This window comes from Zingiber officinale, chromosome 4B (genome assembly GCF_018446385.1).
Source record: "Zingiber officinale cultivar Zhangliang chromosome 4B, Zo_v1.1, whole genome shotgun sequence".
NCBI classification, from domain to species: domain Eukaryota; kingdom Viridiplantae; phylum Streptophyta; class Magnoliopsida; order Zingiberales; family Zingiberaceae; genus Zingiber; species Zingiber officinale.
Window position 1 is genome coordinate 115,996,548 of NC_055993.1, and position 144,179 is coordinate 116,140,726.

Sequence of the window (144,179 nt, forward strand, 5' to 3'; positions counted from 1 at the left end):
ATATCAAATACATGTGCTTGTTATTATATTAGGATTAAGAGAACACACTTCCATAATAACTGAGGTATTTGTTTCTTTATAAAGTCAGTATAAAAGAAACTACCTCTAATGGTCCTACTCAATACACTCTAAGTGTACTAGTGTAATTATATAGTTAAGATAAACTAATTCCTAATTACACTACGACCTTCCAATGGTCTGTTCCTTTCCATTTTGGTCGTGAGCTACTATTTATAATTTATAAGGTACTGATAACATCATCTTCTGCATGTGACACCACATACTATGTTATCTACAATATATATTAATTGAACAACTACAAACAAAAGTAGATCATTTGACCAAATGTGATTCTTTATTCAAAATAAATGTTTACAAAAGCTTAGACTTTCAGTATACACTCCAACAATAACTATCAGTAATAATCATGCAGTACAGTCTCCTGAACAATAACATGTAATGCAAAACTGAACAATAGAAGAAACTGTACTCACTAGGACCTCCTATCCGAACATAATGGTGTGAACCATACCAACAGGTGCAGGTCGTCCGACCAAATACATAATGTCTCATGTATGCACGTCAATCATATGCAACCACCAAAATGTAGCAATCACAAGCAATAAATGCAATCCATGCATATGATGTAAATGACATGGTCACCCCTGATGCTAGTCAGCCACCTCACACGCGATGGTGAGGTCGAGTGGGTAGGGCTATGACAACTGTGCACTCTATCATCACTACTCCTGAGTGACCGAGTGGACAGGATACTGTCGGAGTACCCTTATCCTCCTACCCCAACTAAATGGGGGAGCCGAAGCTCTCATCTCCCTGTATCATAGTCAAGAGGAGGGATCCCTGCCCGCTACCATGCTGCGTCACCACTACCCATGAGCTGCCGAGCGGAGCCCTAACAGACCAACTGCACACACCCTGCCTGATGTACCACTAACCCATGAGTGATTATGTGTGCAGATCATGTAACTGGCGATGTACTCAACTACAAAGGAACCGATAATCGCTCAGCATGCAATAATGCAAGATGATGTATGACACTAAAGCATGTAACTCCCGAAATATCAACCTCCAAATAATATGTATCAAAAGGAAAAATGTGTCCATAACAATGAGTTAGGTATCATAAATCTAGGTACACATGCCAGGTAATAAATCTAGGTACACATGTCAGGTAATGAAAATCTAGGTACACATGCCAGGTAATAAATCTAGTAGCTAGACCTGTACTCGGTAATGCATTGTATGCCACTACTTCTATGAACATAAGTACACATGGCAAGAATCAAGAGGTATAAGCCTAAATGCATAACAGATAGCAATATGGGCATACTACGGATATCAAGTAGTGATATACATATAAACATAACCATTACTACTAGCTATAACCTATTACGTATATCAGAATGACAATATCAAAAGAGATAAGTCAAAGATACCCGCCTTAAAAAGAAAATCGTATCAGATAGATCCCACGTTGATGCCGTCTTAACAAAGTCCTGCATCAAAGTATTTTATTTAGCTAAGTTTTTATGAATTAAATAGCTAAATAAAATCTCCAAAACTAGTTAGAGAAAACCCTAATCGATATGATCATTAACTCTAACTATTGATTAACCCCACTAATCTAATCCATCGATCAACTACCAAATAACCATAAAGAATCAACACTAAAACTTACCCATTTCCATTGCCCTCCACTGTTGATTCACTGTCGGCGAAGATGGCTATCGGAAATTGATGGCCAGAGCTAGGTGAAGCCGTCGATCCCTAAAGTAAATCCTAAAACACAATCAACACATCTATATCTAAGCATCAACCCAAATCTTAATCCACACCTCTAATCCAAACAACTTACCAGCAATCGATGATTCACAGCTAGAGAGACTCACTGTCGAAATTGATAGTCAGGGCTAGATGAAGCTACTAACCTCCAAATCAAATTCCCTAGAAACACTGAGTATCAATCAATCTTTCAATTTACTGACTAAGTTAATCAAGTACCTAAGGTGCCGAGAAATCTACAGTGTCGACAAGGTGGATTGTGACGTTTTGCGGCAAAGGAAGGAAGAAGAAGCGATGATTGACCAACTTGGTTGGGGCACCGTCAGAGCAAGAAGAAGGGTGTACGGTGTCGACCAAAGGCTCATCAAAATCGGCGGTGGTGTAGCGTCCATGGCGCTCACGTGAGGAACAAGGCGGCGATGGAGGATCGGGAGGACTCTCACTTGGAGAGAACGCCTGCACGATCGAGATTTGTGGCGTCGGGGTGCGTCTGTGTGGAGATGGCTGAGGGAGAAAGGGGAAACCAGCGGATCAGGAGTCAGTGTCGCGATGGAAGTTAGGGCACGACTCGGAGGGGCCCAGGTACATGGCAACGCCTATGCTCCGGCGTCGGCCCACAGCAGCCGATGGTGGCTCATAGCAATGGGCGGCGATGGATTCGCGCCAGCTATGAAGAGAGATCGGGTGAAGAGGGAGAAGTCAGGGTGTCGGCACAGAGAGGGGGACGACTGGTTGGTCAGAGGTGGAGGAGTAACATCGCTGGTGCTCGCAGTGGCTGACGACCAGCGTCGACCGTGGCGGGAGTCGACCATGGTGGTCGGCGACCACACAGAGAGAGAAGGGAGAGGAGCGACGGTGGATCGAGTCGAGGAAGAGAGGAAATCGGGGGAGGATGAGGAGAAATAATTAGGCTTAGATTTTATATTTAGGTTAATTAACCTTAATGAAATTAATCAACTCCTACTTAAGGAATATTCCAAACAGGCTTTTCCTAAGCCTATTAAATTCATCCCCTCAAAATACGTCATATGAGCTCCGAAAAATTCTCAGAAAATTTCAAAAAATTCCTAAAAATTCCGTTAAGGTTATTCATCTATTAAACCTTATTATTATTATTATTATTATTATTTTGTTAGGGTATTTTACATATTACTTTATTTTTTTTAGTTTTTAGTTTAGGTGGCATGCAAATGATTTATTTTAATTTTAATTGGTGAGATATTTTATTATATAATTTGAGATATTTGAGAGTAAGATATTTGATAGATGGGACCCATAAATATTTTGTTGAGGGAATATTTGATTGTGAGATTTGGGATATTTGAGGAGTGAGATATTTGATTGATGATGTGGACATGGGGACCACAAATATTTGGGAGAAATATTTAGTGTTATTGTGGATGCTTTAAGTCTTGTTTTTTAAATACAGATGTCATCTAAATTACTTCACTTATAAACTAGTTTGACCATATCATTTGAGCAATCCTCAATTCCTATTGATGTTGGACTTTCACAAACAACACCTAACGCGACAACCATATTAGTTGTTCCTCCATCTATCAGTCATCCAGATTCACCAAATATGATTCCAACATTTTCACGACAAGGTATATGTTCACACTTGAATTACATTCTATTAAATATTTAATATTTGTATATTATTTGAACTTGTCCAAGAATTGATAGTTTTAAAAAAAAAATTATAGGTCCTCATGGATGTTCATCATCCCAGTCATCTAAGGGGATTTCACATGTGCATCGAATACTAAACGAAACAAGAGGGGGAAAGAAAATTACTGTTACATCAAAATCAATTTATGGTAGGCTAATGCGCTCAACAACCAGTATATTTACTACTGAGCTTAGGGCATTGGTGCACAGTTTCTTACCATTTATATACAAAAGTTTTAAGGAAGTCCTAGAGTCAAGCAAAATTCAACTAATTCAACACATTCAAGTAATATTTTTAAGATAAGTTATTTGCAATAATTTCTTTTTTAATAAATTATTGAACTAATTATTGTTGTTGAGTTCCAAGGTTGTGATGTTGTAGAGGTTTATCTTTTGAAGTTATGAGGAAATCATATTCTACTCAAGTAAGTGAATGACATCAAAAGTATAACAAATTTCTAACTAGTTGGACTTTAGTCCAGAAAATAAAGAAAAGAAGCTGAATAATTTACCATCACAAGAAGCATAGACATTTTTATATAATTATTAGGAGTCCAAGAGTTTAAGGTGATTTATTTTATTTTATTACAATCTTTTCAATTTGCAATCTTAATTTTATTATATTATAGTTACTAATTATTGGTTGTATTTTTTTATAGAATTTTTTTACAAAAAATAAAAGAAATCATGTAAAGCTTTTGTTTAATCATTACAGTTCACACATAGAAGATGTAAGTTAAATTAGAATTAATTTTATATGTTTGATTCTATACAAGTATTTCTTTTTATCTGTTTTTACTAATGACATGATACTTATTTTTTTTAATAAAATTGTAAGGGGCATGAAACAACTTAGGCCCGGTGTCAATATTATTGCATAGATGAGGTTGGATGGGCGAGCGTGATCGCCTGAGTCATAATTTAATAATTTTTTTTTTTCATATTTGTATTTTATTTTTGGTATGATAAGTTTTTGATATTCATATATATTTGTTTAATAGGAAATGATGACCACCCTCTACAACAATAGAAGATATACTTCTTCACCCACTCTTGATTATTTTAAGAATTTAGCATTTGAATGCTACTAGGAAGTACTTGGTCACAAATCTGGTTATATTCGTAGATTAGGATTGAAACCTAGATTGCTACCAAAGATATTCAAAACTTTGACATATGCTACTCCTACATCATCTAGTACACAAACAGAGATGAATGTTATGTGAGAGCTAATTGTTACACAAGATGCGCATATATCTAAATTGAAGATCCAACAAGTCAAGACAAAAAAAATATACAACAGCTTCTCATGTGACAACTAGCTGGTGGATTACTCGCACAGGACTTTTTACCCCTCGGTCCACCGGACCTACTAGGACTTGTTTGCATAGCCGCAACTAAGGCTCTCTACTTAGCTGTCCATCAGGACTTCTTGCTTGATGTCAGGTCCTCTTGATTCAAATACAGGTGCCCCCACTTTCTTTGTTCGATGTCAATATTTACTCACATGGCTTGATTAAACCATAGTCCGTGTGCATAGTCGACAGTTAAACCTTCTGATAGATATCTCCATAATAGTATAATATTATACTTAAGCTCTCGTGAATTTATTTTTAAGCTCTACTCAAAATGTTTCATATCAATGGATATATCTTTCACTTATAAGCTCATGATCTTTTCCGTGTATTTTCAATATGATAATTTATTTGTAACCTTACAATCCCAACCATTTTCATTTTTCATTAGATGTGGCTATGGAAAGGATGCAATACTTTACGTTGAGTCCTATGGTTTAGGGTTCATAATCTTCAATTTCCTAATCTTCACGGTGCTCATTGAGAGAGTCAATTTCTTCGTCATTACTTGGGATCGGAAAGCATGCTACTTCCTATTGGGTTCTTGTTCTAATGTTGAGACTCTATGGGGACATTTGGATGCCACATTACTTTTACCACTATAATTAAAGATGAAGTGTTAGAGTTTTCTACTTTTTAAGAAGTTTATGTATTCATCTCTACTTATTGAATGACATATCCAATGTGGGATAAACCAATGAGTTTGTTTGATTGTTGTGACGTCTTATATGTAGGGCAATATCGGTCAAAAGGGTTAGTGATCACAAGGTGTTGGGACATCCGGAGCTAGAAAGGGAAGGGGGTGAATGGCTTGTCTCGCTTTGTCGAAGATGATTTGCAATGGAAATTTGAAGCAAAAATTTTACCAATGCTAACACAAAGATTTACTTGGTATCCACCTTAAGATGAGGTGACTAATCTAAGGATCCATGCTGAACACACTCTCCACTATCAAAAATACTCATTCTTGAAAACTAACCAGAGATGAAGGAACCTCGTACAAGATCACACAAGAGTACAATACAAACAAGAAGTAGATACAAAAACAAATGAAAAACCTCTTATGTTTGATCTCTTGTAGCTTGAATATGCCTCTGAACCAATTGAAAATTGTAACAACACTTGTCTTCCAAGCTCAAGGTCCGGTGAACAATAACGGAGAAAGTAGGAGAAGAATCGTGCGAGTGTTGTTGTGAGAAGTGTTGCATGTTTGAATCCACCTGACTCCTTTATACTTCATGTTCTAGGACTCCCAATGATTGGCCTTACACCCAATCAATTTCCACACGAGATCCGAGAAAATCCAGCTGTCAACATGTGCAACGTGTTGATCCCTTGGTGACCAGCTAGAGGGGGTGAATAGCCTGCACAATAAAAAAACAAAAAGTCCTTTCTCGACTTATAGCTTTACCAATATTAACACTTGTATAAAATAAATAAAAACTAAATAGAGAAAAGAAGATGCACAACTATTTATTTGGTTACAACCGGAGAGGTTGTTAATCCAAAGATGATGAAAAGCTCAATATTGTCTCTTTCGGGCAGAGAAGCCTCTTACAGCAATCAAAGCTCACAATCACGAAGCTAAATAGACAAGTCGATGATTATAAGTGTTGTTTCTCTCTTTTTTCCATTGTATTTAGCTTATGGGACCAGGGCTGTATTTATAACCCTGGTCGGGGCACCTGGGAGGATTCCAAGCGTCTGGAGGGGGATAAAACTTTATCCCCATCACAACGGATCGTGTTTGATGCGTTCCGGATAAACATCCTGGTCCGGGCGCCTGGAAGGATACCGGGAGCCCGAGTCCGGCGAGTCCAGGTACTCGGACTAAGAAAGTCAACATCCTATTGACTTTCGGTCGCGGTCTTCTGCTCCGGTTCCACTCACCTTGGTCTGGGTCTTCCGCTCTGGCTTCACTCACTTCGGTGATCTCGGCCATTCGGAATAGGGCTCACTCGAACCCAACTTCCGACCTTCGAGCAATCTTCTGCTCCGGCTTCTCGTCCCTCGGAAACTCCGCACGCCTCATTCTGGTCCGCCCGTGTACTCTTCCATAGCATCTTGTCCCTTGGACGCACCGAGCCCGTCGACTGTCTCCCGTGCCGTCCTTCTCGCTAACTACGTTTTTCGCTCGACTTCCTATGCTCCTAAGTTCCTGTACATTTAGACACAGGGGTTAGAAACTAACAGGACCTAACCTGACTTGGTTGATCATATCAAAACTACCTTGGGGTACTAACAATCTTCCCCTTTTTGATGTGAGCAACCTAAGTTAAGGTAAACAACCATGAAGAAATAAGAAGGTAAATTTATAACTTAATAATTTGTAAAAAATTAAATTACCCTCTCCCTAAACTTAATCTTCCCTTCTCTCTCTTTGATCACATTAAATAGGGTACTTTAAAATGATTTTGGAAAATCTAAATTTAAAGTCTAAGGGAAATAAAAAAGGTATGAAAGGTAGTTTCAAATACTCTTAAGTAAAATTGGAAGTTTAAGTAAAATTTCAAGAAATTTGAATTTTGAAAAAGTTTTCTAACGGAAAATTTTCAAAAAATTGTTTAGATAAAATTTCACAGAAAAATAAATTTACTAAACTAACTCTAACAAATATGATTTTTATTAATTAAATTTTTAGTGATCAGAAATTTTGATAGACAATTTAAAGTATTTTTATAACTACTAAATGCTTAACTATTAGTCAATTAAATACTTATTTCAATAATTAGCTTTTAGGCTGTGGCGAGACACTAGACCTTCTTAGATATTGGAACAATAATCACTTTCTAGACAAAGCCTTTTAAAGAAATTGGATATTTAATTTTCTCTCTGGAAGCCCTAAGTGCAAAAAAAAAAAAAAAAATCAACTTAAGTATGTTTTTGTCATCCAATTTAGGTTCCTTCCTACTGGGTTAATTAAAAATTTTCGAGGAATATACTTTCAAGATAATTTTCTAATTTAACCCTTATAATTTTTGAGATACTAGTTAAGTCCTGAATAATTTCTAAAATTAGAAGGAATAAACTTTGAGCATGTATGACTTTTCAAGTTTTCTATTTTCTTTTTCAATTCAATTTCTAATTTTACTTTGTTGAAATCTTCTAATCGACACGAACTAGCTAAGATTGATTTTAAATTCTTATTTTCTTTCTCTAATTTACATCAATTTTTTGATAATAGTTTTATAAATTCAAATATTTTATCCAGAGGTAGAGATCGTACCTGACTTAGCTTGTCGATTCCGTAATCTGAAGCTCCCCTCTGAAGTACAACTTTCTTCCGATGTTGCTCCCCCTTCATTGATGCTCTCGATGCTTATTTCGGACGGGCTTGCTTCATCTTTGTCTTCTTGGTGACTTGCTACTAGTGCAAGTCCGGTGGTTTCTATCTCTGATTCGGATGACGTGTCATCCCACGTCACCTTTAGATTATACCTGGATCAGACTTGCTTCTTGTTCTTTTCCTTATCTTTGCCCTTGTCCTTCAATTTTGGGTAATTATCTTTGACATACCCTTCTTCATTGCAGTGGTAGTATCTTACTTTTCTTTTTTTTTCTTGTACCCTGTACTTTATTAAATTTTTTAGATTTAAATAATTATTTAAATCTACTTACCATTAATACCTTTTCATCGTCATCGAGAGAAGATTTTGAATCTTGTTCGTCCATCTTTACCTTTAAGACAATGTTGTGCTTTGGCTCCTTCTTCAGATCAACACATCTTGTTTCATGGACTTCAAAAGTTGAAAATAATTCTTCTAAAGTACTAGTTTCTAGCTCCTTAGATATATAATAGACATCTACTAATGATGCTTGATCCTGTCCGAATCAGGAGTCAACGGACGCTGGGGATGTGGCACTCCCTGCTGGATCCTCGAGTGCTCCGGCGAACCTGCAACAAAACCGAGCCGGGGGGGGGGGGGGTCCCGGCGACGGCCCTCCGACGCTCAAGTTAGGCGAAGGAATAAGAAAGTGGCTTAGAAAATGTAGACTTGTGTACCTCCGCTTGAAGAAGTGGAGGCCTTATATAGACCTCTCGAAGGAGCCTGGGCACACCAATCGAAGCGATCACCTGCTTTCGACCATGCCTAGGTGTGGGCCTGTCAGAAGGGCATCCATAAGACCATACTGCTACTGTATCAACCTTTCCGTGACGTGATGGTGGGGCCTTTAATAGTGCCATCTTGCGTACAGTCTAATCATCATGCCTTTGCTGACATACCATATCCCGAGCCGAGCGAATAGGTCGCTCGTCTAACCACTGTTCCCTCGCCACGATTCCGGCCGAGCGGACACCTCCGCTCGTCCATTCTGTCCTCGGCCGAGCGGACACCTCCGCTCGGCCACTCGGCTCCGGTTCTCCTGCTTTGGCGTCGGAAACCCAAACCTTTGGCTGGGTAATCTCTGGTTCCGCTCGGACGGGACCCAATCTGTGGGTCCCCCATTCTTACCGCCGGATCAATGCTCATTCTTACCGTCGTCTGCTGCACGTCAAGATTACCTCCGCTCGGAGAGGTTCGGCACGAAATTTGGCGGCAGCGTCTCTTCAACCTTTGCCGAGGCCGTTAAGGTCACTATGGCCAACTTGAAGAAGGGTGGCCACCTTCCTGCGGGAATGCACATTCCCGCCTCCGATCTGGCGGCCATGACAGACGACATTCCGGACGGTTTCTTCAACTTCGAAGACCCCGAGTGAAGAGGGTTCCTCGTCTCTATCTTGTTTTTGCGTTTCTTACGCCCAACACAACTTTTTGTACTTGCCGTACGACATGCTTTCCCTTTAATGCAATTATGTCTTTGCTTGCGTCTTTCTGATCATTATCCATAATATTCTTCTGTTTGCTTAACGTTTATGCTTAGAGTCAGTCATGCTCTAAGTGTTCTCCGTCACGCGGCCGATCAGCTTAACCCATTAAACAAAGTCCGAGCGGGAGGGCCTACTCGCTCTGCACGTATCTAGCCTGTGTGAAGTCAACAAACGCCAAGTATCGAAGGACCAACGCCCGAGCGGGCCTAAATGTTTTAATACTTGTGGTTTCCGCGGTTTCTTATTCTCTGATATTCGTTCGTCCGCCCGGGGTATTTATAGTCGCCGGACCGACTCTCGATTTTTAACGATGGTGCTCGTCGGTTTTCCGCTCGGTTTTTATAGACGCCGGCTCGTCTCCCGGTTTCCCAGCCGGAGGGTTTATAGACGCTGGATTGTCTCTCGATTTTTAACGACGGAGCTCGTCGGTCTTCTGCTCGGGGATTTATAGACGCCGGTCGGCGCGGCTCTCGATCTTTAACGACGGAGCTCGTCGGCGCGGATATTTATAGCCGGTCGGCGCGGCTCTCGATCTTTAACGACGGAGCTCGTCGGCGCGGATATTTATAGCCGGTCGGCGCGGCTCTCGATCTTTAACGACGGAGCTCGTCGGCGCGGATATTTATAGCCGGTCGGCGCGGCTCTCGATCTTTAACGACGGAGCTCGTCGGTCTTCCGCTCGGACGTTTATAGACGCCGGCTCGTCTCTCGATTTTTAACGTCGGAGCTCGACGACGCGGATATTTATAGTCGGTCGGCGCGACTCTCGATCTTTAACGACGGAGCTTGTCGGCGCGGATATTTATAGCCGGTCGGTAGCGGCTCGATCTTTAACGACGGAGCTCGTCGGCGGATATTTATAGCCGGTCGGCACGGCTCTCGATCTTTAATACGGAGCTCGTCGGTCTTCCGCTCGGGCGTTTATAGGCGCCGGCGATCTTTAACGTCGGAGCTCGACGGCGCGGATATTTATAGCCGGTCGGCGCGGCTCTCGATCTTTAACGACGGAGCTCGTCGGCGCGGATATTTATAGCCGGTCGGCGCGGCTCTCGATCTTTAACGACGGAGCTCGTCGGCGCGGCTCTCGATCTTTAACGACGGAGCTCGTCGGCGCGGATATTTATAGCCGGTCGGCGCGACTCTCGATCTTTAACGACGGAGCTCGTCGGCGCGGATATTTATAGCCGATCGGCGCGGCTCTCGATCTTTAACGATGGAGCTCGTCGGGCTTTTAAGCCTAATTTGGACAACGTCTACCTGGCCGAACGACACAGGGTCTTCGGAATTGAGCCTTTGGCTCGTACAATATACCTCCGGCTGAGCAGCTCGGGGCCTTCGTCGTCGAGCGCTTGGCTCCGATAATTTACCTCCGGCCGAGCGGCACGGGGCCTTCGGATAACCAACCGTTCGGCTATGAACACAGAATGCTTTGGGAATAATTTGTTTCATGCGATAAAAGGAGTACAACTATTTTGAATTTACACAAAATAGAGCAAAAGCGCACCTCTCAACCAGCTCTATATGGCTGAAGGTGATTTGCACTCCATGGCCGATCCAGCATCCGACCTTCCGCATCCTTGAGGTAATAAGCGCCCGAACGGAGCTTCTCGACCACTTCAAAGGGTCCTGCCCAGGGAGCTTCCAACTTGCCGACATCTCCGACCTGCTTGACTTTCTTCCAAACTAGGTCGCCTACTTGAAAGGCTCTGGGGATCACGCGCCGGTTGTAGTTCTGTTTCATACGTTGCCGCTACGCCATCAGCCGGACGGACGCTTTAGCTCTTTCCTCTTCGACCAAGTCTAGCTCCATGCTCCTCCGTTCGGCGTTATCTTCATCATAATTTTGTACCCGAACGGACTCCACCCTAACTTCAATCGGGATGACTGCTTCGCCTCCATATACCAAGTGAAATGGAGTGACGCCCGTTCCCTCCTTTGGTGTCGTGCGGAGAGCCCATAGGACGCCCGGCAGCTCGTCTACCCAGCTGCCTCCTTCATGGTCGAGCCGAGCCCGTAAAATTCTGAGAATCTCTCGGTTGGTTACCTCGGCTTGACCGTTACTTTGGGGGTATGCCACCGATGTGAAGTGCTGCTCGATCCCATAACTTTCGCACCACTGCCCGAGCAGCTTCCCAGTGAATTGACGTCCGTTGTCGGAGATGAGTCGTCTTGGGATGCCAAAGCGGCAGATGATATTTTGCCATATGAACTTTTTAACCATCTGCTCGGATATTTTTGCAAGTGGCTCAGCTTCTACCCATTTTGAGAAGTAGTCGACCGCCACCAATAAGAACTTCCGCTGCCCGGTAGTCATGGGGAAGGGTCCCACGATGTCCATCCCCCATTGGTCGAACGGGCAGGCCACAGTTGATGCTTTCATCTCATCTGCCGGTCGGTGGGACATGCTGTGATACTTCTGACATGATAGACAATTTGCAACGGTCCGGGCAGCATCCTTTTGAAGTGTTGGCCAAAAATACCCGGCTAGCAAAATCTTCCTGGTTAACGACCGTCCGCCTGGATGTCCACCGCACGAACCTTGGTGCACTTCTCGAAGGATGTACTCGGCATCTTCCCAGCTGACGCATTTTAGGAGCGGACGGGAGAAGGCCTTCTTGTAGAGTTGATCTCCTACGAGGGTGAACCGACTAGCCCTTCTCTTCAGTAAATGAGTTCCTTCCCGGTTGGATGGGGTAGCTCCCGAGCGTAAAAACTCCACAATAGTTGTCCTCCAGTGGCTCGGGTATGTGATGCCCTCCATCCGATCGACATGTGCTACTAAAGATACTTGCTCGATCGGCTTCTGAGAGCCGACCGGGGATAACGCGCTTGCCAGCTTGGCCAATTCATCCGCCAGTTGATTCTCCGCCCGGGGGATCTTCTGAATAATCACCTCCCTAAAGTTGAGCTTAAGTTTTTCAATAGCCTCCACGTAGAGCTTGAGCCTTGTACTATTTATCTCGAAAATCCCCGAGATTTGCTGAGCAGCCAACTGGGAATCTGAATAGAGGATGACCCGGCCACGTGCCGAGCGGCCTGCAATCCAGCAATAAGGGCTTCATATTCTGCTTCGTTGTTGGTCGCTCGGTAATCTAGCCGGACGGAGAGCTGCATCCGCTCTCCTTGTGGGGACAGCAAAACTATGCCAATTCCGCTCCCGTGTCTAGTGGACGATCCATCCACGAACACTTTTCACACAGCTTCGGGTTCCGGGTCCTGCACCTCCGTCACAAAATCGGCTAAGGCTTGTGCCTTGATAGCCGAGCGGGGTTGATATTGGATATCAAATTCGCTTAGCTCAGTTGTTCATTTGATGAGCCATTCGGAAGCTTCTGGATTTAAAAGCACTCGTCCCAACGGACTATTGGTCTTGACGATAATCGTGTGCGCCAGGAAATAAGGACGAAGTCTCCGAACGGCAATGATCAGAGCAAAGGCCAACTTCTCGAGTCCGGTGTAGCGGGTTTCAACATCTTTTAAGATATGACTAAGGAAATATACAGGTTGCTCCTCACCTCCCGACTGGACTAACGCTGATCCCACAGCCTGCTCGGTTGAGGATAAATAAATGTGCAACGGTTCGCCGACAGCTGGCTTGGCCAGCACAGGTAGGGAATTTAAGTACGTCTTCAGTTCTTCAAAGGCCCGATCGCAGTCTTCATTCCATTGGAACTTTGTAGCTTTGCGGAGGACTTTGAAGAACGGAAGGCTCCGGTCGGCAGTCTTGGAGATGAAGCGTGATAGCGCTGTAATCCGACCGGTCAGCCTCTGTACTTCCCTCATGTTTCTGGGCGGTGGCATGTCTTGAAGAGCCTTCACCTTGCTAGGATTAGCTTCAATACCCCGTTCGGTCACAATATAGCCCAAGAAACGTCCTCCTTTGGCGCCGAACAAACACTTATGAGGATTTAGCTTGACCCCATATTTTCTGAGTGTACGGAAGGTTTCTTCCATATCTTTGCATAAAGTGGCCGCTCGGAAGGATTTGATGAGGATGTCATCTACATAGACCTCCAGGTTGTGTCCGATTTGCTCGCGGAAGACCCTATTCATCAATCTTTGATATGTTGCTCCGACATTCTTCAGTCCGAACGGCATCACCGTATAGCAATACGTCCCGTCCGGTGTAACGAAGCTAACTTTTTCCTGATCTTCCGGGGCGAGCGGCACTTGATGATAGCCTTGGTAGGCGTCCAGCATACATATAAGCTCGCATCCGACTGTAGAATCTACGAGCTGGTCGATTCGGGGCAGAGGGTAGAAATCCTTCGGGCAAGCTTTGTTCAGGTCTCTGAAGTCGATGCATACCCTCCATTTGTTGCCCGGCTTGGAGACGAGCACCACATTTGCTAACCAGCTTGGGAATTGAACCTCCCGTATGTGGCCGGCCTCTAAGAGCCTTTCTACCTCCGCTCGAATGATAATATTCTGCTCGGCGCTGAAATCTCTTCTCCTTTGTTTTACTGGCCGAGCGTCCGGCCGGACGTGAAGCTTATGTTGGGCTATGCTAGGGGAGACACCGGGCAGCTCATGCGTCGACCAGGCGAAGACGTCATGATTCATCTGGAGGCATTTGACCACTTCTTCTTTCTGTTCGTCCTCCAGGTCGGCGGCAATAAAGGTTGTAGCCTCCGATCGGCTCGGATGGATCTGAACCTCCTCCTTTTCATCATAAATTAAAGCAGGAGGTTTCTCGGTTATGGCGTGTACCTCGATCCGTGGAGCCTTTCGCGCGGCGCTGGATTCGGCTCGGACCATTTCCACATAGCATTTCCGAGCGGCTAACTGATCTCCTCGTACTTCACCGATTTTGTCCTCGACCGGGAATTTGATCTTCTGATAGAACGTCGACTCAGCAGCTCGGAATTCGCTTAACATCGGCCGCCCCAGTATCACGTTGTAGGATGAAGGGGAGTCGACCACCACAAAGTTTGTTGTCCTCGTTCTTCGGAGCGGTTCTTCCCCTAAGGAGATAGCCAGTCTTACCTGTCCGACCGGAAGAACCTCATTGCCCGTAAACCCGTAGAGGGGGGTTGTCATGGGCAGCAGCTCGGCTTGATCGATTTGTAGTTGATCAAAGGCCTTTCTGAAGATGATGTTGACCGAGCTGCTAGTGTCAATGAAGATACAGTGGATGGTGTAGTTGGCTATCACCGCTTTGATGATAAGGGCATCCTCATGCGGCACTTCAACTCCCTCAAGATCCTTGGGCCCGAAACTGATCTCGGGTCCGCTCGCCTTTTCTTGGTTGCAACCCACCTCATGGATTCTGAGCTGCCGGGCGCTTGCCTTTCTCGCCCTGTGTGAATCTCCTCCGGTCGGCCCACCCGCAATAATATTGATTTCTCCCCGGGAGATGTTGTTTCTGTTCTCCTCTTCCCGAGCGGACTGCCTAGGTCGCTCATTGGACCTTCGAGAGCGATCTTCATGCCTTGGAGGGTAACGCTGTTCGGGAGATCTTCTATATGTTCGCCGAACGGACTCTTGATGCCGCTGCCGGCGGCCGGGTGAAGGCGATCGACGAGGGCCACCCCGTCGTACGGGATGGGTGATTGAAGGCAGGCCCCGACAGTCGCGGGTGTTGTGGGAGTCAGTATTATGGAAAGAGCAAAACATTGGGGTCCATACCCTCTTTTTCTTCATCTTTGACCGCTCGGCCGCTACCTCTTGGACCACCGGGGACTTCACATGATGTGCCCGGGATGCCTCAACTCTTGGTCCTCTTGGTGGCTGATGGGCAGCGGGCTGCTTCCGTTCGGCTTGGGCCAACGTTCGGCATGAGTTCCCTTCCGTCGGGCAGCCTCCGCCTCTTCCACATTTATATACTCATTCGCCCGGTGTAGCATGTGGTCGTAGTCTCTGGGCGGTTTGCGAATGAGCGCGCGGAAGAAGTCCCCTTCTGTGAGGCCTTGCGTGAAGGCGTTTACCATTGTATCCGAGGTGGTTGTGGGGATGCCCATCGCTACCTGATTAAATCGCTGTATATACGCCCGGAGAGATTCTCTTGGTTCTTGTTTGATGGTGAACAGGCTGACGCTTGTCCTTTGATAACGTCGGCTGCTCGCAAAGTGATGAAGAAATGCCTTTCGGAACTCCTGGAAACTAGTGATAGAGTCGTCCGACAGCCTCCGAAACCACCTATGTGCAGATTCCGATAGAGTGGTGAGAAATACCCGGCACTTTACGCCATCGGAGTACTGATGCAAGGTGGCGATGCTGTCGAACTTCCCCAAATGATCGTCGGGGTCGGTCGTCCCATTGTAAGCTCCGATCGGCGGTGGTGTATAGTATTTTGGTAACGGATCCCGATGTATGGCTTCAGAGAACTGTCGGTGAACCTGCTCGGGTGGTGCGTTCGCTCGGGGAGCTTTGCCCTTCCTATGATCCCGAACGGGAGGCTCATCGGATGAAGATCCTTGCTCCCCGTGAGCGGGCGCGATTTCTGGGGGAGTACGGAAGAGTGCCTGAGGGAACCCTCCTGTTGAAACATATTCCGGGCGATCTGCTGAAGCCGAGGTTGTTTGCTGTTGCGCTCGCTCAGCCTGTGCTTTCTCCTTTTGCTGCGCCACTATCTTGGCTGCCCTCGCCTCGACTATAGCGTCAAACTCTTCTTGTGAGAGTGCCACGGTATGTAGTCTTCCAGCCTCGTCCATTGCCTCTGCTCGGATGCAGGTGCGTTCCCACAGACGGCGCCAAATTGATCCTGTCCGAACCAGGAGTCAACGGACGCTGGGGATGTGGCGCTCCCTGCTGGATCCTCGAGTGCTCCGGCGAACCTGCAACAAACCGAGCTGGGGGGGTGTCCCGGCGACGGCCCTCCGACGCTCAAGTTAGGCGAAGGAATAAGAAAGTGGCTTAGAAAATGTAGACTTGTGTACCTCCGCTTGAAGAAGTGGAGGCCTTATATAGACCTTTCGAAGGAGCCTGGGCACACCAATCGAAGCGATCACCTGCTTTCGACCATGCCTAGGTGTGGGCCTGTCAGAAGGGCATCCATAAGACCATACTGCTACTGTATCAACCTTTCCGTGACGTGATGGTGGGGCCTTTAATAGTGCCATCTTGCGTACAGTCTAATCATCATGCCTTTGCTGACATACCATATCCCGAGCTGAGCGAATAGGCCGCTCGGCTAACCACTGTTCCCTCGCCACGATTCCGGCCGAGCGGACACCTCCGCTCGGCCATTCTGTCCTCGGCCGAGCGGACACCTCCGCTCGGCCACTCGGCTCCGGTTCTCCTGCTTTGGCGTCGGAAACCCAAACCTTTGGCTGGGTAATCTCTGGTTCCGCTCGGACGGGACCCCATCTGTGGGTCCCCCATTCTTACCGCCGGATCAATGCTCATTCAGTATTTCTAGGGAATATATTAAACGTGTACCTTAGCGAATCTCGGTTGCTTACATTTTCTCCAAGATTAGTGAGTCCGGTGATGAGCTTACTTGATCCTTGGGGGAAGGTGTGCAACTGTTTCACCTTCTTCTAGTTGATGTTGCTGATCTGGTTTATGAGCAGATCCCGTCTCACGAGTTTCAACTCCAAGGTTCCTTCGTGTAGTTCCAGGAATTTCTGTCAGAGCTCCTTGGTAGACTCGTAGGCTCCAATCCAGTTGACTTCCTGTGACGGTAAGATACTTAGCAGATGGAACTCTGCTTTGTCATTTGTCACAAAGTCGACTTGCTCCTTCTTGGTCCATTGGTATTTTTCTTTGCCTTCTGGTGATACAAAACCAAATCCATTATCAAGAGTAAATCAAAATCTGTGTAAAAAAATACCTCCATCCTTTTCTTCCAGTTCAAGAATTTCCCCTCGAATTTTGGTGGGTAGATGCTCGGTCCGACCATCTCATGTGCTTCGTTCGACGGTTGGTCCTTTCTCGACTTATAGCTTTACCAATATTAACACTTGTATAAAATAAATAAAAACTAAATAGAGAAAAGAAGAGGCACAACTATTTACTTGGTTACAACCGGGGAGGTTGTTAATCCAAGGATGATGAAAAGCTCAATATTGTTTGCTTCGGGCGGAGAAACCTCTTACAATAATCAAAGCTCACAATCACGGAGCTAAATAGACAAGTCGATGATTACAAGTGTTGTTTCTCTCTTTTCCCATTATATTTAACTTCTGGGACCAAAGCTGTATTTATAGCCCTGGTCGAAGGGCCTGGAAGGGTTCCAGGCACCTAAAGAGGGATAAAACTTTATCCCCGTCGTAACAGATCATGTTTGACGCGTTCCAGATAAACAGAAGTTAGCACAATTATAGTAAAAAAATAGTAATTAGATTCCGTCTCACTGATATCGGAATTTAGTCACGATCTCAACTTAGATTCCCAAAATGGTTCTAAGTTGGATCGACGCCTACTGTTACCTCGAATGGGGAACGCGCCCTCACCAAGTCACTCCCCTCTAGTGACTTATCTTAACTTACCTGCCAGACGTCCGGTCAGCCCGTCGACCCGTCTGGACTTCGTGCCAGCTATCAGGTCAGTCCGTCGACCTAGCTAGATTTTGTGCCAGAGATCCGGTCAGCCCGTCGACCAGTCTGGACTTCATACCAGCTATCATGTCAGCCCGTTGACCTAGCTGGGCTTCGTGCCAGCTATCTGGTCGGCCCGTCGACCTAGCTAGGCTTCGTGCCAGCTATCCGATCATCCAGTCAACCTAGTTGGGCTTCTCCTGCACACTTCATCAAAGTGTTAGATCACTATGAAACTAACTTAACCTACTTTGTCATTCATCAAAACTTGAGTTAGACCATCAGTGCTAACCACACCAATAGAGTTAACTACCTTTTTAATTAGAGTTGGCACTCTCTAAACCCATCTATGGTGTAGAGAACACACTCTTAGGAACCCAAAATCTATTAGAACTCCTTGGGTGTGCTAGGTACTCACTAGGGATAACTTCCCTAGTTATCTTCCTAAGCTTCTTAGAAGCCTTGGTCACACTAGTGTCTTTAAGGTTAACTCTAGGGATAATTTCCCTTGTGACCTTATTAGTGACTTTCTTAAGCTTCTTAAAAGTCTTAGTTGCATTGGTCATTTTAATGTTACTAATAGGGATAACTTTCCTTGTCACCTTGATTTGACTCCTAGACTTAGGATTGATTCCATAGCTATATGGAACTCTATGGTATGAAGACATATTCTTCTTGATTTTAGATTTGTATCCCAAACATCTATGATCATTGAATGACTCTTGCTTATCTCTTCTTATATTTTGTCTATTTGACCCCCTTAAAGACATTTTTCATTCTTTTAAGAGTATTTTCTAATTTATCAAACCTTGATCTCAAAACTTTATTTTTCATCTTTAAATCCTTAGATTTGGATTTTTCTTGATTGTATTGGACAATTTTATTTCTAGGCATATATTTGAAGTCCTTAGAATTTTTACTTAAGTTTCTATCTTCCTATCCTTAGGTGAGGTAGTCTTAGCATGATATGATATATATTTTTTCTTAATTCTATTATGTTTCCTATTTTCATGATAAATAACATTAAAATGATAAAAATTATTTATAACATTGTGGCAAAAGGCGAATACGCTGGCTCTCAGCGTCCCCGCCAACCCGTCCCAAGGCCAACACGGAGGAGGTAAATCATGGGCGGCTACTAGCCTTTGGAATAGTGACTAGCAGATAAGGGAGGTATTTACCTCGGCTTTGCCAAGATTCGAACCCCAGACCTCATTATGGCAACACCTCATATGCTAGCCACTAGATCCATCCGAGGGGACAAAACTAAGGTAGGGTAAACTTTTTAACATGACTGGGCCCACCGCTCCGTGACCCCATACCCCAGAAACCCTCGAAAGGATTTTTTGGGGAGCCTCAGTACCACGTATCCGACGGATAAAGAGTTGATAAGAGGGCTCGAACACGACACCTCAGATAACGGATATATTTTTTCTTAATTCTATCATGTTTCCTATTTTCATGATAAATAACATTAAAATGATAAAAATTATTTATAACATGCTTCTTATCATGATTGACATAAGTACCATTAAATAGTGGTACCTTAATTTTGTTTTAGGAAGCTCCTCCTTGATTTAAGCTTCTTTCTTGATTCTTAACCAAAATCTTCTTCCTTGAGCATTTATTTCGGTAATGCCCCTTTTGATTGCAAAAGAAACATATAATATGCTTCTTGCCTTTACACACCAAGGCTTGTGTCTTATTTGACTTCTCCTTAGCTTTGGGTGTCACTTGACCCTTTTTCTTAGTCAACTTTGGACACTTACTCTTATAGTGCCCATTTTCCCTACATTCAAAGCAAATGATATTATTTTTATTTTTACAAATTAAAATCTTTATACCTTTATTTGTAGGGGAGGGACTTGGTTCTTCATTAATCGATCCAAAAATTGAAGCTTCTTCTTGTTCCTGTGTTGATAGTCTATGCTCCCTCTCAATCCTTGAGGTGGACGACTCTTTAATTTCTTCCTAAGACTTTGAGCATTCCTCAATCTTCGAATCCTCATGCATATAAATAAAGAGTATACCCCTTTGCCTTTGTCTTTGCACTCTCTTGAGGATAAATCTTCTTCAGTTTCTTTTTTTCGAATGTTGAATATCTCTCAACCTCCAAATCTTCTTCTTCTTGATCCAATGAGTCTTCCTCTTTGAATTTGTCTTGATTTGGTACGATGGAGGAATCTTCATGAACCTTTATCAATTTTATTCAAAGCTCCTTGACATCTTCATATTCTCTAATTTTTCTCAAGATGTTGCTTGGCAATGGATTGACCAATAATGTGGTTACTTTGTCATTAGCCTCGCTTCTCTTGATTTGTTCCTTACTCCATTTGCTCTTCTTGATGAGATTGTCTTTGTCATTTGTTGGAGCATGAATGTCTTCCATTAGAGTAAACCACTGTTCTATTTCTATTATCAAGAAATTCTCCATCCTTGATTTCCAAAGATCGAAACTTATCAATGTGAATAGCGGAGGCATCCGAGTATCATATTCGAGTTTATCTTAAAAATCTATCTTGAAGTTGAGCTCTTTTAATGAAGTCATTGACTTTGTTAAAATTGTTAGATTTTGAGGGATATCCTGAGGCGATGTCTTATGATTTTTACTATTTATTTGATAAATATAGATTCACTATTTGAGTGCATATTATATGTTTGATGGTCTTAAACTCATTCCACTACAAGAAAAAAGCTAATAGACAACGCTTTTAAAGCGTTGTCTTTGTGCCTGAAAAAGCGTTGTTAAAGACACTGTTGTTAAAAGTCTGCTCAACGACAACACTTTTAAAGCGTTGTCATTTGTAGCGAAGACAACGCTTTAAAAGCGTTGTGTTTTTTTTGCAAAAACATCATCTTTACAACGCTTTAAAAGCATTGTTGTTTTTGGCAAAGACAACACTTGTGCAATGCTTTAAAAGCGTTGTCTTTTTAAAATAAAAATAAAAAAAAATCTATTTACAAAATCATTTTTTTTATATTTACAAAACTATTAATTTTCTTTTACCATGTCTAGATTTGAATTTGACATATAAAATAACATTAATTAGCTCAGCTAATGATTTCAAACTCATACCAAAATAATAGAATTCAATTACAAAGTATTAGTATTTACAGGAGAATTCAACTATACACAAAGACTAAATATGTCTGTTTCAAAATAGATAGTGACATTTGAATTTAAAACATATGATGACAAAGTAGATAGTTCTGTTTCAAAGTTCTGGCAGTTTCAGTGCACCAAACAAGATGTATGGCAACCTTAGCCTCAAGGTTGTAATCTAATAAAATGTTTGAGGACTTGATATCTCTGTGAATTATCCGAGGATTACCTGATACAAGAAATAAAATTGACAAAAATTTCTTATTTAATGTATGATTTATTTCAAGTCAACAAAGCTGAGTGGAACAAGAAAGAAAATAGAAATTACAATCCTCATGAAGGTATGCTATTCCACGAGCTGTCCCAACAGCGACCTTAACCCTCTTGGTCCATTGCATTACTGCTCTTCCTTTTCCTGCAAAAGCAATGCCAGATAGGATAGGAATACATGCATCACTAAATACAATTTGATGGTAGAATTTGAAGACCTGTGTGAATTAACTTGGTCCCGAAAAAAAAAGAATAAAAATTATTACTCACCATGGAGATGGTAATAAAGAGTTCTATTGGGAACATAATCATAGACGAGCAATCTCTGATTCTCGGATACACAGTATGCAACAAGAGAAACCAAATGGCGATGGTGTGCACGACTGATAGTTCCAACTTCAGCTCTGAAATGGCGCTCTCCTTGTGTATCAACTAAAATCTATATAATGGAAGAGACATTTAATCAAACACTTGATGGACATGAGTCAATGAAATCATAATGTGTGCAAATTGAAACATAGAAGGTCAAATTAATACAAGCACTTAACATTCACATAAAACATTATTCAATATGAAAGACAACATGAAGAAAAACATAGAACGAAACCTAAAGCATGAAATGAAATCTACATAAAGCTCTAAAATAGCAAAGACTCAATCAGAATCTAATGATTTTATCATTTTGAGTTCTCACTAAAAGAATTACATATGATACAAATTCAACTATCTAAGCTAAAAACATCCTGCTATTGTAATTTAGAAACGTGAATTCTATTGCAGGATCAAGAAGAACAGGAGCAAATCTCCTTCATTTAAAGCCAATAAGAATACAAACTAATTTTCGAATTACCATCATAAGAAAAACTTTACACTTCTCAATGTGTACTGAGTCAATGTCTCAGCAAGCAGTCAACTCAAGCACAATAAAATGAACGTCCTATGATGAACAAGATTTCCTACGAGCACAGATGGTGTAGATAACTAACTTCCTGAGAAGCAAGATAACAAACATATCAACATCAGGTGAGCATGCATGGATTCTAATTCACATAGCACATCTTACTATATCAAAGGAAACATTGCATAGTAGTCATTGTTATACCCCGAACACCAAAAGTCAGGGGAATTAGTTTTGACTTCACTTACCGAACAAGCAGGCATTAAAAATCATGGGTAAGATTCGCAAACACCAAAAATCAGTCTTGCTAATACCATAATTCAGAATATGTAATCACACAGACAGAGAACACACACCAAAGAAAGGAAAACAAAGGGAATGTCAAGTACCTTGCTCCATTATCACCTAGGCCATGAAGCCACACGACAGTGGCCAAATGCCTTCCCTTGGGTCGAACCACATGGGTCCTTCCGAAATCAAATGCCCTGGCAGAAGCCTTAACAACTTGATTTCAATCCAAAAGCATAAGATCAATCAATCCCCACTGAAAACAAGAGATCGAAAGTGGAAGAAACACAGGGAAGCAAACCTGAAGAAATCAAACTTCTCCTGTAGTTCATCTCCCTGACAGCCCGAAAATCCCCTCTCCTGCCAAGCACTCCCCAGATTCTATTAACAACGTCTGCACACCCAGCACGCCCTACCTGCGAAAAGTAGCACCAAACACATATATCCATTAATTAAATTCATCGGTAGGGACTAGGCACACAGAAGCTGAATAAGAATCCACTAGGAGATGTTCCTCGTATCAACCAAAAAGCCAACTTTGAAGGAGACAGAAAGGACGGGAAATAGCAAAAAGGAAATAGCCTTTCGGACCTGAGGCAGAGAACCCGCATGATGCATCGATGTGCTTCAACCACATGGCGTACAGGTGAGGTGGATGCTCAGAGTCGTCGTCGGTGCTTGCTGCTGTCGCCGCTGGAATCAAGAAGAAGGGTGGGCTATGGAGGTCCGGCCGGCGGCAGTGAAGAGAAGAAAGAGCTGCCGGCCTGTGGTGAGGAAGAAGAGACGGCCGGCGGTGGGAGGTTGTGTGCCCTAGCCGCGCGAGAGGAGATGTCGCGAATACAAAGGAATCACAGCACTGTGTCATCACATGGGTAAAAGGAAACGAAGTTGTCTCCTCCTTTAATCTGGGCCGTCCATATTGTGATGAAGATGGATGAAGATCCAACCGTCAGATCTTGAGATAAGCGGTCTAGATCACTTAAGATTGAGATGATAACTTGACAGTAGACAACGCTTTTTAAAAATCGTTGTCGTAGACACTAAAAAAAACTAATAGACAACGCTTTTTACGAAGCGTTGTCTTTGACCCATAAAAATCACTAATAGACAACGGTTTTTAGAAAAGCGTTGTCTATTAATAACAAAATAATGCAATAGACAACGCTTTTCACTAAAAGCGTTGTTAAAAAAAAATAGACAACGCTTTTTAAAAAAAGCGTTGTCGTTTAAGTGTTGTAGAATCCCAATTTTCTTGTAGTGTTCACTAAATGTTTATAATATAATTCATAGCATGAAGGGATTTGTAATTGGATCACAACTTATGATTATCTCTACATGTGCAATTATGAACGTATTAGAATTTTCCTAGTTGTCAAATTGATGTACTCGGACACCATCAATTCTGTAAGACTAGCACGTGCTATACTCCTTGGTTCGTCAAGTAGCTATTTTCTTACTGGCTGGAGACATTGGGATGTCGAGAGTTAAACGTGGATGTTGTTGGTGTGGTTAGCACTAACGGTCTAACCCAGGTTTTGATGAATGACAAATTAGGTTAAGTTAGTTTTGTTGTTGATCTAACACTCTGACTGAGTGTGCAGGCGAAGTCCAGACAGGTCGACGGGCTGACCGGATGTCTGACACGAAGCCCAGCTAGGTCGACGGATCGACCGGATAGTTGGCACGAAGTCCAAGCGGGTCAACGGGCTGACCGGACGTTTGACACGAAGTCCAGTTAGGTCGACGGGTTGACCGGATAGCTGGCGAGAAGTCCAGATGGGTTGAAGGGCTGATCGGACGTCTGACATGTAAGTAAAGGTAAGTCACTGGAGGGGAGTGACTGTGAGGACGCGTTCTCGGGAAGGGAACTTAGGCGTCGATCCAACTTAGATCCATTTCGGAAATCTAAGTTGAGATCGTGACTGGATTCCGGTCTCGGAAAGACAGAATCTAAGTCATACTCTTTATGTTAAAATTATAAACTGTGCTAATACTTTGTTTTGCAAGATATACATTATATATTTGCCTCGGACTAACCTTGTTTTGCAGGAGAAGGAGTTTCTGGAGAAAGGTGGTCCGGGTGCCCGGAGGGGATCCGGGCACTCAGAGACAAGTTTTATCCCCTAACGCGACGTCGACACGTGGAGCTCGCTGGTTGGGCCTGCTACGTCACACAAGGGCACCCCGAAGGGCTGCGGGTGCCCAGAGCATCCTATAAAAGAAGGGTCAGGGGTGGAGCCTCAACACAGAACTCAGAACAAACGATCTGCTCACTTGTGCTCCTGTGACGCTGCGAAACTCCGACAACGCGCTCTTTTCTTTTGATTTTTTCTTTGTCGGTACTGCCTTATTTTTCATTAGCAATTGTACTTTCAATTGTAAAATAATTATTCGAATTGCTAGTGAATTGCCCAACGAAAGCACTCGACGAGTGCGGACCTTGGAGTAGGAGTCGACACAGGCTCCAAACCAAGTAAAAAGAACTTGTGTTAGCCTTGTTTCTTTTCGCTTATATTTTCTGCTGCTCTTAACTCTTTTCGACGAAAGTTTTTAAATCGATATTCACCCCCCCTATCGAAATTCACGATCTAACAGATGCTAGTTATGGTAACTAGTTCATTGGAGTGACTCGTTGTAAGACTTTATATGATTATCTACATATATGGATATGTCTGTGAAGCTCTTACTACAGCTCGAGTGCAAGTTTTCCTTCGACTTGAGGTATACAAGTCATCTTGGTCATGGAGTACTTATACTTTGACATCTTAAGCAAGCATCTCATCGAGGCGTGGACTCGGGATGATTGGGTATAAGTTGAAGTACTCGAAGGTATTTGGATAGCCCATAGAGGATTCACAACTCCTTGTGAGGAGACGTATACCCTATGACCACTCATTAAGATTATTACTCAAAGTCTTTGGCCAAAACATCACATGTTAAGAGTACCAGACTCTTAGACACATATACAAGTAATTTGAATTCGTAAAACGAGATAGTATTACTTGGGCTAGATGTGGCGTAGTCAGCCTAGTGGGGACTGACATATAGACCATGTCCTGAACCAAGTGAGTATAATATGAGTGAAAGGAACGAGGCATGACTCACTGTAGTCGCTGAAGGGTTCAGAGTTAATTCTAGAATCAATTATGATTTTCTGGTTAATTGGGGATTCTGATGTACTACTAGGTGCCACTCATGATTGTTTCATAATTAAGTAGTTAATTATGGACGACCAAGATAAATCGAGAACCTATTAGGTCACACGCACAAATGAGTTTTAAAAAGACGTAAAAAAAGTTAAAGAATATGATTCTTAGATAAAGAGATAAATGTTTGGTTAGATCATGCATAAGATAAATATAGAAATATTTATCGCAATGGAAGCTCGGATGAGCCACATCTCTTATGAAAGAATTGGACCATATTTGGTTTAATCATAAATCAGTCATGAACCAACTTGATTTAGTCATGAACCAAACTAATGGACTAATTTTTTGTTAAGGGATAATGGGTTGGATTTGAGTTTTCTAATCCAACTCATTAATGAGGGTTATATATAGATATAGTTAAGAGAGACATATAATAATTTTCATTATTTAGTTGATTGGGTTTTTAGAAACCAAATCTTCCTCTCCTCTCTCTCTCACTCTTTCCTTGTCGCCGCTCACCACAACAAGGAGAAATCTTTTTCTCATTGTTGTCGCGACCTCCAAGCAAGGAAGAAGTTCTTCCTTGTTTTGCTTCCTCTTCTTCTCTTGATCCCTCTCCTCTGCTCATGGCTAGTAACTTCTGAAGGAGAGGCTTGTAGAGCTCAACGTGGATACAAATAGAGGCGAGGTTCGACAACGTCATTACAGTTGATGCCCTTCTCGTTACAGGTCATCCGTAAGGTATACCTAGAATAATGGTTATTTGTTTCATTTTTGTTTTATGATCTTGTTTGTGCGATTGTCTCCTACATGCGTGTAGTGTGTGTTGTAATAAATTAGATTTATTTACGTTAGACTTCTGCTGTGCATGTTTAGGAAACGTATTTTAGCACACTTCATCGGGCATATCCCAATAGAAATTAGGGCTTCAACTTCTTCTTCTTCTTCTTCTTCCTCTAGCTCGTTGCCCTTTCTGCGATGAGTCCGATGAAGGGCGACCTTACTCTAATACTATTTGTTGGAACACCTAGAGCTAGATTGGGGTAAATAGCTCGTCTCGCTTCATTGAACATGATTTGCAGCGGAAATTTAAAGCGAAAACTTCACCAATACTAACACAAGGATTTACTTAGTATTTACCTCAAGATGAGGTGAATAATCTAAGGATCCACGCCAAGCACACTCTCCACTATCAAAAACACTCATTCTTAAAAATCATCTAGAAGTAGAGAAACCTCGTACATGCTCACACAAGAGTACAATACAAACAAGAAGTAGATACACAAAATAAATGAAAAACTTCTCTTGTTTGATCTCTTGTAGCTTGAAGATGCCTCTGGACCAGTTAGAAAGTGCAGCAACACTTGTCTTCCAAGCTCAAGGTACGATGAGCAATAGCGGAGAAAGTTGGAGAAGAATCGTGTGAGTGTTGTTGTGAGAAGTGTTGCACGTTTGAATCTGTGTGACGCCTTTATGCTTCACGATCTAGAGCTCCCAATCGATTGACTTTACCTTCAATAAATTGCCACGTGAAATTCGAGCAAATTCAGTCGTCAACCTATGTAATTGACCGTCCATATCTCAGATGGATAATTGCACTAGTAATCTCCATATATTTTCAAATATTAAACTCAAATATCAAAACTCAAACTTGAACCAACTCAAGCTTAGTCAAACTGGTCAATTTTGACTTGGAAGAAATTACACTAACACAAGGTAGGAGCGAGCTTTCACAAAATGCTCAATCTTTTCAGTCTTTTGACATGCCTCTTCAATTGAGGTTGGGGCAAATAGTTTAACTTATCTATGAATTTTAGATCTCAAACCATTAATGAAGTAGATTATGATTTTCCTAGGGTCTAATTTGGGATTACACCGCATTCATAAGTTGTTAAATTTGCTCAAATATTTAACTATGCACATGTTTCATTATTTTAGATGAATCCAAATGGTGTATTATTGGTTTATAAAATATATTGGGACATTTTTTATTTAGAATTTGTTTCATATCTCTACTTATGTGTGATTGGTTCTTCTCCGTTTGTAGCGTATTGATCTTGGATACTATCATTCTAGGTCTTCTTAAGCTGGTCTTCCACAAATTCACATCTAGCATCTATTTCTATAATTGTAGTGTTTCTTGTCATAGTAGATATGGAGGTTGGACAAGTAATGAGATTTTTAAATTGTATGGCGTAATAAATTTTAAAAAATAAATTAAAACTTGGAACTAATAAAGAGACAAATAGAAAATCAAGATGATTCAAAATAAGGGCAAAAGTAAGGATGAGATAATAGAAAATTAGATAAATAAAATTATAGGGATAAAATAAGCAAGTAATAAAGCAAAGATGATTTAAAATATATGGAAATAAATAATATGCGAGTTGAATAGATAATGCACACAAATTAATTAGCTTGCTAAATTTAAATAAATAATAATTGTCAAGTTAGAAAGATGTTATCGAGTTAATGCGAGTCTCTTTGTTAAAAATTTGCACGAATACTTTAGAAAAGAAAAATTGTTGATGTCGCCCAAAGGAATTAAATAAGAAATTAGTGGGGAAAAGAGGTATATAACTGAATTGGTTTCGGCCTGATATCAATTGATGTAGCTAAAGCGATGAGCAAACATGATTATCACCTGAGAAGTAAACTCACACGAAAAAGAAAAATGAAAATTCAATTAATTCAAAATGATTAAACTATGGGACTCCATGCTCGTCCCTGGATTATGATGTCACGGTAAAATCATGATTAGATCTTCAGGTATGACGTATTTATAAAAATTTATTCTCTAAATAAGAGTGCAATTAAAAGATGCTAGGCTTCTGGATTGACCACCACGTACGTTTCTGGATTTATCCTGATGGCCGGTGTGAAACTTCCGTAGGGTCGGACCGATCACCTCAAAGATAGTCAATTAAGTTAACTGGAATTATCATTTTTAGTCCCAGGGATATGGTGTCGTGATAAGATATCCAAATTATTATCCAAATAATTACGATTCAATCCCTAGTTATGACAGGACTTCTATACTAACCACGACGTATATTTTCTAATTAACTCGAGTGAAAATTTTTTATGAGACCAACTGATCATCCAAATACCGTCAATGACATTAATTATCAATATTTTTTTTAAGGACTCGAGACTCCTATTATAAACTCCATTCAATAACAAATATGAAAATAAATATACTAAATAAGAAAAAACAAGTAGGGATTATAATAAATTTCCTATTAATTACTTAAATAGAAAATAATAATTACCAAATAACAAACTAATAAAATCTCTAATTATTGTAACCATTTTATTTTTCAATTTATTTCCTTTTATTAGTGAAGTATTAATTTAAAATTATCATTAATTTCTTTCTCAATAAAATTTATAATGGAATGTCATTAATCTTATACTATACTGTGTTGGATCAAAACGTTATATACTATACACAAAGGATGATTACGGGTGTCGTTTTTTTTAAGAAATATAATTTATATTATTATAGATGATAAAAATATCCTGTCATCTTAATCGAAGATGATGGTCACATCTAAAATCGACAATGACGTTGACAATCGATTAATATAGAAAATAGACTAAAAATATATTTAACATTTAAATTTTAATTAAATATTTAATTTAGAATGTAGTTAGATTACACAGTATTAATCTTATAATTCATATTATAAAATTTTATTATCTTTTATAATTTAAATTACGTTACATTATAATTTTAGAACTATATTAAATACTCTCCGGCACATAAAGTAGACGGTAATGATTAAGGGTTTATTTTCATAAATTGATAATCTGATTAATTTTTCTTATAGTAAAAATATATTATTAGACATGTTATTTTAATTTCCTATCTTTCTAATTGAGAAAATTATATTTTCAATCCTGTAATTTATATATTTTTCAATTTTAATCCTGTTATAAGTTAATTTACGTTCTTAATCCTGTAACTTATAATATTTTCTAATTTCAGTCATTTTTTCTCCAAAATTAAAATTTTTCAACGAAAAATATCTAATTTGTGATTGAAATATAAAATACACGTGGGTCATAAAAAATCAAAATCTCCAAATTCAATTTATAACCCATCATTTTTCATTGAAAATTTCAATTTAAAAAAAAAGGATTAAAATTAAAAAATATTATAAATTATAAAATTAAAAATATAAATTAACATATAACAGGACTAAATAAAATTGAAAAAAATATAAATTACAACACTAAAAACCTAATTTTCTTCTTTCCAAATTTCTGCCCTTTTTAAAATGTTTCATCCGATGGCTACAAAGAGTCATCCACTCCAGGGTGGAGGCGCCAAAGCCGCGGATGGAGGCGCCAAAGCCGCAGGCGGTGGTGGTGGGCGGAAGCATCGCTGGGTTGTCCTGCGCACACGCCCTCATCTCCGCCGGCTGGCGAGTCACCGTCTTCGAGAAATCGGCCTCACCGCCTGATGGGAGTCCCACCGGAGCAGGCCTCTGCCTCGATCCTCAGTCCCTTCGCTTCCTTAGCCGATGGATCTCTGACCCCCACCTCCACGATGTCACCTCCCCCCTCTCCATCGATCTCGTTCGCTCGCTGTTCCCCTCTCGTTCTTCATTACTCTTCCAACCCGTCCTCGAATATTCACCCATTTTACTTTGTGTGATGCAGAATCGCCTGACTGATAGTGGGACGAAGGATAGCCGAACCCTGACGAGGGACGAAGATTTCGATTTCAGAGCAGCCCATTGGGCAGATCTTCACTCCATCTTACTCCGTACGCTGCCGCTGGGCACCGTCCTCTGGGGCCACCAATTTATGTCCTTTGAGGTTTCAGACGGCAGATCTTCGGTTGTTACTAAAGCCAGAGTGCTTCGTACTGATGAGATTATTGGGATTGCTAGCGATCTGGTTGTAGCCGCCGACGGTTGTCTGTCTTCCATCCGTCGTCAACTTTTCCCTAACTCAAAGTTAAGGTATGTGACTTGGTACCAAGGAACATGAGCTTTGTTCGCTTCACTAACCTCCTAGTTTTGCTATCCTTTGATTTCATGTTGACTACAGTTTTCTCTATGTTTCAGTTACCAATCATTAGTCTGATGCCAAGAAAGTATATTTGTTATCGTTTATAAATTAAATACAGAATGTTAGAATCGTCTTATGTCTACAATTCAAGTTGCCTTTTGTTTTTGAAGTGATAAGATAGTTTCTTTGATGTCCTCCCCGGTCCAATGTGGAATTACACAATCTAGATGCATATTCATGTTTTGATTGTAGCCTATCACTTTACTACCTATAGTATTAATGCTTGTACAAGCTTTTGTTGTCCCTTAGATACAAACAACTGGGTATATTATTTCATAGAATAAGAAGTTTTCTTACTTTTTAGTCAAAACTGAAACATGATGCATAAATTATGCTTTTATCTTCTTAATACTTCTTATTCTTCTATGTAAAATCTTTCCTATGCAACACAAAATTGAACAATCTCACACTAACAATTAAAACTCACACTTTTAGTTTAAAATTTCATTAATTGAAAGATAATGCGGACAAAGGGGTTATGATCTTTTTTTCTAAAAGTCCCAACATTGACATAGTGTTCTAGAAATTAAACAAGAAATAATCTATCCCTTAAATACCTAGTAAATAGATAACTAATTCCTAAAACAAATTATTCTACTAATATAAATTTTCTTACATTATCTTGACCGCGTCAAAATATTTTTCTTAAAAAACTAATTATGAAACCAAAACTTACTTATGTTAGAAATTTCAAATTTAATATTTCTAATTTGAAACCACATCATTCTTGCTTATCAAGGAGAACTACATTACGACTCCTAATGGCATCATTATCCAAGGTTTCATCTAAAGAATACATATTTTCACATTTTATCTTCTTTATTAAGCTGTCTTGGCCGTCCAAGTTAGTTTTCTTAGATCTATGTTGGTCTTGCATTTTGATTTTAGGACATTTGCAACTAATATTATATCTCTCACATTAGTGATTGGTTTATCTTAATATGTTGATCTAAGGCTATTGATAATTAGTGAGTCTTATAAAATAAAATTGCATACAAATTACGTTTTTGTTTTCTAAATGATGGATAATGGCTAAATTAAATATAAATAAAGTGATTAACTATATAATGATTTCTTTAAATATATATAAATAGGATATGAAACTAATCAAATGTAGGAAATTTAAAGTAACTGACTAAATTAAATAAAAGTAATTTAAAAATTATAGTTTACCCATCAAGTGGTGTAAGCTTTTTTATTATTGAAGTTGCCACAATTTGGTCTTGATCAATTGGGGGAATAGTAGAGATCTCTTTTCTTTGCAATTTCCTGTTATAACGTGTCTTGTGTTGAGTTTTAATTCAAGTTATTTCTTTTGGTAATGCATATGTATGCATTTAGTCCCACATTGCTAAGCAAAGAAGGTTGGAAGGCCTTATTTATTGACCCCTTCCATCCTTGCTTAGCAAAGTTAAGGGGGCCTACACGTATGCGCGGGCCGAGCCCAAATCAAGTGGTTTCGGGGGGTTCGAGCCGGAAATCCATAAACCGGGCGCGACGCACACGATCATCGCGCACAGGGGGGGTGCAAATTCTCAGCTCGTGGGCCTCGCGCTTGCAGGCGGCCTGGTTTGTTTTTGCCAGTTCCTGGTTCTGACCCGCCCGTGAGGAAGCGCACTTGGGTCCTCTGTCCGCATGAGGAAGCGAAGCAATGCGACGCACCTCTGTCCGCGTGAGGAAGTGAAGCAACGCACGCTTTGATTCCTGGTGTGCTTGCGCTGCTTCAGAGTGTATAAATACACTCCTTCTGTTCCTGGTTAAACTCACTTTCTCAAGCAAAGCATTCTCTGCTTTCTCCTTCCTCTTCTTCCTTCCGAGTTTTCCTTTGTTCTGAGGCTTTGGTTCCGCGATCTGAGGTTGAGTTCGAGTGCGCCGTTCGTCTTGGAGTGCACCTACGAATGGCGCGAGTGGTTGTCGGATCTTGGGAGAATTTTGCCGGAGAGCCTCTGTACCGTGGGCGGCAATAAATTCTCTAAAGACAGTCGGCACGCCGACGCTTCAACCAGATATACACAATTTCTGAACCTTACTCTTATATTACCCGTTTATTGCATGCTTGCTATTTTGGTGCAAATAGATTACTGTGTTAGCGTAATCAGATTACAACATCTTGCAAATTTCATTTTTCAATGGTCTATATCTAGGTCTTGAACAAGTCCCAATAAATGATGCAAGATGAAGATGCTAAAGTGCTCTTAGTGAAGAGTCCAAGTTTCTCTTGTAGTTCTGAAGAAATAGTGATTTGCTTGTTTGGTACAACTCTGACTAAACACAAGGTGGGGTTAATGAGTCCATCAGAGAAAGTTGCTTTGACGGTTATGAGTTAGCAACAAAGATGCTTAGTGAAGCAAAATTAGGCGGTTGTATCAAATACAACGGAATGTGATGCTCAAATATGGGTTGTCGAGTTGCACATGGGAAGGATAAAGTCACTTTTAAGGAGATAGGTAGATTGACTATTGAATAGCGAGCATGACAATACCAAAAAGTGTTAAATACTGTACGAGAGGTGTAACTTTGATACAATTGATGAAACATGAAAATCAAGCGATCTCATATAGAGAACCAAAAGCATTTAAAATATTTAATTAATTGGAAAATACTGCAAGTAAAGTTGTTAGGGCTGTCTTGTTTACAACTCCAACATTAACATATTCTCTTAAAAGTTAGAGGAATAATCTTATGCACTAATTATTTAGCAAACACATATTGTGTTGTGCTTGTGTCGATATGTCATAGGTATACATATGACATACTAGTTTAAGTAGTCATACTTGCTTGCATGTGAGAGCAAGAAGAAGAAATCATGCTAGAAGGAGATGGATTTCAATGGCACTATGCCGGAGAGAGTACTACATCATTTGTGTGGAGTGAGGGAGTTTCGTTCAATGGCATTGCCACTTGATGAGATACGATTGCCACTCAAGAAAGATGGATGCAAGAAAAATTCTGAGAAAGTGAGAGAAGAGAGATAGGGAGATTGAGAGAGATAAAAAGGGAATACCTTAGCTGTCAGAGAGGATGAATGTGCCGTAATTCACATATAGGATGATTGTAGCTCCCACGGTTGAGATCACTAATGACACGTGTGTGGGGCACAAAGGGATGAGTGAGGGAGGGCTTGGGTGTGGGAGTTATAGTAGGTAGAGGGGAGAATTAAATAAATAACTCAAAAATCCCTAATCCTGACTAACCCAAGCTAAAACATGATTGAAGTAGTCCAAACCAAGAATACACTTGGTTCAACCCTAAACCAGTCAACATAAGTCTAAAACAAGCTTTATTTGGACCCAATTAACTTTGAAGTGAAGGACCCAACCAAACTCTAAATAAATTTTAAATTGAACCCTAAAAGCTAATAATTTTGGATAAGTTTAGCTTAATTAATTGCTAAAATTTAAAAAATTGAAATATAACAACAACCAGTAATAACAACTAAACTTTATCCCACTAGGTGGAGTTAACTACTAAAAAAATTGAAATACATTTTAAAAATTAAATAAAGTATACATTTATAATAGAACAAAAGGTGGGTTATGTTGGAGCAATCTCAATGGTCCGTGCGACCATGTGTTTTGGTGTTTGGGCAAAGGATTTAAGTTAGGTTCACCCTTGTATTTGATATGTGTATTTGAGTTGTGCAGGTTTGCAGGATACACATATGACTCAGCTTGATGGCTTCGGGTCCGGTGAAGGATGGAGCATCCGAGGGACCGTGGATAAGGCAGCAAGGACAAGGACCGAGGGAAGTGACTTCGAGGCATACGCGAAGGATGACATTAGGATAAGCCGCGGGCTTAGATGCATCCGAGGGACGAGAGCCAAAGGAAGTAGGCTTAAAGGCAAGAGGTCAAAGCTGTGAAGAAGAGTCAAGTGAGTCATGAGGGTTCGAGTAGGGCTGTAAATGAACCAAACGTTCGTGAGCAAGCTTGGTGTTCGGCTTGGTAAGAGCTTGTATATATTCGTTCAATATACACGAGATTAATTAAATAAACAAGCTTGAACAGCTTGTTAAACTAAACAAACAAGCTTGAACACATATGTGTTCAGCTTGTTAACGTTCGTGAACAATGTTCACGAACCATATTCATTAATAAAACTCTTTTCAATATGCTAAATAAATAATAAAATAAAATAAAATAAAATAAACAAATAAGTTTAAATTATCAAGCTCAATAACCAATCTAAGAACTAAAGTTTTCAAACAATCAAACAAGCTTGAATTGAGAGCTCGATAACATCAAAACAAACCAAGCTTGACCAAGCTCGAACCAAGCTTGAATTGAGAGCTCGATAACATCTAAACAAGCCAAGCTCAAGCCAAGTTTCAAACAAGCTCAAGCTCATAAAAAATAAACCAAGTCAAACTTGAACAATCATTTCAAAAGCTTAGTTTATTTTAAGCTCAGCTAGGCTCGGCTCGGTTATTTTATCAAACAAGCTTGAACACTCCAAAGCTCGGCTCGGCTTGTTTACAACTTTAGGTCCGAGTGCGAGAGAAATGTACTCGGGAAGGGTAATCCTAGGTTTAGGGTTGTGCCAGTCGACTAGTATTGGGAACAGTCGACTGGGGGTGAGCACAGAGAGGTTCTGTGCTCGAACGACAGGGATCAGTTGACTGATCTTGACACCAGTCGACTGGTAAAGAGCCGTTGGAGAGGCACTAGTGCACCAGTCTACTGGTAACAGTAAAACAACCTTGCTGTTTCTTCCCAAGCTCTATAAAATTGAGCTTGGGATGGTTGGCCAAGGTGACGAAATTAGACTTGGTTAAAGTCTAATTAGTAGTCATTAAGTGCTCAAGGTTTCCTTTATATCCAAGTGTTCTTGGTTGGTGTTGTGGTGAGGTTTCTCCACCCACAAGGAGCTGCTTGAGTAGCCGGAGTTTCCGGGGACTAATCCACTGATGGATAGGGATCGCCCACCTTACGGACAACCGTAGAGTATGAGCCATAATCTCTGAACCACGTTAAAGGCAACGTGTTAGCGGTTTGCTTATTCTCTCTTATTGTCTTTAGCTTTCATATTTGTATTTGTATTCGTTTTCTTTGTTTTCCGCCGTGCACTAATGAATACATAGGAAGCAATCGAATTGGGGGTAACGTCTATTCAACCCCCTTCTAATCGGCCACAAGATCCCCAACAATTGGTATCGGAGCTGAGGACGCTCTCCGTCAAACTAACCGCCGAGAAAAGCAAGGATGACCGGTTTGATTGTCCCGCTGAAATTCGAAGGAGGAAGCTTATGAGATATCACCTCTTGGATGGCGAGAATGGAGGTGTTCTTCGAGACAGATTGGGACACGATGATGGTGATGGAGGAACCGTTTGAAGTTCCAAGAAACAAGAATGGGAAGAAACTCCAACCACGTTATTGGACGGAAGAACAAACCTCACGATCAGAGGCAAACTCAAAGGTAATATCAATTTTAATAGGTATTTTGCCTTTTAATGTTATAAGTCGTGTAGGAGAATATGAGAATGCCCACTAATTGTGGAGCAAAGTGAAGAAGGTTCTAGGCGAAGAACTTATGCCTATACAAGAAGAAGAAAAATCAGAAGAAAATGATGAAGTGACTCAAGTGGAGGAAGAGTAACCGAAAGATGACGTGTGTTTAACTTCCAAGGAGATGGAAGATGAGTTATCATCCGAGGAGGAGAAGGATGAAGAAATGTCATCCGCAAGTGTGGATGAGGAAACATCCTTAAGGGTTGAAGAAGAATCCATGACAAGTGAAGAGGAGGTCTTGGAGGTCAACCTAGTGAGCACCTCCACTGAAGTGAAGTCAAAAGACCGCATCATTTGCTTCGGGTGCAATGAGAAGGGATACTAGAAGAGTAGGTATCGGGTAAGAAAAAGGTAACTCCTAAACTCAATTCAATTCCTTTAGAATCTAATTTGAGTTGTAGGATGAAGAAGGAGAAGACGCACATTAAATGCTTCACGCGTGGTAAAATGGAACACTACCACACAAGATGCCCAAGGAAGGAAGAGCTCAAAAAGTTACAACATCTAAAGAAATGGGAGAAGAAGAAGAAAAGCTCAAGTCGAGGGGGAGCTTCAAAGATAAGGGAGGTATACTCTAACTTGAATTATAATTCAAATGTTTATTCTCCCATGCATGTTAGAAATAATTTCTATTATTTACTCATGCAAAATTTTGGCTTTAGATATCATGATAGGAATATGGTAAATGTAGATCATAACCTTTGGAGACCAATTCATGATAACCCTAGACATGTTAAATTCTCATTACCTAAGGAGAAGAAGGTAATGGAGAACCTAGGTAAAAATCCCAAGAAGGGGAGACATATGCCTAGAAAAATGGGTAGGTCTAGGAATGCCCAAGGTGGGCATGTTGACTCTAGGTTTAGGAACCTAGAAAGGGAAAATCAAGTTTTGAAGACAAAGCTTGATAAGTTAGAAAAATTCCTTAAGAGATTCAATATTGGATTTAAGGGATTAGGTATGGTGTTGGGTAGCCAAAGACCCAATAATGATAGATCGAGTTTGGGATACCAATCTAGTTCCTCCAAGGCCAATGAGAAATCATATGTTAGGGTGACAAATGATAATGGTAAAGGAGGGTCATCTAAGGCCAAGGAAAAGAAATATGCTAGGGTTGCATATAACTATCGCAAGGATGTTGTGTCCAAGCTCAAGAAGATAAAGAAATCTTCTAAGGAGCATCATTGTGGTTTAGGCAAAATAGATGAGTCACCTAGGGAGGTGACTAAGGTTAAGAGCTCTAGGGGGAGCTCACAGAGTCAATTTGGGATCCATGGCCAATGGATCTTAAGTGGGTATTGCTTGGGAGTCTAGAAGAGCCATGGAATGTGCTAAAGTGGTTTGGAGACGGATTTGAGTCTCAAACCTAGGGATTTGACACACAAGGGTTGTGTTTCATGCTTGGAAATATGACATTGGGGTCATATAGCTTGATAATTGATTTTGGATGTATAGATGCCATATAAACCAATGCTAGGGATGCATTGTGGGTTGATATGAGCAAATACATCAAGAGTAAGCCAAAACTAGGACTTTAGGTCAAAGTTCAATTAAACCATTTAGATAGTTTTGGATTTCATGCCAATCTTGGGATCTGAAATATGTACATTTTTAAATGTATTTTTCCTAAGTAGACACGGGTAAAACAGACTTCTCCACAAAATTGGGGGATTTTTGGATTATTGGTGCATTTATGAAATCTACTTGAAAATGTTGAATTGGGCTCGACTGGTGCAGGTAACAGTGTTTTTCAACCACAGAATGCTTCTGTGAGGTTGTGTCGAAAAGTGCAGTCGATTGATGTTGGAGGTAGTCAGTTGATACCAGTCTGAAATTGTTTTTCAGCACTGATTTTGACTAGATCAACTCGTATAGGTGTATGATATTCATGGTGGATAAATACATGAGTTTAGGGTCAGTTTGATGATCAAGTTTTTGACAATTGGGATATTATTGGAAGCTTTTAATGTTAGGCAAAGGGGAGAAGTAAGGTTTAGTTGGGAAAACCTTAAGTACCCTTGGGTAGGAGGAGCCTTGTGATAGGTTTTTAAATATCCCTGTGGTAAAATTCCTAGCTCAATGGGGAGCTTAGGTGTAGGGGAGCCTTGTGATAAGTTCTAATGCATGGTGCATATTGTTACAGCGGTGTAAATCCAAGTGTGTAGCCTTTGCAACGTAAGTCCATTTAGCGGTGTAAGTCCATTTGTTTTAGCATGTTTATTTGCTATTATGTTTTCCCTAACTTAAACGTATTGCCAAACATCAAAAAGGGAGAGATTGTTGGAGCAATCCCAATGGTCTATGCGACCATGTATTTTGGTGTTTGGGCAAAGGTTTAAGTTAGGTTCACCCTTGTATTTGATATGTGTATTTGAGTTGTGCAGGTTTGCAGGTTTGCAGGATACACATATGACACAACTTGATGGCTTCGGGTCCAGTGAAGGATGGAGCATCCGAGGGACCGTGGATAAGGCAGCAAGGACAAGGGCCGAGGGAAGCGACTTTGAGACATACGCGAAGGATGACATTGGGACGAGCCGCGGGCTTGGATGCATCCGAGGGACGAGAGCCAAAGGAAGTACGCTTGAAGGCAAGAGGTCAAAGTGTGAAGAAGTGTCAAGTGAGTCGCGAGGGTTCGAGTGCGAGAGAAATGTACTCGGGAAGGAAAACTCTAGGTTTAGGGTTATGCTAGTCTACTGGTATTGGGACCAGTCGACTAGGGGTGAGCACAGAGAGGTTCTGTGCCCAAATAATAGAGATCAGTCGACTGGTGTTGTCGACTAGTAAAGAGCCGTTGGAAAGTCGTTGGCCAGGCACCAGTTGACTGGTGCAAGGACCAGTCGACTGGTAATGGTAAAACAACCTTGCTGTTTCTTCCCAAGCTTTATAAAATGGAGCTTGGGATGGCTGGCCAAGGTGACGAAATTAGATTTGGTTAAAGCCTAATTAGTAGTCACTAAGTGCTCAAGGTTCCCTTTGTGTCCAAGTGTTCTTGGTTGGTGTTGTGGTGATGTTTCTCCACCCAGAAGGAGTTGCTTGAGTAGTCGGAGTTTCCGGGGACTAATCCACTGACAGATAGAGATCGTTCACCTTACGGACAGTCGTGGAGTAGGAGCCCTAATCTTCGAACCACGTTAAAGGCAACGTGTTAGCGGTTTGCTTATTCTCTCTTATTGTCTTTAGCTTTCATATTTGTATTTGTATTCTTTGTTTTCCGCTGTGTACTAATGAATACGTAGAAAGCAATCGAATTGGGGGCAACGTCTATTCAACCCCCCTTCTAGCCGGCCACAAGATCCCCAACATGTTAGGCATATGAGTTATTAGGAATGAGCTAAAGTAATAAGGCTTACGACTTATATAACTCTTATAACTTATACAAATTAAGTTATATGACTAGGGATGACAATGAGTCGGGTTCGGATCAGATTCTATATTCAACGTCCCCATACCCATTAAAGGTATAAAATATCCGATAGGTATACCCATACCCATTAAAGGATCGGATATCTTCTATACTTACAATTTTACTTCTTTCTATCCAACTATTATCATTCAACAAAAATATACAAAAATTAATATCTTATTAAAAAATATATATAATTAAAAAAATAGATTAAACATTTATATAGCCTCATCGTAATATCAACAAAAATAGTTAGTAGATTTTGGAAAAAGAAAATTTTATTTAATATATGTATATATTATTTAATTGGGTATTCAGGTCGGATATCGGATATCGATAGTCCCTCCATACCCTCCTTCATTCGGCTTGAATATCGGATCCTCCATTGGATTCGGGTGAAATTGTCATCCCTGTATATGACTTAATTTATATTACTATTTATAGGCTATATACATTTAGATATTTTCACCTTTTAAAATTTATATAAATTCAGATATGTGCTCGATGTTATATGATATATGTTATATACAATTAATTTGAGCTAATATTTGATGAAATATTAGTATTTAAACTTTTTAACATTAATTATGTCGTTGTACCAGTATTCTAAATTGGATTTTTTTTGACAAGTCCCCGTATTCTTAGTTTGAAAATATCATATGTCTAAGACCCATATGAGTGGATATTCTTTTCAGAGGATTAGTAGTAGAGAACAATACATCTTCTCAGGCGCTAATTGAAAAGTATCGGGAATAGAAGCAAGACTTGCACATGATATTCATCGACCTAGAAAAAGCTATGATAGAGTCCAAGATGAATTATATGGAGAATTCTAGAAAAGAGAGGTGTTAGCATTGTATATATTGAACTAATTAAGGATATGTAGGAGTTTATAATGATAAAAATGAAGACTCCAGGTCGATTAACCGAAGCATTTCCCATAAGGATAAAGTTACATCAAGGATCATCTCTAAGTCCCTATCTTTTTACATTAATCATGGATGAACTCATTAGACACATCCAAGATATGGTATCATGGTATATGTTGTTTGCATATGATGATGTTTTAATAGATGAGACACGTGAATGAGTAAATGCTAAATTCGAATCTTGGTGAGAAATGCTAGAACTGAAAGGTTTTAAACTTAGTAGAGTAAAAACGAATTTAAATTTAACAATATTAAACGTAAATAGATAATTGTTAAGATAGGATATGACGAGTTATAGTTTTAAGTATTTAAGATCATTTTCGCAAAATAATAAAGGGATTGGGAGATGTTTCATGTAAAATACAAGCGGGATGGTTGAAATGGAGAAAAGTGTTAGGTGTTCTTTGTGAACATAAAATATCTCTAAGACTTAAAGGGAAGTTTTACAAAACGACAATTAGACTTGCCATATTATATGAAGTTGAATGTTGGGCTATAACTTGAACACATGAGCAGAGGATGAGAGTTGCAATGATGAGGATGTTAAGGTGAATGCATAGACATACAAGAATATACATGATAAGAAATAAAAATATTCGAGAAAATGTCGGGGTTGCACCTATTGAGGGAAAACTACGAGAGACGCGTTTAAGATGATACAGACATATAATTAGACGACAAATAAATTCTCCAGTTAGGCGATGTGAAACTTTGACAAATGTGCACATCAAACGAAGAAGAGGAAGACCAAGAAAGACTTAGTTAGCAATAATAAAACTTGATAAAATTTATTTAAATATAGATGATGATAGAGTCAGGATAGAACCTAATGGCGAAGAAGGATCCATATAGCTGACCGCACCTAGTAAGATAAGGTTAGCACAAATTACTAATTCCTAAAACTATTTTATCTAAGTAGCCCAAACTTTTTTTTTTTTGTCTTGACTACTTCAAAATAAAACTTAGGCTTGTTCTTAAAGAAAACTTATGAAATCTAAAACTTGTATTCTAAAAATCATAAATTAAGACTTTCAAGTTTAAAATAGCATCACTTCCCCTATCATCTGAGTTGCTTCTCTGTCTACTCAGATGAGAACAAAAGAGTAGTTTGAATAATAAAATCATTTCTGTCATATAATTCAATTTGTGTATATAGTACTGTCAAATTCCATGTTTTGTCTATAACGCTAAGAGTTTTCTGTGCTTACTGATATCAGATTAAACATTTTACATAAGTAATAGGACTCTACATATTCAGAAGGTGCAGTGCCTAATATGCTTTTAAACTATGCAACGAATTGAAGGGGATAATGTTTTTTGGCACTTATGGTTTCACATTGACTCCATGTGCTTCTAGTAACCCATCTACTAGTCATGAACTCACATGTAGTTTATCTGAAATTAGATTCTTATCCATTTTGGTTTCTGCAGTCAAAACTGGTGAGCATTATTTTCTTGTGCAATTGCAATCACTTGTCTTTCTTTGGACAAAAAGCTATAAGAAAACCAAGGTTATGCTTTTAAGATCTACTTGACCACTCTTGTCTGTCTCTGCTACTCTAGTTCCATCAACATTCATCTTACATTGTTCAAATCATGACAGGTATTCCGGCTACTATGCCTGGAGAGGGATTTTAGATTTTTCAGGCAGAGAAAATGATGACATCATCCTTGGTATTCGTCAATCTTATCCAGATCTGGCGGATTGCTTATATTTTGATCTGGCCCTTGCAACACATTGTGTGCTCTATGAACTGAAAGGCCATAGACTTAATTGGCTTTGGTATATAAATGGCCCAGAACCTGAGCGCAAGGTAGTAAATCTCAGTTGGTCATTAGATTCATGCAATCTGCTAATCCTTCTAGTAATCAGTCTCACTGAATTCTTTGTTTAGAGTTCTGCAAAGTTGATTCACTTATCACATTGTGTTATCAGAATTTTATATTTTTTTGGAACTGAATTATGTTTCCTAGACTGATTTAGATTCTTTCAGGAAAGCTCACTAACCGTGAAAGTGAGTGATTCCATGATTGAGACGATGCATGAAGAAGCAGACAAGGTTTGGGTTCCTGAGCTTGCTAGGGTCATGAAAGAAACCAAGGAACCTTTCATAAATATCATTTATGACAGCGACCCTCTACCAAAGTTATTCCGGGACAATGTCGTGCTAGTCGGAGATGCCGCCCACCCAACAACTCCACATGGGTTGAGAAGCACCAACATGTCCATTCAGGATGCAGCAGTCCTGGGTTGTTGCCTCAAAAAATGGGGATTGGAGAACTTAAGTTCTGCTTTGGAAGAGTACCAGTCAATCCGGCTTCCAGTCATCTCAAAGCAAGTATTGCATGCCCGGAAATTGGGACGAATAAAACAAGGTTTGGCTCTTAACTGTGGAAGGACTTTCGATCCTACCACGGCCAGACAGGAAGAATGCCTGCAGCTCCAACAAAGAAGTATGCCATACTTCGAGGGCGTTCCCATCACTTTTGATATTACTTTACCCAGTGAACAGATTGGCTCCTGAATACTTTTAGATAAACACCATTCTCTTTCGATTATATAATAATTGAACTGTTATGCTTAGTTTGCTTATTATTGCAAGTATGAAATCTGTCATGCGACTTTGGCAGTGGCGTGGTGATCCCAGCAGCCTGATTGTACGTCAGTACGTGTGTAATGGATGGGCCTTCATCCTGGGACTCTATTTGTGTTCTGGACCCTCCAGTTGCATAACCTCCCGATGTGCTAAGATCGGGTTTTGGACAGGCACATGTTGGTCGTGTGGATTGAGTCTGAGCTATGGTCGCTCTTCGTATGCATAAACTAAGTTTGTAATGGTGGGGCACTAGTTATGTGCAATGCTAGTTGACTAAGTCAAAGCTTCAGTTGGCTCAAAAGTATTCATGATGGACTGGTGAGCTAAGGTGACTCATGGTTGATGGATCGTGAATATAATATTTTTGCTTGAAGTAAAGTTGATTAGTAGTGATTGAACCTGTTGGGTCAATGGGTATTCAAATGATCCCCTAACAAAGCCTGAAAAGAAAGATGACTGTTGATTGCGCAAAAGAAGCACATGAGAAGTTAAGCAGTCGAGTGAGATTGACATTAGTCATTGTTGCCCAGGAAACTAGTCAACTTGTGTGAACGTAATCAACTTAAAGATCCAATGGCACACTAGAGTTAGAGGTAATCATGAAAATAGAGGACTACAATGCATTGTAGACAGACGATTGATCGATGACAAAATAAAAAAAGTAAAGGTCGAAGACAACTTAACCGCTGTACAAGGAGAACCAAAGAGAGCCTTTTAATAATTCTTGAACTTGTCGTAATTCTTAGCGTAGTTTCTTGTTTATCTTACTTGCCTTTGCTTTGTGCTTATCTTTTTAGTGTGATCATGTAAGAGTTTCTCCATTTATAAAAATTATTTAAAAAGGAGAAAGTACGGTGGAGATTTAGGAGTGATAGTTGAAGAGTCATAGGTCATAAATAGGAATTATAATTTCAAACAATGTTACATTGACATCTTATGTACGATTGAAAAATGCTAGGGTAAGATATCTCCATCAGCCTTGCGTCCCTCGGATATCTTATAGTTCGTATGAGATGTAAAATTTTGATTTTGCCCTAATTTATCTACCTAGGCATTTTGAAGTTATGAACATCCACCAAGGATGTTACTTGTTAGTAAATGTCATTTGTCCTTAATTGCAAGGAATTAAACATAATGCATGATATGTTATGGCATATATCAAAAAGAAATAATTTTCAAAAGAAAATTTCCTATAACAACATGATGTATGTATGACATGACATGATATTTTTATATTTTTTATAATAAAACATGAATGCAAAATAAATATGATGTCATGACATATGATGGGCAAACAAAGCATGGTAAATTAGTATAAATAAAATATACCTAGATTATCTACCTAAGTATCTTTAAACCTTAGCTAACTTAATTTAAATCCTAGATTGCCCATAACTTCCCAAGAAAATGCCAACACCCAAATTTGACATTTCTTTTGCTTTTATAAATTTTGTGCCAATTTAAATTAAGCAAATTCCTCAAATTTTTGGCACAAATTACTCTTTTAAAGAGTAACAAATTAAATTAAGGCTTAAGTTGTCTTTAATTCCTAAAAACATACCGCAATCCCAACTTGGTAGTTCTTATGATTTTCCTAAATGTGCCAATTTAATTTTAAAATCAAATTTCTCACATTATGACATATTTTACTCTCTCCAAGAGTAACCGTTTATCCTTTTCATTTTCAAAGGTTAATAATAACCTTGAAAATGCTCTCCGAGTGTCAACTTCATCAAAGTTGGGTTAACTACCCTTCTAATCGGAGTTGACACTCTCTATCCCATCTAAGGAGTAGAGAAAATGCTCCTAGGAACCCAAAACCTATTGGTGCTTCTTGGATGCTCTAGGTATTCACTAGGGATAACTTCCCTAGATACCTTCCTAGTGACCTTGTTAGGCTTCTTAGGGGCCTTGGTCACTTTTTCTAGGTCAACCCTAGGAATTGCTTCCCTTGTGACTTTCTTAGTGACTTTCTTATACTTCCTAGAAGTCTTAGTCACGTTTGTTGTTGCAAAAATACTTCTAGGGATAACTTCCCTTGTATTTTTGACTTGACCTTTTGACCTAGAGTTGGTTCCATAATTATATGGAACCATATGGTAAGAAGACATATCTTTTTGGTTTTAGGTTTGTATCCCAAACCCCTATGGCCTTTGGATGACCCTTGTTGTGCTAAACCTAGGTTTTGCTCATTTTTCCCTTTTAGGATACTTTCCATCCTTTTTAGGGTCTTTTCCATTTTATCAAGTCTTGACCTTAAGACTTGATTTTCTTCCCATAAATCCCTAGATTTTGATTTTTCTTTAAATCCTTGAGCATTTTTATTTCTAGGCTTATAACTATGGTCCTTAGTGTTATTTCCTAACCTTTTACCTACCTTCCTAACCCTAGGTGTGGTAGTCTTAGCATGGAGAGCCATATGTTTTTCTTTAATGCTATCATGCTCCCTATTTTTATGGTAAATAGTATTAAAATGATAAAAATTGGTATTAGCATGCTTTTTACCATTATTTAAAGGGTTAGGCTCAACAAATGATACCTTGCGTTTTACCTTGGGGGCTCCCCCTTGAATTGTGCTTACTCCTTGAGCCTTGACCACTTTCTTCCCCTTGGGACATTGACTTTGATAGTGTCCCTTTTGATTGCAAGAGAAGCACACAATATGCTCCTTACTCTTCTTTGTTCCAGGAGCGGTCTCTTTAGGCTTCTCCTTGCCCTTTGGTGCCACTTGGTCCTTTTTCTTGGCCAATTTAGGACACTTGTTCTTGTAGTGTCCATGTTCCCTACATTCAAAACATATGATATGATTTTTATTTTTAAATGAAATATTTATACCTTTACATGTAGGGATGGCACTGGATCCTCCATTTGATGTCTCTTGATTTTTGGAGGATACATCATCTTTTTCTCCTTTTGACCAGGATGTAGAAGCTTCTCCTTCTTCTTGATCCGGCGTCACTGAAAGTCGCTCCCCCTCAATCCTAGAGGTGGAGGCTTCTTCATCTTCATCTTGTATATGAAACAAAGAGTGTGCTCCCTCTTTGCCCTTTTCATTGTATTCCTTTGAAGATGAATCTTCTTGGATTTCTTCTTCGGAAGTTGAGCATCTCTCAACTTCGGAGTCCTCCTCCTCTTGGTCTTGCTCCAATGAGTCGCCCTCTTTGGATTTGTCTTGATTTTGTACAGTGAAGGGGTCTTCATGGAGCTTGGAAAATTTGCTCTAAAGCTCTTTGACATCTTCAAATTCTCCAATTTTTTCCAAGATGTTGCTCGGCAATAGATTGACCAAAAGCTTGGTCACTTTGTCATTAGCCTCACACCTTTGGATTTGTTCTTGGCTCCACTTGCTCCTCTTGAGAATTTTGCCCTTTGAATTTGTTGGAGCCTTGAAGCCTTTCATAAGAGCAAACCATTGCTCTATCTCCATCATAAGAAAATTTTCGATTCTTGATTTCCAAGAATCGAAGCTTGTCATTGTGAACGGTGGAGGCACCCTTGTATCGAATCCAAGTCCATCTTGGAATTCCATCTTGAAGTTGAGCTTTTTGAATGAAGTCTTCAACTTGTAGAATTGCTCCAACTTCTTCACCCTCTAGCTTTTTGCCCCTTCCGACGATGACTCCGGTGAAGAGCAACCTTGCTCTGGTACCACTTGTTGGGATCGAAATGTAGCTAGAGGGGGGTGAATATCTCGGCGCGATCGCGTGCTCGTCGTTGCTTGTTTCTTGTGATGAAATGCAACGGAAAATACAAAGAAACAACACTCAACGCTAACACTAGGGATTTACTTGATACTGTTAGGACCAAAAGTAGCTAGAGGGGGGGGTGAATAGCTCGTCGCGTGCTCGTTGCTCGGTGTTGCTTGTTTCTTCAAGAATGCGCAGCGAAAAATACATAAACAAACACAAACACGCTAACACTAGGAGTTTACTTGGTATCCACCTCCAACGGAGATGACTAATCCAAGGATCCACACCACGCACGCACCTCCACTATGAAAACACTCCTTTTCGGTAACCACCGAGGGCGGAGAAGCCCTACAAGACTCTCAGTACAAGAAGAAGAAAGGGTAGTAAAGAATAAGCAAAAGCTTACAAGAAATGTAGTAAAAACCCTAGCTTCTTCTTCTTCTCGTTGCAACTCGCCTCTTGACTTGGATGAACCTCCAAGAACCTTCAAGAACTGGCGGTGAGAAGCTTAGAGAGTGCTGGGGAGGAGCTGTGTTGAATCTGGAATGAATCGGTGAAGTTCTTCCGAAGGAATCGCACGCCAACAGCTATAAACGACGCCAACGGTCGAATCCCAATCGATTGGATTGCTCCCAATCGATCGGGGAGGCTTTGGATCGATCCACGGATCGATCCAGAGCGCCTCTGTGCTCTAGAAACATGCCTGGATCGATCCACGGATCGATCCAAAGCTATCGTGCGATTTCCGACGCCCCAATCGATCCACCGATCGATTGGAGCCTCCGAATCGATCGCGTGATCGATCCGGAGGGCTTCTGTCCGACAAACCCAACTTCGTAATCGATCCACGGATCGATCGGAGGAGAGTTTGTCGCGGGATCCACCCAATCGATCAACCGATCAATCGACTGGATCAATCCACGGATCAATCCAAACCTGCTGGATCAATCCACGGATCAATCCAAACCTGGTTTTTGCCCAAAACCAAGCCCAAAGCCCCTAAACCAACATCTAGTCAACCATGACTTGTTGGTACATAAGACCTAGCATCCGGTCACCCTTGGCCAGCTAGGACTCTCTCACCAAGTGTCCGGTCAATCCTTTGACCCACTTGGACTTTTCTCTTCTTGCCAAGTATCCGGTCACTCCCTAAGACCTACTTGGACTTTTCTTCCTCGTGCCAAGTATCCGGTCAATCCCTTTGACCTACTTGGACTCTCACCAGATGTCTGGTCAACCTTGACCCATCTGGATTTCTCTTGCCTGGCTTCACTCACCAGGACTTTCCCAATTGCCTAGATTCACTCACTAGGTCTTTCACCTGGCTTCACTCACCAGGATTTTTCTCCTGCCTAGCTTCACTCACTAGGTCTTTCACCTGGCTTCACTCACCAGGATTTTTCTCCTGCCTAGCTTCACTCACTAGGTCTTTCACCTGGCTTCACTCACCAGGATTTTCCTCCTGCCTAACATCCCAGTTAGGACTTCCCAGTCAAGTATCCGGTCATCCTTGACCTACTTGACTCTTCTTCAATTAATATCTTATTGTCAAACATCTAAACCCAAACCAAGACTCAGCTTGGTCAACCAGGTCAACCTTGACCTAAGGGATGTTGCACCAACAGATACCACCTCAAGAAGAGGTGACTAATCCAAGGATCCACACACTCACGCACCCTCCACTATATAAACACTCCTTTTCGGAAACTACCGAAGGCGGAGAAGCCCTACAATACTGCCAATACAACAAGAAACAAAGAGAAGCAAATACAAGGGAAAGCTTACAAGATTTGGACAATGAAACTCTAACCCTAGCTTCTTCTTCTTGTTGTAGATCCGCCTCTTGACTTGGAAATGCCTCCAAGAACCTTCAAGATCTGGCGGTGAGAACTCTGTGGAGTAGCTCTGGAATCGCTGTGAAGATCGGAGCTGAATAGTGCAAGCGTTGCGGAGAAAGAGCTCGACAACGGCTTTAATCGACGCCAACGGTCGAATCCCAATCGATCGGATTGCTCCCAATCGATTAGGGAGGCTTTGGATCGATCGGCCGATCAATCTAGAGCATCTCTGTGCTCTTGGGTATCGCCTGGATCGATCAGCTGATCGATCCAGGGCTTATCGCGTAAAATCGCAGCTCCCAATTGATCAGCCGATCGATTGGAGGCTCCCAATCGATCGGCTAATCGATTGGGAAGCTTTCTGTGCGATCGGGAATTCTCCCCAATCGATTGGCTGATCGATTGGGGAAGCCTTTGTCGCGGGGACTCACTCAATCGATCAACTGATCGATTGGGCATGAGACAATCGATCAGCTGATCGATCTAACTCCTTGTTTTTGCCCAAAATCAAGTCCAAAGTCCCCTAAACCAACATTCGATCAACCATGACCTGTTGGTACATCATGCCTAGCATCCGGTCACCCTCGACCTGCTAGGACTCCCTCACCAAGTGTTCATTCAATCCCTTTGACCCACTTGGACTTTTCTCCTTGTGTCAAGTGTCTGGTCATCCTTGACCCACTCGGACTTATCTCCACCAGGTGTCCGATCAACCTTGATCCACCTGGATTTCCTGTGCCTGGCTTCACTCACCAAGACTTCCCTTCTGCCTGACTTCACTCACCAGGACTTTCCTTACTGCCTAGCTTCATTCACTAGGACTTTCACCTGACTTCACTCACCAGGACTTTCCTTACTGCCTAGCTTCACTCACTAGGCCTTTCACCTGGCTTCACTCACCAGGATTTTCTTTTGCCTAGCTTCACTCACTAGGACTTTCCACACCTGCCTGGCTTCACTCACCAGGACTTTCACCTAGCTTCACTCATCAGGATTTTCCAGTCAAGTATCCAGTCAACCTTGACCTACTTGACTCTCCTTCACAATCTCCCCACATGAACAATCGCACCTGCAATCTCCATGTGTTGTCTACATGTATTGTCAAACATCGAAATCCAAACATCAAGACTCGAGCTTGACCCTATTCAAGCTCAGTCAACCAGATCAACCTTAACCTAGGGAATATTGCACCAACAAATCAGACTTCCCAATCGATTGAAGTTGGGACTCAATCGATTGAAGCTACTTCAATCAATCCATTGATTGATTCCGCAAGCTTCTACTTGCAGAAACTCCCTCTGAATCGATCGGTTGATCGATCCAGCCTGGGTCAATCGATCGCCTGATCGATCCACTGACCCTCTGTTCACCGGAATTGGCTTCCCAATCGATCGACTGATCGATTAAAACCATCCCAATCGATCGACTGATCGATTGAGTTTCTGATTTTTTGAAATTTAGTTTTAGCAAAATTTAGAAACTCTCCAAAAATTATACAAAATTACAAAAATCGTGAAAATTCATGTAGATACTCTTTAGGGTATACTCTATCAAGAAAAAATAGTTTTCTATGAAAAAACTTCCTATTTTCAAAGAGTGACACAAATTTAAAAACTTTTGAAAACTTCAATGTTTTCTCCTAGTTTGTGTCTAACTTTTCAATGATGAATACTATCAAAAGATAGTTTTCACCAAGGTTTTCAAAAGTATTTTAAAAACCAATATCCAACCATATTATTTGGGCTCAATGCACATGACTTGTACATTAGCTTTCCCAATGATTGGAAAACACATAACTATGTGTTTTGATGAACCTAAAACTCAACAAGATTCACTAAATCAACATCTTGAGTTTTGTTCACCATCCTAACATCTCACTTGTATCTAATGTATACTAAAACGCATACAAGTCACCTTATGGTTCTTTATGAGATGTATATTTGGTTTTACCCTAAACTAAGGGATCATGCATATCTATCTAGGCATTATGAAATTTATGATCATCCACCTAGGATGTCACTTGGTATACTCCCACTTGTTGGAATATTTACTATTCATAATAGATGTCATTTGTCCTTAATAGCAAGGGAATTAAAATAATGCATGATGTTATATGGCATACATCAAGATGAGCAATTTTTCAAAAGACATGCTACTACTATATGATGTATGTATAACATGACATGATATTTTTGTATTTTTCATAATAAAGATGAATGCAACATATGATGTCATGACATGTGATAGGCAATCAATATGACACTTTAGCATAGATAAAATATACCTAGATAGACTATCTAAGTATCCTTAATCCCTTAGCTAAGCCTTTAAATTCTAATCCTAGATTGCCTATTTCTTGAAGAAATGCCAAAACTCAACTTGGCATGTCTTTTATCCTTTCCTATTTGTGCCAATGGAAATTAAAAATTAAATCCTCAAATTTTATTTGGCACATTTTACTCTTTCTAAGAGTGACAATTTTGATTAAGGTTTATATTTCCTTTAATTCCATAAGAAAATGCCAAATTCCCAATTTGCCATTTCTTTTGTCTCTCTCAAGTGTGTCAATTTAAATTAGATTCAACTCCTCAAATTTTGACACATATATTACTTTTTCAAAGAGTAACCCTAATAATCCTTCTCATTTTCAAAGGTTAACAATAACCTTGAAAATGCTCTCAAGTGTCAACTTTATCAAGGTTGGGTTGACTAACCTTCCAATTAGAGTTGACACTCTCTAAACTCATCTAGGGTGTAGAGAATATGCTCCTAGGAACCCAAAACCTATTGGTACTCCTTGGATGCTCTAGGTACTCACTAGGAATGACTTCCCTAAATACCTTCCTAAGGACCTTTTTAGGCTTCTTAGAAGCCTTGGTCACCTCTACTAGGTTACTTCTAGGAATAACTTCCCTTGTAACCTTCTTTGTGACTTTATTAGGTCTTTTTGGAACCTTAGTCACTTTACTAGATCAACTTTAGAGATGACCTCTCTTGCGACATTCTTTGTGACTTTGTTATACTTCTTAGAAGTCTTAGTCACATTGGTCTTGTCAAAAATACTCTTAGGGATTCCTTCCCTAGTATCTTTGACTTGAAAGGATAGAGGTTAAGCATATGACTTTTAATAATTCAATAGAGTAATGTAGAATACTCTTAAGAAATCACCTATGTGAGAAAGAAGTGGAGCCACTTCTAAGAGAATTGGAGGTATAATTCTTAGAATTTTTCATAGAACCAAAAGTGACTCGTGTGCGAGCTTGACTTGAGTGCATTGAATGTTAAACCGATCAAGGGAAAATTTATCCAACTGAATGAACTAACATTTTACCACATGAATACATTTTTGGTACCTGCTCAAGTGCATAATTGATGCAATCCAGGGGTATGGATTGCACTGAACCAAAAGTAACTCATGTGCGAACATGACCTGTGTGCGTCGAATGTTGGATAGGTTGGGGAAAATTTATCCAAGTGAATGAACTAACGTTTTGCCAAATGAATACATTTTTGGTACCTACTCAAGTGCATAACAGATGCATTAACGGATGTTAATGGTTTATCCATACCTCTAGGGTGAAACGGTTAATTACGATTGGCATTTTAATCTGGGTGAAAAGGCAATAAAAGGACTTTACTCGGTCATTTAACGAAGTCAAAGGGGAGACTCCCCTATAAAAGGAGGTCATGATCTTGAGTAGAACACATAATGAACAATGGCAAAAATCCATCCACTTCGTTCCCTTGTCTTCTACCTCTTTGTTGTGCATTTTCACTCAGCATAATCATAGTGATAGTGTAATTCGTGGCAACCCTTAGTGCTTGGTGGTGATCATAGTTTGTCGTTGTATTCTAAAAAATAGACGATCTATGTAATCTCGAAGAACCGTCGAAGGTAGGATAAATCTATTTTAAGGAAATTGCATCAAACGCAGGCCTCGACTTTTGGTTTTTCTATTTCGGCTCAAGCAGCAACCAGCTGGGACTCGAGAATGTTGGTGCAATATCCCTCAGGTCAAGGTTGACCTGGTTGACCAAGCTTGAGTCTTGGTTTGGGTTTCAATGTTTGACAATACAAGACTTCGATGATATGGACAAGTGCAGGTGCAGTTGTTCATTTGGGGAGATTGTTTGGTGTAATTTCCCTCTGATCAGGTTGATTGAAGAAGAGTCAAGTAGGTCAAGGTTGACCAGATACTTGACTGAGAAGTCCTAACTGGGATGTTAGGCAGAAGGAAAATCCTGGTGAGTGAATCCAGGTGAAAGACCTAGTGAGTGAAGCTAGGTAGATAGAAAATCCTGATGAGTGAAGCCAGGTGAAAGACCTAGTGAGTGAAGCTAGGAAGATAGAAAATCCTAGTGAGTGAAGCTAGGTGAAAGACCTGGTGAGTGAAGCCAGGCAGAAGAGAAGTCCTAGTGAGTGAAGCTAGGTAGAAGGGAAGTCCTGGTGAGTGAAGCCAGGCACGGGGAAATCCAGATGGGTCAAGGTTGACCAGACATCTGGTGAAAGTCCATGTAGGTCAAAGGCATTGACCGGATACTTGGCACGATGAGGAAAAGTCCAAATAGGTTAAAGGAGTGACCAGATACTTGGCATGATGGAGAAAAGTCCAAGTGGGTCAAAGGGATTGACCAGACACTTGGTGAGAGAGTCCTAGCTGGTCAAGGGTGACCGGATGCTAGGTTTTATGTACCAACAAGTCACGGGTGACTGAATGTTGGTTTAGGGGGCTTTGGACTTACTTTTGGGCAAAAACCAAGATCTGGATTGATCATCGGATTGATCCAGCAGATCTGGATTGATCAGCGGATTGATCCAATAGATTTGGATCGATCAGCCGATTGATTGGATCATGCCCAATCGATCAGCTGATCGATCGGGTGAGTCCTCACGAACAGAACCCTTTTGGATAGATCCGTGGATCGATCTAGAGGTCCCAATCGATCAGTGGATCGATTGGGAGCTGTTGTTTGTGCGCGATAAGCCCTGGATCGATCAGCCGATCGATCCAGGCTATTCCAGAAAGCACAGAGCCACTCTGGATAGATCGGTTGATCGATCCAAAGCCTCCCCGATCGATTGGGAGCGATCCAATCGATCGGGATCCGACCGTTGGCGTCGTATTTAGCTGCAGGCGAATGTTTCCTTTAGTAGAACTTCACCGATTCATCTCAGATCACTTCAGCACCTCCATTGCTCTCTCCAAGCTCCAGATCGCCAGTTCTTGAAGATTCTTGGAGGCTCTTCCAAGTCAAGAGGCGGATCAAAAACAAGAAGAAGAAGTTAGGGTTAGGATTTTTATTGTATATCTTGTAAACTTTTGCTTATCTTGTATTTCCCTTTCTTCTTCTTGTATTGAGAGTGTTGTAGGGCTTCTCCTCCTTTGGTAGTTACCATAAAGGAGTGTTATTCATAGTGGAGGGTGCGTGAGTAGGTGTGGATCCTTGGACTAGTCACCTCTTGTGAGGTGGATACCAAGTAAATCATCCTTGTTAGCGTTGTATGCTTTTGTTTCTTATATTTCCGCTGCATATCTCTGAAGAAACGAGCAACGCCGACGATGAGCACACGAAGAGCTATTCACCCCCCCTCTAGCTACTTTTCGGTCCCAACAAGTGGTATCAGAGCAAGGCCGCTCTTCACCGGAATCATCGCCGGAAGGGGCAAGCAAAACAAGCAAAGCTAGAGGGTGAAGAAGTTGGAGCAAATTCATCAAAGTCAAAGAATTCAAGAAGCTCAACTTCAAGATGCAATTCCAAGATGGACTTGGATTTGACACAAGGGTGGCTCCACCGTACACATCTACTAGTTTCGATCTTTGGAAATCAAGGATCGAAAATTTCTTGATGGTGGAGATAGAGCAATGGTTTGCTCTAATGGAAGGCTTCGAAGCTCCCAAGAATTCAAAGGGCAAAATTCTCAAGAGGAGCAAATGGAGCCAAGAACAAATCCAAAGATGTTAGGCCAATGATAAAGTGACCAAGCTTTTGGTCAATCTATTGCCTAGCCACATTTTGGAGCAAATTGGAGAGTTCAAGGATGACAAGGAGCTTTGGAGCAAATTGGCTAAAGTTCATGAGATTCCCTCCACTGTACTGAATCAAGAGGAATCCAAAGAGGGCGACTCATTGGAGCAAGACCAAGAGTAGGACTCCAAAGTTGAGAGATGCTCAACTTCCGAAGGAGAAGTCCAAGAAGAAGCTTCATCCTCAAAGGAATGTAACCAAAAGAGCAAGGAAGGAGCATATTCCTTGTTTCATGTACAAGAGGATGAAGAAGAAGATCAAGCCTCCACCTCTAGGATTGAGGGGGAGTGTAGATCATTGACCCCGGAGCAAGAAGAAGCCTCCACATCCGTGTCAAAAGAAGAAGATGATGAAGTAGCTTCCACCTCCACAAGTCAAGATAAATCTATTGGAGGAGTATTAAGTTCGGATCAAGAGGAAGCCTCTATATCCACATCACATGGAGGACCAAGTGCCATCCCTACATGTGAAGGTAAAAATATTTCAATTAATAATAAAAATCATATTATATGTTTTGAGTGTAGGGAACATGGGCACTACAAGAGCAAGTGCCCTAAATTGGCCAAGAAGAAGGGCCAAGTGGCACCCAAGGGCAAGGAGAAGCCCAAGGAGACCATCCCTGGAACAAAGAAGAGCAAGGAGCACATTGTGTGCTTCTTGTGCCAACAAAGAGGGCATTACCGAAGTCAATGCCTTAAGGGGAAGAAGGCGATTAAGGCTCAAGGAGGAAGCTCAACTCAAGGGGGAGCCTCCAATGTAAAAGGAAAGTATCATTCATTGAGCCTATCCCTTTAAAAAATGGTAAAAAGCATGATAGTTTTAATTTCTATCATTTCAATGCTATTTATCATGAGAATAGGAGGCATGACAAGTTAAGGAAAATCATGTAACTTTTCATGCTAAAACCTCTCAACCTAGGTTTAGAAAGGTAGATAGGAATTTAGGCAAGAACCCTAAGGATTCTAGGTATTTGCTTAAGAAAAAGAAAAGTCATGATTTTAGTGAAAAATCTATGGTTGAGGGATTATGGAAGGAAAATCAAGTCTTGAGGTCAAGACTTGATAAATTAGAGAGGACTCTTAGAAAAATCACAAATATGACACAAGGGTCCAAGAGTAAAAACCTAGGTCTAGAAGTATCAAAGTCATCCAATGGTCATAAGGGTTTGGGATACAAACCTAAAACCAAGAAGGATGAAATTTCTTATCATAGGGTTCCATATAGCTATGGAACCAACCCTAGGTCTAGTGGGCAAGCCAAAAATACTAGGGAGGTCATCCCTAAGAGTATTTTTACAACAAATGTGACTAAGACTTCTAAGAAGTCCAAGAAAGTCACAAAGAAGGTCACAAGGGAAGAAATCCCTAGGGTTGATCTAGAAAAGATGACCAAGGCTTCTAAGAAGCCAAACAAGGTCACTAGGAAGGTATCTAGAAAAGTTATCCCTAGTGAATACCTAGAGCATCCAAGGAGCACCAATAGGTTTTGGGTTCCTAGAAGCATTTTCTCTACCCCATAGATGGGTTAGAGAGTGTCAACTCTAAGAAGAAGGGTAGTTAACCCAACTTTGAAGAAATTGACACTTAAGTAGCATTTTCAAGGTTATTATTAACCTTTGAAAATGAAATAGAATTATCATTTACTCTTTGGAAGAGTAAAGTGTGCCAAATTCCGGAGATATTGATTTTAATCTTAATTGGCACAATTTGGGAAAACATAAGAAATACCAAGTTGGGACTTTGGTATTTTCTTAGTAATTTAAGGCAAATCTAAGCCTTAATTTATAGTGCTACTCTTGTGGAAAAATGAATATGCCAACACTTGAGGAATATGCTTAATTTCAATTGACATAAATCAATCAAGAGAGTTAGAAATGCCAATTTAGGTTTTGGCACTTTCTTGAAGCACTTTGGGCAATCTAGGGTTTAAGGTTTAGGATTAGCTAAGCTTAAGGATACTTAGATAGATAATCTAGGTGTATTTTATTTATGCTAAGGATACAATGAGAAAATTTTAAAAATTTAAAACAACCCTTCTTGTTTGAATTATTGTGGTCGGCCCCTACTAGCTTGATCACCAAGCAATAGGGTCGACCCCTATAGAAGAGGATGTGGCCGGCCCTTGCTTGGTCACCAAGCATTGGACCGGCCCCCCTTCTTGGACACCAAGATGGACTTATATTTGGATGGACTTGAGGCTATAATGAGGCTACGACAGGAACCTAAAGGAGAAATTAGTTTTGGCCTTCCAATGAGCTTGAGTATCCCGTGCTCGCCCCGAACACACAACTCAAGTTCATCGATAATAACTCATTCCACTAGAGAGTTATTATCGCACTACCGCACCAATCCCAAATTATATTATAGGCTCCTTCTTATCATGAGTGTGTTAGTCTCCCTGTGTTTAAGATGACGAATGTCCACTAATTAAGTAAGTTACTGACAACTCACTTAATTAATATCTAGCTCCAAGAGTAGTACCACTCAACTTCATTGTCATGTCGGACTAAGTCCACCTGCAGTGTTTAACATGGCAATCCTTATGAGCTCCTCTTGGGGGAATTCTCAACCTAGATAACTAGGACACAGATTACTTCTATAATCAACAACACACACTATAAGTAATATCATTTCCCAACTTATCGGGCATATTGATTTATCGAGCTAAACCTCACCCTTTGATAAATCAAAGAAATAAATATTAAATATATGTGCTTGTTATTATATTAGGATTAAGAGCACATACTTCCATAATAACTAAGGTCTAGTTCTTTTACTAAGTCAGTACAAAAAGAACTTACCTAAATGGTCATACTCAATACACTTAGAGTGTATCAGTGTAATTTATTAATCAAGATAAACTAATACTTAATTACACTACGACTATTCCGATGGTTTGTTCCTTTCCATCTTAGTCGTGAGCAACTTTTTATAATTTATAAAGAACCATCAACATGATCTTCTGTGTGTGACACCACACACCATGTTGTCTACTATATAAATTAATTGAACAATTACATTTAACAAATAAATGTAGATATTGACCAATGTGATTATTTTATTTCAACAAATAAATGTTTACAAGAGCTAGGCTTTTAGTATACACTCTAACAATCTCCCACTTATACTAAAAGACTAAGCTGTCATATCTGTTGTCATACATCTGATTCCCATCCCCTCCACATGCCGATCAAAAGCTTTCGCCGGAAGGGCCTTAGTGAAAGGATCTGCCAGGTTATCTGTTGATGCAATCTTGGCGACGACAAATTCTCCTCGCTTGACGATGTCTCGTATCAGGTGGTACTTGTGCTCTATATGTTTACTTGCCTTATGGGCTCGTGGTTCCTTCGAGTTTGCAACCGCACCGCTATTATCACAATAAATTGTGATAATTTTGGGCAAACCAGGAATCACATCTAAGTCCATTAGAAAGTTCCTGAGTCATACAGCTTCTTTGGCTGTCTCAGAGGTTGTCACATACTCAGCTTCCATGGTTAAGTCCGAGACGCATTTCTGCTTAACACTCCTCCATGCAATGACTCCACCTCCTAAAGTAAACACATAGCCTGACGTAGACTTACTGTTGTCCCTATCTGATTGGAAATCCAAATCCGTGTAACCCACAGGGAGCAAATCATCTGCTTGGTAAACTAGCATATAATCTCTATTCCTTCTCAGGTACTTCAATATATGCTTTACAGCAGTCCAATGTCCTTGTCCAGGTTACTCTGATATCTGCTAACCATGCCCACGACAAAACAGATATCAGGTCTCGTACACAACATTGCATACATAAGGCTTCCTACAGCCGAAGCATAAGGAACTGCCTTCATATCCTCCATCTCCTTTGATGTCTTCGAAGACTTCTCTTTAGATAAGGTTACTCCATACCTAAAAGGTAAGAAACCTTTCTTGGAGTTCTGCATGCTAAAACAAGCAAGGATTGTATCTATATATGAAGTTTGAGATAGACATAACATTCTTTTCTTGCGATCCCTTATAACTTTGATCCCAAGAATGTGTGCACATTCTCCTAAGTCTTTCATATCAAATTGTTTGGACAACCATACCCTTACGTCCGATAATACCTTGACATTGTTGCCAATTAACAAAATATCATCTACATATAATACAAGAAATACCACCACGTTTCCGTTAGACTTCTTATATACACAAGACTCATCCGGACACTGAATAAATCCATATGACTGGATTACTTCATTAAACCGGATGCTCCAAGATCTTGAAGCTTGATTCAGTCCATAAATGGATCGATTGAGCTTGCACACTAGATGCTCTTTGCCCTTTTCAATGAACCCTTCTGGTTGCTTCATATGGATGTTTTTTCAAGACTTCCATTAAGGAAAGCTGTCTTGACATCCATTTGCTAAATCTCATAATCCATATGAGTGACAATGGATAAGAGTATCCGGATAGACTTAAGCATGGCTACCAACGAAAAAGTCTCCTCATAATTGATTCCCTCTTTCTGAGTGTACCCTTTCGCAACAAGCCTTGCTTTGAAGGTTTCTACCTTCCCGTCTGTCCCTCTTTTCCTTTTGTAGATCCATTTACATCCAACGGCTTTTACACCATCAGGTGGTTCTACAAGCTTCCAGACTTTATTAGAATACATAGATTCTATTTCTGAATTCATTGCCTTTTGCCAAGATACTCATCTATGTCTTGGAGTGCTTCGTCATATGTCCGGGGATTAGGTTCATGTTTACTCGGGATCAAGTCCGAAGACTCTCCCAAAAACATGAATCTCTCAGGTTGCCTTACAACCCTCCCACTACGACGAGGCACTGTCGGTGGCTGTGTATCATGTGTGACACGTGTTGCAGTATCTTGTGGTACTTCATCTTGTACTGTTGGTACTAAAGCAGACGTGTCCTCTTTAAGTTCTTCTAGAACAATTTTGCTACTGGGTTTGTGGTCTATTATATAGTCTTCTTCTAAAAACTGGGCATTGGTGCTAACAATAACCTTCTGATCTTTAGGACTATAAAATAAACCACCTTTCGTTCCTCTAGGATAACCCACAAACACACGCACTTCTGTACGAGATTCTAACTTATCAGCATCAGGATTTAGCACATGTGTTGGACTACCCCAAATCTGAATATGTCTTAAACTGGGCTTTCGCCCATTCCATAATTCTATGGGAGTAGAGGATACTGATTTAGAAGGTACTAAGTTCAAAATGTGTGTTGTCGTTTCCAGAGCATATCCCCAAAATGAATTTGGTAATTCTGAATAACTCATCATCGATCTAACAATCTCCATAAGAGCTCTATTCCTTCGTTCTGCCACACCATTCTATTGGGGTGTACCAGGTGCGGACAATTGGGATTGAATCCCGGCCTCTGATAAGTAATTCCTAAACTCTCCTAAGAGGTATTCGTCACCACGATCAGACCGTAGTGTCTTGATACTTTTACCAAGACGTTTCTCCACATCAGCCTTGTACTCCTTGAATTTATCAAAGCACTCAAACTTGAGGCGCATCAGGTAAATGTATCTGTATCTTGAATAATCATCTATAAAAGAGACAAAATATTCAAAATCTCCTCTTGCCTGGATAGACATAGGACCACACAGATCAGAATGAACCAGTTCTAATGCTTCTTTGGCTCTATACCCCTTGGCCTTAAAAGGTCTCTTGGTCATCTTACCTTCCAAGCAAGATTCACAGGTTGGAAAACTTTTCAACTCCAATGGACCCAAGAGTCCATCAGCTATGAGTCTTTGAATCCTACTTAAGTTAATATGACCAAGCCTTAGATGCCAAAGATACGTTTCGTTCATATCCGAAGGTTCTTTTCTCTTATTAGAGTTAGAAGATGTGTTATTAATTTCCATATTTTGCTTTGTGGGAGAAATTAGATTTAAAGTATATAAATTGTCAACCAATGCACCAGAACAGATAATCACCTTATTTCTCTTTATAACGACATTGTTACTAAAGGAAACTGAATATCCATCCAAATACAGTTTAGAAACTGAAATTAAATTCTTTCTAAAACTGGGTACATAAAGATAATTTCTTAAAATCAAACTTCTATTCCTATTAAAAGATAAGTTGATGTCTCCCACTGCAACAGCCGCCACCTTAGTAGCATTGCCCATGTAGACGGTTATCTCTCCATCAAATAGTCGTCGGGTTTAGGGACATGATCAGTGGTTCCCGTATCTACACATCAGGTGCTGGTATCCGCAAACAAACAAAATGGAAGTTTGATCTAGTGATCCGCAAACAAACTCATCCGATATGGAGGAAGACACTCAGAGCCAACGTGCAAGTTTGTTTGCATCACTTACAAACCAGTAATGGAGACCGTGAAATTTATTAAAATAAATCTCTCTCCCACTTAGTTATTTAAAGTGAGGAATTTTAAACTATCCTAGCATACATTACATGCATACACACACATCACAGTAAATAAAAGCAATAAATTTGGAAATTAATTTTTCAACTATTATGGCATTTTTCCATCGTTGTCTTCAGTATACTCCAACCCTAGCTTCTGTCATCTTTAGCCACCGCCATCGGGTCGAGTTGTCGCATCTATCTTGCTTCTTATTCCACTGCGCCTCTGGTCCTCCAAAAGTATCATGCCTTGCAAGCATCCGATCCGCGACAAATATAGAATTTTACATATATCGATCCTATATTCCATAAAGAAATGTACATGTATTCTAGATTGAACAAAAAAATAAAATTCTAAAAATAATACAGCTCCTGCTGTATTTGATACATACAATCATGCACACAAAATAATGCCCTTGACATGTCCAAGGGTCCAATCACACACAATATCTAAATGTCATAATAGTTGAAGCCTGCAACCACAAAGTTAGCACATCCTACTATTATCCTGCCTAAATTATGTATGGCATGTGTATAATTAATTTGAAAACCAAAACACACAGAGGCAAATCCTAGCTCTGATACCAATTGTTAGTTAGTCCTAGGAAAACATACCGGTTCCACTGTACAAAGATTTTTGTACAAGTGTCGAACCTTTCCTTAAATAACCTATTGTGTTCTTTAGAAGTTAAATTAGGAATCGCAGACGGAACTTAACATCATTGATTCCAAATTTAACTTATCTGTTCTTAATGGTTTAGATTTGAATCGCAATCGGAACTTAACACTATTGATTCAAATCCACCTATGTTATTAATTCCATTAAACATTAATTTTCAAAATTGGCTTCCAGGACTGCATGGCGAGGCACATGTCCTTCTTGGATATGGGAGCAACCACCATCGCCTAGACAAAGCCTTTTAAGGAAAGCTAATATTTAATTTCCTTAAATAACTCTATGTTAACCAAAAAGAACAATCGAATCACAAATTCGAAAAAGAAGAAAACACAAACTCGAAAAACTTATTCGAAAAACTAGATCTAATGTCTCTTGTGTTTGGAATTCTTACAAAAAGAAATAACTAGCATGATGTGGAAAATAATTGCTAATTATACCTTCTCTTTGTAAACTAATGACCTCGAGATCTTCTGCCGTATTCCTCGCCTCGCCTTGGACGTCGTGTGGGTGACGATCCTCCAAGATGAACACCATCCAAAAGCTTTCTTCCTCTTCCTCGAAAATCCGGCCACCACCACCACCAAGGAGAAGAGAGCAAAGGGAAAGGGAGAAGAGAGAAGGTCGGCCACCAAGAGATCCTCAAAGCAAGAGAATAAGAGTTGTGTCTTATGAAGCCTCCTCACCCCTTCTTTTATATTAGTTGCCCAAGGTAAATAAGGGAAGAAATTTTACAAAAATTAAAATCTTCCTTTAATTTTCATTTTCCCTTTTAATTTTTCCTTTTCTTTCCTCTTGATTGAATCAATCACCAAAATTAATTGATGATGATTTTATTTTTTTTAATATGGCCGACCACCTTGCTTGGGCACCAAGGGTGGTCGGCCCCCATAAGAGGAAAGGAATATTATTTTTTATAAAATTTTATAAGAAAAAAAACTCTTATAAAATTTTACAAACTCTCTTTCCTAAAGTAGGAGTTAAAAAAGGAAAGTTCTAAAAATTAAAACCATGTTTTAAAATTTAAAACTTCTCTTATAAAATTTCCTTTTTTAACATGGTGATAGAAATTTTAAATTTTAAAATTTATCTTCCTTTTTTTCTTAAACCATAAAGATGGTTAAAAAAGAAAAGTTTTAAAACTTTTAATACTCTCTATTAAAACATGTGGCCTAATTCAAATAAGGAAAGTTTTAAAAATTAAAATCTCTCTTTTAAAACTTATAGTTTTCTACAATGAGAAGATTTTAAAAATTCAAAACAACCCTCCTTGTTTGAATTATTGTGGTCGGCCCCTACTAGCTTAATCACCAAGCAATAGGGTCGGCCCCTATAGAAGAGGATGTGGTCAGCCCTTGCTTGGTCACCAAGCATTGGACCGGCCCCCTTCTTGGACACCAAGATGGGCTTATATTTGGATGGACTTGAGGCTATAATGAGGTTACGACAGGGACCTAGAGGAGAAATTTGTTTTGACCTTCCGATGAGCTTGAGTATCCCATGCTCGCCCCGAACACACAATAACTCAAGCTCATCGATAATAACTCATTCCACTAGAGAGTTATTATCGCACTACCGCACCAATCCCAAATTACATTATGGGCTCCTTCTTATCATGAGTGTGTTAGTCTCCCTGTGTTTAAGATAACTAATGTCCACTAATTAAGTAAGTTACTGACAACTCACTTAATTAATATCTAGCTCCAAGAGTAGTATCACTCAACTTCATTGTCATGTCGGACTAAGTCCACCTGCAGGGTTTAACATGACAATCCTTATGAGCTCCTCTTGGTGACATTCTCAACCTAGATAACTAGGACACAGATTTCTTCTATAATCAACAGCACACACTATAAGTAATATCATTTCCCAACTTATCAGACATATTGATTTATCGAGCTAAACCTCACCCTTTGATAAATCAAAGAAATAAATATTAAATATATGTGCTTGTTATTATATTAGGATTAAGAGTACACACTTCCATAATAACTAAGGTCTAGTTCTTTTACTAAGTCAGTACAAAAAGAACTTACCTAAATGGTCATACTCAATACACTTAGAGTGTACCAGTGTAATTTATTAATCAAGATAAACTAATACTTAATTACACTACGACTATTCCGATGGTTTGTTCCTTTCCATCTTAGTCGTAAGCAACTTTTTATAATTTATAAAGAACCATCAACATGATCTTCTGTGTGTGACACCACACACCATGTTGTCTACTATATAAATTAATTAAACAATTACATTTAACAAATAAATGTAGATATTGACCAATGTGATTATTTTATTTCAACAAATAAATGTTTACAAAAGCTAGACTTTTAGTATACACTCTAACAATAAGGAGGCCCACCTGGCACGGGGTCAATTGCCAGGTAAAGGTCAAAGTCAAGATGGTCAACGTCAGAATGTCAAAGGGTCGAACGGAGGACGACTGCAACGACTGGTCGGGACAATCAGGGCTCGACCGGCGGGAGACATGTCCTGAGCGAACCACCCGTCTAGCTCGGGATATTATGATAAGATAATCAAACACTCAAGGTGGAACAATAGGACACTGAGGAGACTGGAGAGCTTGTCTGAACATGGAGGTCACGCTACTATACAATCACCGTAGGGAAGAGCAACTGAGGTCGATAGAGCGGAGGGGCCTCAGCCGAGTAGCTACCTCGCTCAGCCAGCAGCTGGACCTGACCATTAACAGAGCGGAGTCCCGGCCAAGCGGCTACCCCGCTTGGCCAAGCGGACTATGGTCATATCACTTGATATCCTTCTAGGAGATTATGCCACTGACACGAGGCATGGTTGACAGGCGAATCGTACGGTGGAAACTTCTATTGTCTTGTCATAGATATGCATGCCCTGTTAAGGTATGATGTCAGAGGTACTTTCCTAACAGGTCCCTTCATAGGACATATTAGAGGACGTGTCCACGTCTCGAAGAGTGTGCACGTCGCCCACCAGGGCTCTATATAAAGGGGGGTCCATCACCGGCGGAGGTACGGATTATTCACTGTTTGCATTAGGGTTACTGTTGCTCAACTTTCTTCCACTATTCCGATGACTAACTTGAGCATCGGAGGGTCAACGCCAAGAACCTCTTCCCTGACTCGGCATTGACGTTACTTGTTTTGCATAGCAGAGCAAGATCTATGGCCAGTCAACGAAGTTGCTACATCCTTAACTTTCCACCTTTCTACTTTCGGACATGATCAATATTCATTAAAAATCTCAAGTATTATTCAAAAATCAAACAATTTGACATCAAGCACAACTTTGTGAGAAACATAGTTGCATCTATGCACACAATGGTTGCAGAATCCTTTATGAAGCCAATACCGAGAGAAGAGTTCAATATTCAATCTAATATCTAGGATTGTGATATATTTATTTGAAAAAAGTGAGATTAGTTCTCCCATTTCTTTTGACATTTATTATTATTATTTCATATTAATGTTCAAACAAAGTTTAGTACTTTATCTCGCAATTCATATGCACAAGCTTATGTTCAATACATAATGAAAAGTATGTTAACAAATTTGAGATTGACCTAATTCTCACACTAACAATCACCTTCATTACTTCATATTAATGAAAATGAGACAATTTTAAGCTTAATTATCAAATTAATAATTAAGAGTTCAAGCTTACAATACTAATACCGCCATTGTGAAGTAAGGAAAGTGATCATTATATTTGACTGAATGCATCAATCAATCTATCTTAAAGAAATTAAGATTGGAGTTCTAACCAAAAAATGAGTATGTGTGTGAATTCAAGTTAGAAATTTGGTATGTTAGGACAATAATATGTACAATATTAAAAGAACCTAGGGCATGTGTTCTTATGTGAAAGGAGAAAATGTTGTAGACGTTAAATTTGCACAAGCAACATTTTCCAAAGGCTATCTAGTGGATAGGGCCAATCAATCATACAAGTAGAACGTTGTCGACTACTACAAGCTAAGCATATTGGATTGGCAACACTAAACAAACAACAAAGAAAAAAATATTAAAATAGTATTCTACATATAATTATTTATCCAAAATATCTTTTTATTTTCAACCAATTTACTTGCAAGAGCATTGTCGACTTGTGTAGTCTTATTGAAAGTGGAAGTTGAATGGCATGCATTTTCAAGGGTAGTGCAAGGAGATGTCTTAAGAGATTTTAAAGTCCCTTGGGGGTTCAAAGATGCATCAAGCTCAAGCAGGCTCAGTGTTAGTGAATTGTGTTAGTCAAGCACTACTCAAAATTCAAATAATTTGAAATCAAATACAACTTTGTGAGAGACATGGCTACATAAAATAAATTCATCATACAAATACATATCTATGAAAAAAATTGGTTGTAGAATCCTTTATGAAGCCTATACCTAGAGATGTGTTCAATATTTATATTAAATATTTGGGATCATGGACTTTGATGTAATTGTGATATATTTATCAGAAAAAAATTGAGATGAGTTCTCCCATTTCTTTTATCATTTCATATTAATGTTTAAACAAAATTTGGTGCATCATCTTGCAATGCATATGCACAAACTTATGTTAAATACATAATGAAAAGTACATCAAAGTATGTGACAATTTTGAGATTGACCTTGTCACACTAGCAATCACCTTCATTACTTCTTATTAACTAAAATAAGACAATTTCTTAAAGAAAGATGGGAGTTCTAACCAAAAAATGTGTGTGTGTGTGTGTGTGTGAATCCAATTGTTAGAAAGTTGGTATGTTTGGACTATAATATGCACAATATTAAAAGAAAGTAGGGCATGTGCTCTCATGTGAAAGGAGAAAATATTGTAGTGTCTTATTCATATTATATTTAATGTTTGTTTTTTTAGAATGTTGCCAAAAGTTCCATGTCTTATTTGATCTATCGAAACTTTTTTAGCAAAACAATCAAATTATAAATTATAAAGATTGAGATAGAGGAAGATCACGAGTGAGTTGGTGATTGTCATTTTCATTTGGTTGACCAATTATGTTTATTTTTGTGATGAAGCATGACTATGGATACAAATAATTAAGTAAATGAGATAATGAGAAATCAGAATGTGACAAATGATAAATGGTAAACATACTAAAGATAATAAAAAAAATGTTAAAAAAGCTAAATACACAGATAGAGAGAGAGCTCTCAAAGCATATTGGTCGCAAAACATATTTATCTTTATATGAATTATGTAGACATTGGAGGACAAGTTGATCGATCTTATCATGTGCAATAGGAAGACGAATGAATAATAAATCAAGATATTGGCTAATAGTTGGATCACAATAAGGATAATTCCTAACTAAAACAAGATGACAATTGCTTGTTCAAAAGATGAAGCGAGTGGATAAATTGAAATCAATTGTGAGGTCCTTATTCCCTTGTGATCATAAATTGAAATCAATTGCCTCCTTGAGGATACTAGTCATTGTAATTAGTTCATATGGTAAAATATTTAAGAGAACAAATAAGAGCATTAGATCTAGGGACGAATATAATACTCTGGAGATCGGCCTTTAAGTATGCATAAATTGGATTGGTGAATCAGGAAGAAAACCGTTTACCTTTAGATAAGTAGATGTTCAATATAATTTGCACAAGCAACATTTTTCTAAAGCTATCTAATGGGTAGGGCCAATCATATGAGTAAAACTTTGTCGACTACTGCATCATATTGGATTAACACTAAACAAACAACAAAGAAAAAAAAAATTAAAATAGCACCCTGCATATAATTATTTATCCAATTTAATTGCATAAATCAAAACAATTTGAAGGTAGTGCAGTTTAAACAGCTCCAAGGCAGTGCGCTAAAGCAACTGTAACATACTAACATGAAGAAATTAGACGAGACATTGTTATGATAATTTTTAAAAGAAAGATGTATTGAAAAAATACTTTTGATTTTCTGCCAAACAAATATTTATATTAGGGGAAAATTTACATGCCGTCCTCATTGGCAAATACAATTTTACATACAGTCTTCATTGGAACAAATCTTTGTTTCTACTCCCTAGTCAAATATATTTACCTAATTGTCCATGATATTTTAAGTCTAAAAATGAGTATAATTACTCTTAAATTCAGTACATTAAACTAGAATCTAGTATATTTTTTATCAAATTGAACGCGATTCTTTTTCCACCTCAATTGGATGGAAAATATACTAGATTTTCTTTAAATGATACTCAATTGGATGAAAAATATACTAGATTTTCTTTAAATAGTGATGAATTTAGGAGGAATTATATTAAGTAGGAAAAAAATCATACTCAATTTAATATAAAATATACTCGATTCTATTTTAAAATGTTGAATTTAATAGAAATTATACTCATTTTTAGACTATTTATACCTAAAAAATATGAAGGACAATTTTAATAGAAAATATACTCGAATATACTAGATTTTTTTTAAATGATATTGATCCCGTCCGGAAGCTGAGTCGGATGAAGGCGATCGCGGTGTCGCCGATGTTGACGGAAAGTCGTTGGACCTCCTAGATGACCTGGCAGCCCGCCGAAAGGCTCCCACGAGCGGCTGACGACAGAGATGACGAAGTTACTGCTCCTGCACACACTCAGACGAGCCCCCTCATCGTTAGAGACCAGAAACCAGGGAAAAAGTCCCCGGGTCAAGCCCTCCGACGCTCAAGTCAGGTACTTTTTCCCCAGAAGCACAAAGAAAGGACGAAAAGTAAAGACGAGTAAGAAATGACGAGTGAGCGTACCTGCGTAAGGGACAAAGCATCCCTTTTTATACCGCAACGGATTCTTCTAGAGTCTGACAGGTGTCAGGGAATGTCAGATGTCAGACTTTGTCTGGCGGTGGGTGACACGTGTCATCTTCTTATAGGTCTAGGAAGGAATCAGAGTGCTGTAAATACCCGACTATTAGCATATTCTTTGACAGACAGTGATTATTCTCTGACAGGTGGTTATAATTCCTTGGACTGCTTGTCGCGTAGCGCCCGGCCTCCTCCTCTCGCTATCCCTGCACTTGCTCTTGGTGTTTGGTGATCCCGACCTGTACGCTATGTCTTGTGCCGCAAGGCTAGAAGCCCCGACCTGTATCCTTGTCCATGTATCCTGTGCTGCAAGGCTAGAATCACCGACTTGTACGCTATGTCCTGTGCCACAAGGCTAGAAGCCCGACCTGTATCCTTGTCCATGTATCCTATGCTGCAAGGCTAGAAGCCCCGACCTGTATCCTTGGTTGGCACATCCCGACCTGTACGCTATGTTCTGGGCCACAAGGTTAGAAGCTCCGACCTGTATCCTTGGTTGGTCAATCCCGACCTGTACGCTATGTTCATTCTTAGGGCGTCATTCGAGCCTAACCCAGCCTATCTTGCAACTGGGCCCTTAGCACTTCATGTAGGTCGGATCTTTGACCTTCGTGCAGGTCAGTCTTTTGACCTCCACGTAAGCCTAACTTATGACCTTCACGTAGGCGTGACTTCCGACCGCCACATACGCTTGACTTCTGACCCCCCACGTAAGCTTGACTTTTGACTAATACGTAAGCTTGACTTTTGACCATCTTGTGGTCTTGACTCGCGACCACCTCATCTCACCGACTCCACGATCATGCACCGTATCAAATACTCAATTGGATAGAAAATATGCTAGATTTTCTTTAAATGATAATTAATTGGAGAGAAAATATACTAGATTTTCTTTAAATAGTATTGAATTTAGGAGGAATTATATTAAAATAGGAAAAAAAATCATGCTCAAGTTAATAGAAAATATACTCGATTCTAGTGTAAAATGCTGACTTTAAGAGGAATTATACTCATTTTTTGACCTTTTGTACCTAAAATCTGAGGGTCGACAATTAGGTAATAATATTTGCATAAGGGAGTTGAAGCAAATAAAACTTTGCATGCAGAGAGTGGAAATAAAAAATTTTATGAGTGGAGATTTTATGAGTGGGGATTGCATATAAAAAATTTTATGAGTGGGGAAATAAAAACTTTGCATCTGAGGGGGCGTTTGGTTTAGGATAATAGGAGTGGGGAATGGGAATGGGAATCATTGATTCCCATTGTTAATGTTTGGATTATAGGAATAGGAATACAAATAAGGGAATGAATCCTTGAAATTGGGTAATAACTCATTCTCATGTACCCCCCTTCAATGAGCCATTACCCTATTTTCATCAATCAAAATATTCCCTTATTCCAAAAATACCCTTGACTTAAAACTAAAATTTTCTCCATTAATATCAAATATCAAAATATATTTATTTATTTTTTCTTTCATATCACTTATCTCTCCTTATTCTCTCTCATTATATTTTCTCTCTCATCATTTTATCACACACTTTCTCTCTCCTTAATCTCTCCTATCACACTCTCTTTCCTTTTTTTCTCATTACACTTTCTCTCTCATCATACTTTCTCTCTCCTCAATCTCTTCCATCGCATTCTCTTCCTTATTTTTTTCCTCATCACACTTTCTCTCTCATCATGATTTCTCTCTCCTCAATCTCTCCCATCACACTCTTTTTTTTCTCATCACACTTTCTCTCTCATCATACTTTCTCTCTCCTCAATCTCTTTTATCACACTTCCTCCTTTTTTCCTCAACACACTGTCTCTCTCATCATACTTTCTCTCTTATCACACTTACTTCTTTTTTCCTCAACACATTTTCTCTCTCATTATACTTTCTCTCTCCTCAATCTCTCTTATCACACTTACTCCTTTTTTCCTCAACACACTTTCTCTCTCATCATACTTTCTCTCTCCTCAATCTCTCCTATCATATTCACTGTTCTCTTTTTCTCTCACCATACTTTTTCTTTCCTCAATCTCTCTCATGACACACTCTCTCCTCATTTTTTTCTCACTATATTTTCTCTCTCTTCATCCTCTCCTATCATACTTTCTCTCACATCATATTTTCTCTCATCATGCTCTCTCCAATCACACTCTCTTTTTTCATTTTCTCTCATCACACTTTCTCTCTCTTCATTCTTTCTTATCACACTTTCTCTCTCATAATACCTTCTCTCTAATCATTCTCTTTCATCATATTTTTCTCTCACATTCATCTTTCTCTCACATCTAATTTTTTCTCTTATTTTCCTTTAAGGGTAAAAAAGGAAACTTTGATTTATTCCGATAGAAGATATACAACTAACCAAACATTGCTTTTAAGAGTGATATTCATGCTCATACTCATTCCCATTCCACAATACAATGATTCTCATTCCGATTCCTATTCCTAGGAAAGAACCAAACGCCCCCTCAAATTGTAATTGGGAATTTTTCTCTACTTTACTTTATAAAATGCAATGATTTTAAGATAATTAAATATATTATTAGAACAAAAGATTATATCATCCACCCCAAATGGTCAGTATCGCCGGCACCGTGATAATTTACTTAGTTTACCCGGAAGAGATAAGACACCCAACTAATTAAGTAGGTTTATTATTGAACGTTGGTTGTGAGAACTCTGGGATTAATCAAGCACCATACGTTGTCATGTACCATATTTGTCTTCTTTCAGTTTGCAATAGCTCCTTCCATCATACTTTTATTTATTTTATTTATTATTACTTATTTGTGTAATTTGTTAATAAAAAAGATATTTTACAAAAGGAGTAGACCTTTTAAGAAATATAAAAATATGATGGGCCTTTTGAAAAATTTCAAAATCCAAGCGCACCAATTTGTCAAAATGGCGTCGCCTATATAAAGGCATCCATCCAGCCAGTCTTTTATGTATCAGAAGTAGGCATAAGGAAAATAATTAAAGCCAAAGATGGGGAACCATTTTGTCTCTTTTTTCCTGCTTCTGTTTGTTCTCCTTCCCGACATGTCTCTGTCTCAGATTCTCTTCCAGGTACGGATCAATCCATATATAGATACGTAGCTAGCTAGCTAGGTTTCTGTACGTATTTAAACGATCATCGATCGATCGACTTGATTAAAATCATGTGCACTAGTACTGCAGGGTTTCAATTGGGAATCATGGAACCGGCAGGGAGGTTGGTACAACTTTCTGAGGGGCAAAGTTTCCGATATTGCCGACGCCGGAGTCACCCACGTCTGGCTTCCTCCGCCGTCTCATTCCGTCAGCCAGCAAGGTTATATGCCGGGCAGGCTGTACGACCTGGAGGCTTCGAAATACGGAAGCCAGGCGGAGCTGAAGGCGCTGGTGGCGGCGTTTCACGAGAGAGGCATCGAGTGCGTCGCCGACGTCGTCATCAACCACCGGTGCGCCGAGAGGAAAGATGGGCGGGGGATATGGTGCGTCTTCGAAGGGGGCACGGACGACAGCCGCCTGGATTGGGGTCCCCACATGATCTGCCGCGACGACGCGCAGTACTCGGACGGCACCGGCAACCTCGACACGGGCGCCGACTTCCCGCCGGCGCCCGACATCGACCACCTCAACCCGCAGGTCCAGCAAGAGCTCTCCGACTGGCTGATTTGGCTGAGGACCGAGATCGGCTTCGACGGGTGGAGGCTCGACTTCGCCAGGGGGTACTCGGCCGGCGCGGCCAAGGTCTACGTGGACGGCGCCCAGCCGAGCTTCGTGGTGGCCGAGATCTGGAGCTCGCTGGCCACCGAAAGCGACGGGAAGCCGGCGTACGACCAGGACGGGAGCAGGCAGGAGCTGGTCGACTGGGTCCGACAGGTGGGCGGCCCCGCGACGGCATTCGACTTCACCACCAAGGGGATTCTGCAGGCTGCGGTGGAGAAGGAGCTGTGGAGGATGATCGATCCTCAAGGAAAGCCGCCCGGAATGATCGGGTGGTGGCCGGAGAAGGCGGTCACTTTCGTCGACAACCACGACACCGGTTCCACGCAGAAGCTGTGGCCTTTCCCTTCCGACAAAGTGATGCAAGGCTACGCCTACATCCTCACTCATCCAGGGATCCCTTCCATCGTGAGCTCTACGTACCCTAATTCCCTAATTAAGTTAATTATATATTCGTATACGACGTACAGATAACGATGATTGATTGAATGAATGAATAACTGATTAAAGCTTAATTAATTTGTTTAATTATCCACGTCATGCATGCTGCAGTTTTACGACCACATGTTCGACTGGGGGTTGGGGAAAGAGATAGGGCGACTGAGCGCGATCAGGGCGAGTAACGGAATCCACCCGGCAAGCGCGGTGAGGGTCTTGACCGCGGAAGCTGACCTTTACGTGGCCATGGTGGACGGAAAAGTCATCACGAAGATCGGGTCGAGATACAGCGTGGGGAATCTCATTCCTCCAGGCTTTGTCATCGTCGCCTCTGGAAACGACTATTGTATCTGGGAAAAGCATTAATATATATATATATATATATATATATATATATATATATATATATATGATCGAAGAAGGGCTACTTCAATATATAGCTAAATAAAATTATATCATGCATGCATGATATAATTAAGCATTAATTTGCTGTGTAGATCTTCGATAATTAAGAGCAGATTAATAAAGCTTGTAATTAATTATTAATCCCCTTGATTAATTATGGTGCTATCATGCCCGTCTGTGTCACTCATATATACTTTTTGTTAGAAAATTCTAAACATATGAAACCGTTGATTGATCAAACCACGTTGATTTCTTTTTAAATATATTCAAATAATCCAGTGGCTACCAAAAGAGACTTAATTAATTAATTCATGGAAAATCCAGCATGCTAGGACTAGTTTTGTTGGATGTTTGATTCAACATTGATGTTAAATATTAAATAATTATGTCTATATGTAGATGGGCATATTAAATTAACTTTAATTAAAATAATTAATTCGGATTTTAAGTATTTAGACTTTAATATATCTGAAAGGTGTGACTCGTACAGAGGAGATCTTATGAGTAATTTTTATTTAATTTTTTGATAAATTAAAATAAAAAAATAAGGATAATAGATAGGTTATCCCTCTAGATAAAGGGTCATGGTCTCTAAGTCACTCGATGAGTTGTCATCTATTCTCTTTTGAATTTTATCGTCGAGGAAAACTAGTTAATTAATATATGGTAGAAAATTTAGTTAGATTTGTAGGACCTAATAACTAGCCAAAGTTCAGATAGAGAATCTAGTATGAAGACCTAATGGGTCAAACGACAAGTCAAGTAATTTTGTAAATAGTAAGGTAAGTCACTAGATGAGAGAGATCCAGTAAGGACGAGTCCTAGTAGGATTGTAGGCGTTGGACTAACTAAGATCCATTTTAAAAGTCTAAGTTAAGACCAAGACTAGATCTTGGATGTGCCAGACAAGATATAATTTATAAATTTTATTATATGTGCTAACTCTATTTTGTAGGTATTCTTTATTATTTTGAACTAACATATTTTGTATGATAAAGTTAGAGAAAAAATAAGCCTCAGATGAACAATGCTTGAGGTGCATTGGCTAATTAGAGGCGCCCTACGTAAAGCACTAGAAGCACCTCGGATAGCTGGAGGCTCCCCAGAGAGGATAAGCTACGAGGATAAAAGTTCAACGTTGGAGGCGCCTCGAGTATTGGAGACGTATCGGGTTGAAGCATTAGAGGCGTCCTCAAACGATTGGAGGAGCCTCCAAGAGGATAAATGTCGAACTCTGGGGATCGGATCAGAGTTCATGGAGACGTCTCGAATGAACCAAGGCGCCTCCAATGTAGTATAAAAGAGGGGTTTGACCAGCTCTTTAAACACAACTTCTGAATAAACTTTCTAGCTTTTTCTGCTGCGTCATCTCTCTGACACCGCTCTACTATGACTCTCCTACTCCCAACTGCTATAGTCAGAGTGACACAGACCTCGGATTACGATCTTCAACTACTACAAATATTGGTAACGTTTTTAAAAGTTAATTTCTATTATTCTTATATAAGAAAGTGTAGCTTGTTACACTTTCTTTATTTGTAATCAAGGTTTGTTTTTTAGTGGATTGTCTAATCGATACGGTCCAAGGGATCGTGGGCATCAAATAAAAGTCGTTGCAGACTTTGAACCAAGTAAAACTAAACGCGTATTTATTTTCAACTGTGTTTTTCTTAACTTTTTCATTGCATAGTTAGTTTTTCGATAAGTTTTTAAAACCGAAAAGAAAAGTTTTAAAACAAGATTCACCCCCCCCCCCTCCCCCTCTCTCGTTTGTTTCGATCTTACATGTTTGTTTTCCTTTTCTTTCAGCTGTCAATAGTCTTGCTAATATAATTAGAAATATCAATTTCATTCCTATGTTAAATAACAAGGGTATTGGTGCAATCAGCCTCCAGAGTTTCGATGCAATATACCTATGTCTGGTCAAGTTTGACTAAGGGTTGATCTAAACAGAACTTGATGTTTAAAAGTGAGCAAAGTTTATTCAAGTCAAAGGTAGATTGATGACTAGCAAAGGTAAAGTCTAGTCAAGTCTAAGGTTGACTGGATGACTAGCAAGGAAAAGTCGAAGCAAGTCAAGGATGAATGGATGTTTGACAAGAAAAGGTACTTGTAGATTAAGAAAGAATCAGATCTTAGACAAGGAAAAGTTCAGGCAGGTCAAGGATAATCGGATGTCTAGAAAATGGCAAATTCAATCAGGTCAAGGTGATTGGATGTTTGGTAAAGGAAAATCCTAAGGGAGTGAGCCTTAGATAGTGAAGTCTTGGAGGAACTCCAGACAAAAAACCTAGTAGATCAAAAAGACTTATAGGATTAGGTTTGATCCTAAGAAAGTGATCCTTAGGTGGTGAAGTCTTAGAGAAATTCCAAGAAAGAAGCTTAGTGGTTAGGCTTGATCCTAAGGGAATAACCCTTAGGTTGTTAAATCTTGGAGGAGTAAACTCTAAGTAAGAAGTAAGTTTGGTAGGTCAGGTAGACTTATAGGGTTAAGTTTACATGATTTGTTGTGTTTAAATGTTGTTTTGTAGGAACTTGGAGATAGAAGAAAAATAGAGAGCAGACAAACACAATCGAAAGTAATTGGACGAAGATCGAGGTGATCTGGACTTCACTCGGGTTGAACCAGATGTGTAAAATATCGAAAAAATGACGGATAACGATAAGGGAATTTTTCGTAATTTTTAAAAAAATTCTGGGAATTTTTCGGAGACCGTATGACTTCGTTTACAGGGATAATATTAGGCCCCGGGAAAGTCTGTTTGGGCTATCCCATTTAAGTGAGAAAATGTTGATTTTCTTGTTATTTTCTTTTTCTTATTTTTTTTCTTTCTTTCCTCCTCCGCGCGCCCGAGTTTTCTTCCCCGCCCGACGTCGTGCCCTAACCGCACACGGCGGTGTCCTTCTCCCCCGAGAGTACAAAACCGTGCCCGACAATTCTTCTTCTTCTCCATTTCTCTTCTTCCCTATCATGCCACTCCTCACCTGTGCCCTAAGATCCTGCCGCCGACCCATCTCCTCTCTTCTTATCGCCGGCCAAGTTTCTTCCTCCCTCGGAGTCACCTTCAGCCAAGGAGAGGTTCTGTGCCGAGCCTCCACCTTTCTTCTCTTTTCCCCGACGCCGACGCCGCAGGGAGTCGATCGGTCAACCGAACCCTAGGTCTAGTCCCTGGGCATCGGCCGAAGCTTCCCTTCCTCCTCGCGCCAAGCAGCAGCGCTCCTGTGCCCTAGACATGGTCCACCGCCACCCTTGCACGAGTGGGCTTTCAACCAGAGGCAAAGATCCAAGCCCTAGTTGCTTCACCCGTGCCCTAGACCTCACCATCGGGTCTTCCATCTTCGCCACCAATTGCCGGCAGAGGGAATATCGAGTAGGTAAGGTGCACATATTGTTATGGGATTAGGTGGTTGTTGGCTGTGATGATTCTTGAGTTCATTCTAATCTGGACACTAAAATGCAGGTGTTCGCGATATAGACAAAACCTAAAGATCAGTGGTGTTTGGTGTTGAAGGGTATTTGATTTAGAGGGCAGCACCATTTACCTCGCTTCGGTCAGGTTTACTGGCAGCAAGTTGTCTCTGCTGTGGATCACCGACTAAGGTTTCAGATTAGGGTAAGTGTCTAGACTTCGTTTGATGTCGGAAGAAAATTCTTCCTTAGTTGTTTATGTGTTGATTAGGATTTTACCTTAATTTAGTGTTAGAGATTTTATTTAGCTACTTATTTAGATTTAGATAAATAAAATATACACATTAATTGGTATAGGACTTTGACGCAAGACGAGTATCTAGATTACCGGATTGGATCTTTCTATTGGAGGCGGGTACCTTGACTTATCTTTTGATATGGTCATTTGATATGCATAGTATATTTTAACAAAGAGTAATAGTTATGTTTATATCTGCATCGGTATGTCATTATCTATTACCTGAGCATGCTTTGATTGTTACATGTTTAGCGTTCATGTTTATACCCTTCAGATTACTTATGATCATAGAGGTAATGACATACCATGCCTTTTGATATACCAGACTAGGTTTTTATCATACCTTACCTATGTACCTTAGATCTTTGGATTTGATCCATTGATGCTAGGGTACACATTTTATATATATAGATAGGTTCAGGATATTGTCATGCTTAGTCTCATGCATCATCTCGCATGATTGCATACTACGCGATAGTCGACTCCATTATTGTTGAGCACATCGCCAGTTACATGGATCTGCACACACAACCACTCATAGGTAAGTGGTTCTTATCAGGCAGGGTGTGTTGCAACAGGTTACTTTGTCAATGGATCTGTTGGTCCACTCATGGGTAGTGTGACGCAGCGTTGTAGCAGGACAGGGATCCCTCCTCTGGACTTGCTCAGGGAGATGAGAGCATTGAACTCCCCCACTTATGATTTGGGGTAGGAGGATAGGTGTACTCCGACAGCATCCCGTCCACTCGGTCACTCATCAGGAGCAGTGATGACAGAGTGCACGGTTGTCACAGCCCTACCCACTCGGTCTCACCATCGTGTGTGAGACGGCTGACTGGAGAGTAAGGGTGACCAGGACATGTCATTGGCATCATACGCATTGATGAATCTATTGCTTGTATTTGCTGCACTTGTATGCTGCATATTGGATGGATGCATTTGTTTGACATGCATACAGGATTCCTATACCTCTCGGTTGATTATCCATACATCAGGTCCTGATTAGTACAGTTTTCTACTGTATATTTCAGTTACATTTATTATTCTTATATCAGGAGATTGTACGCATGATTAGTGCTAGTTGTTATTTTTTTACTATGCATGTCAATATTACCCGCTGAGGAATTGACTCACCCCGTGGTTATTATTATATTTCAGGTTGAGGCTGTCCAGAGAGTTCCAATCGCTAGTCCCCTACAGATCGTGAGGATATGTTTTATCTTTTGGTTTCTTATTGTACTTTTTAGACTTGTTCTAGCTTTGACACTTGGATATTGTGTTATTTTTATTGTCGATAAGTTTTATTTAAATGTGTTTTTGCTACATGCCTGCCCGGATGATAGAAGAGGTGAGTTCATTGTGATTTGTGTTTTATGGGTGTAGTAGAGTAGGATATCGATTTTGAGCTTTATGGGTGTAGTTAAGTAGGATTTTTGACTTGGTTTTCTTATCGTTGCATTTGTTTAGTTTTACTATTAAACTGCGTGGTGATTGCTTATTTTTATATATATATTGTTCCGGCCGTGTTGGCCAAGGTATTTGGATGGATGTAGAAAGTTTCAGATTGTCACCCGTACAGGGGAAATGCTGTCGAAATTTCTTCTGGCAGGGACTCCCCCGGGGTGTGACAAGTTATTTGGTATCAGAGCCAGGTTTCGGATACTTGGTTTTCATATTTTGTTGTGGCCAGTCGAGTTTTGTGTTGGATTTTCGAAATAATCTGATACCAATTTATTTGTTATTAGAGCCAAGTTGGCGATACTTGTTTATTTTTCGTGTTACGGATTTTCGAGATTTAATCTGATACCAATTTATTGGTATCAGAGCGGGTTGCGATACCTGCTTTTGGTGTTATGGATTTTTTTGGTTAGCCCAAGTTTGCTAGTTAACTTGGGTATTTATTTTTGGATTTGTACAGTTTCCGTCGATTTTCTCGTCCGGAATTTTGAGGTAAAATGGGGACTGGACAGCGACGAAACATCTCCAGACGGCAATAGGTATAAAGGTAATTTTATAATTTTTATACTTGTAGTGATATTTGTGTTATAACTTAACAGATATGAGGAGATCTACACGAGTAGCTGCGAGACGTGGTGTTGGACGGCCACGTAAGAGGACTTTGGAATCTCTAGCAACGGACTCGCCAGAGATCCCTACTGGGTTTGAGCCTGTCCGTCAGGGACAGACTCAGGATACTGCGGGCGCGTCGGGCTATAAAGTATGACACCCAAATAATAATTAAATAATAAGGTTAATGGGTGAATAATCTTATTGAAATTTTTAGAAATTTTCTGAGATTTAATCGGAGCTCGTATGATGTAGGTTAAGGAGATTAATTATTGGACTACGAAAAAGCCTATTTAATCTACCCTATTTAAACGAGGAAATGTTTAAAAATTTTATTCCTTTTCCTTTCTTTTATTTCCCTCCATGCCCTAAAACCCACGCTGACACCCGATTCCCCTCTTCTTCATCTCTCTCACGCGCGGACAGCCCGACGCCGCCTCTCCCTTCTTCTCTTTCAGTTCCGGCCGCCCCACAGCCGCCCTCTCCACCGGACCTCCCCTCTCCTGGTTGAGGACACCAGGAGCTCGCCGGAGGCCGAGCATCTGAGTCCCCCGTTCGGTCGTGCCCTAGTTGTGATCCACCACCCGACTCCACAAGTAGATCGTGTTGGCACCTTATGAGCCGCCGCCGACTGAGCTTCTTTGTCGTCCCCTCAATCCTAATTCCTTGCCTTGCCTCATTGTCGCTCCTCCCGATCAATCACCATAGAGGCAGCTATCGCCGGGCATTGTTGTCACCGGGGAAAAGGATCGACACCAAGGGGCTAGGGCTAGCTTTCCCTCTCATGTACGAATCCAAGCAGCACCTCTTCCACCAGAGAGCAGTGCCTCCTTCCTCCTCTCTGTCGCGAGACGTCGTGACGCTGTTGATTGCCGGCACCAGCCAAGGCATAGCCAGCGGTCACTGCTCTTCCGACCATAAGAAGGTATGATGTGTCGTTTGTTCCTGTTACCCTTCATGTCCAACCGCTACCACAGGTTGTCACCGGTTCGACACGATCTGGATTGCAGATCCCCAATTGCGGCAATGCTATCTGAATTTTTGACGACCATGGTAGACTGGTGATCCTTGAGATGATGAGGGTTGATGGACAGATTTACCATTGTTGGAGAAGGAGCCAAGCTATAAGTCGTAGAGGTAATGCAATCTATAGGTTATGGATTTTGAATGCTAGATTCTTGTTTAGGGCTTTTTAACGCATGTAAGAATCTGAAATATGGAAGGGAAAGCGGTGATGATTGGGTTTGGTTAATTTTGAATAGCTTGGTAAATTCATTTGTATGTTAGATGAATTGTTCTGTTCAACGATTTCTTGGATTGTAAGAATTGAGTTGATTGGTGGATTAAAGATAATTTATCATCTAATTAGATTTGGATCATTAGGTGGATTAATTTGTGCTTGAGGCTAGCTTGGGATTGATTTGGATTTCTTTATTAGGTTAGAGATTTATTAATCTGTTGTTGATAGGGATTTAATTTTTAGCCTCTTGTGGTTGGGTTTGTGATGCTTAGTAAATGGATTGCTAAATGAATTAATTTAAGAGTTGATAATGTTGGGTTAAATCTAATCTAACCATTGGATTTGGGTGAATCGAGATTCATAGTTCGATTAGAGTTTTTTCCCTAATTAAGTTGGGGTTGAGTTTAGTTTGTTGCTGCTTATGCGAGATTAGCTTAATTGTACAGTATATGATATGCAGGACGTTGTTTTGAAACGAGCACTTCGACGTGGGGATTATTTAGCTCGATCTACGTATAAAGGCGGGTACTTCTTATTTTGTCTCTTTAGTTCTTTGAACTTGGTGCATGAGCTATTTTTGGATAAGGACTATTTTACCTTGACTCCACTCTTATTTTTCCCACGCTTGATACTTCCACTCGATTTTTGAGAAACTCGTTTCCATATCTATACAGTCTCTTGTTGTTGTCCATATAAGTAGCAGATACTAGATACCATGTTTGTATGTTTTGACTGTTGTTTATTTATGTATTATATTGAGCATGTTGGCTTCATGTAGCATACCTAATTTTTACTTATATTGGTATGATGACTGTTGTTTGTTTATGTACCGTATTGAGCATGCTGGCTTCATGTAGCATACCTAATTTCTGCTTATATTTGTATGATGACTGTTGTATTTGGAGCATCATATCATGGCATGCATGTCAACGACCAATTCTCCCTTACGATCGAGAGAGTCGTTAACCAGGGCCGCATCCTCAGCCACTAGAGAGAGTGGTAGCTGGAGTTGATGTCGCTTGTCCTGTCGTGCTTCCACTCGATCACTCATAGGTAGTGATAGCTGGAGTTGTGAGCAACAGGGACCCCCATCGCAGATGTAGCTAGTTAGCTACTATGCAACTGTCCCCTCGGCCACTTGAGAGAGTGGTAGCTAGAGTGGTGTACAGACTATCATTGACCCGGCCTCTCGACCATACAAGGGTCATGGTGCAGAGGGGTGGGTGGGAGTGACCATCAGTGCATACGCTGTTATTATACTTGCTTTGGCTACTGCTATTTACATATGCTGTTATTGCTTACTTACTGCTGTTGCTCACTTATACTGCTATGTTTGCTTATGTTGAAATATACCCTCGTTGTAGGTGTTTAGTGTTTGGTTTACTTATTGAAAGTTTGTATATATACCTTCTATATTTCCTCTGTAGTTATGAGCAGTACTGTAGCATATTAGTACTACTTCTAACCTTCTATTATTAGCCTAGGATATGGTTTCAGGTATGAGCATTTATTATGATTTTGTTTTAGTATCTGCTATTCCTTTTATGAGACTGGATACTGTTGGCACTCTCTATTTGTATGTTATGTTCATGCACTATCTTTCCTATACCCGCTGAGTTCCAATACTCACCACCCCACAAAAATGGTTTTTCTTTTACCAGGTAACAGGTAGATAAGTCTTGGATGCTTGGAGAGTCCCGGCTGCCAGTCTCACGTCACACTTGAGGATAGTTTTCTTTTTGGTTTTGTTATCGTTTGGGTGGTATGTTGATTTTGTGTATTTTTCTTTTCAATAAGTAGATGTGAATTTTGGAGTCAAGTTTGGTAATTACAGGTATTTTTGTTAGTGTCGTTGTTGGTCTTACGTTCCTATTATTTTGTGTTTTCCGCTGCATTTACTTACAGTTGTGTGGGCTGTTATTATACTGCGTGGTTGTGTGTTTATTTCATTGTTGTCCAGCCGGGTAGGCTGAGTATATTAAATTGTGTGGTTATGTTGTTTCTATTGTGTGTATATTCCAGTCATATGTGGTTGATGTATTTTGTATGTATATATGCCTCAGATTGTCACCAATACAGGAGAGATGCTGCCGAAATTTTTCGGTAAGGACTCCTCTGGGGCGTGACACGGGCTCTCAGACCCCGATGGCCCCTTTAGAGGTACCTACCTCGGCTGCACCCGTTGTACTGGCCCTACCGTATTTACGGTACCACCAGGTGTACCACTGGCATACCCGGCACCTGCTCCGGTCGAGCCTACGACATACTAGGCACCTGTTCCCCCAGTACCTACAGTGTACCCAGCACCTGCACTAGTGGTACCAGTTGCTCCATTTACGATACCACCACCTACCGTACCTCCAACCGCGGCCACCCATCTTGACCCTGCAGTACCAACAGTGGTATATGCCCCATTTTATGCAGAAGCACTGGGAGTACCTCCCCCGGTCTATCCAGCGGTACCACCTGTAGCACCAGCTCCAGTGATTCCGCCAGTTCCTACAGCCGTCCCTACACACCTCATTGATATTGTAGCAGCACGATCCTGGATCCCAGCATTGGTAGAGTCGATGAAGAGTCGATTCACACTCTTCCGAGGAGAGCTTGATCCGAGCGTGGCCCAGTCCTGGATAGAGACCATGGAGCGGACCTTCTTCTACATGGCTTGCTCCGAGTGGGAGAAAGCATAGATGACTGCTTTCTATCTACGGGATGAGGCCAACACCTGGTGGGTTACGTAGGGTTCTATCATAGGCAAGCAGAACATTACCTAGGCCAGATTCAGAGAGACTCTTGAGAGCTGCTACTTCCCACAGGCATATCAGAGGACTCGCCGTCAGGATTTTCTGAGTCTGCGACAGAATAATCGCTCAGTGACAGAGTACAATGCCGAGTTTAACCGATTGGCCAAATTTTGTCTAGAACTGGTTGCTGAGGACAGTTCCCGTATGCAGCAGTTTATTTAGGGACTGGATGAACATCTGCAAGTAAAGCTTGCCGATTTTGGGAACGCATCTTACATAGAGACACTGGATCGAGCCCTGATGATAGAGTCATCTCACCAGAGAGTGTATCCGGACAAGAAAAGGAAGCAGACGGGTCAGACATCTGGACAGATTCAGCAGCTACAGGCTACACAGTAACAAAGTGGTCACAGTCGGTCAGGTCAGGGTACTTCTGGGGCTTCTGGTCAGCCACAGAAGTTGAGGCGGTTTTCATCAGGACGTTTCCGGCCTCTTCAGCAAACCCAGAAACAAACCGCCAGTGACATCCACTGCGCCCGGTGTGGATCCAGAGAGCACATCACATCAGCCTGCACCTTGGGGCAGTCAGTTTGCTATTATTGTAAACTGGCAGTCAATTTGCTATTATTGTAAACTGCCTGGGCACATGAGCCGAGATTGTTCGCTGAAGGCTCAGCATATTGCTTCCGGAGTTTCTGGTCATGGAGTTCAGCTCAGTCAGCCAGGGACTCAGCGAGGAGGGCACAGAGCCCAATCCTCACATCGTCAACAAAGGACAGCTCCCCCTGCAGCAGCTACATTTGGCATGCTCGGACAGGAGTACCTCAGTACTCTCATAGTACCACAGAGCTCTATTCCAGGACCACAGTATCTGACTCAGGGGCAGTATCAGCTGCATCCCCAGCCACTGGTTTAGTACCAGTCATCGCCCCAGCCGCCGGTCCAGTATCAGTCTTAGCCTACCTATCAGTCTCTGGTTCAGTACCTGGCACCGTCACAGTGGCAGGCTCAGACTCAGGCGCAGCAGCCTTTGGCAGCACTACCACCTCCTCCACCGCCAGAGACTGGACGTATTCATGCGGTGACCAGAGAGGATGCGCAGCGAGCCGACAGATCCGTTTTCCATGGTACGATTTATATCTATGCCTTATCTGTTGATATGCTGATAGATACAGGTAACTCACATTCTTTTATATCTCGTACCTTTATGCGGGAGATTGGTAGATTACCCACTTTCTGACCCCAGCGACTAACTGTCTCTCTACCGTCCGGTGATACCTTGGACGTCACTCAGGTGGTCAGAGATTGCCCGTTAGATTTTGACAACATGATACTTACGGTAGATCTTTTAGTATTGGAAATGGTCGACTTTGATATTATTCTTGGCATGGACTATTTGTCAGTATATCATGCCACTGTTGATTGGTAGACGAGGGCGGTCACATTCTGGCCTCTGAACCAACCCTCGTGGGATTTCACTAGCATCAGAGACGACGGCATATCGATCATTTCGGCAATTCAGGCTCAGAAGCTGCTGTCACATGGCTGTCAGGGTTTTCTATTATCTATGATTCATACTGAAAATGGCAGTAGTTCTCAACTCTCCGATGTTCCAGTAGTCCGAGAGTATCCAGATGTATTTCCAAATGAGCTACCAGGTTTGCCTCCCAGAAGGCAAGTGGAGTTTGCTATTGAGTTGATTCCAGGAATCGCGCCGACATCGAAAGCTCCTTATCGTATGGCACCAAAAGAGTTGAACGAACTGAAGGTTCAACTCCAGGAGCTTTTAGACCAGGGATTTATACGCCCTAGTGCTTCTCCATGGGATTCTCCAGTATTATTTGTCAAGAAAAAGAATAGTACACTGAGGTTGTGCATTGACTATAGACAGCTGAATGCAGTGACCATCAGAAATAGGTACCCCTTACCGTGGATCGAGGATTTGTTTGATCAGCTCAAAGGTACATCAGTGTATTCTAAGATTGATCTGTGATCCGGATATCATCAGCTGAGAGTCAGAGAATCTGATATTCAGAAGACAACATTCTGTACTAGATACGACCATTATGAGTTTTTTGTAATGCCATTTGGGCTTACCAATGCTCCGGCGGTGTTTATGGATTTGATGAACCACGTCTTCTTGGAGTATCTTGATCAGTTTGTTATCATTTTCATCGATGACATATTGGTCTACTCGGGTTTCGAGAAGGAACATGTGCAGTATCTTCGCACAGTCTTGGAGACTCTTCGACGACATCAGCTGTACGCGAAGTTCAGCAAGTGTGCTTTCTGGCTATCCTCAGTCGGTTTTCTGGGACACGTGGTTTCTAGCAGAGGTATTTCAGTAGACCCTCAGAAGATCGAGGCTGTCACTAGTTGGGAGCAGCCGAAATCAGTTCAGGAGATCTGCAGTTTTCTGGGACTAGCTGGATATTACAGACAGTTTGTCGAGGGTTTCTCCCGGATTGCTATGCCGCTGACACGCCTGACCAGGAAAGACGTGAAGTTCACTTGGACAGAAGCTTGTGAGACTAGCTTTCAGGAGCTGAAGCAGAGATTAGTGTCGACTCGGGTTTTGGTTTTACCCTCCGGAGAGGACGGATTCATGCTCTACACCGATGTATCTCTTCAGGGTTTGGGCGTTGTTCTAATGCAGCACAGCAGGGTAGTCTCCTATGCTTCTCGACAGTTGAAAGAGCATGAGAAGAACTACCCAGTACATGATCTGGAGCTAGCCGTCATCATCTTTGCTCTGAAGATTTGGCGACATCATCTGTACGGTATTACATTTGAGATTCTCACTGATCATATGAGTCTCAAATATATTTTTACTCAGAAGGAACTTAATCTCTGACAGAGGAGATGAATGGAGTTCCTGAAGGATTATGATGGTACCATTAGCTATCACCCGGGGAAAGCTAATGTGGTTGCCGATGCACTCGGCAGGAAGTCCAGAGGGGCTTTGGCTTGCCACCGGGCTTCAGTCACAGACTTGATTCAGGGTTTCTCCGAGTTAGGCCTTAAGGAGAAGGAACAGACAGAGCAGGGTATTCTTGTTACTATGGTTTCTTAGTCGTCGATCAGGACGAGGATCCGAGAGGCCCAGGCCGGTGATCAGCATTTTTAGTTCATTGGCAGCTAAATAGCTTCCGGGCAGCAGACCGAGTTCACACGAGATGAGGAGGGTATTATATATTTTCGAGACAAATTATGCGTACCTCAGTCTCACCCGGTCTTACAGGAGCTACTTCTGGAGGCTCATCACTCTTGATTTACGATCCATCCAGGTGGGACCCGCATGTATCGAGATTTAATGCGTTCCTACTAGTGGAACGGTATGAAGAAAGATATCGCGGAATTTATAGCTAGATGTCTTGTCTATCAGCAGGTGAAGGCTGAGCACCAGAGACCTGCTGGATTACTTTAGCGGATTCCTATTCTTGAGTGGAAATTGGAACACATTACCATGGACTTTGTGGTGGGTTTGCCTAGGACACGTCGAGGCCATGACACGATTTGGGTAATCGCTGATCGATTAACCAAATCCGCGCACTTCTTAGCGATCTGGAAAACTGATTCCCTGGATCGATTGACATATCTGTATTGCCGAGAGATCATCAGATTACATGGTGTTCCTAAGTATTATTTCGAATAGAGACCCACGGTTCACGTCTAGATTCTGCCAGAGTCTGTAGCAGGCCTTGGGCACTCAACTCCGTTTCAGTACAGCTTTCCATCCGCAGACAGATGGACAGTCAGAGTGGATCATTCAGACTCTAGAGGATTTGCTGAGATCTTGTGTATTGGATTTCAGAGGCAGTTGGGAGGACCATTTGCCATTGGTAGAGTTCGCCTACAACAACAACTTTCATTCGGTTATCCAGATGGCACCGTTTGAAGCATTGTATGGTAGGCATTGTCGGGCACCCACCCTCTGGGATGAGGTTGGGGAGGCCCAGCTGTTGGGACCTCATGGAGCTCAGCATGAGGCAGAGTTGGTCCGTACTATCAGACAGGGGATGTTAGAGGCGCAGGACCGTCAAAAGAGTTATGCTGATCGGAGACGCAGACCCCTGGAGTTCTCTACTGGCGACCATGTATTTCTGCGAGTTTCACCCACGAAAGGGGTGAAGAGATTTGGCCTCAGATGTAAGCTAGCTCCGCGGTACAATGGCCCTTTCCAGATCCTGGAGAGGATTGGAGCAGTAGCTTATCGTCTGACACTACCACCGTCCCTGGCAGGCGTTCACGACGTATTCCACGTATCTATGCTGAGGAGATACATACCCGACCTGACATATGTGCTGATAGATATCTCAGTTCTCATTCGTCCTAACACTACCTACGAGGAGGTTCCAGTACAGATTCTAGACCGGAAAGAGCGTCAGCTGCGGAACAAGACTATCCGACTGGTTAAAGTCGGATTGAAGCATCATACGGACAAGGAGGCTACCTGGGAGCTCGAGGATACGATGCGAGCTCGATATCCCCACCTTTTTACTTGAGGTATGTGGGTTATTTTCCATTCAGCATTTATACTTTCTATCTGTTGTTAGTACTTACTGATGGTAGATAACGAAATTTGGGGACCAAATTTTTATTAGTGAGGGAGAATGTAAAATATCGAAAAAAAATGGCGGATAACGATAAGGGAATTTTCCGTAATTTTTAAAAAAATTCTAGGAATTTTTCGAAGATCATATGACTTCATTTACGGGGATAATATTAGGCCTCGGGAAAGCCTGTTTGGGCTACCCCATTTAAGCGAGGAAATGTTGATTTTCTTGTTATTTTCTTTTCCTTATTTTTTTTCTTTCTTTCCTCCTCCACGCGCCCGAGTCTTCTTCTCCGCCCGACGCCGTGCCCTAACCACACGCGGCGGTTTCCTTCTCCCCCGAGAGTACAAAACTGTGCCCGACAATTCTTCTTCTTCTCCATTTCTCTTCTTCCCTATCGCGTCGCTCCTCACTTGTGCCCTAAGATCCTGCTGCCGACCCATCTCCTCTCTTCTTACCGCCGGCCAAGTTTCTTCCTCCCTCGGAGTCACCTTCAGCCAAGGAGAGGTTCTGTGCCGAGCCTCCACCTTTCTTCTCTTTTCCCCGACGCCGATGCCGCAGGGAGTCGATCGGTCAGTCGAATCCTAGGTCTAGTCCCTGGGCGCCGACCGAAGCTTCCCTTCCTCCTCACGCCAAGCAGCAGCGCTCCTGTACCCTAGACATGGTCCACCGCCACCCTTGCACGAGTGGGCTTTCAAACAGAGGCAAAGATCCAAGCCCTAGTTGCTTCACTCGTGCCCTAGACCTCACCATCGGGTCTTCCATCTTCGCCACCAATTGTCGACAGATGGAATATCGAGTAGGTAAGGTGCACAGATTGTTATGGGATTAGGTGGTTGTTGGCTGTGATGATTCTTGAGTTCATTCTAATCTGGACACTAAAATGCAGGTGTTCGCGATACAGACAGAACCTAAAGATCAGTGGTGTTTGGTGTTGAAGGGTATTTGATTTAGAAGGCAGCACCATTTACCTCGCTTCGGTCAGGTTTACTGGCAGCAAGTTGTCTCTGTTGTGGATCACCGACTGAGGTTTCAGATTAGGGTAAGTGTCTAGACTTCGTTTGATGTCGGAAGAAAATTCTTCCTTAGTTGTTTATGTGTTGATTAGGGTTTTGCCCTAATTTAGTATTAGAGATTTTATTTAGCTACATATTTAGATTTAGCTAAATAAATTATACACATTAATTGGTACAGGACTTTGACGCGAGACGAGTATCTCAATTACCGGATTGGACCTTTCTATTGGAGGCGGGTACCTTGACTTATCTTTTGATATGGTCATTTGATATGCATAGTAGATTTTAACAAAGAGTAATAGTTATGTTTATATCTGCATAGGTATGTCATTATCTATTACCTGAGCATGCTTTGATTGTTACCTGTTTAGCATTCATGTTTATACCCTTCAGATTACTTATGATCATAGAGGTAATGGCATACCATGCCTTTTGATATACCGAACTAGGTTTTTATCATACCTTACCTGTGTACCTTAGATCTTCGAATTTGATCCATTGATGCTAGGGTACACATTTTTATATATATGGATAGGTTCAGGATATTGTCATGCTTAGTCTCATGCATCATCTCGCATGATTGCATGCTGCGCGATAGTCGGTTTCATTATTATTGAGCACATCGCCAGTTACATGGATCTGCACACACAACTACTCATGGGTAAGTGGTTCTTATCAGGCAGGGTGTGTTACAGCAGGTTGCTCTGTCAAGGGCTCTGTTGGTCCACTCATGGGTAGTGTGATGCAGCGTTGTAGCAGGACAGGGATCCCTCCTCTGGACTTGCTCAGGGAGATGAGAGCATTGAGCTCCCCCACTTATGATTTGGAGTAGGAGGATAGGTGTACTCCGACAGCATCCCGTCCACTTGATCACTCATCTGGAGCAGTGATAGCAGAGTGCACGGTTGTCACAGTCCTACCCACTCGGTCTCACCATCGTGTGTGAGACGGCTGACTGGAGAGTAGGGGTGACTAGGACATATCATTGGCATCATACACATTGATGCATTTGTTGTTTGTATTTGCTGCACTTGTATATGCTACATATTGGATAGATGCATTTGTTTGACATGCATACAAAATTCCTATACCTCTCGGTTGATTATCCATACACCAGGTCCTGGTTAGTACAGTTTTCTCCTGTATATTTCAGTTGCATTTATCATTCTTATATCAGGAGATTGTACGCATGATTAGTGCTAGTTGTTATTTTCTTACTATGCATGTCAATATTACCCGCTGAGAAATTGACTCACCCCGTGGTTATTATTATATTTCAAGTTAAGTCTGTCCGGAGAGTTCCAATCGCTAGTCCCCTGCAGATCGCGAGGATGTGTTTTATCATTTGGTTTCTTATTGTACTTTTTAGACTGTTCTAGCTTTGACACTAGGATATTGTGTTATCTTTATTGTTGATGAGTTTTATTTGAATGTGTTTTTGCTACATGTCTGCTCGGATGGCAGAAGAGGTGAGTTCATTGTGATTTGTGTTTTATGGGTGTAGTGGAGTAAGATATCGGTTTTGAGCTTTATGGGTGTAGTTGAGTAGGATTTTTGACTTGGTTTTCTTATCGTTGCATTTGTTTAGTTTTACTATTAAACTGCATGGTGATTGCTTGTTTTTATATATATATTATTCCGGTCGTGTTAGCCGAGGTATTCGGATGGATGTAGAAAGTTTCATATTGTCACCCATACAAGGGAGATGCCGCCGAAATTTCTTCTAGCAGGGACTCCCCGAGGCATGACAAGACGTAAATCAGTTCAATCAATATCTCAATGATTAGTAGACCGTACCCAAGTATCGGTAGACTGATCCCAAGGATCGATAGACTGATCAAGTTCAGTTGATTGAGTTTGATTTAGATTGACCAGGTCCAGTCAACTCTTGTCGCCCGTATGCTCTGGTCGCCTCGACCTTAGCTCCAGTTGTCTAGAAACTCTCGACTTCTCCCGTCTAGAGTAATCGCCAATCGTTCGCCCCGATTCCCTTATGGTTGTCTAGAACCATCAAAAATTTGTTTCCTTTTTTTTTTTTATATGTAATGAGTATGATATAAAATGTTAAGTTACTCACACTTACTTTAGCAAATGTTCAGCTCCCAGCTGGCCCATCTACTGTGAGTTGTCAAGTTTCAACTCCCAACTGATTCCATTTGAACTTCGTCTACCAAAACTTCAACTCCAAGCTGACTCCACTTGGACTTGTTTGTCAAGTCTTTAGCTCCCAGCTGACTCCACTTGGATTTGATCCACCTAGTTCCCAAGACTTTCTTACTTAGTTTCCAATCAAGACTTAGCTCTTGTCTAATTTCCAATTAGAGTTTTATTTGCCTAGCTCCACTAGGACTTAGCCAATACTTGGTTCCTAACTAGGACTCACCATCTATCAAGTAATCTGCTCCTATACACTTGACACAAACTTATTAGATTTCAATAATCTAACTTTAACCTTAATTATACATCAAAACTTTAGGTTCAATGTTATTCTCTCAGCACTAACATGAGCTTCTCTCCCTAGTCAGGGTTGTAGGACCGTTGGGCCGGCTAGGAGGGGGTTGTTGGATATCCTGCTAACACAAAAGAAAAACAACCCTCCTCGAACTCTTTAAGCTAACACTTGCATAAATAAACTAAGCGGTAAATTAAAAGCATAAAGAAAAAGCGAGGCAAAAGTATTTACTTGGTTATAACCGATGTGGTTGTTAATCCAAAGAAGATTAAGCTCAATAAAGCTCCTTCAGGCGGAGAAGCCTCTTACAATGTTGAAGCGCAGAAAATAGAATCTTAGACTAAAAGAGAGCGTGCAAGCACTGGATTTACAATCAGTGAGTTCGTTAAAAAGCTTTTGGACCAAGGCTATATTTATAGCCTTGGTCGGGGCACCTGGAAGGGTTCCGGGTGCCCTGGAGGGGATAAAACTTATCCCCCAACGTTCAGATCGAGTCAAAACTCGATCTGGTCAATTTTACTGCTCAGGGCGCCCCGGAGGGTTCCGGCCGCCCTGGAGCCCAAAGTCAACAGTTGTTGACTTTTTCGTCCGGGACTTCTTCTTTGGTTCAGTCCCGCCTCGGTCCGGTTCTTCTCCTCCGGATCCGCTCGCTTGGGTGATCTTTGCCATCCAGAAAAGGGTTGACCCGAACCCAACTTCCGATCTTCTCGAGCAGCCTTCCGCTTCTCGTCCCTCGGAATCGCTGCGTGTTTCCTTCTCGTCCACTAGCGTACTCATCCGCAGTCTTCGTCCCTCGGTCGCACTGTGTGTCGACCTTCTCGCTAGCTGCGTCTCTTGCTCCCCGAGCAATCTTCCGCTCCGGCTTTCGTCCCTCGGAACCATCACACGATTCCTTCTCGTCCACCGGGGTACTCTTCCGCAGCGCCTCGTCCCTCGGACACACCGCGTGTCGTCCTTCTCGCTAGCTGCGTCTTCCGCTCGAGTACCTGTGCTCCTAAGCTCCTGCACACTTAGACACAAGGTTAAAACAACGCAGTGTTATGATCGATGGTCGCGGCTAGAGAGGGGGGTGTGAATAGCTGCCCCAAATTCTTCGCGTTTCTTCCTACGATTAGGGTTAGCGCAGCGGAAATAACTAAATAGAAACACAAAAAGGAAAGATCAAACCTCAAACTCGAACTCGACGATATAACGAGGTTCGGAGATGAAACTCCTACTCCTCGGCGTGTCCGTAAGGTGGACGAAGCCTATCAATCCGTCGGTGGATGAGTCCCCGGAGAACCGGCTAATAAATACTCCTTGTGGGTGGAGAAACCTCGCCACAATAGCTTGCAACAGCAATATGGAAATACAAAGAAGAGCAAGAACAAAATACATAATGAATGTACAAATACTCGCTTGCCTTCTCGTCGACTGAAGTCCCGGATGAAGCACCAACTTCACGGATGAATGCCAACAAGCAACTCAGTCGAAGAAGCTCACACGAAGCTTCGGAGCTCAGCAAAGCTCAAGTCACAGCAGTGAAGATGAAGAAGCAGAAGCTTCGGACCAGAAAAAGAGTAAGAGAACTTGCCCACTGTAGAATCCCTCAGCCCTTTTATACCTGCATCCACCTGCGAAGAAGAAGCCAGAAGACAGCAGAAGACAGAAGACCGTTGTGAGCCAACGGATAGTTCTGGACCGATCAGGCTTCAGCCTGATCGGTCCAGGGCACCTCTGATCGATCCTGGGGACCGATCAGAGCTTCCTCTGATCGGTCCTGGGACCGATCAGCATGCATACCCTTCCTTTTCTCCCGAACTTCTTGCCTTCTGATCGTTGTTTCCTGATTGGTCTGCAGACCGATCAGATAACACTCAGTAGGCTACTGTTTGGTTACTGATCGGTCACCAGACCGATCCAGATACCCAGTGTATCACTGGATCGATCCACTGATCGATCCGGAGCTTGGTTTTTGCCCAAACCAAGTCCCAAGCCTTCCAAACCAACATCCGGTCAACCTTGACCTGTTGGTACATCATGCTTAGCATCCGGTCACTCCCTTGACCTGCTAAGACTCCCCACCAAGTGTCCGGTCAATCCCTTTGACCCACTTGGACTTTTCTCTTCGTGCCAAGTATCCGGTCACTCCCTTGACCTACTTGACCTTCTCAACACCAGATGTCCGATCATCCTTGATCCATCTGATTTTTCCTTGCCCGTCACTCACGGTGACTTTCATCTAGCTTCACTCACTAGGGTTTGCACTGCTTCACTCACGATTTCCAACCGCCTTCACTCACCAGGACTTTCTAACCGCCTGGCTTCACTCACCGGACTTTCCCCCCGGCTTCACTCACCGGACTTTCTCCACCTGCCTGGCTTCACTCACCGTGACTTTCACTTTCACCTAGCTTCACTCACTAGGATTTTCACCGCGCTTCACTCACCTTGCCCGGCTTCACTCACCGGACTTCCACCGCCCGGCTTCACTCACCAGGACTTTTCGAACTACCTGGTTTCACTCACCAGGACTTTCCGAACTGCCTAACATCCCAGTTAGGACTTCCCAGTCAAGTATCCGGTCAACCTTGACCTACTTGACTCTTCTTCATCCAACCTGATCAGACCCTGATCAGTATCTCTCCGCATGGACAACTGCACCTGCATTGTCCATGTCTACATGTCTTTCTGTATTGTCAAACATCGAAACCATGACCAAGGTTTACACTTGGTCAACTAGGTCAACCTTGACCTACTGGAAATTGCACCAACACGCAGGACCTAACTTAACTTGTTGATCACACCAAAATAACCTTGGGGTTCCAACAATCTCCCCCTTTTTGGTGTGATCAACCCAAGTTAAGCTAGGGTTACAAATAGACAAAAAACAATTTATTGCAATAACATGCAACATGATAGAAAAAATTGAATTTCAAAAATTTCAAATTTTAATTTTCAATTTTCTACCTCCCCTAGACTTATACTTTCCTTTCTCTCCCTTTGATCACTATAAAAATGGGGTTTCAAGAAAAACAATCTAAGGGTTTGACACTTCGAAAAATTATAGAAATCTATTTCAATGTTTTTCGGAGAAAAAATATTTCCAAGTTAAAGAAAAAATTTTCTATGTCAAAGAATGACTTTTGAAAAATTTCTAAGTTTTCATCAAAAATAAATCTTTCTAAGCCCAAAAATTTATGCAAGAAAATTTAAGAAAATTGATAGCATAAAAAATAATTTCTATGCATTTATTTATTTATTTTATACTGATACTTATATCAACAAGTTTTAAATTTCCATTTCAATTTTTCATAACTTCTCAAATTACACTTTTTCAAATTTAAAGCCACAGATATTAAACATGCAATAATTTGTATCATGTTAATTTCTATTATTTTTTGAATTGCAACTTCACAAAAATATTCAAATAGCATAGATTCTAACTTGATAAAATTTTTCGACAATATAAAAAATTCTTTCGGCAATGTGCAAAATTCGTTCGAAAGAATATTTTGTAATTTGCAAGAATTTTTTAACAACAAAAATTCTAATTTACAGGAATCTATTAACAGATTTCTTAATCCGAAACACCTTTTCGGTGACTCAATTTCTAAATCGCAAAATTCTTTCGAGAGAGAAATTTGTAATTCGAAAAATTCTTCTAATTTGCATAATTCTTTTGTCAAAATATTTTAAAATTTGCAAATTTCTTTTGATAATATTTATAATTTGCAAGACAAATTTGACAATTGATTTTCTAATTCAAAAAACTTTTTCGGTAATTCAATTTTTAAATCACAAAAATCTTCAGGCAATTTTTCTATTGAATTAACCGGTTGTTCAGAAGGTAAAGACCATACCTTACTTACCTCGTTGGTCGTTGGTTCTCCCCCTGATGAATTAATTTCTTCCGAAGATTCTCCCCCTTCATCGATCTCGGGATGTACTTCGGCTGTTGGGGTTGTCTCGGTAATTTCTTCCGTCTCAGATTCTTCTGATGACGGCTCGATGTCTATTGAGGGGATGGCTTCAATCGGTTCTTCGTAGAGTTTTAAGAACTTTTCCCAAAGTTCTTTTGCGCTGTTGTATTCGCCAACTCTATCAAAGTCTTCGTTTGGTATTGCGGTTAAAATGTGACGTTTGCCATTGACTCGTCACGTTGCTTCTTGTTCCATATGCGTAGATCGAGTTTTTCTCCATTCGTTGTCTTTGGTGCTTCATAACCTGTTTTCATTATTAGAGAAATACCAATATCAGAGTTAAGAAATACCGTCATTTGTTGCTTCCAAGAAGCAAGCTCCCCCTCGAATGTTGGTGGGTAGTCGCTAGCTCCGGCCATTGTTTTGTTGCTTCAGATGGCGGTTAGTCCTTCTGAGGCGTACTCGGCTCTGATACCACTTGTAGGACCGTTGGGCCGGCTACGAGGGGGTTGTTGGATATCCTGCTAACACAAAAGAAAAACAAACCCTCCTCGAACTCTTTAAGCTAACACTTGCATAAATAAACTAAGCGGTAAATTAAAAGCATAAAGAAAAAGCGAGGCAAAAGTATTTACTTGGTTACAACCGATGTGGTTGTTAATCCAAGGAAGATTAAGCTCAATAAAACTCCTTCAGGCGGAGAAGCCTCTTACAATGTTGAAGCGCAGAAAATAGAAGCTTAGACTAAAAGAAAGCGTGCAAGCACTGGATTTACAATCAGTGAGTTCGTTAAAAAGCTTCTGGACCAAGGCTATATTTATAGCCTTGGTCGGGGCGCCTAGAAGGGTTCCGGGCCCCCAGGGGGGAATAAACTTATCCCCCAACGTTCAGATCGAGTCAAAACTCGATCTGGTCAATTTTACTGCTCAGGGCGCCCCGTAGGGATGGCAATGGGTCGGGTTCGGGTCGGATTCTATATCCTCCGTACCCATACCCATCGGGTATAGGATATCCAATGGGTATACCCATACCCATTAAAGGACCGGATATATTCTATACGTGTAATTTTTCTTCTTTCTATCAAACTATTATCATTCAACAAAAACATATTAAAATTAACATCCTATTAAAAAATATATATATAATTAAAAAAATAGATTAAACATCTATATAGGCCTACTAATATCAACAAAAAATAGTAAGTTGATTTTAGAAAAAGAAAATTTTCTTTAATATATGTATATATATTATTTAATCGTGTATTCGGGTCGGGTATCGGGTATTGATAGTCCCTCCATACCCTCCTCCATTCGGGTCGGATGTCGGATCCTCCATCGGGTTCGGGTGGAATTGCCATCCCTAGCGCCCCGGAGGGTTCCGGGTGCCCCGGAGGGCTCCGGGCGCCCCGGAGCCCAAAGTCAACAGTTGTTGACTTTTTCGTCCGGGACTTCTTCTCTGGTTCAGTCCCGTCTCGGTCCGGTTCTTCTCCTCCGGATCCGCTCGCTTGGGTGATCTCTGCCATCCGGAAAAGGGCTCACCCGAACCCAACTTCCGGTCTTCTCGAGCAGCCTTCCGCTCCGGCTTCTCGTCCCTCGGAATCGCTGCGTGTTTCCTTCTCGTCCACCAGCGTACTCATCCGCAGTCTTCGTCCCTCGGTCGCACCGCGTGTCGACCTTCTCGCTAGCTGCGTCTCTTGCTCCCCGAGCAATCTTCCACTCCGGCTTTCATCCCTCGAAACCATCGCACGCTTCCTTCTCGTCCACCGGGGTACTCTTCCGCAGCGCCTCGTCCCTCGGACGCACCGCGTGCCGTCCTTCTCGCTAGCTGCGTCTTCCGCTCGAGTACCTGTGCTCCTAAGCTCCTGCACACTTAGACACAAGGTTAAAACAACGCAGGACCTAACTTAACTTGTTGATCACACCAAAACAACCTTGGGGTTCCAACAAGGGTGGTATTTGCCCTATCTTGGTACAATCTGCATGGTCAAAGGATTAATCTTTTCTCCTTGGTCTGGGTGAGATTTGACCTATCTTGATACAATCCTCACGACCATAGAAGATCTTGGTACAATCCTCACGACCACGAAATTGAGCTTCTCTCCTTGGTCAAGGTGGGATTTTTCATATCTTAGTATAATCCTACAATCATGAGATCGAGCTACTATCCATGGTTCGGACAAGATTTACCCTATCTTGGCATTCTTATTATTATTATCCTCATGGTTATGGAATCAAGCTTCTCTCTCATGTCTGATTATAATTGATATTCAGGCATTCTTATTATTATTATCCTTATGGTCACAAGATCGAGCTTCTCTCCACGGTCATATTATAGTTGGTATTAAGATATTCTTGGCATTTTTAATGTTATTATCCTCATGGTTGTGAGATCAAGCTTCTTTCCTCAGCCAGATTATAGTTGATATTTAAGTATTCTTATTATAATTATCCTCATGGTCGTGGGATTGATTTTCACCCTAATCAAATTATAGTTGATATTTTTGCATCCATGGCATTCTTATTGTTATTATCCTCATAGTCATGGGATCAAGTATCTCTACCCTATTAGATAGATTATAGTTTGTATTAAGGTATTCTTGGGATTTTTATTGTTATTATCCTCATGGTTGTGGGATCGAGCTTCTCTCCCCGATTAGATTACTATTGGTATTCATGTATTCTTGCCATTTTTATTATTATTATCCTCAAGGTCATGGGATCGAGGTTCTCTCCCCGATCATATTATCGTTGGTATTCAAGCATTCTTGGCATTGTTATTGTTATTATCATAGTGGTTGTGGAATCGAGCTTCTCTTCCAAACTGGATTATGGTAGTTACTCAAGCATCCTTATCATTCTTATGCATATCGGTCAGGTTATAGTCAATGTTCTAGTATTCTTGGCATTCTAACTATCATCCTTATGATATAGGGATTGAGTTATTCTCCTAGGTTGGGGTAGGATTGGACTTCTCTTGGAATTTTGACATTCTTGGCATTTTGGTTATTATCTTCACAAACGTGGATCATGTTCCTCTCCTAGGGAATCTTCAGATGGAGAGGTCACTCCACCCTCACACCAACAACCTCCTACACATTTAATATGACTTTATTCGACTATGCTTCTCAGTCTTACTTGAAGGGGAGACATTTGATGCACCTCGAGTAAACCTAGTTGGGTCATTGCCCTAGTTTAGTCATGTGTGCGACAGACGTCCTCAATACCAATAGGACCCCACCAAGCCCCAACCTCTACTACCTACATGGCCATAATGGTCTTTAGACAACAGGGAAGCCTAGCAAAGCAAGTTATCTTTGACCTCAACCTCTAACAATCCCTTACGCAAACTCGATCCTAGTGAAGTTACCTACTTGGAAAGCGACATCAGGCTAAGGACCAGACATCACTAGAAATACGACTCGAAAATTTTCACCTAATATATACTAACTATAAGTGCACGGTCATTATTAAATAGCAAAATTATAGTTCTCAAGTATCATAGAGTTATGTATCAATTTATGAGCAATGGAAGGGTATATAGACGAATCAAAATTTAGAGAATTATTGTGAAAGCAAATGCACTAAGAATATGGAATAAAAAAGATGAAAAGAAAACTAGTTCTTTTAAGACAATTTTAGGATTTCGATGTGACCACGGCTATCATTGATAATGTAGTTATAAATTTATCTTTTACCTTAATGTTGGTCAATCTTGAAGGTGGTATATCGTAAGGTGTCTGATGCTCCCTTTCGAAAATACACAATTGTATCTACCTTAACGTGGCTCCTATTTTTATGGTAGTCAAACTAGGATAGGCCTTTTAAGTTTTATGATAATCAATGGTACCCTCAAGAGAGTTTGAACTATTTTCATGAATAACTTCTCGAGTTTAGTTCCTAGAGGTCCAAAATATGAGTTTACCTTTTGGTTCTTCCTCCTCGCCCTAAGTTCTATGCTAACGTCGGTTAAGACATATTAGCATGGCATGCATATTAACAACCAAATTAAGGACCAACACATCATGCAAGAAAATAGATGAATAATAAACTACAACTATTAATTTAATATTGGGTTACTCCCTAATCCTAAAATTAAGATGATCCATCACAATGAAGAAACAAGCTAAAGACATTATCAAAAGATGCTACAACTCAAAACAAAGAGAGGTTCAAGGACTTAGTTTGTAGATATCGACGATGCTTTGGGATGGTCTCCACATGCTCCTTGACGTCCGAAATCTCTTGCTCCTTAGATCTCTTGGAAGACGACTCCCTTTTAGGATCTCCTGTCACAAGAACCTCGCAATGCCTTGAACTGGTGCCCCTGATTGCCTTTATAGACTCGAAAAGTTACCAAAATATAATAAAATTTCTTAAATTATTGCAAGGCGTCGTCAACATGACCTAGCATGCCACAGGCATGGTGTACACCATGGCTTGGCCGTGGTTCACTCTGTGTTGCTCCTCGCCAATTTTCTGAATAGAGCATGGTCATGGTAGCTAGGTGTCACGGCCTAGTCATATTCCTTGTTAGAGGTTTCGGGCGATGCTACAATTTCAAGTCGTCATCCATGTGTGATACATGGTCATACTAGGGACTACGGTCAAGCTGTGTATTGTACTGAATTGTCGCTTCAATAGTTTTTCATCACAAGCTTCAAAGTCAAGATCTTTGCTTCCTTTCATCAAATATCATAAAGAACAGTAGTCATTCGAACTAAAAAGTTAAAAATTCATACAAAAGACAGAAATTAGCTTAGAAAATGATTTATAATTATTATAATATGAATATTTTTGAACAAGTTAAATATATATTATAATAATTTTAAATTATAATTAGTATAATATAAATATCGTTGATCAAGTCAAGTCCGTTTGAACAGATCAAGATTTAAACTTGAAATCGATGTACCAAAAAATTAAAACTGTCTGCTAAAAAGTCAAAACTAGCCAAACATTACACTTAAGGGCAGTTCTATAATTTTGCATGGGGTTAGTGGATGGAACGTCTTTTGATTAAAAAAAAAAACGGATGCTCCTTGAATCCAATAAAAAATATGGTGCTAAAGTTTTTTTAAATAAATTAACTTAATAAAAATGTATTAATTCTTTTTTAAAAAAAAATACTTTATATATAAAATATATATGATATGTTGTAAATAATATAGTTATAGTGAAGATCTCATAAAATATTAAAATCCAATGTATTAGTTGAAATGTCAAATTAATGAAATTGCATCAATCTTTATAAATCTCAACAAAACTATAAAAATCTATAAATAAAAGAATTTAAATTTATTTTTAAATTTTAGATGCCTTTGAGCTCCCATTAACTATTTATGATAGATTAACATAATGAAATTAATTATTTTATTATGATTTCTAATATGTAGTAACCCACCGCCGGTTAATCAATAGTTCAATACCGTCACGAAATCGCACTCAGCGAATTATTTTATGACTACGAAATATATATAACCGTGAGATAACGTAGTTTCGCTGTAAGAATGGCGCTGCACAAATACTACTGAGTCCGAATGGTGCTCAAAGAATATATTAATCGATTCACTAAAGGTTATTAGTTTTATATTGTAAAAACTTTTTGAATTACTCAGTTGTTGAACTCTTCGTCATAATATATTATACGCTTGATTTGTTATTTTTCAACTTAGATGAATCTCTTTGAAAAATTCTCCAGATTAGAGGAATAATTTCAGAGTTTAATCTTCTATATTTTGTTCACATACAATAACTTTATTTTATTTTAACAATCCGCCCATCCTGCTGTACTAATTTCCGTGTTTATATTGTAATTGACCAATAAAAAAAGACATTCCAATTCCTCATCATTCGAATCTCTATCCCTATGCCTGTCCTCAGGCCAAACTATTATTTGAATGATAGCAAAGGCTAATCTATCACCACACAATTTCTTGCTATAAACAAAAATCGCCCTTTCCAACGACAAAGTCATCGGTAAAAACAAAAAATGCATTGCTTAACACAATAACACTGTAGTTTAGCTAAGGGTTAAAACATACATTCCAACGCAAATGAACCGCATCTATGCACAAAAATGCAGGCTTTCAGAAGCCTTGTCAGAAATCTATTCAATATGAATACATGCCAAATAAGATTTTATGATCGGAAGCCACTACCTCAGTTTATAAAAGCTCCTCAATTCGTGCCACAAACAAAGCAAAGTATCAGATATGTCTTCATCGCCCAAACTCACACTAGGCTTTGAAATATCCCAGAGTGATTTCAACCATTCCTCATGCAGGGTGGAGAACTCAGACCTGGCCTCACTTGACTTGAAATTTCGACTGATGAGCTGTTTTATGTTTTGGCCAGCACTTGCGGCAGCTTCAACAACTTGCTTAGGGAGGCCTGCCATTAAAGCAACTTGCAGGCCATAGCTCTCCGAGCAAGCACCGGGAGCAAGTTTGTAGAGAAAGACCAGATCATTCCTCGGGGAAGAGATTCCATCTCCCACGTGGAAAGAACAGGCCATGTGCTGTAGGCTTACATGAGGGTGTGACCCAAATTCTTTAGTAAGTGGATGGTAGTGGGTAGCAAACAGCAACCTGCAGCAAACTTTTTCCAAGAGATGGCGAAACACCTATTGAAGCACCATACATATTAAACCTATCAGGTTGAGGAAGCAAATAAAAAGCATAGAAATCAACAGCACCCAGAATTTGAACAGGGTGTCAAGAAAATTCATTATCCAACGTTCTAAATGAAAAAGGTACTTATACCAGGATAAAAATGCTAGAATCATCAACTAATAAGCAGAATGGAAAAAGATTATTTCTCCTCTAATCTATTAGATAAGATACCCCACCTCTATAAAACATAATTGCAGAAAGTTTAAAGACAGATATGTGAACTCTAAATTACCTCTTGCATGTTGAATATGGGTACATACATTTTGCTAATTGCAAAATAATGGTAAAAGCTAAGATGGATGTACCGTGTGCAAAAACCAGGGAAACATATGGACAACTGAAGAAAAAAATCCAAAGTTCAGGCTCACTATTTCTAGCCTTTTGGTAATCTAAAACAAACAATCCTATCAAGGAATTAATATAACTTTTCAATTATTTAATTCAAACAAAATATAAACTCTTAAAAGTGTCATCTACTATACACTCTTCTTGTGTAAGGAGATTAAATTGGCTTTCCCTAAAAAAAACTTACAGCATAGGCAATTGCATAACCATCAAATGTGCTTGTTCCTCGACCAAGCTCATCAAGTAAAACAAGAGAATCTTTGGTAGCATTCCGAAGAACTGATGCTGTTTCTGAGCACTCAACATAGAACGTGCCTAATGGAAAACAAATTTAAAAGATTAGTATACATAGCATGCTCTATGTAGCATGAGAAAATTTATAAGGATAGAAATATATGAGGCACTAACTTTCACCAGACATGATTCGATCAGTTGCACCGAGACGTGTAAAGATGGTATCAACGGGGGATAACATACATTCTTCACAAGGTACAAAGCAACCTAGCTGCAAACAAGAAAACATGGAGATGAAGAGATAACATTTTAATGCTTCAAGTAATATGCGCAGGTGAATTTCCTCTAGTATAACCTGGGCTAATATAACTGCTAGGCATGTTGCTCGCAACAATGTTGACTTTCCACCCATATTTGGTCCAGTCAGCAACAATGCACAAGGATGACAAATTTTTGAGTCATTTCCAAGGTGTATCTCATTAGGAACCAGATCATTCCCATTACCTGAAACAGCATAAGGATGCCACAAACCTTTCATGTGAAGCATCGGACCATCCTTATCTTTGGCTAGATTTGGTGAATATGCATTCACTAAAAGGATAGGCCTACTCATAGGCATAAATGACGAAATTGATGCTCTAGCAAAGGACTGAAGCACATCAATACAATTAAGTGCATTGATGACCTGAGACCATTCAATAGCCTTCCCAGAAAATAGCTCAACTAGGACAGCTAAAGTTTCAGCATCAGAATCTTTGACAATGTGATCCTAACAATTTAGCACCATGTATAAAGTCAAATCACAACATTAAACTTAGTGGCAGCAAGTTAATTGCATTCTCAAACTGAGATATGCCAAATCCAGAGTTCATGACAAACCTGATAATGTGGAAAGTCATCCTCCAAAGCTACTTCAAACTGGTTAAGCAGATCATCAAGGCTGCTGAGGTTTGAAATATTGACAAACAATGATATTGGCAGCATTCCATGATCTTCTTTCCTTATCATATTTAACAATTCTAATCCAATTCGAAGCCCCTTAACAAGAAATCCAAATGTTTTAATCTGAAATAAAGGGTAAGGTATAAGTGACCAGCACCTCAGTATTGTGTATGTTACCAATAATGAGATGTTCATACAATCTCCAGGAAAAAATTTCATCGATTCATCCTAAATAACATATTATACTATTGCTTATTAAATTAGTCTATGAATCATCATGAATTTTCTGTAAGCATTGTCAAAGATTAGCCAATCATTTTTTAACTGGAACAAGTATGATCACAAAAACAAACACTAGAAACAAGTGTCGTTGGATCAAGGTTGACAACAACCTTACTCATATTACCCTGAAGTAAATTCTTTAAAGTCATGATAAATGGTAGTGTGTGATGCAATCAGAGTGAACCAGCTTTGCATCTTGATAAAGCCAAGGGACAACAGATCAAATTCCATGACAATTTTTTGCCTACTGCTAGAGGAATCTATTCAGAGGAGAAACATACAAAATGTTAATCAATAAGACTCCTCTTATTAACATACAAAATGAGTACCTGAGGGTTCTCATAACTGCCTATTCTAAAAAGAGAGAGAGTTCTTCTCAAATGATGCTCAAGTCATAAGAATATATTAGCATATCTTTATGTTAATCTTCTAGTATTAAATGGCATCTAAACTATAATTTAATAAAATAATTTTTAATCATGACAAGATGGGAACTTAAGGACCAAGATGCATTATGTACCCGCTGCTTCAGTATCTTATCTCCAACAAATGGCAAAAGTAGCATGGATGATGAACCAACAGTAGACCTGACTCGTCCAAGTAATCTCTCAAGATCTGGAATTCTAGTCAGATAACTAGCTATCAAGGACATTATCTCTGAATTCTTTATGAATGCCTCCACTACGTCAAGCCGTTGATTGATACCAGTAAAATCCCTCAAAGGATGACAGATCCACCTTCTCAAAAGCCGTTTACCAGATGCAGTTAAGCAATGATCAAGATGCTTATATAAAGTGCCTAGAATTACCACATTCAGACACAATTAGGTAACAGGAAGGCATACATGCATGTAATGATAATATGAATTTCTGAAGCAAAAAAATCAAGAGCTAAGCCAAAAATCATGACCATTTACCTGACAAGCCACCATCAACATTATTGCTGAAAATCTCAAGATTAAGTAGAGTCTGGCCATCCATCCTCAAACAATTTTTATACACATGGTAAGAAAAGAGCTCTCCATTACGTAAAGTATCATCTAGCTGATTCAAAAAATATTAATAATCAGAACAAAATAAAAACCTCAAGAACCAAAGTCAGGGAAATATTAAACAGGAAAACAAACCTACTATGGTTGATAATTATAGAACCACAGTGGCCTTCATAGTTTCCAATTAGTTTGAAAATCACAATAACTAATTATCCTCTAATATAATCAACTCAAATCAAATGTTTAGATTGTCACAGATAAGGGTAGTGTCAAAATAAACAAACTAAGAAAATTTTCTACTCTCACCATTAGTCTTGATAGGTGAGTAATAAGCCCACCGAGAGCACATAAAGCAAGGTCACAGTTCACAGAACCATCAATTGCTGAAAACCATTGCTTAGAAGATCCTTTGAAGTATCCTTTAGAACTAGCCAACTTCATAACTTCACTTGAATCTAGAAAATCTACACCAGGAGTTGTGGCAGTCAATTGTATTTTCATTGAACCTGCACTTGAAAGAGGCAATGTTGATTATATTATTGTCATTTTCTGCCAATGTTTTATTAGCAAAAGGAAGCATCACTCCAATACATTGACTTAGATAACTTTGTTATAGTCCATGTGCAATATTTTGACACCAAAAGGGCAAACAACTTTGAACATTTTCTCAAAGCATCCATCCAGATTCAATTGTCTTCCATCTTGCTCCAGCGATATAAATACAAAATCCAACCACAAATCTCAATTCATATTTCATGCAATATTTTATTTGTTCATCACTATAAACTAAAAAAAACAATATAATATTGCTAACAGTACTAGCCACATGATCCAACCAATGCAGTTCATTCATTCACTAAGAACAATGGAGCCATAAAGTTAAGCTAGAGAATAGAAACATGCCACATAGGTGACCAAAACATTGTTAAATCAAAAGACAAACATTAGAAGTTGATATAGATTCTAAGAAAATTCTAGAATATGACTTGCTAGAAATTTTTTAACATTCGTAAGAATAGTAAATGTTTCTAATGTTAAGCCATGTTATCCAACTATAACCAAAAACTAGGATTATATCAGACAGTGGACTTAATTGGTTTAACAGCTAGCACCAAATGGAAGTGGATAAACGCCTAATATAATTAACCCAAAATTCAAAGCATTGTCCTAACAAATAGAATCCTGTATATCAAAATTAATCAATCTAGTCTATATCACATTCCACAATAGAAGTTCACCCATTTTCTAGTTTCAATAAGTTAGTTTCCTTCAAGAAAATTTCCACATAAATGTCTTTACATGCTTACCTGCTGAAGCATATTTTTTTAGTGCAACATGAGTTGCTTCTGAGAGTCCTGAAATAATCACAATAAGAATTTCAAAGTCATTCAAAAAAGATCACATATATATAAATGAATTCCCATGTATATTCATACCAGATCTTTCATGGATAATTTCTTTTGGTGAAATCTGCAAAAGCTTAATTGGTTAAAAGTGAACACAAAATGGGAAACCTAAGATAACTAGGTGAAAAGACAAGCTTACTTGCACTAGCAATGCCCCAAGTGCAGCACAAGAGTTATCATTAGAAATGGAACCCACCCAACATTTTAATGAAGCATTATCAAGGAAAGCAAATCCATAAAAAATAGAACCATCCTTAGAACCACAATCTCCCTAAATCACAAATACAAAATTAAATTAAACATGGTATCTTGGTAAAAGGTCATGAAGTGGAAGAAATGAGTTCACACAGTAATATATCCTGCTAGGCAAAGCATTGTGAATATGCTTAGTACATATCTCAGATTCTTAGTATAATATGAGTTTCACATAAAACTTGGTGGTGATTTGTATGCTTTAGAAGAATGAAATTGGTACGAATCTTTGATTTCTATAACAAATCACCAGACAGCAATCTCCCTAAATCATGAATACAAAATTAAATTAATCATGGTATCTTAGCAATACATCATGAAGTGGAAGAAATGAGTTCATACAGTAATACATCCTGCTAGGCAAAGCATTGCTAATATGCTCAGTAGATATCTCATATTCTGATGTGGACACCTTTATAGGACGCCATTATAATCGGAAGCAAATTACTAGCTTGGAATAAATCTGCTACTACCTAATTTAACAATTTGTAATAAATCTGCTCTACCTAATTAGCTACTGAATAAATCTGCTACTGCCTATTTGGTTACTGTCCAAATTTTGCTACTGCTCAAATTTGCTCCTGTTATAAGTAGAAATAAATAAAGGGCATTTATTTATTTGATTCCTTGTTTCCTTTAGGGATTGTCTTTTCCTTTTTCTCCTTGAATAGTCCATGTAATTAACTCCTTATAAAAGGAGTGTTATTATCAATGAAGAGGGGAAGAAAAATTTAGTAATTAGGACTCTGTCTAGGATGAGTCTTTCCTCTTCCCTTTCCCCCTTTCGTGTTGCATGACCAAGTACGGATCCGGATCTCGACCTGTGACTCGGGACCAAATCATATTCTTAGTATAATAAGTTCACTATTTCATATAAAACAGCATGGTGAAGTGTATGCTTTATAAGAATGTAAGCGGGACGAATCTTTGGATTTCTACAACAAATCACCTGACAACAGTTAATACATTGGTATTAGTAGTCAGCTATGAATTCTTGAACCATGCTGCTAGTCCACTGACCATGAGCAGTTTATTACATGTTGCACGCCACAAACAACCTCATAACATCATCCACCATTTCCATATTTGTATGTATTTTATAGTTGCCACAACATGAATACATTTCAAGGTTATCCATTTCATAACTTAGTAAGGATTTCTCCTTGTAAGATTCTGGTGTTCGGACCAACACACTATCCAAGTTGTTGTCAATATTAAGTTTTACAACCTCTAGCCTCTTCTTTTAGCAGTGAAATCCATGATCAAATAAAACAACAATATTGTAGCAATTTTTTTTTGGCACCTCTCACAGCCCGTCCCAAGTTATATGAAGAGAGATAAATCACGAATAAAATAACAATATTGCTTCTATAGCAGGAACTTGACGGTAACTTTTCATTTCTGATAAAGGTTAAAGGTTATATTTGAAATAAATCACGGAACATATGGAAGATCTTTGCCTTAAACATGAGACACGTATTAATTGGAGGGGAGGAACTGAAGTTTCAGTAAATATTTTCACTTAATAGCCTGATGAAATATGATTCAGAAATCATCAAGCTCAAGATGCATGCAAACCTCTTTCAGAGCAAGAAGGTGAACTGCATCTGGTTCCATGTTGCCATCACTTGGTGTGCAAGGAGTTGATACATTTACAAGTTTTCTTTGGATGACCTGGATAAAAGACATTTAAGAAGCACAAGAAGCTGAATCAGTTGTGTGCAAATTTACACAACAAACATATAAGCATACACAACCACAATTATGTAAGTTAATATAAAAAAAATAGACAAAATAAGCTGGTATGATATGATTTATGCTGATCAGTGAAAATTAGTTAGACAATAAAGTTGGCTGTGGATACACCTGCAGTTCAACTTGAAGTAAAAAACAAAAAAAAAAACTTAAAGACGAAAGTTCGTATCACTGAGTTTCGATACAACGCAACAAAAAGTAGGGACTAGCATGGCCTGTGATTCTTTACAAGATAACACATTTAAGAAAAGTAGTATAGCACAAGGTGACACAACAGGGTTTTACAATCACCAAGGAGACCTTGGTCTAGAACATCCACTGAACAAGCAATTGTTTGGATATGATCCAAGCACTTCAAGTATCTACTATTGAAAGCAATGTGGCTGCTCTTACCATGCTAGATCAATTACATAGAGAACTTACTTCTATATGTGAAACTCGAATGCATATTGATTAATAGCACAAATGGATTTTATAATGTTGATTTATAGAAGGTACTACAAATTGTTGTAGCTGCTTTGTAGTTATGCTGTTATGTCACAAGATAGTCTGCATGTATGAGAGTTTAACTCTCGAACTAAAGAGCTTAGATTAGATGAAAAATATAGCTCCTCCAATGGATGTCCTAGACCATGTCTCCTCTGTGATTTGTGATGGTTCAGCCTACAATGATGGTGAGAAGCCTTGTGCTGAGTATCACACACTTACATGAAGGATCATTAGCCTTTGTATGATGTGGCATGTGGATATTTCAAAAACAAGATACAATTTTGACTTGTTCTCAAAATCAAATGGTTCACAATTTGTATTTTACACCATGATAAATTTTACATATAAACCATACTATTCTTACATATGAATCATAAGTGAAAAAAAAACACCATGATCGATACATTAAGAATCTTATTTTATTCAATTCTAAAAAAAGAAAGAAATTTTATTAAATGTTAAATTAACTGACTAAAGAGAAACAAATTCTTACGCTTATAATAATATTTGCTGGTTGTTGTTGATTAGAAATGGTTGCTGGTTGCTCCTGTTTAGAAAGTAACAGAACAGAAAAAGAGAAAAGAGAATAAAAGAGAAGAAAGGGGAGGAAAAGGAAGAGAAGAAGAAGAAAAAAAAAGTTAGGCTTTTGAATTTTGAAGAAGGAATTAATGGTTTGGAACAATAGAAGTTATCCTTTGAATTTCTAAGAGAAGGGGTAGGAATTTATCTTGCTTGTCATTAAGTAAGCCTCCTCCCTAACCTTGGAGTCATGAGTACCAAGGTTGATACTAAGGTTTTTCCTATATCATTATTTTTTTAATTAGCTTCTGGATTTATTTTGTAGGGCAAATTGAATAAATTTTCAATCTTCAAGTGGAACCTTAAAGACTTCTATCAGCAAAGTTCTCCTGTAAGGTAAGAGTTATTCTAGCTTGTCATCATGTTTTAAGTGATGTGTGTGTATATGCATACTTATCTGTGTGTGTATATTATCGTTTGTGATTTAGTTTATGAAGTCAATAACATAACTTTTGAACATGTCATTTACTGTTGGTATAACTGTGATATTATCATTAAGTTCAGGAATACATGACTGATTAACCAATATTAAAGTGAAGGTTGTGAGATGGACCCACCACTGGGGATTATGCATTGGACATGTCGACATGGTTTTGTTATATAGAACTAATTCTATTCAAGCTATATGGTCTTTATAGACTGAGTCACAAGGGTTAAGTGTCACAATTTTGGACTTGTGCTACTAAAGTAATTGTGGTCGTAATCTATGCATAAGATAGTATGCAAATTGTTTATGTGTTATTTCAATTATTAATCATTTCTTTTTAAATAGAACTATCCGTACTTTAAGTGACACTAGGCTAGAAGGGTTTTGAGAAAGTGATCTTTGGATTTGTAAGGATTTTGTAAGAAATCATCTAGTAAATGATTTACATAAAAATCAGATGTCATGTGGCCTTGCATATTGCTAATTTATCGAGCAAGTATGTGGCATTCTGGAACATACTATAGTTGGGGTGTGAGAAGTACATAATATTTGTAATATATAATATGTATAATATAATGTTTTACCTTAGGGATCATTTTAAAAGGCCTGACAATTTAGTGTGCTTCTGAAAGTGTAAAAGTTTAAGGAACACACGCACCACCACCACACACACATTTCCTTATCCCCCAACACATGTCTTCCCCTCTCACAACTTTCTTCTCCATAGCACAAGCCCTCCGCCCCCTCCCCTTTCAAAGTGAAAACCCACGAAATCTCCTTCCTCTTCCATTCCCAACAACACAAAGAATCAAAAATATAAACACTCTTTAACAAAAATTTACTGATAACAACCTTAATAAAGGCATTCCTTGGTTCATTTTTTTTTTATGTGTGTCAACTGTCAAGCAACTAATTGTTTGGATTTTTGTCTCTTTTACAAAAATAAGAGTAATATTGGGCATATATGAGGAGTGCAAGCTAACGTTATGAGAAAAATTTAACTAAATCGTGATTGTTGTAAATCAAACACCTCCTTGACTAAAAAGAGTACAATATCAAAATTGAACCTTCTTGTCCAATGGAAAGAATGAACAAAAGGAAGATGATAAGTTATCAAAAGTCAAGTTCTTAAGTGGAGGAGAATAGTAAATAATAAAGACACAGTTAAAATAAAATTGATCATGAGTCCATGATATCATTTTATTTCATTTTCAATGGGTTAAAATGTTTTATTACTTTCTACTTATCAATCCATTTTACAAAATTCTTCATGAGGTTCACTTATTGACACTATATTGTTTCAATCATTCAATCCAACTTCTATTTTTAAGTTCTCTTCTCTGTCGTTAGATAGCCAAGAACGAAACACTATCAGATAGTATAGTTAACTGACGCACATATTTCTTCTCACAATGCATCAATCCTTGTGAGATCGTTGATCGAGGCACATGGATCATGAACATTTTAGGTAACTTAATCCCCATGTTAATTGTGTAAGTCATCCAGCTTAGACAGTTGTGCACTTCAGAAGTTATGCTTTTGTATTTCTCATTCTAGACCCTTGGATAACATAGGACGATCTATCTTATTGTCAAAGGTTTTTATTGCAACATATAACACATCATTTTTTATATAATTTCATCATAATACGGCACTTATACTCACCATTCATGTATGTTTTCAGTAACAAAATGATTCTAATCAACATAAGATAAGAATGCAAATACCATCACTATCTAGAATAAAGATGCAAGACGAATAATAAAGTCAATAAATTGCAAGAAATACTTACAGAAGATGCTCCTCTAGCTTTTGCTTGTTCTGAGGTCTCAAGTTGTTCCATCCGTCCAACTTTGTATCTAGGTTCAGAATGCAAATTAACCATACTAAAAACATAGTGTGAACAGTGCTAGTGTCAATGCTGAAATATTAGATGGAATATGTTATCTATGCTAAATTTTTATTAAAAACCCCACAAAATAAATAAATAAATACTGAATTTATTTTTTAAATAAAATAAAATAAATCGAACTAATCTGTTAAAAATAGAATTTGGCTTTCGAGTTGAGATCAAATTGGGTTTGGATTGAACCCATCAAGTAAACTAGCGATTAGAGTTATGTGAGATTGATTTGGATTTGTTTCAGCCAATTCAGCTAACTAAATATTAATTTAAAATGAGTACTGGAATTTTTTGATAAATTAGGGATAATATTTTCTCTTTCTCTTCTCTCTTCCTTTTTCTCTTTCTCTTCTCTCTTCCTCCTTCTCATTCTTTTACTCTCTCACATTGCATGCATCGAAGCTTTTCCACACGTCCGTTTCCTCTCTTCCTTCTTCCTTCTTCCTTCTTCCTTCTTCCTCTTCCTTCCTCCCTTCTTCCTCTTCTTCCCTCATCTTCAAGTACCGACAACAGCACCTCTCCTCTTCCTGTTTCTTCTTCCTTTCCCTCCTCTTGCAGCAACACCAGTGCATTCTTCTTCTTTCTCTCCACTCTCTTGTTCTCATCCTCACACAGCCATCCGTCACTGCCACAACAGCCTCTGCCACCACAACAGTTGCTGCCCTCAACTCCCTCTTCCCTTCCCCTTTCACTGCTTCCCTCATTTTTCTCCCAGTGCTTATCATTTCAAAGCCAAAATCAAGAGGGAAATTTGAGCGGAAAAAAGAATAAGTCATTGTCGACTTCCTTTCCCCTTTCCTTCTCTTTCTCTTCCCTCCTCTTACTTCTTGGACATTTGTAGCCACTAGGTGATCACTTTTAGTCAAGCTAAGGGTGATCATTGATTTTCCTCATTTTCTGAACCTTCAATATCCTCATTTAATGATGTTGTTGTACGCCGACTCACTAAAGGTAAGGTTATAAATGAACCATATACAACCTTGGTGTTTTCACTGACTTATGTTCATTCAATAATAAAAGAATATATAAAATAAATAAGTCTTGAACAGTAAAATTGTTGTCATGTGACCTGGTGGTCATGGATTCGAGTAGTGAAAATAACCTTGCATACAACATACCCTTCCTCATGACCCTATATTGGCAGGAGTTTAAAATTTTATAGAGGTAGCAAATCAAAATTTGATCCGTTGTGACTACAAAATTTAGTAAATTTTGAGATTTTATGTCATTATTATTTTTGAATTATTTTCATATTTTATTTGTAGATACAAATTTGAGCGGCTCACACTAACTTGCAAACACTTCAAATTTTTGCTCTATATAGAGGGTTATAAGATATATCCTTAGACACATAAATATTTTTCTTGTGCATGAATAGCTAGTTAAAATGAATTACATATATACTTTATAATTGTTTTTATAATAAGGATTAAAATAATATTTTTATAAAATAGTAAAATGAGTTTTACGACAATTAAACTATTAGGAGTAAATGATATAACATCAAGTTTCACATGGCGATTAATATAGGCAGGGTTATTTTAAAAATTAATATACTCTAAATTACTCTTCAATTGATATCTATCATTAGATATGTTTTATCTTTAATGATTTCTATTTTACCTTCAATCATTTCTGTTGATTTAAATGTTGAAACCTATACTTTGATAATATATACTTCATACCTAGCGAACACATGATAATATATAGTAAATTAGCATAATTGATAACAAAAGGTTCATTTAGATTAGTTGTTTAGACTAATTAAATTATAAACTGTTATAGAATGACAATAATGAAACAACAATGATTTTAAATAGAGAAAAGAAATAGTAAAGGTGAAAACTCGGAAGCTAGTCTTATATTAGAATACCTTACCACCCACAAGAGGATGTGGTAGCGAGCGATTGCGGGTCAATACTTATTTGTGTGAGGATGCTATATTATTGTATACTACCGGTGAAGACTTTTAGCCCTTATGTGAGATGACATTCTTATACTCTGAAGGCATTTGCTCTAGTAATTCAGACGTGGATTTTCTTGAGAATCCTTATTGGAGGTATGGAATCGGTGACAATTCACTTCTTAATTGATTGACATGGATTTTCTTAAGATTCCTTATTGGTGATAGTTATAGAATCGGTGACTAAATGGTGATAATTAAAAGTATATTATATGGTAAAAGGACAATTGAAGATAATTTAGAGATACAATAGTAACTCTAAATAATAATTGAACAAAAAAGGAATAAATATAGTTGATTATATATATATATATATATATATATATATATTAAAGAACCAAAAAATTAGAATTCAAAGTTGTAATATAAAACTTAGACTTGCTTCATTTTCTTGACTTATTAAATTCATTCACAATTTCATAATTACCCACTTAGCAAATTTGTGTTTACTTTGTATTTTTCTTTGTCCTTCAATTTTGCAAACAAAGGTAGCATTTTGATATTTTAATTTGTTTCAGCTAGTATTTAAAGTTACTCAAAGATTTCAATTTGCTATTCTGGGTTTGGTTCTTATTTTATAATACTTTTGTTCAACCTTATAATGTTTTTGCACGGTACAATTTTACAGTATTTTAGAAAATGGAATACAAATCAATAAAGTTTATTGACCTTAATTATATGGAGTTAGTAATTGGCTATTTGCTCTTAGTTTCGTTTTATCACACTGTGATCCCGGGGCATGACAATCTTAGTCACCAATATCTACAAGTTGCAAGTTGAAAATAACAAGATACAAGGCTAACAAAGTTTTTGATTGTGTGGGTATTGCAACTACTTCTGAAATTTGTCTGCCTTAGACACAAATACTTGTAGCTAATTTGGTCAGCAAGATCATAATCATGAGCAAGTGATTTTGTTATGCACCATGCAAAATTGCTCCAACAATTGTAACAAGGAAAGATAGAAGCATGATAAGCTTATTTTCTTACCCCCTAGAAGTGAGTTTATGAACAGCATCATCTATTCCAGCCTCTGAAACACCAACCTGTTTGACAGAGTGGAATTTCAAATGTGAAACAAATTTTTCTGCAAATATTGCTGACAATACATGAATAACATTTAGTCAAGTATGCCAGTCTTAATTAAATGTTCAATAGATCCCTCAATGAAGATCAGATGTAATTAACCTTTCTAGTTAAACACAAATTAAATTAGTGAATTATCTTGTCTCACATATTTGAAAGGCAGGAATGATGTAGCAAAACCTCAAAGATCCATATGAATGCATAAATTGCAAAAATGTGAATTTAATGTGGAAATTTCAAAAGACAACAATAAGAAAGAAACTACAAGAAAGCTAGAAAGCTAATCCTACAGCACAAACGGAGGATGGAGAAAGAGGCATTGAATTGGAGAATGGAAGGGTCAATTGGTGATGATAAAGGTAAAGGAAAACTTAACTTGGATCAACTATTTACACAATACCAAAGTTTCTTTATTCGTTAAGTCAAAAATACAAAGAATGACTGTGGCATTAAGAAAGATCCAGATAGTCTAACCTGTCTGCATTTACCGACGCCACTAATGGTCATTTTCCAGTCAAGTTCTCTTTGTCCAATCTCAGCATCCAACTCATATAACTCATAAAACTTGCCCTGAAATAGGAAGAAATAAAACATGAATTCTTAGAAACTAGTCACAAATCACTAGTAGTAGAAACTCAAAACATTGATACACAATCATGATACTGAATATTTTCAAATTTTAAAACGTAAAGAAACATCAAAACAATGCATCTTAGAATATATTCCTGGAGATGTTAGGATAAAGATCCCATGTATAGTAGATACTACAGGAACATACCACTTTAAAGAAAATGACAACATCCATATATTGACATTTCACACTCCAATATTGCCTTTGTGATGCTGACATTCTCTTCAATGCGTCAGGTGGAATATACAGGGTTCTCTTGTCATAAAATGGATCACTTGGTCTCCTTCCATTGGCATCTCTAATTTTAAAAGGACCGAGCCACTCAAATTTGCTACTTGTACTTTCACATGAATTCTCCAGGATTTTCTTTTCAGTAACAGTCTTGCCTATTGGCTTAAACCTTTTGTTAGGACCAAACAAAGAAGAATCTTGCTTGTCAGAATCAGAAGGATCCTGTTGAATTCTCTTGAAAAGCGGAACACGAGGGCGCACAGCAGGAGTTTCTGGCCCTAGAACATCTAAATCACATTCAGAATACAGAGGTCCCAATCCATCAAAACTCTTCTTAATCGCTGAAACATGTTTGGCTGAGCATTTATCATCAGGAGTTCTATCTTTCACACTTTTCTCAGTGGAATCACTGGGGTGACAAATAAAGGAACCGCAGCAATCTTGGTTCCTGAAGACCAAAGAAAGGGAAAAGTTATGAAAAATCCTAGCACGCTTCTCTAGAACATTAGTGCATTTAAGAAGAAAATAGTTCGGACTTTCAAAAGAATTCCTTAAGAAGGTCATCACAAATCCAAGTCCCAATTTTTATCAAAATAAAATGTTATATATGCTAAGAAAATTTGGGGAAACATTCAAGCTAGCTCAAATAGTTAGGAGAACTACCTAATATCAATAAGTGCAGTGCAGAACCTTGTATGACATTATCCATACCGTAGAAGTAAAACTATAATAATGCCTTTAGTTGGGAAATTATCAACTCACTTATGTGTAGGAGTCATGTAGAGGAAAAACAACGAAATAGCATCAATGTGCAATAAGTTAGACCTAGTGGTTAGCGCCACTAGCATCCAAGTAGAAATATAATCTCACGGTGTTGCAAGGCAAGACAAAATGTTGAAACAAGTTTTAAATAACATATTTTATAGGCAAATCCACAAAAAAATAAATAATAAATAAACTAAATAGAATTTGTACAAAAGTACATAGGGGTATCTAGAAGATATAGGCAGAAATGAGTAAAGTTCAAACATAGTTGCCAACGACTATTCAAAGCACCAGACAGTCAAAGAATCTAACTCTCAGGTTCCCTCATTCTCTGTTTCAATTAACAAACCTGCAGCAGGTTACATATTTCTTCTTGGCCATTTTTAATTAGCACTCATCTAGAAATGTATCTAAATACCAATGGAAATAATGTGAAACTATCTAGTACACTTAGATGCTACGTTGATGTGGATTTTCTGTATGAATGTTCCTCGGCTTTTTTTCCTATTGGCTCTCCGTTGAACTCCTCCTGTACATGCACACCATGAAATATGTTCTCTATCTCCCCTATCTTCTACATGTAATATGATTTAAGATAAGTGAAAGGCTAATTCGTTGCCATTGGAATAGCCAAACGGAAAATCTAAAACCGATGAAAAAAAAAAATCCTCGCACCACAAGGAATGCATTCAGCCACCTAAATCAAATTTGTGTGAGCCTTAAATCCAGTTAAACCAGAGAGAAATTCACCAAAAGACTGCATGATCCAGATGAACCAAAAACATAAATCGGTAAATATTTCGTACGATTTCCCATTACTGGCGCATCCGGATTTGTCTTCCTTCACGAATTTGCTCATGATGCTCGAAAAATGATTAGCTCTTCGATCGCCATCATTGGCAGCCACCGGAATCCCCGCCGATAAGACTTGACGCCGCATCTTTTGAGACGAAGCGTCAGTTCCTCCGATCTCATCGGAGGTTTCCTCGGAGTTGTTCTTCGACTCTAATGGGGTTGGGTGCGGGGCTTTCTTTGGCTGACGTGCGTGGCGGATCGCGCCCGGGGAAGAATAGGGTTCGCAGGATCCTTCATTCCCCGGAGTGAGTTTTTGGAGGAAAGAGAAGAGTGAGGTTTGGCGGTGCTGCATCGTACTCTGCGAGTGTGAGGGGAAGGAGAGAGAGCAATGGAGGGAGATAAACAAGTGGAAGGCGAAATTAGGGCGGTGTGACAATATATAGGCAGGGATTGTCGGATTAATTTTGGCGGTCAATCAAAATCTTTACAAGAAACTCGAAACGTTTCATGTGCGGCAAAAGGTAAAATCATTCGTCCCCAGTGTTTCAGTTGCACCCGATTCAAGGTCATCACAAGGGAAGTAAATCATAACATCCTGAGTGAGCATATAGCAGGTGGGGTGAATTGCACAGAGACCAGGGATTTACGCCCCGACTACCCTAAATTTCGATCCCACGACTTTATGTGACAAGCATCCCACCTCATATCAACCGAAACGTTTCATGGACTATTAATTAGTTGGTGGTATCATATGGGCCATGCCTTATTCATACAGTTTGTTTTTTTAATTAATAACAAAACAAAAATTTAATTTCAGCCTAGACATTATATACTGTAACTAAATTGAAACACCTAATAAATAAGTCCCTCTTGCTGGGTCACTTCCGAATTAGAAAGGGTAAATAGTTTTTCGCACTCCTCGATGATAATATTGTAGTAGATAAAGTCGACACAAATGACAAAACTCCTTAATACTAACAATATAAATTTACTTGGTATCCATCTTAAAAAAAATAATTAATCTAAAAATTCGGCAATCACTCACACATCCACTATCAAAACACTCATTCTCGAAAATTATCCGGAGGTAGAAAAACCTAGAACAAACTCACAAACACCGAAATACAAGAAGAAAGAAACAAGAAGCTAATACAAAAAGGAATATTACAAGATTACACAATAAAACTCTAGCTTTCTTTTCTTCTTACTTGAGTACACCTTTTGAGATGTTTGAAAGTGCAACAACACTCTTCTCTAAGCATCCAAGAACTGATGTGTGTCATGAGCTCGGTGGAGAAGAAGATATGTGAGTGATGTCGAGCCCTATCCACGGGAACGCCTTTTATCGAACTGGTAACGGTTAGTTTTTAAAGCTTAATCGACTAGCCTAGTCAATTAAGTCTTCCTAATCGATTACCGTAATCGATTAAGAAGCTTTATGTTTGCACGAGAATAGGTCGTAAGCGATTAAGCTCTCTTGTTTAATCGCTTACCAAACTCTCTGTGCATTCATGAAATTCAGGCTTAATCGATCACCCTAATCGATTAAGCTACGGTAATCGACTAATCTAGTCGATTACCAAACTCTCTGTGCATTTCGCGAAAGCTGCTTAATCGATTGCCTTAATCGATTAAGCTTCGGTAATCGACTAACATAGTCGATTACCAAACTTTAACTTCCAAACCGAAGTCTAGAGTTCCTTTACCCAACATCCGGTCAATCTTGACCTATTAGAACTCCTCATTTCCTAGCATCTGGTCAATCTTGACTTATTGAAACTTCTTCACCAAGTGTCTGGTCACTCTTTTGACCCACTTGGACTTTTCTCCTTATGCCAAATATCCGGTCAAATCTTTGACCTATTTGGACTTCCAATCACTAGGTGTTCGATTAACCTTTACTCACCTGGATTACTGATAACTATGATTTTACTATATTATTTTGATTCATAATACATGTTTTTAATTATCTGTTCATAGATTGAATTCATATATACATCATATTTTATAATTGATTTTGATCTTGGACTTAATTGCAAATTAGCCAATTATCATGATATTTGATACTAATATTTGATTATTATTTTGTAGACATCAAAAGGGTCATGGACCCGATCAGATCAGACCACATTTACGATCAAATCTAAAGTGAAACGAGGCGATCAAGCTCTAGAACAATCATAGTCGTTCATTCAAGATTGGAGCAGATCTACACCATCCATTAAAGATCCAACTCTTCCAACCTAATGAGGAGTAGATCTGGACCGTAGATGAATATTAGTACCTTTGGATCAGATTCTAGGTGATCTTCCACCGTTGATTGAGCTCCGAGCATTCTCAGCCGTCCGATCAGATTGGGAGAGGATTTAAAAGCTTTGAGAAGTTATAGTGCTTCCTGGAGCTCGGTGTTTCCTCACGACACCACCACTGTTCATCCATCTTCTTCGTCCCTGCCGTAGCTTCCCATTCCACTTCCAGATCTGAGATTCACTTTTCTTCATCTCCAGCGAGCTTGCAAAGATCCGGCGACCAGTATTCAAGGGACAGAGCCGTGATTTGATGGCGTTCCTCGTTCGCGATCCTGTTGTCCACGAGCGTCATTCCGGCAAAGATTTGAGGGTGTTCCTCGATCTAATGCTTCCATCCTCCAACTGAAGGGTATGAGGGCGTTCCCCGGTTCTTCATAGACCAATCCATCTTCATCTTCACTTCGTGTTTCCGGATTGGCAAGATTTGCTCTATTTTTTTACGGCTGGAGAATTCAGATGATTTCGAGCTCGAGAGGCGTTCCCAGTAGCTTTGTGTTGGTTAGTCCTAAGAAAATCGTACCGGTTCCACTGTACAAAAATTTTTGTACAAGTGTCGAACCTTTCCTTAAATAACCTATTGTGTTATTTAGAAGTTAAATTAGGAATCGCAGACGGAACTTAACATCATTGATTCCAAATTTAACTTATCTGTTCTTAATGGTTTAGATTTGAATCGCAAGCGAAACTTAACACTATTGATTCAAATCTACCTAAATTATTAATTCCATAAATATTAATTTCCAAAATTGGCTTCCAGGACTGCATGGCGAGGCACATGGCCTTCTTGGATATGGGAGCAACCACCAGCGCCTATGCAAAGCCTTTTAAGGAAAGCTAATATTTATTTCCTTAAATAACTCTAGGTTAACCAAAAAGAACAATCGAATCACAAAATCGAAAAAGAAGAAAACACAAACTCAAAAAAAAAACTATTTCGAAAACTCTAGAATCATATGCCTCTTGTGTTTGGTATTTCCATAAATAACTATGCAAATAAAACTAGTATGATGCGTAAAACAATTACTAGTTATACCTTTCTTTGTAAGCAAAATAACCTCTTGATCTTCTACCGTATTCCTCTTCTAACCTCGGACGTTGTGTGGGCAACGATCTTCCGAGATGAGAACCACCAAGCACCTTCTTCTTCCTTCTAGGTTTCGGCCACCAAAATCTCTTCCAAGGATGAAGAAGTTCGGCCACCACCAAGCTCCAAGGGATGCTAGAAATATCGCCTCCTTTTCTCTCCTTCTCCAAGCAAGATCCGACCACCACAAGGACTCCAAGAAAGAGATGTGGTTCGGCCACAAAGTGGAGAGAAGAGAAAAGAGAAAGAGATGTTGGATGGCCACACCAAGGAAGAGAGGGAGAGAAAAAGAAATAGAGTCGTTAACCATGAAGACACCTCTACCCCCTCTTTTATAATCCTTGGTCTTGGCAAATAAGGAAATTTAAATAAAAACTTCCTTAATTCTTTTGCCATGAAAAAGAAAATTTTAATTAATTAAAATTAAATTCCTTTTTTCAATTACAATGGCCAGCCACATTAAAATCTCCAAGCAAATAAAATTTTAAACACAAATTAAAACTTTCTTATTTGCTTTCAAAAATTTATAAAAATCTCTCAAATAATTTTTTCCTTCATGTTGGATTATAAAAAGGAAATTTTATAAATTAAAATCTTTATTTTAAACATGTGGATAATTTTTCAAAAGGAAAGTTATCTCTAAAAATTAAAATCTTCTTTCAATCTATAAATAAGGAAAGACATCAAATCTTTTCTTAATCTTTTGTAGAAACTTATAAAAGAGATATTTAATTTTTAAACTCTCTTTTAAATCATGAACATGGTTTAAAAAAGGAAAGCTTTCTCAAAATTAAAATCTACCTTTCAATCTACAAATAAGGAAAGATTTCAAATCTTTTCTTAATTTTTTGTAGAAAGCTATAAAAGGAAAGATTTAAATTTCAAACTCTCTTTTAAAACATGATATCCACATAAGAAATAATTTTAATAAAAAAAACCTTTTTAATATGATGTGGCCGACCACCTAAGCTTGGGCTCCAAGCTATTGGCCGACCACCTTAAGGCTCAACCTTTAGGCTTGGCCAGCCCTAAGCTTGAGCTTCAAGCTTAGCTTGGCCGACCCCTATTGGTTGGGTAAGAAGGTGGGTATGTGGTGGGTATAAATCTCTATATATAAGAGGCTACGATAGGGACCAAGAGGAGGAATTGGTTTTGGTCTCCCGATGAAATTAAGCATCCCGTGTTCGCCCCGAACACATAACTTAATTTCATCAATAATAATTCATTCCACTAAAGAACTATTATTGAACTACCGCACCAATCCCAAATTACATTTTTGGGCTCCTTCTTATTATGAGTGTGTTAGTCTCCATGTGTTTAAGATGTCGGATGTCCACTAATTAAGTGAGTTACTGACAACTCATTTAATTAATATCTTAGTCCAAGAGTAGTACCACTCAACCTTATCGTCATGTCGGACTAAGTCCACCTGCAGGGTTTAACATGACAATCCTTATGAGCTCCTCTTGGGGACATTATCAACCTAGATCATTAGGACACAGTTTCTTTCTATAATCAACAACACACACTATAAGTGATATCATTTCCCAACTTATCGGGTTTATTGATTTATCGAACTAAATCTCACCCATTGATAAATTAAAGAAATAAATATCAAATATATGTGCTTGTTATTATATTAGGATTAAGAGCACACACTTCCATAATAACTGAGGTCTTTGTTCCTTTATAAAGTCAGTATAAAAGAAACGACCTCTAATGGTCCTACTCAATACACTCTAAGTGTACTAGTGTAATTATATAGTTAAGATAAACTAATACCTAATTACACTACGACCTTCCAATGGTTTGTTCCTTTCCATCTTGGTCGTGAGCTACTGTTTATAATTTATAAGGTACTGATAACATGATCATCTGTGTGTGACACCACACACCATGTTATCTACAATATAAATTAATTGAACATCTACATTTGGTATATATAAATGTAGACACTTGACCAATGTGATTCTTATAAATGTATATACAAAAGCTAGGCTTTTAGTATACACTCCAACACTTTAGACTTCACTTGGATGAGCTATGGATTCAGTGGGTTGTTGTGTTTGCTCAAGAGGCGTTCCCAGAAGCAAGCACAATGGCACGGTAGTTAGGAGAGGTTTAGTCTCGGGGTTTGGTTGTGGAATGCCATTTAGGTTTTGTTCCCTTATCTTTGCTTTTGAATTATCCATGAATTTGCTTAGATCTGAAGATCTGTTAGTGTAGATTGCATTTTAATTTTTGTTTAGTATTTCATAATTCAGCTTCTGTTGAGTTTACTCTTGCAATTCAAATTCTGAATTTCTTTTGCAATTTCGCTTTGATTGAGCTTTACAATCTGAATCCTGTTAAATTGTTTGCAATTCTGATTATAGCAAGATGGTCTAGTTTTGGACATTAGTTTAATAAAACCTTGGATCTGTGCATCAGAATAGTTGTTTGAGCTTGATTGTTAAAGTTAATTTCTATTATGAATTGGATGCTACCTCTGTACAACATCAATTGGTTTGAGTTTTTTTATTTTAACAAGATCTGTAAATGTAATTGAAGTGATTGAAATGGATTTACTGGATTTGATGATACATTAGTAACTGAACTTTTGAAACTTAATTTATTGAGTTGAAGCGGATTATGTTTGGATGTAAACAACATTTCTTTGATTCTATTTTAAATTGATCTAGTGATTTTTTGAGAATTAGATGTGTTCAAGTTGAAATGAGAACCGAATGGAAATAAATAATAAACCTTTGTGATGCAAGAATTTTATTCAAATCAATTATAGAATTAACACACATTTATTAGTCATCCTTGGAAAAATATGACTTGGGACTCGTTGTTACAACATTTATCTTTAGCTTATGTGAGTTTCCAATCTTAATTAATTTGATATGTCACGTGACATGAAAAGGGCAAACACCAAATTTTGGCGCCGTTGCAGGGGAGTTAACTAGTAGTGTGTTTATTTTAGATTGAGCATTGATTAGTTTATTTTGTTAGTATCTTGATTGATTTGATTGCTATTCTTTTTGTATTTTCATGTTGGCTTATCTTTGAATTGTTAAGTGCTTTAAATATTCATATTTTCATGTGTTTAAAACTTTATGCTCTTGAATCTTCTAACATTGATTGTTAATGTGTAGTGTAAGAACAGGAGATTTCAGTAGCATGGATCCATATTTTCAGAATTTTGGAGGTGGGATGGAGAGTCAGTGTTTTCAGCTTGAATATCAAATTTACCCAACCATGAATCAACAAAATAGGTATAAATCATTTCTAATGCTTATAATGCTAATTGGGTGGATAATTCATGTTTCAGGTATGAAAATGTATAAGGACAATTTATTGAGTTATATCCAACCTACCAGAATGCATATGAGTTTCAAGAGGTTTCAACATCTTTTATGTCAAATCCTTTTCAACAAAATAATCCTAAGATGGATGAGTCAACATGGAAATTAAAGGAGATTATGCAACAAATGAGAGAGCAACAATTCTCAAGAATTCAAAATATACAAAATTAGTTGGATCAAATTGCATCATCCATCAACTAGTTTCAAACACAAAGCTCCAGTAGGGAGATGGAAAGTAGAGATTCTGTCAGGCCTGACCCTACTCTCATTTCTTCGTGAAATTTTTCTAGTATTATTTGTGGTGATGATGTAGTTGAACATACTTTTGATTCTACTAATGTTGTTGCTTTAGATGATATGAATGATGTAGGTATTGTTGAAGATGATTTAAATATAGGGGATTGCTTTCTGGAAGCATTACCTCAAGAATCACCAAGAATAAAGGATATAAGTGTAAGGACTTGTGCTATGGAGCCAAGTACCCAAGAATCACTATATGAAGTTGTACATTCACCAGAACCAGAGCTTGAGCCATTACTTGATGAAAAGGAGGTAGCAAACACCACTATAGGTACCTTTCAATACGACAAGGTGAGAATTTTTTGTGATTTTTCAAGAAATTTAATTGAGGTACCAATGGTTGACTTTATCATATGTGATTCATTTTTTGAAATATTTTCTACTCACACTAATATTCTCCTATTTTCTTTTTATCCTACATGTATATGGGAGGTATTCCCTTTTAATGATGTTGTAGGAGAATACAAGGTTCCGGAGTAGATGCTTGAACTGAACCGCCTTCGACCTCCGGAAAAAATTTGAAATGGAAAAATGAAGAATAAAAAGAATTTGAGTGTAACAATGATTACTCCACTTCCAGGGTTGCTTCTTCTTTTAAACCTTCTTCAACCGCCCAGAATTAAAGGGAGTTTGTTCCAACTTAATTTCCTTTTGCATTTAAATTCATGCTTTATGTTTAGCTTTTTCTTTAATAAATCTTTTGAATGCAAAAGTTGATTTTCTTATTGCATTTAGTTATGTTTACCGTTGGTAGTTTTCTTATTGCATTTGATTTTGAGTGTGAATAAGAAAATGACACCCCTTAACATTTTTCTATAATATGTTAGAAGTTGAGAAAGTGAGCTAGATTTGAGTATCTTATTTTGAGGCTTAATGTCAAAAATGGACTTTTAATTTTCTCAAGGTTTCTACTTAATAATGGACACTTGATTGTTTAATTGAGATGATTCATTTATGTCTAGTGAGGATGAGCCTTAATTTGAGTGATGCACTTGTATTATTGTAATTCTAGAACTTGCTTTGACTCTTTCAAAACTACAATTCAATGGATTGAATCATATTTGTGAAGGTAAATTAATTTGCTTAATATTCTTCCACACAATTTCTTGCTTGTTTTCTTTTGAATCATCATATCATTTTATCTTTTCTCATCTCTTAATCTCTTGGATGTGGATACTTTGTTTGTTATTTGATGTATTATTTGGCCAAGTTGGACAAAGGATTAAGTGTGGGGGAAGTGTGTAATATTTTTGAATGTTTAGATGAAATTTGCTAAAGACCAAAATTCATATTCAATTTGATGATGGAGTGTTGAAATGATTCTTGTACCAATTATTGAGCTTGTTTCTCAATAGTATTGTTTTCAATGGATGGTTCTTAAGATTGAAGTGTTAAACTTAATCATTTCTTGGGCTTAATCATGTATGAAGCAAGCTTAAACATCATTGAATTCTAGAAATTGATATTATGGTGAACCTTTATAGAGCTAGCTAAATCTGTATAGCAGAATTGTAGAAATGATAAGCTAAAAAGAGTTCAGAATTAAAGTATGGCTGGATGTAGACATCACTGTTGTGCAGTTATGGAATGAAAGTGAGGAACAAAAGTGGTTTTGGAAATTGAATATTGCCTTGATAAGCTAATGCATAAAGAATTTGTGCAGTAAGGAATGCAGAAATGCAAACCTGCACATTGTTGTGGGCAGTGGTTGATATTGTTATAGGGTGTAATGGCAGAATCAAGAAATGAATTTAGTATCAGCTGTGTACCAACTTGGTATTGCTAACCTTTTAATTCATTAAGAAAGCATTGAAAAGGATTGTTTTGCTGAAAATAACTTTGATAACACTCTTATTTACCTGTTGGAGTACTACGGTGAACAAGAATCTGTTTCTGAAAATGTGATGGCAAGTTTGGGACTAAATGCAGTAATGATTCTACAGCTTAGAAATTTTAGAGTTTCTGTTACAGCAAATTGCTTTGAATGAATTAGCTGAAAGATGTTGTATGCTGTCAAATAGTGGCTATGCAGAAATTAAGCCAATGATGGAGTAATGGAAGACTGAAGGAATGATAGTGGATATGATTGCATCTGTACATTGCTAGTGTCAATGAAAAGGGTCGTTTAGAGTAGGCTACACAAACAAGAATCTGCAGAAAGATGAGAAATGCATCTAAAATTTGCATGTGCTGCAGTTAAATGCTAGTTCTGCTACCATTTTGCAAATTTTTAATTTTGGATAATACTACTAGGGAAACTGATGGGTATAACTGCTGATTGAATTAGGGACTTTATACATGACAGAAATGCAGAATGAGTTGTAGTGATCATTGCACAAAAATCTGCAGAGACATTAAAGTGCAGATCTAGAATGTGGAGGTGCATTTTGTTGGGATTTTCGGGCCGAGAAAACCACTTTTCGCGTCGCGGAAACCCCGAATCTCCCTAGCCAACGGATCCGTGAGAAGAATAAAATTCAAAACTTACGAATACGAGTTTCAAACTCTAGATCTACAGTAGATAAGAGTATTACCCTTGTAGCGAAGCCCTTCGCGTTCCTGCTCGTCCAAACGGTGTCGGATCTCGAAGTTGTCAACGTAGACAACTCTCTATACGTATCCACACGAACACATAGATGGAAAAATCACACAAAAAGGTGTGCTAGCACCTTTTGATGATTCGGCCAAGTTGAGGAGGAGAGGGAGAGGGAGAGGGAGAGGAAGGAGATGAAGTGAATTTCCTTGAATGAAATGAATCCAATTCATTCCCCATAAGTGGCCGGCCACCTTCACAAGGTGTAACCCCCATCCTCATTAAATGTAGCCATTAAAGAGAATAGCTTTGTAACCCCCATGAGCTAGCACACTTTGATGATGTGGCACATCATCATTAGTCCTCCTAATGCCAAATCACTAATGATGTGGCAAATAGTCAAGTCAAACTTGACTCTTCCTCTTCCTCTCAAGTCAAGTCAAACTTGACTTAATCTCTCTCTCATGGTTGATCTAATCCAACCATTTAATTCAAGCCAATTTAATATAATGAATCTAATTCATTTAATTAAATTGATTCAATGAGTCATAATCTAAATTAGACTCATTGAACACATGAATTAACTTGAGTCCAACTCAATTAGCCCAATTAGGATTACTCTTAATCTAATTTGATTCATCAAATGAATCTAATCCTCTTGGTTCATCATATGAACTTAATCTCCATCTAATTGTCATTAGTGTGTGACCCTATAGGTTCTTATAACGTTGGCAATGCCCCTAAACCCATTTAGGAGCATAAGTAATGAGCGGTATCTAGCAACACATCATTACTACCCAATGTTACAAGAATGTTGAGATCCAACATCACCTTGTAACCACTAATTGTGACTCCTCACAAAATATGACAAGTGTCCTTCTATCCTAGACATCTAGATTGATCAATGTGAAGCATAGACCGTGTCATCCTCTGATCAATCTAAATCCTGAACTCCAAGTAGACTCACTAAATCAAATGAACTCAATATCTCATATTGACTCATTTGGGCATGGCCATGCACTTCGTGGTCTCACTCTATCAAGAATACCGATGTCTCTCCCGTCATATAGGAGGGATAGATCCCATCTACATCACTCACATCCCTCCACATAATTTGTTACATACAGTAATCGCCTTTATAGTCCACCCAGTTACGGGTGACGTTTGACGAAACCAAAGTACATAACTCCTTATGTAGGGAACCATAGTGACTTCAGGTCTAAGGACTAGTAGTCATACTAATAGTCACATGAGAAAGTATATGACACTCATATAACGATCCATGATATTTTCTCATGGTGGGTCATTCAGTATACATTCTCTAATGCATACCCATGTGTCAACTTGATATCTCTATATCCATGACTTGTGAGATCAAGTCATCGAGTTGACCTACATGCTAGTCTTATTGCATTAACATTGTCCCTGAATGTTAATACTCGACTAGCAATGATTAAGAGTAGTGTTCCCTATATCATCTCACTATCGATTCAACCAATCGATTGATATAGGTAAGAACCTTCTACTAAAGGACGTTATTATACTTAGTTTATTTGACACCAATACAAGTAAGTATAATAACCAAAAACCAAATGCCTTTATTTATATAGAATATGATACAACAAGTCCAAAATACAATCATCAAATGATTGGCTCTAGGGCTCTAGCTAACAATCTCCCACTAGCACTAGTGTCAATCAGTGTAGGCTCTAAGCCCCAATGACCTAGTGTGACCATCATGCTTCCTCTGTGCTAAAGCCTTGGTCAAGGGATCTGCGATGTTAGCCTCTGTAGGTACTCTGCAAATCTTCACATCTCCTCTCTCGATGACCTCTCGAATGAGATGGAAGCGCCGTACTATGTGTTTGGTCCGCTGGTGTGAGTGAGGTTCCTTCGCCTGTGTTATAGCTCCATTGTTATCACAATAGAGCTCAATAGGGTCAGCAATACTAGGAACCACTCCAAGTTCAGTGATGAACTTGTAAATCCAAACTACCTCCTTTGCTGTCTCTGATGCAGCAATGTACTCGGCCTCTGTTGTAGAATCAGCTACTGTGTCCTGCTTCGAACTCTTCCAGCTGACAGCACCACCATTAATGCAAAATACGAACCATGACTGCGATCGGTAATCATCCTGATCGGTCTGGAAGCTAGCATCACTGTAACCCTTTACAGCTAGCTCGTTATTGCCTCATATATCAAGAAATATTTTTTAGTCCTTCTTAAGTACTTAAGAATATTCTTGACCACTATCCAGTGACTTTCACCTGGATCTGACTGGTATCTGCTCGTCATGCTTAAAGCATACGAGACATCAGGTCGAGTACATAGCATGGCGTACATGATAGATCCTATGGCTGAGGCATAAGGGATCTGATCCATGCGGTCTCTCTCCTCTCTAGAAGAGGGACCTTGAGTCTTCGAAAGACTCACGCCATGTGACATCGACAGAAATCCCTTTTTGGAGTTCTGCATGGCAAACCGTAGGAGTATCTTGTCAATGTATATACTCTGACTTAGGCCAAGCAATCTCTTAGATCTATCTCTATAGATCTGTATCCCTAGAATGCGGGATGCCTCACCTAAGTCCTTCATTGAGAAGCAACTCCCTAGCCAGGTCTTGACAGACTGAAGCATAGGGATGTCCTTCCCAATGAGCAGTATGTCATCCACATACAATATGAGAAAGACAACTATATCCCCTACAACCTTCTTGTAGACACAAGACTCATCTTCGTTCTTGATGAAACCAAACTGTTTGATTGCATCATCGAATCGAAGATTCCAGCTCCGAGAAGCTTGCTTTAGTCCATAAATGGACCTATGCAGTTTGCATACTCTACTAGTATGCTGTGGATCTACAAAACCCTCAGGTTGTATCATGTACACATCCTCGAGCAGGTTTCCATTCAGAAACGCAGTTTTGACATCCATCTGCCATATCTCATAGTCATGGTAGGCTACAATGGCAAGCATGATCCGAATGGACTTAAATATCGCTACTGGAGAAAAGGTTTCATCATAGTCAATACCATGAATCTGCTTGAAACCTTTAGCTACCAAGCGACCCTTATAGATAAGTCCATCCATGTCAGTCTTTCTCTTAAAGACTCACTTACACCCAATGAGTTTTACCCCTTCAGGTGGATCAACCAAAGTCCATACTTGGTTGGTGTACATGGATTTCATCTCGGATCTCATGGCTTCTAGCCATTTCTCGGAATCTGGTCTCATCACAGCTTCCTGATAGGTGGTAGGCTCATGCTCTATGAGCACAACGTCATTATGGTCAAACAAGAGAAATGAGTATCTCTCAGGCTGACGACGTACCCTATCAGACCTGCGAAGATGTATGTCTACTTGAACTGGTTGTTGTTCCTCAACTCTTTGTGGAACAACATCATCCACAACACTTTGTGGTTCCAGTTCAACTTCCATCGAGGCTTCAGTGCTATTATTCGCATCTTGAACTTCTTCAAGATCGAACGTGCTCCCACTAGTCTTTCTAGAAACAAAGTCCCTTTCTAGAAAGACCCCAGTCTTTGCCACAACTATCTTGTGCTGACTGGGAATGTAGAAGTAATATCCCTTAGTTTCCTTGGGATATCCAATAAAGTAGCACTTGTTAGATTTGAGTCCTAACTTGTCTGAGACTTGACGTCGAACGTAAGTCTCACAACCCCAAATCCTCATGAAAGACACCTGGACATCTCTCCCAGTCCATATCCTATATGGTGTCTTTATCATGGCCTTGGATGGAACTCGGTTGAGTATAAAAGCTGCCGTGTCTAGAGCATAGCCCCAAAGGTATGTCGGAAGATCTGTGTGACTCATCATAGATCGTACCATATCTAATAGGGTACGATTCCTCCTTTCAGATACACCATTCCACTGTGGTGTTCCAGGAGGAGTGAGTTGGGATAGAATCCCACACTCAGCTAGATAGTCACGAAACTCATGGCTAAGGTATTCTCCACCTCGATCGGACCGAAGTATCTTAATACTCTTACCAAGCTGGTTCTGTACTTCATTCTTGAATTCTTTGAACTTTTCAAGGTCTTTTAAGGTCTAGAATATATAGTCCGTTTATCAGAAGTGCACTACAATAGAACATATCGTTTAAATAGACGTAACAACATTTGTTCTTTATTGTAAACGAGAAACCTTTCTTGTCCAAACAAGAAACTGATATAATGTTCTTAGTTAATGCAGGCACATAACAACAATCGGCTAACTCTAGTACAAGCCGAGAGGGCAGAGATAGAAAGTAAGTCCCTATAGCAACAGCAGCAACCCGTGCTCCATTGCCTACTCGTAAGTCCACCTCGCCCTTTGTCAATGCTCTACTATTTCTCAGCGCCTGCACATCAGTACAAATGTGAGAAGCACATCCAGTATCTAATACCCTTGATGTAGAAATAGATAGATTGACTTCTATAACATATATACCTGAAGTGGAAGTCTCACTTCGCTTCTTCTTAAGATCCTTCAAGTATACCTTGCAGTTCCTCTTTCAGTGCCTGGTTTGACCGCAGTGGAAGCAGGTAGCATCCTTGGCGACCCTTCCTTTAGGCTTCAGTGCCTTGCCTTTGCCCTTGGCTTGGGACTTTCCCTTGCCTTTGGGCTTGCCCTTGCCCTTATGTTTCTAAACCATCAGAACAGTGTTGGGCTTAGCCTTCTTAAGGTTCAGCTCAGCAGCTCAGGCAGTGGCTTGTCAATCTCGTTCATATTGTAGTTTAGAACGAATTGACTGTAGCTATCCGGCAAGGATTGCAAGATCAGGTCAGTGGTCAGCTCTTGGCCAAGTGGGAACCCCAACCTTTGTAGGTTCTCTATGTACCCAATCATTTTGAGTACATATGGACCTACAAGAGCCTCGTCTGACATCTTGCACTGAAACAGTGCCCTTGAGATATCAAATCTCTCATGCCTCGCTTGACCTTGATATAGTTGACGAAGATGTTCAACCATATCGTAAGCGCCCATTAACTCATGTTGCTTCTGAAGTTTAGAGTTCATGGTCGCTAGCATTAGACAAGACACATCTAATGCGTCATCTTGATGCTTCTTAAAAGCATCTCGGTCAGCTCACGAGGCAGTGGCAGGAGGTGCCTTCGGAATGGGCTGCTCCAGAACATACAGTTTACGTTCCTGTACCAGTCCAGGAAGTTTGCTCCATTGAGCTTGTCCTTCTCGAGGACAGATCGCAGGGAGAAGATGTTCGTATTTGACGTCATGGTTATCTACAACAGAAAAATGCAAAAAATAAATATCATATTCTTTAAATCATTTAATTAGGCATTTAACTAAATGATGCTCCCACTGAATTCTATAATTCATGTGGGACAAGATCCATATCATACTAACCCTTGAGTTAGCTTTGGCTAATACGCCCATGACTTAGTATGATTGGTAGGTAACTAATTATCAATTACATCTCTATGCAACTCTTGTTTATAGGATCAAAATCCGCATTTATATAAAACTCGAGTTAGCTTTAGCTAATACGCCCAAGAGTTAATATAAACGTGATTTTGACCTATCTACCAACCATTGGATAATGCTTATAATTAAACTCGATCCAATTGAGTTAACTAGTTACTCAATCTAATTGAGTTGTACTCACCCATGCGTTGATATGCGGGACCAAAATTGTCCCTCCGTACCCTACCAAGATAGTATGTGTTACTCTCCTTTGGCAGATTCAACAACAACATGCGATCGAGGTAGTGGTAGGTATCACGGCATGGTAGACATTACGAGTTGTCGTGATTTAGATCTAATCTAAACGATAATGCGTATCATATACTCGATAGATCTAATCTAATCGAAGGGTGCATCATGTGCACGACTTAGATCTAATCTAATCGTTAGGCACTAATTAATTACTTAATTAACTAGCATGCATCACATACACACAAAAGCAATTAATTAAATAATTTTGTGATTATGTCATGGCCCTACTACGATCTTCTCAAGCCAATGAGAAGATCGGATGGTCAACCTAAGGTCAACAGCTTCTCAAGCGCCTTCCTTTTGACCACATTGTGTTGCTCGCGCCTTCCTTTGACTCCGTCTCGAGTGGACCTTCCACCGCTTCAAAATTTACATTACAATTTTGAAACTCGAGTTACATTCGAGTCTAAATCTAATTTACAACCAGAATATAAATAGGGAGGCACGACGCGCAGGTCGCGTATCAAAAACAGCACACACAAACACATGACGACACACAGGCCGTATTTTAAATTACAACACAAATTATCCAATCGAATTGGGTCTTTGGGCCATGACTATCACAAAAATAATATATAATTCAAAATTATATATTTCTATAATTTTATGTAATTTTTCCTATAATTTTTTACAATTTTTACGAGTACAATTTCCCGGCGGTTCCGTTTAGCGATTTTCGGGAGCAATCGCGGAACGAATCCCCTTGCGGGGCCAGGGGCAGCGCCCCTACCTGCGATCTAACCATCGCGAGGGTTCCTTTGTGATCTAACAGCGCCTTAGCTCGCTGTCCCAAAAAGTTTTGGGGCGAAACTTGGCCGTTTTGGGAAAAACTTCTCGGTAGTCGAAGCCTACAAGTGTAGAAACACTTGTGCTTCGCTTCTACGAGAAAAATACTCATAAAAACCATTAAAAACTTAAAATTACAGAAATTCACAGAATGTTTATTTTTCATAAAAACCAAAATAAACTCGTATTCGTCTTCGCACGTGGCTCTGATACCACTATTGGGATTTTCGGGCCTCGAAAATCGCTTTTCGCGTCGCGGGAACCCCGAATCTCCCTAGCCAACGGATCCGTGCGAAGAATAAAATTCAAAACTTACAAATACGAGTTTCAAACTCTAGATCTACAGTAGATAAGAGTATCACCCTTGTAGCGAAGCCCTTCGCGTTCCCGCTCGTCCAAACGGTGCCGGATCTCGAAGTTGTCAATGTAGACAACTCTCTATACATATCCACACGAACACGTAGATGAAAAAATCACACAAAAAGGTGTGCTAGCACCTTTTGATGATTCGGCCAAGTTGAGGAGGAGAGGGAGAGGGAGAGGGAGAGCTAGAGGAAGGAGATAAAGTGAATTGCCTTGAATGAAATGAATCCAATTCATTCCCCATAAGTGGCCGGCCACCTTCACAAGGTGTAACCCCATCCTTATTAAATGTAGCCATTAAAGAGAATAGCTTTGTAACCCCCATGAGGTGGCACACTTTGATGATGTGGCACATCATCATTAGTCCTCCTAATGCCAAATCACTAATGATGTGGCAAATAGTCAAGTCAAACTTGACTCTTCCTCTTCCTCTTCCTCTAAAGTCAAGTCAAAGTTGACTTAATCTCTCTCTCATGGTTGATCTAATCCAACCATTTAATTCAAGCCAATTTAATATAATGAATCTAATTCATTTAATTAAATTGATTCAATGAGTCATAATCTAAATTAGACTCATTGAACACATGAATTAACTTGAGTCCAACTCAATTAGCCCAATTATGATTACTCTTAATTCATTTTGATTCATCAAATGAATCTAATCCTCTTGGTTCATCATATGAACCTAATCTCCATCTAATTGTCATTAGTGTGTGACCCTATAGGTTCTTATAACGTTGGCAATGCCCCTAAACCCATTTAGGAGCATAAGTAATGAGCGGTATCTAGCAACACATCATTACTACCCAATGTTACAAGAATGTTGAGATCCAACATCACCTTGTGACTACTAATTGTGAAGAGAATGCAGGAATAATGGGTTTTTGTGGCTGCTGGAATTTATCCATCATGAATCAGTATGTGAAATTCAAATGTCCAGATAATCAAGAGGAAGGAAGACTTAAATTCTGAAAACCTCAAGTTGTTGGAAACCTAATGAAGTTACTGAATTCTGTTTATTGGGCAATATTCTGTGCCAATTCTTGGAGTTTAATTTTTAGCCAAATGAATTGAATTCAAGCTAAGTGTTAGTGAGTAATCAAATGCCATTGTTTATAGAGGTTTGACAGTAAAGTTTGAGCTAAATGCAGTAAATTATGAGTGGAACAAAATTCTGGAACTGGAAAACCTGAAACTGAACAACACTGGAATTTCTGTAGTTATGTTTTAGCTGAGTTTCCAAATTGGAGTCGATTGTGGTCAAGCTTTAAATGATGAAATGAATGAGACAACTCATTGAAGAATATAAATGATGACGATTGAATTTTGAAAGGAGTTCAGCAGGAAAAAAAATGCAGAAACTACAGTGTGCAGTAAATCAGATATTGAACTAATGTGTCTGGTTACTGATTTTGCAGCTAGTGGGAGTTAAAATTCGAGCTGAATTTTTGTGTCATTTTAAGAAAATGTGGTTAAGCCTTGCTGTAGATCATATGCAAAGGAGGATGCCAATAAAAAAAGGGAAACAACAAGGAATGTAGCCATAACTCTGGAACTGAATTCTGATTTTCAAGAATGTTTAGTTTTATGCCAAAGTTTTCTTGATGTCTCTAATCCAAAATGGATGGAATTCAAAGTCCTTTTGATTCAATGTCGAATGAACTATCTTCTAGAGCTCAACTTGCTGGAAAATTTTACAGAATTGACTTTGTAGCAGAATCTGGGAACTTAAGTTCAGATCCAAAATTGGAATTGCAGGCCTAAATTAAACTTGTGTTTAGACTAGATTTTAATGAGTATTCAACTGTTATCTCATTCTATTGGTTGTTTAGCTTTTGGAGCAATGTGCCAACTCAAATTCCTGGTTAAAACAAGGAGGATTTCTAATTTTTTCCTTGCTCTGTTAAGTTGAATCTGAATGCTGGAATGCAGAATTCGGTGCTAAATAAATATGTTTTAGTTTGATTTTTTTTTTACCAATGAAGTGCAAGTAAAGGAAAGGAATTTTTGTCCAGGATAGACAAAGCTTAAGTGTGGGGGGAGAAACTAGGCACATGTTGAGTTTCATTGAGAGTGATTCCAATAGATTTAGTGTCAAGTTTTCTAGATTACTTTAAGCTTAGTTTCATTCCTTAGCAAGTTTGTTATGTCCAGAACATTCAACTTTAGTAAGGTTTGGAAAGAGTAGATATACATATGGTATTTTTGATTCCTCAAAGATTTCTTCAACTCTAAGTCAGAATTATAAGGGTTTAAATGGTTGGAATCAGAGATTTGGATTGAAATCAGTAGAGGAAATGCAATACTGTGCAGAATGATGTGCCAACTTTTGGAAGTACTTCAAATTGAAATATTATTCTTGAGGGAAAGGAGACAATGGCAGTAACTTGGTCCAAGAACAATGATGACAGTAAGCAGAAATGGAGGCATTACAGAAACTGAAATTGTTCAATTCGATGAAGTTGTACCAGATCTATTTTAGATTGATCTTTTTGATCTAAACCAAAGGAATTCAAGTTTGTATCAAGAAAATGAAAATGAGATTGTTTATAGGGATGAAATGTCAGAGCTTCGTCAACTTACACTTTGTGGAGACCTTGAGATTTATTAAACTGTTATGAACTTAAAAGAAGCTGAAATGGGGAAATAATTGTTGTGCATTGGGCAGTAAGTCAAAGAAGTAAAGATGGAAGTATGGCCAGACATTCATCTACATAGCATTAATTGTATTCACGTCTTCCACCTGTTGGGTTTTTCGGGCCGCGAAAACCGCTTTTCGCGTCGCGGAAACCCCGAATCGCCCAAGCCACGGATCTCGTGCAAGGTAAAACCGAACGAAAATACGAGTACGAGTTTGAAAAACTTTAATCTACAGTAGATCTACATAAGGATAAACCATTTATACCTTTGATGCGATGCCCTTCGCGTTCCCGCTCGTCCAAATGATGCCGGATCTCAAGACCGTCAAGCGCCGGTCCTCTAGAAGTATCCACACGGACACACTAGATGGAAATGACCAAAAACCAAGGTGTGCTAGCACCTATGTGGTTCGGCCAAGGGAGGAGAGGGAGAGGGAGAGCTTGAGAGGGAGAAGGAGGAAGATGCACACAAGTGAATGAAAAATGAATTTCTTCACCCTAAACAAAGTGGCCGGCCACATTTCAAAATTCACATTAATTGCATTAATTGCAATTAATATGAAACCATAAAATCACATTAATTGCATTAATTGCAATTAATATGAAACCATTAAGAGAGTGGCTTTGTCACTTCCATGAGGTGGCACCCATGATGATGTGGAACATCATTATTGGTACACCTAATGTTAACTCACCAATGAGGTGGCAAAAGGTCAAGTCAAAATTGACCTTTGGTCTTCCTTCTCAAGTCAAGTCAAACTTGACTCAATCTCTACCATGGTGGATCTAATCCAACCATTTGATTCGAGCCAACTTAATATAATGAATCTAATTCATTAAATTAAATTGATTCAATGAGTCAAAATCTAAATTAGACTCATTTAACACATGAATCAACTTGAGTCGAACTCAAGTTAGCCCAATTAGGATTACTCTTAATCCAATTTGATTCATCAAATGAATCTAATCCTCTTGGTTCATCATATGAACCTAATCTCCACCTAATTGTCCTAAGTGTGTGACCCTATAGGTTCTTGTAACGTTGGCAATGCCCTAAACCCATTTAGGAGCATAAGTAATGAGCGGTATCTAGCAACACATCATTACTACCCAAGTTACAAGAATGTCAAGATCCGACATCACCTTGTGACTACCAATTGTGACTACTCACAAAATAATGACAAGTGTCCTTCTATCCTAGACATCTAGATTGATCAATGTGAGGCATAGACCGTGTCATCCTCTAATCAATCTAAATCTTGAACTCCAAGTAGACTCACTCTATCAAATGAGCTCAACATCTAATGTTGACTCATTTGGGCATGGCCATGCACTTAGTGGTCTCACTCTATCAAGAATACCGATGTCGCTCCCGTCATATGGGAGGGATAGATCCATCTACATCACTCACATCCCTCTACATAATTCGTTATATACCCAGTAATCGCCTTTATAGTCCACCCAGTTACGGGTGACGTTTGACGAAACTAAAGTACATAACTCCTTATGTAGGGATCCATGGTGACTTCAGGTCTAAGGACTAATAGTCATACTAATAGCCACATGAGAAAGTATATGACACTCATATAACGATCCATGATACTTTCTCATGGCGGGTCATTCAGTATACATTCTCTAATGCATACCCATGTGTCAGCTTGATATCTCTATATCCATGACTTGTGAGATCAAGTCATCGAGCTGACCTACATGCTAGTCTTATTGTATTAACATTGTCCCTGAATGCTAATACTCGACTAGGAATGATTTAGAGTAGTGTTCCCTATATCATCTCACTATCGATTCAACTAATCGATTGATATAGGTATGAACCTTCTACTCAAGGACGCTATTATACTTAGTCTATTTGGCACTAATATAAATAAGTATAATAACCAAACAAATGCCTTTATTAATATACAAGAATATGATATACATGAGTCCATACAATCATCAAATGATTGGCTCTAGGGCTCTAACTAACACCACCTTCATTTAAATCATATTGAATTCTTTTCTTACCTTAACACTTTAACTTTGATTTCATTTGATTTATGCTTCTTTTGTCATTATGATAAGCCTTCATAATTATGTATTCTAATACTTTGGATAGTGGAAGAGAGTAGAAGATAAGCAAGCTATATGGTAGTGCAAGAAGCACAAGTAACTTGAGTGCCCTCTATTTTAGTGATTACATGTGAAATAGGATGAGGGCCACAAAAACTCTATCTTGTGAGCTTTTTAGTGTGATATCAATTTCAATTTATTCATGATAGATGGAAATTATTGTAGGAGATCGGTGGCCGGCTTGAAGGGGGGTTGGATAGACGACACCCCCAAATACTCGCTTCCTACGTATTTGTTAGCACAGCGGAATACAAATAATACAAATACGAAAGCTAAGAAAGGAAATGCAAACCGCTAACACGTTCGTTTACGTGGTTCGGAGATAACTTGCTCCTACTCCACAGCTGTCCGTAAGGTGGACGATCCCTCAATCCGTCGGTGGATTAGCCCCCGGAAACTCCGGCTAGCACAATCCTCTTTGTCGGTGGAGAAACCTAGCCACAACTCGATCAAGAACACTTGGATTGCTAGAGCACTAGACGACTACTAATTAAGATTTAACCAAGTCTAATTTCGTCACCTTGGCCGGCCATCCCAAGTTCCTTCTTATAGAGCTTGGAATAAATCAGCAAGCTGATTTGCTCGTTACCAGTCGACTGGTGTCAGCCCAACGGCTCTCTCAACGGCTCTCTACCAGTCGACTACTACAGTGCACTAGTCGACTGCTACAGTGTCATTGACTGCTACAGTACCCATCGGGATTTTTTCCCCGAGTACAATCTCTCATGCACTCGTACCCTCACGACTCACTTAACTCTTCTTTGCAGCCTTGACCTCTTGCCTTCAAGCCTACTTCCTTTGGCTCTCGTCCCTCGGATGCATCCAAGCCCGCGGCTCGTCCCTTGATGTCATCCTTCGCGTATGCCTCGAAGTCGCTTCCCTCGGCCCTTGTCCTTGCTACCTTGTCTACGGTCCCTCGGATGCTCTATCTTTTACCAGACCCGAAGCCATCAAGCTAAGTCATATGTGTATCTTGCAAACCTGCACACTCACATACACATATCAAATAACAAGGGTAAACCTAACTTAAATCCTTTGCCCAAACACCAAACACACATGGTCACACGGACCATTGGGATTGCTCCAACAATCTCCCCCTTTTTTATGTTTGACAATACATTTAAGTTAGGGAAAACATATAACCAATAAACATGCTAAAAAGAAACAATGGACTTACGTTGCCAAGGCTACACACTTGGACTTACACTGTCGAATGGACTTACGTTGCCAAGACTACACACTTGGACTTACACTGTCGAATGAACTTATGTTGCCAAGGCTACACACTTGGACTTACACCGCCGAAACAAAATGCAACATGCATTGGAACCTATCTCAAGGCTCCCCCTACACCTGAGCTCCCCAATGAGCTAGGATATTTCTACAGGGATAAGAAATTATCGCAAGGCTCCCCCTACGCAAAGGCACTTAAGGTTTTCCTAACTAAACCTTACTTCTCCCCCTTTGACTAACATCCAAAAAGCTCTCCAACAATATTCCAATTGTTGAAAACTTGTCATTCAAACTGACCCTAAAGTCATGTATTTGTCCCTCATGAATCCCATACATCAAAACGAGTTAACACGGTCAAGAACAGCGTTGAAAAATAAGTTCAGGCTAGTATCAGTCGACTGTCCCTTGGTACCAGTCGACTGCTCCCCTCGACACAACCTTACAGAAGCATTCTGTGGTCGAAATCTACTGTTACCAGTCGACTGGTATCGACACCAATCGACTGACATCGACAAAATAAGCTTACAGAGACATTTTGTGCTAAAAAATACTGTTACTAGTCGACTGGTACCCTATTTCTGAAAAAATCAATCTTTTCAAGCTAATTTCAGAAATGCACCAGAAATTCCCTAGACCTCCAAAAATTCTCAAATTTTGTGGAGAGGTCTATTGTACCCTTGTCTACTTAGGAAAAATACATTACAAAATGTATCTATCACCAATCCCAAGATTGACACAAAATCTAAAACTAGTTAAATGGTTTAATTGAACCTTGACCTAAAGTCCTAGTTTTGGCTTCCTCTTGATGTATTTGCCCATACCAACCCATAATGCATCTCTAGCATTGGTTTATATGACATCTATACATCCAAAACTAATTATCATGCTATATGACCCCAAATGTCATATTTCTTGCATGAAACACAAACCATGTGTGCTAAATCCCTAGGTTTGAGACTCAAGTCTGTCTCTAAACCATTTGGCACACTCTATGACTCCTCTAGACTCCCAAGTAGTACCCACCTGAGATCCATTTGCCATGAGTCCCAAATTGACTCTTTGAGCTCCCCCTAGAGCCCTTAGCCTTAGCCACCTCCCTAGGCGACTTATCCACAATTGTTAGGCCACATCGGTGCACCTCCGGTGACACTTGGCCTATGAACCTAACTTTCTTAACCTTGGACACCTTGTCCTTGGTTAATTTCTCCTTACCTTTAAATGACTTTCCCTTGCCATTTATTGACTTCTCCTTGCTATAGTCATATGCAACCCTAGCATACGACTTTTCCTTAGCATTGGAGACACTAGATCGGTATCTTAGACCCGATCTATCATTGTTGGGACTTTGACTACCCAACACCATACCCAAACCATTATATCCAACATTGAATCTTTCTAAGGTTTTCTCCAATTTATCAAGCTTTGCCTTCAAAGATTGATTTTCCCTTTCTAGGTTCCTAAACCTAGAGTCAACATGTCCACTATGGACATTCCTAGACCTACCCATTTTTCTAGGAATATGTCTCATCTTCTTGGGATTAATGCCTTGGGTCTCCTTAGGTCTACCATTTCTAGAGTTATCATGAATTGGTCTACTAGGGTTATGATCTACAATTACCCTATTCCTACCATGATATTTAAATCCAAAGTTATGCATGGGTAAATAATAGCAATTATTCCTAGCATGCATGGAAGAATTTAAATTTGACTTCAAATTTAAATTAGGGTTTACTTTACCCTTTACCTTTGGAGATCCCCCTTGACATGAGCCTCCATTCTTCCTCCACTTCTTCTCCTCCTTCAAATGCACCAACTTCTTGATTTCTTTCTTCTTTGGACATTTGGTGTGGTAATGACCCCGCTCACCACACGTGAGGTACACTATGTGCTTTTTCTCCTTCTTCTTCCTACAACTCAAATTAGATTCAAAATGAATTGAATTGAGTTTAGGAGATACATTTTTCTTACCCATAGGACATCTACTCTTGTAGTGTCCCTTTTCATTACACCTGAAGCACACAATGTGATCTTTTGACTTTGCTTCGGTGGAGGTACTCACTAGGTTGGCTTCCAAGACTTCTTCTAGGGTGCGTTTGGTTGGGGGTTATCTTTGATAACTTTGGTTATCCATCCAAGGTTATCAACGAAAATCCTGTTTAATTTAGGTAATCAATGATTCCTGAGTAATGTTCCATGCCCGACACATCAGTAAAAGGAGTATGCAGCTCGGAATCTGAAAATCTCGGGAAACTGAGATTTTTCTTGATTTCGGGGTTAAAGAAATTTTTTTACTCAAAATACCCTCGAATAAGAGAAAAATGGGAAGAAAAAGGAAAATGTAAAGGAAAAAATAAAAAAATTGTAAAAAATATTTAAAAAGTTTAAAAATAGAAAAATGTTAAAAAAAATAAAAAAATGGGGAAAAATAAGAAAAATCATAAAAAAATTAGAAAAAACGTAAAAAATATAAAAAACAATAAAAACACATAAAAAATAGAAAAAATATAAAAAATTAAAAAACATAAAAAAGTAAAAAATTTAAAAAAGCATAAAAAAAATAAAAAAGTTAAAAAATTTAAAAACTTTAAAAAATTAAAAATAAAGTAAAAAATAAAAAAAATAAAAAATGAAGGAAAAAAAAAAGTAAAAAAACATGAAAATAAGGAAAACGTGAACAAAATGTATAGTTTAAAAAATATATATAGTTGAATTTTGTAACTAAAGTTAATATAGTAAAATATTAAATTAAGTTATTCATTAAAATTTTCAAATTTGTTGTCTAAGTTGAATCAAATAATATTTAATTATGTTTTATTTCCTATAACTTGATTATATGATTACTTGATAATTATATAACTAAAATTATATATGATAACTTAACCAAACACATTTTATATGTTTAAGAGTTGTATGGGCTATAGCTCAGAACAGCTCCTTATTAGATCTACCTATGTATACACATATTTTTGATAATTAAAGTGTTGAAGATTAATCTTCAAAATAGAAAGATTATTTTCAAGTTAATCAATACGTAGTCCCAGGATTTGGTGGGGCGGTAAAAGGCTTGGTATATTTCGATTTAATTTTCACATGGATCACACGTACAGGAATTGAACTATCAGTGAAGTCCGGCGGCATACACTTGAATTTATTTAGTAAATTGAATGGAATCGTAAAATCTAAATACCTACTATAAAACAAAATCACGCATATGAATAGTTCTTTTGTATGGAGATTTAAACTCTCTTACTCGTATTTATCCCACGACGTGCTTTACCACTGCCCAACGAGTTTGTCGTGGCCCAACCACAGCCCTCCGAAAGGAAGCCGAAAGACTCCAAGCTCGAAATTCTTTCTCTGCCACAGAAATCGTCGGCCATGGAGGAACCCTAGAGTTTATCAATGCCCTGGCGCGGTGGAGATTGATGGATTATCACTGTCAACCACCATGGCGCTTGTTTTCTCGCTCCGCCCCAACTCCTGCATTGCTTTCTTCCCTTCCCATCCTTTCGCCACGTCCCGTTGTCTTCCCGCCTATGCTGCCACGATACGGGCTACGGCGTCGGCAGGCGTGCAGGCTGACGCCGCTCGTTGCGGAGCAGCTCTGGTGTGGTTTAAGAATGATCTCCGTGCTGACGACCACCCGGGTCTTTTGGCTGCTGCGGCCAAGCACAAGACTGTCGTCCCGCTTTACGTCTTCGATTGCCGGACCATGTCGAGTTTGCCTCTTAACTCTGTTTCCCTCCCTCATAGGCGCACTTAGGAATTTCTGGAACATACATTTTGTAGAATGCGATTTCGCTGATGAGAAGTCGGAAGGAGGTTTCAGAAGGAAATTAAGGGAATGATTTAGATTTGAAGAATTAATTTTTTACCTTAGAAATTGTATTTTTTTCTCTCTACCAGATATCTAATAATCTGTTAACATCGAAGGAACACTATTTTTTGACAAAACGTTATTCTGCTGCAAAGGAAGTACACTTCGGGTAAATGACTGCTTCCGTAATATTAAAGCCAGTAACTTTGTTCCAAAAATGTTTGCCAATACTTGTAAGCAACAAACATGGACGCACAATTTGAGCATGGCACGATGAACTTTGTTGATCCTGAAGATAATCATGGGTTCGAGAGTTTTGAAAAACATGAAGATAATCATGATTCACTAGGAATTTATTTAATTTCTTTTTTGTTTTCATATGCAGGCCTTTCTGATGAGATGCTGGAACTTCTTTTTTCCTCTGTGAAAGATCTGAAAGAAATGCTCACGAATCAAGGATCTGATTTACTTCTTGGCTTTGGGAGCACTGAGGATTTTATTCTGGAAGTTGCAAATAAGGTTGCTAAGCTAGGAATAATGTCTATTTGTGTCTGACTATGTTAATAGATTGATGAAAGATTGATTTTCTTCTGTTCTGCAAACCAAAATTTGTCTCCGCTAATACAGGTTACCCATTCATCTAAGTGTGACAGGTGAAACCCACTCATATATATGCAGAAGAGGAGTCTGAATATGATCTTCGCAAGCTGACCACTGCTGTTCAATCATCTCTAAGTGCAGTACCTTTATCATGGGGAAGCCCTGAATTTGTTTTTTGGAGGACTCCTTTTTATGATCTTAAGGTTGTCTAGTTGATATTCTTTTTCTTACTTTTCAGTTTTAAATTCTTTTGTAATTTGTTGTATCACTGTTACATATCTATCTAGAATTTGAAAGAACTACCAGCATCATATGACGACTTTACCAAACTGAAGTTGTCAGTATCTCGTCCATTGCCAGCTCCAGCTATGCCCATATTGAGAACGGAGTTGAAACTTGGTATCCTCTCATGTTTCCTGGTATCTCATTGCTTATTTCAAAATTTGGTTTGTATAAATGATGTGCATATGCTTTTGCATTTTTTTTGATGGCGAGAAGTATGTAATGGTTTTGTTAACTGTCAGGTACAATCCCCTCTTTCAATGATGTGAAGAAGTATCTGTATGATT

The 144,179-nt window shown here is 39.4% G+C and overlaps 4 protein-coding genes and 1 long non-coding RNA gene across 11 annotated transcripts in view; 3 read left to right on the plus strand and 2 right to left on the minus strand.

The window, feature by feature from the left end:
* Positions 1–21,348: 21,348 nt before the first annotated feature.
* LOC121977872 lies at positions 21,349–21,828 on the minus strand. The gene is made up of 3 exons (XR_006111074.1): positions 21,763–21,828; positions 21,551–21,637; positions 21,349–21,451 (listed from the first exon to the last, which is right to left on the minus strand). It is a non-coding gene; the product is annotated as an uncharacterized LOC121977872 (long non-coding RNA).
* An 8,310-nt stretch (positions 21,829–30,138) lies between these two features.
* LOC121976135 (6-hydroxynicotinate 3-monooxygenase-like) lies at positions 30,139–43,337 on the plus strand. Its single transcript, XM_042528142.1, has 4 exons — positions 30,139–30,411; positions 30,496–30,800; positions 42,357–42,567; positions 42,748–43,337. Exons 1-4 carry the CDS (start codon positions 30,172–30,174, stop codon positions 43,276–43,278), a joined length of 1,287 nt encoding a protein of 428 aa, XP_042384076.1. The 5' UTR covers positions 30,139–30,171; the 3' UTR covers positions 43,279–43,337.
* Positions 43,338–71,698: 28,361 nt separating this feature from the next.
* Positions 71,699–73,491, plus strand: LOC121976136 (alpha-amylase isozyme 3B-like). The gene is made up of 3 exons (XM_042528143.1): positions 71,699–71,819; positions 71,931–72,869; positions 73,014–73,491. Exons 1-3 carry the CDS (start codon positions 71,739–71,741, stop codon positions 73,263–73,265), a joined length of 1,272 nt encoding a protein of 423 aa, XP_042384077.1. The 5' UTR covers positions 71,699–71,738; the 3' UTR covers positions 73,266–73,491.
* A 27,469-nt stretch (positions 73,492–100,960) lies between these two features.
* Positions 100,961–117,131, minus strand: LOC121976137 (DNA mismatch repair protein MSH7-like). Its single transcript, XM_042528144.1, has 17 exons — positions 116,745–117,131; positions 115,090–115,621; positions 114,786–114,881; positions 114,216–114,271; positions 111,153–111,219; positions 107,689–107,784; positions 105,998–106,129; positions 105,889–105,922; positions 105,760–105,807; positions 104,759–104,958; positions 104,378–104,504; positions 103,982–104,259; positions 103,117–103,302; positions 102,593–103,006; positions 102,412–102,508; positions 102,191–102,318; positions 100,961–101,609 (listed from the first exon to the last, which is right to left on the minus strand). Exons 1-17 carry the CDS (start codon positions 117,083–117,085, stop codon positions 101,142–101,144), a joined length of 3,300 nt encoding a protein of 1,099 aa, XP_042384078.1. The 5' UTR covers positions 117,086–117,131; the 3' UTR covers positions 100,961–101,141.
* A 25,332-nt stretch (positions 117,132–142,463) lies between these two features.
* Positions 142,464–144,179, plus strand: part of LOC121976138 — a 10,210-nt gene continuing 8,494 nt past the window's right edge. Inside the window, exons 1-6 of one of the 7 annotated variants that reach the window (XM_042528149.1) lie at positions 142,765–142,907; positions 142,983–143,315; positions 143,396–143,529; positions 143,664–143,813; positions 143,898–144,009; positions 144,135–144,179. The exon at positions 144,135–144,179 is cut by the window's right edge and continues 298 nt beyond it. In XM_042528149.1, coding sequence (XP_042384083.1) covers positions 143,312–143,315; positions 143,396–143,529; positions 143,664–143,813; positions 143,898–144,009; positions 144,135–144,179 — 445 coding nt within the window. In that variant the 5' untranslated portion in view covers positions 142,765–142,907; positions 142,983–143,311. Of the gene's footprint in view, positions 143,316–143,395; positions 143,530–143,663; positions 143,814–143,897; positions 144,010–144,134 lie in introns of all 7 variants that reach the window. The other 6 variants (XM_042528148.1, XM_042528147.1, XM_042528151.1 and 3 more) reach the window with 6 other exon arrangements.

Coding starts and splice junctions, on each gene's coding strand:
- LOC121976137 (XM_042528144.1), bottom strand. CDS start 117,085: ATGCAGCACCGCCAAACCTCACTCTTCTCTTTCCTCCAAAAACTCACT. Junction 103,303..103,981: donor ATAAGATACTGAAGCAGCGG/GTACATAATGCA, acceptor CCTTTATTTCAG/ATTAAAACATTTGGATTTCT. Junction 101,610..102,190: donor GTTATGCAATTGCCTATGCT/GTAAGTTTTTTT, acceptor GTGCTTCAATAG/GTGTTTCGCCATCTCTTGGA.
- LOC121976136 (XM_042528143.1), top strand. CDS start 71,739: ATGGGGAACCATTTTGTCTCTTTTTTCCTGCTTCTGTTTGTTCTCCTT. Junction 71,820..71,930: donor TGTCTCAGATTCTCTTCCAG/GTACGGATCAAT, acceptor CTAGTACTGCAG/GGTTTCAATTGGGAATCATG. Junction 72,870..73,013: donor ATCCAGGGATCCCTTCCATC/GTGAGCTCTACG, acceptor TGCATGCTGCAG/TTTTACGACCACATGTTCGA.
- LOC121976135 (XM_042528142.1), top strand. CDS start 30,172: ATGGAGGCGCCAAAGCCGCAGGCGGTGGTGGTGGGCGGAAGCATCGCT. Junction 30,412..30,495: donor CCCCCCTCTCCATCGATCTC/GTTCGCTCGCTG, acceptor TGTGTGATGCAG/AATCGCCTGACTGATAGTGG. Junction 42,568..42,747: donor GCCCAGAACCTGAGCGCAAG/GTAGTAAATCTC, acceptor AGATTCTTTCAG/GAAAGCTCACTAACCGTGAA.